At 38.3% G+C, this 130,438-nt stretch overlaps 3 protein-coding genes across 7 annotated transcripts; 1 reads left to right on the forward strand and 2 right to left on the reverse strand.

Moving 5' to 3' along the window:
• Window positions 1-58,874: 58,874 nt before the first annotated feature.
• Window positions 58,875-74,349, reverse strand: brd1b (bromodomain containing 1b). 5 transcript variants are annotated; one of them, XM_077210943.1, is made up of 14 exons: window positions 73,987-74,344; window positions 72,384-72,504; window positions 70,045-71,409; window positions 69,176-69,332; window positions 68,959-69,090; window positions 68,678-68,806; window positions 67,896-68,208; window positions 67,528-67,788; window positions 65,854-66,330; window positions 65,644-65,773; window positions 64,865-64,995; window positions 63,025-63,134; window positions 62,520-62,674; window positions 58,875-60,300 (listed from the first exon to the last, which is right to left on the reverse strand). In XM_077210943.1, the coding sequence occupies exons 3-14, from the start codon at window positions 71,388-71,390 to the stop codon at window positions 60,132-60,134; spliced, it is 3,510 nt and encodes a 1,169-aa protein (XP_077067058.1). In that variant the 5' UTR covers window positions 71,391-71,409; window positions 72,384-72,504; window positions 73,987-74,344; the 3' UTR covers window positions 58,875-60,131. The 5 variants fall into 5 exon arrangements, 4 of the variants coding, with proteins under 4 accessions (XP_077067058.1, XP_077067061.1, XP_077067057.1 ...); XR_013196656.1 differs by lacking the exon at window positions 72,384-72,504 and having other exon boundaries at window positions 62,520-62,781; window positions 62,890-63,134; XM_077210946.1 differs by lacking the exon at window positions 63,025-63,134 and having other exon boundaries at window positions 73,987-74,346.
• Window positions 74,350-79,085: 4,736 nt separating this feature from the next.
• On the reverse strand, window positions 79,086-82,985 carry pim3 (Pim-3 proto-oncogene, serine/threonine kinase). The gene is made up of 6 exons (XM_077210941.1): window positions 82,569-82,985; window positions 82,228-82,337; window positions 82,085-82,135; window positions 81,637-82,000; window positions 80,417-80,593; window positions 79,086-80,331 (listed from the first exon to the last, which is right to left on the reverse strand). The coding sequence occupies exons 1-6, from the start codon at window positions 82,654-82,656 to the stop codon at window positions 80,162-80,164; spliced, it is 960 nt and encodes a 319-aa protein (XP_077067056.1). The 5' UTR covers window positions 82,657-82,985; the 3' UTR covers window positions 79,086-80,161.
• A 16,493-nt stretch (window positions 82,986-99,478) lies between these two features.
• On the forward strand, window positions 99,479-102,214 carry kbtbd13b (kelch repeat and BTB domain containing 13b). Its single transcript, XM_077209913.1, has one exon. It carries the CDS (start codon window positions 99,612-99,614, stop codon window positions 100,965-100,967), a length of 1,356 nt encoding a protein of 451 aa, XP_077066028.1. The 5' UTR covers window positions 99,479-99,611; the 3' UTR covers window positions 100,968-102,214.
• Window positions 102,215-130,438: the final 28,224 nt, after the last annotated feature.

Here is a 130,438-nt window from a genome sequence, read left to right on the forward strand (position 1 = left end):
GTCGCTTTGCTGTTAAAGCGCTATATAAATGCAGTCCATAAATAATAAGAAATGTTTCTTGCTAAGAATATCAGAATGATTTCAGAAGGATCATGTGACACTGGAGTATTTATACTGAAGACTACAGTTTTTACTGTATTTCTGATCAAATAAATGAAGCCTTGTAGAGCCTTCTTTTTAAAAACATTTAAAAAATCTTACCAACCCCAAACTTAAATATGCACATTTTTAATCCTATTAATACAATTTCAATTCTAATGTTTGTGCAGGGTTGCATATGGATACATGCCATTCTTGTAGGAGATGTGACAACATTGTGGAATATTCACAAGCTTTTTTCAAAACTGACTTCAGAAAGAAGAAGAAAAGAGAAATATGTGAAAGGCTTGTGGGTTTATTTTTGCTGACCAAAGCAGGACTTTGACTTTTACAAATGCTGTTTCATGGCAGTCTCTCCGCTTCATGCCAGCTTAATATTAACACCCTCAGGGCTGGCCAAACAGCAATTATTGAGCTTGTGTTACCGTGTGTATGCATATGTGCATGTGTGTGTGCGAGTGTACCCAAAAAGGACACACTCTCTGAGGACAACCCACTGTTGAGAGAAGCATAATACAGCATAGCTACATCACCGACAAAAGCTGTAATCCACTGTCATACAGAGAGGAGCACCGAGTCCATAGTCCCTTTGATTGGACAAGCAAGCCCAATTCAAAGAATAGGAAATGAGAATGAGAGGCTTTGCTGCTTTACTGAAGATGACCCTAGTGCATCCAAGAAAAGAAATGCTAAGGAAAAATTCTATTTTGGCATACAATGAGCAAGGCTGGGGGGAAATTATCACCATATTATCCATTTGCACACAAAAGGTGGCTACTCTAGACGCAAAGAGAAATATGATGCCTTAGAAACTCTGGGATCGTAAAGGGTTTTGTATCTAAAGGACTTAAAATCTAAAATTCGAAGGCAGAGCGTATGTGTCACGTACTGCTCTGAGACACAAAGGTTGAGGATCCAAATCTAGTATTTATTTGAAAGGGTAATCCAAAGACGTATTACAAATAACAGGCAATAGGTCATAAACACAAAGTAAGCAGTCCAAACAAACAAACAAACAAAAAAAAAGGCAGGGGACACAAGCAAAAAGGGGAATCCAAGAACACGGGAAGAACAGACAGAATGCTCGGAATTGCAGTAGAGACACTAAACAAGGTAATGACATACAAGTGTATGTTATCATGGCTAATTAGTCTGGGCAACGGATTATGGGAAATGTAGTCTGTGGATGTGTGGTGATTGTCCGGGTTGGAGTGCCCTCTGATGGTTATCCCGGGCACTCTCACTGGTGATCGTTACAGTATGAAACACGTAAAAGAATATTATGAGTTCACAGAAAATGTCAGACATATTGTTAAAGTCTTGTGGCTTTACAAATGAAACAATGAGTAAATTAGCGTTTACGATTGGGCCCCATTCACTTTCATTGTCAGTGCCTTACTGTAACCTATATTTTTGCTTGTTTTTTTTTAAAGAAAAAAAGTGTGAACATTTGTGCTAAACAACATTATGCCATGTGTTGTCAATTGAGTTTAATTAATTCCATTTAACTGGAATACTGCTTTAACAGACAGCTGAAGTAAACGGTTTATAAAGCTTGAGCTATAAACCACTTCACAAACATCTACATATTATTCACTAGCTTTTATTTATTTTTTCTTCCAGAACTTTTAGGCAAAAATGTTGTGCTATTGATCATTCTGTAGCAGACGTATCCAAATGGAGAGAGAGATATATTTGCCACTTCTTTGTAAACTGCTGGCTTACACACCGAGGTTGTTCAGGTCAGCTATTTTGGCTTTCTGCAAATGTATAAATTATTAGGTTGCAGGAGGTGCATTTATTATATGTGTTTTGTTGCCTGGAGGCTAATAGCTGCTTTTCAGGTGTAGTAGGGCACTGATGAATGCTAGCTAATCGCTAATGTTGGCTGAGGGTTTAGACACCATTTATCACGTCTTTAAAGGATCTGCACGTGGGAATATTAACAGCCGCATTACAGCCGCCGTGACTTAAGTCTCTAAAAAAGTCTTTAAGTGCATTAAAGCAGTGCTTTAGTTTGACATTAGATAATGAAATGAGAGAGAGTCCAATTAGTTCTAACCGCTTAAGAGAGTTTGAATGTAATCCAATGCCAAAATGCCAGACTTTTAATGCTCCAATGCACACTAATGCACTCTCTTATGGTCAAATTTACCCACCAAGAAAGGTTGGAGAAGGTGTCATTTTACCTCTCTGGATTGGCTGACGGTTTAAATGAAAGAGAATTTTGTAGATAAATCAAATCACAGTAGCACTTTAGAGCACAGCGTTTAGTGGTTTGAAGGGGCAAAGTGATTGTCAAAATCAAAGTATTTAATTCAAGTCGGTATACACAGTAAATTAGACCCAAGGGCATCATGAACCATTTTTTTCTGGCTCACTTAGTGCCCCAGACCAGTGCTTCTCAACCTCCCTGAAATAGAACATTTTCCAGAATTTTTATTGTAATTATGACTGCTTAGAAGTAATCTTAAAGAAATCTTGATTTTATCTTTTTTTTAGTATTTTAGATTACAATTTTATTGTTTTAATATATTCATATTAATTTATTAATTTAAATATACTTTTATATATATATATATATATATATATATATAATATGACTTTAAATAAATAGTGATACCATTTTAAATATAACACTGTCTACAATATTACAGTATTAAAATAATAATTGTATTATTATTTTTTACATTATATATATATATATATATATATATATATATTTATATATGTGTGTGTAAAAAATAATAATAATACAAATATTTTATATATATATATATATATATATATATGTGTGTGTGTGTGTATATATATACACACACACACTTCTGTTCAAAAGTTTGCGGTTAGCAAGATTTCTTTTTAATGTTTTTGAAAGAAGTTTCTTATGCTCACTAAGGCTGCATTTATTTAATGATCAATAATACAGTAAAAAAAACAGTAAAAAAACAGTAATATTGTGAAATATTATTTCAATTTAAACTGTTTTCCATTTGAGTACATTTTAAAATGTAATTTATTCCTGTGATGTGATTTAAGCATAATTACTCCAGTATTCAATGTCACATGATCCTTCAGAAATCATTGTAATATTAGTATCAATGTTGATTTTTTTTTTTTTGTGGAAACAAGATTATATGTTGAAAAAAACCCGCATTTATTTGAAATAGAATCTTATACATGTCTTTACTATCCATACTTTGATAAACCCCAAACTTATGAATAATGTAAAAAAAAACATTTAAAGCCCAAACAACAAATAAATAAATAAAACGCAGGAGGCAGCCTTTGTTTGAATAAGCAGGACGCTTCTGATTAGACCTATGATGAAGTCTGACCCACAAGCCTTTTTAATGTCATGCTACTATCTCTCCTCTCGGAGGGGTTTCTGGCCCCCAGCCCCTTTCAGAGCTGAAATCAGCACTCCGCCACACACGGGGCACTGACCCACCAGCCGGGATTTTAAACGAATCGGAGGATTGGACATAGGAGCAGCACCTGCCCAGATGGCAGGGAGCATAGGTCCAGAGCAGAGATACAGCATGAGCTCACCTGTGAGTGTGGCCTGGATGGACGCCACAGACAGACTCCTGGGACAAAAGGGAGGAAGGGAATGCTGAGATCCAGTCTGTTGGCCGTGACTTCCATACCTCGAGAGTTCATGCCTGTTGGGAAAGGGTTACGGATGACATTTGACTCACGCTCCTTTGGATAATTCAAGGCTAGTCCGCTACAATGCACATTTGAAAAATTCTTTCAGTTATCCCCTATGAATGTAGTCAATTTATAACTGAAATGTAATTGCTGAGCATATTAAAGGAATTATGTTGATTACCGCAAAATTAATTACCGCGTAACCCTCCATTTATTAAAAAAAGGACAAATCTGGGTTACATTGAGGGATTTACAATAGAAGTCAATGGAATGAATCTGTAAACATTAAAATGATGTAAAAATGATGTTAAAAGGGATAGTTCACCCAAAAATATAAATTCTGTCATAATTTACTCACCCCCAAGTTGTTTCAAATCTGTATGAGTTTCTTTATTCTGTTGAAGACACATTGTGATCCGTTGCATCTAAAGTTTTAAAGTAAGATTTGTGTGACAAAAAACTAACCTTTTCTGTGTAAAGTTATATCAAATAATGATATATTTCCATGCCATGACAACATAACACATTGAACCCTAAAACCACTGTAAAAAAAGAATAAAAGATTTAAAAAGCTTTACAGCTCAAAGCATACATAAATTTTAACATAAGAATTCATGTAAGTGCTTTAATAAAATTTTAAGCTTCACCTTTTTTTATTATAGAATACAAGGGATGGGTAGTAACTATTTTTGTGAAAATGAACTTGAACTGAACTCCGAATATCATCTCAAGCTTCCAACAGAAATGAAGGAAATATTTATACCTGATCACACTAAAATTCCTTTTATAAGTGTGAACTTAATGTAGGTTACATTAGACATGTTAAATATTATATTTGACTTGGATAAAACCAGTCAATTTAGATGCTACCAGATTTTTTATAAAATATAAAAACTGCAATTCATTTTTAATAATAACTTGCTTCTTTCAGAAAAGATGCAAACCTTACCCTGAAATACGAATTATAAAATGCAAATGTGTCCCGCAAGGCTCTAAATATGGATGCCTCTGCAAGAGACTCGGGCTCTTTAAAAGACCCCTCACAGCAGCGACCGTTCTCTCTCTGTCCTTCACATCTCACTGGTCAGTGCCCAGTAATCAACACACATTACCCACACAGAGCCCAAGCTTAATTACCAATCGCACATAGACCCATAAACACTCTAGCTCTTCCATATTTCGCCTGCCACTTACCTTTCTCCCCATTATTTAAATTCAAGATTATGAATGACTGACACACGAGTATGTAAATGTGTTTTGTTTCTGAGATTATGTGCAGTGGTTGATATGCTGATGAGGAACGGTAACTGCCTCTTGAGAGTGAGTGACATTCCCCTGCACAGTGTGAGACGATCTCCTGGATTCTTCTCATCAGGCATCCTGCGGAGAATACTTTACTTCTTAACAACTAAAGGAAAATTGTTTGCGGCATTCGCCGACAGTAGAGGTTTGACTTTGCCGTAGCGTGTCTGATTGTGCCAGACTTTGGAAGTCTTGCCTAATATACAAGATACTCTTTAAGTAAGTTCACCTTAAACAAATTACAATTCTGTCATCATTTAATCACTCTCGGGCTTATCGGGTTGTTCTAAACCTATATGAAGATCTAATAAAATAAAATAATAATAAAATAAAAAAATAAACAACAATAATTATCATAATTACAGTAAATATTAAAGTTTGCAAGATTATGGTTTATCATCATCGTCATTATTGTGAATATTAGCAATTTTTTGGCTACGGTTAATTATTATTAATACTATTATTAATAACAATAACAATTGTTTTATTATTATTTTTATATTAACTATAGTATTATAGCAAATTTTAAAGTTAGCATTTTTATGTTTACAGTTCATTTTTATTACATATTAAAGTTAACCAGTTTTATGGTAACAGATAATTATTATTATCAACAACAGCAACTATTGTTATTTACTATATTATTATGGCAAATATTAAAGTTAGCATGTTTTATGGTAACAGCTCATTTTTATTATTAAAATTAAAGTTAGCAAGTTTTATGGTTACAGTTCATTATTATTATTTTTATTACTATTATAGTAAATATTAATATTACAATTTATAATAATACCACCACCGATAATAATAATAATAATAATAATAAAGTTAGACAGGTTTATGCTTTAAACAAGATTTTCCATTGGGAAAATTCAAGATATATTCTAAAGAAAGCTATAAATAATAATTTGCTTCGGACTTTAATGCTGTTTTATTGAAAAACGAGATTTATTAATGAAAAAGACTTTTACAGTGTTAAGTAAAACAGAAAAAGTGAATTTTCATAGTATTCTGGGTGTTCTAGTCCATATAATGAAAGTTAATGGAGACTGGGGCAAGATCAAATTCGTTATATGAAAATAAGTGGTCATTAATAGGAAGAAAGAACTACGGATTTGGAACAACAGGGGTAAGAGATTTTTCATTGTTGGGTGCACTATCCCTTTAAGATATTATTTAAACACACATTTTTTTGGGAACATTTAGAAGAAGACATTATGTAAACCACCAAATGTGCCCAATTTCATTTGCACATCCATCCATCCATGAAAGCATTCCTCCATGTCACATATATATCCATCAAACCATCCGTTCATTCATAGAATTTCCCCCCTAAACAGCACATTTGATATGTGAAGAAAAGTAATCACAGCAGGGGCAGTGAAGCCAGAAATGAGGTGAGAGGAAACAGGAAGTGACACGGGCCCTGTGGAGCCCCACCTAAGCAGGAAGTGATATTGAGTAAGAGCAGATGGATCTGACATGACTACAGCTTGTAGTTGGAGGAGCCATCTGTTCTGGTGACTGTTTATAGCTGTGAACTAAGACTGTGAAGAAATAACCAACAGGCACAGAAGAAGGAGAGAAAACACTGTTGCAGGAGGAGTTTTCAATAATGGCCCTGGGAGATATCCAAATAACAAATGCAAGATGTTCATGTCGGTTCCTGCAGGCTTGTGTATTTGCTGTTGGTGTTTATTAATGAAGAACCCAGGAGTGAAATTACCATATAGACCAATTAAAGATTCTCATTTTATATCCCAGGGAAGGTTTCACACTCAGGTCGAGTTTTATCATATTTAAAGGTGCGAACATTCATGTCTTCTGGACACTGTATGACTTGAGGAATACAGAATGAGTTATTTATATCAGAATGTCCAAGCTGCTCTTTTCCACATAATGAAAGTGAATGGTAAAAATGATTACAAGTAAGATTCTCAGATAATATTGACTTAAATTATGTTTATCGTACAAAGAAAGGCTTCAGAAGACTTTCAATCATCCACAAGTCATATTGTTGTAGTACTCGAGACTTTTGAAGGTCTGGTCTCAGTCTGGACCGCATTTGTCTTGTCTAGGTCCCAGACTGAGGACTCTGGATTTTATTTCAAGATCAATCAAGACCACAAATGTGCCTCGTCTGATTTATTTAATTAATGTGATTGTATGTAAAACTTCTTGCTTAAAATGCAATAAATAACTTATTTCTAATTTGATTTCTGTTGTGCTGGTTCAGAATTGTGTCAAAAATTTCCCCAAAATGGAAAGAAAAGAAAAAAAAGCCACAAATATTCAAGACATTTTCAGACAGTAAAAGATAATCTTTCAGATGAATTTGAGGGGTGCTGGTTTGGTCTGTCTTGTCTTGGTTTTAACACACTCTGGTCTTGGTTTAGTTGATCTTGACTACAACACTAGTCATTTGGACCACAATTATAATACTTTTATTTGGCTTTTGTCACTTTGGAGCTGGTTAGAGCCAGTCACCATCCACTTTCAGTTAGAAAAAGTATCACTGTTTCCACAAAAATATGAAGCAGCGCATCTGTTTTCAACATTGATAGTTAGAAGAAATATTTATTGAGCAGCAAATCAGTATATTAGAATGATTTCTGAAAGATCATGTCACATCACATTAAAAAATGACATCTTAAAATGTATCAAAATATAAATTTTTTTTAAATTGCAATAATTTTCCACAACATCACTGTTTTCACTGTATTTTTGATCAAATAAATACAGCCTTGGTGAGCACAAGATAAAAAATCAAATCTTACCGACCACAAACTTGAAAAGCAATAGTGTAGACTTTTTTCTTCTTTACACTCATATTTCTAATTGACACTACAAAAAAGTCAGTCCCTATCCACTTTCATTATATGGAAGACAGCAGCTTGGACATTCTGCTGAACATATCCTTTTCTGTTCCACTGTAGAAACAATGTGCAATGACATGAGCATGAGTAAATCATTCAAAAAAATCATTTTGGGGGGCTAACTACCCCTTTATGTTTTAGTAAACAGCATCTTTTGGCTTGGGGAAGCCACTGTCTCACTCATTTGTACGGATCTCAGTCTCTCAAATGTAATAGAGCTCAGCAACGTCTGGTAATGAAAGCACATGTGCCTTTGACTGTCCACCAGCATCCCGAGACATTTGCACAGAGAAAAGAAAGAGAGCGAGAGTGAAAGCGGTGCAGTTCGCTTCTAATTCCCTCAACTGCGTGCCTCCACATTAGTCATTCTTGTCTTGGCGCCTCAATTAGTGGCATGTATGTTAGATGTTTTCTCACTTTCAGCCCTCTGCCTATGCTTAATTGCCCACCTAGGTCACTGTTCAGAAATTAGTTATCGCTCGGCTACGGTGTCAGGCCGGGGTGTGAATGGCTTCTGAGACTTAATGAAAGGTAATGATAAGATAAATGATCTCCTAAATATTCATCTGGGTCTTGTACTGATGTGTGGGATGTGTTAAAGGGAAGAACCTGCAAAGCTGCTCCATTCATTTACCAAAACTGCTAACTAGCACTCGGTAGTATGCATAAAAAAGCAGCATTAACATTCTGCTAAACGCTCACCATTCAAAAATGCATTACAAATGCAATATTTAATGCCTTGAATAGACCTCTTCAATGGTGTTATCAAAGGTGATTTTTTTCTTCAAAATGTTGTAAATTTAAAAGTAATGAGTTACTTTACTAGTTACTTGAAAAAGTATTCTGATTATAAAACTGATTTAATAGGGAAAATGCTATTATTTTTTACTTGGTTTCACCACATGACATTATACAAAAGTTTAATTAAAAAAGTTTTTTTTTTCCAGAAACCAATATGAATACAAAGACATTTCTTACAGCCTGACACTTGTTTTTAATTAGATTTCAAAAAGATATTTCTTCTTCTTAATGGCAGACACTCCTTTGTCATTGACTCTTCTAGAGTAGAACGAAAGTCATTGGGCTGAATAAATGATGAAAGAATTTTTATTTTTAGTTGAATTATTCCTTTAAAATGAGCACCAATGAATGCATTTCATTAGCAAATTCGCATATGCACGAGTCCCAGTGGCCTGGTGTACAGAGGAGAAGAGGTTGTTATAGGACAGATAGTACCAATCCCTTGTGTTTTGTGCTGACTAGAGAACTCAGATAAAACGTCCCACTACTGCAGAAGAAAGTGGAAGGGAAAGTAGAGCACTGTAAACACACTTCCAAGCCATCACACTAATCACCTATGCAACACTTTTATTTAGTCAATTACTATTGTGTCACAATGCCAGTCTTGAATAATGAATAAATTAAATATGTATAAGATGTATAGTGTATAATTAAATGCAGGAACGCATGACTCATTGCACCTATTTATAGCCGTTATACCTCATGTCTGATGTACAATACCTCAAAAACTCCACTTTTTGGATTAATTTTTGATTGATTGCGGTGCTTTTACAATAATTGTATTGCATCGGAAGTATTAACTCAATGCAAATAAGCAACGAATTTACATTAAGATCACAGTGCGCGTCTCATTTAAGTATGCCAGGGACATTCATGAGGATCAAGCCAGCTCACATCTCTATAGAGTTATTTTCAGTGAAGACACCTTCCACAAAACAAAGAAATGCACAATATACCGGTGGCTAATATTATTCAATGATCATTTAAAAATAAAAATAAAGAATATGCAGTGTACTTGGCACGTCAGCACACACGACGGCTGCAACTACAGTGTGGTCTCCCTAGTGGACCAGCGCGACAACCGTCTGGATTGAGCCAAGTAGGGAACATCTCTAGGGTCTTCAAGTGGGCACCTTCCATCCTCAGTGTTTCGTCGACTAGCCCATATGATTTAACATATGATTTAAAGGTGCATTGTGTAATATTTCTGAGGATCTATTGACAGACATGCGATATAAGATCCTTAACTATGTTTTCAGTGGTGTATAAAGACCTTGCATAATGAACCGTTATGTTTTTATTAGCTTAGAATGAGATATTTATATCTCCATGACCGCGGGCACCCCCTTCTATGGAGGTCGACATATTGTGTTGTCATGTTTCTACCGTAGCCCTAAACGAAACAAACGCGTTTCGTTACTATGTTGCTCTTCGTGCAAGGAAGCAAGCTTAGTTCAGCGAATAAAACACCGACACAATGATGAACAATAATATTCGCAATAACATATAGTAAGTAAACATAATTTCTTAATTTATCCTTTTAAGAAACCTCATTGCTGAACTGGCTAATCTCTGCTGTCTCAGACGATTACATCTTTTCCTGTCGGCCACCATAACTTTTGTTGATTGCAATTTGTACCTCACCACTAGATGCCGCTAAAAATCACACACTGCACCTTTAAGTAACGATAGACAAAAAGCAAAAAGCAACCTCTGTAAACTGTGAAACCCTGTGAACTTATGTGCTGTTGGTCACATGTCCAATGGACATCTTTGCCTGTTGTGCTGCATCTCATGCCAAGAACACTGTATTTAAGATACAGGATCAAATTAATAGTTAAACTTTTTTTAAAAAGCATTCTGTACCATTTTGTGCAGTTTTTGAATGCATTTTGTTGTGTGTGAATCCTGTTTCCTGGATAAAGTCAGAATAGCAAGTTTATAACACAGAATTTAAACTTTATTTCTCATATTTTTCAGGGAACATCTCCCAATTCAGACTTTTTTCTCAGAATACCGTGGAGCCGTTATACCGTAAAAATTATTTTCATGATTTATCACAACATTTTTTTTTTGTCAAATCAATCCTGTGGTTCAGATAACATAATATTTTGAGTTTCTGTCAATTAAACCAATCTCCTTCAGTCTATTAACTCTATTTTTTTATTTCAATGAACTCGGAATTGCAATAAATAAAATTAGATAAAAAGTCACAATTATTAAATTCATTATTGTGATCATATTTCATACATTTTAGATGTGTCGAAGCAAGTTTTTTAGTAATTAATTTGTTAATTTAGCTCCTCCTATTTCAAAAGGGTTATCAAACTGTTGTTTATCAGATTTAAAACCCAGAATTTCAAAACTGCTGTATCCCTAAAGTATTACTCAGCCTCAAGCTCTAGACTAAATAAATCTTTGCAGCCCTGGAACAAAAACTGCTTCTTATTATAGGCAAATTTTGTTATTCTTTTGACTCAAATATTCTTCTCAAATATGTCTACTTGCTGACCCGGCAGAGCCTGCTGTCTGCCGCCTTTTAAAATCTCTCCTTTTCCAGGCATTTACGACCATTAGTAAAAAGCGTATATGCGAGTGAGTCTGAACTCCAGCTGGGAACGATGCGGATAGCATGTCTCCAGGCCAATTTATGGAGCAATTAGTCTCACAGAGCCAACGGGGTCAAAATCTTTGTAGCACCATGGTCTAGAATAAAATAAAGACTGTGGACAACGCGGTAATGTAACCGCGAAGATGGGAAGAGGCACTGCTTTTTTCCTGTCTAGAGGTGGTACAACAGCAAAAAAGGACAAAATGAGGAGATATCTGCTGTCAGCATGTGGAAAAGTCTCGGGACTGCAGGAGTCTGGACCTCTACAGACTAAAGTCAACAAACCATTAAAGCATATAACCCAGCTCAGCTGTATCGACTGGCACGTTGCTCTTATTGGCACTTTCTGGTCTGGTTTCATCTTGGGATGGGAGATAAGACGATAATGATAATTAGCGCGATATAATTTCTTGATAAAACTATTACAAGCAATCGATAAATGTTCGAAACCATGCTTAAGCGCCAAAAGCGGAACGAAACAGCGCTACTCATTTGAACCGCTCCACATATAGCCTACCATTTATCTGTTTGGCCAAAACAGATAAATGGACAAAACATGTAATATAATCAATATTGCGGCCTGCACTGCAAACTGTGCTGAAGATACGTGTCATCAAAGTCAGGGAACACATTCATTTTTCTATTAAGATATTTATTTTTTTACAGCAAAATAACTGGAAAAGTGTAAATAATTCAAAAATGAGAAGTGTTTGTTATGTTCTGACAATAAAGAGTTTAAAACCACAATTAATTATCTGGTTACTACAGGACTATGCTAAATAATATAATAATAATTATAATTATATGTTTAAACAAAGTGTACTAAATATACGTGTATCTATATGTAGTTCTATACATATCTCTCTATATATATATATTTCCTTGAAGGTGACTGATAGAAAGTGTCGACGCACACATGCAAACGAATCCACACCACCCTTCAGTTAATTAACATCCATGACACAGTACATAATTCCTTTCATCCCTGTTTTGATCCAGAACGGAATAACATTACTTAATGCTGATACCACCTGAGGAACACTCTGCAAAAAAAAAAAAAATCTGTTTTAAATTAGCATACTAATTGAAACAGACCATAATAATGAAGCGGCATAAACACAGAGAGATACGCACACGCATGATTAGGAGGGCTTCTGGTAATTAATAAAAAAGGAAAATAGCTGAACATTTCAAACAAGTCCTGGGTGTGTTGCCTAACCTTTGACCTCTGTACTGTGGGGACGGATGACTTGAGACATCTGTGCTGTGTATCACCTTAATTAACTAAATGTGTTGGCTTAATCAATGCGTCCAGACAATAGAGTTAAAGCCCACTGAAGTATGCTTATCGAGTCTGCAGAAGGACTTTAACAGGTCAGAAAGGCTTAACCGTGAAGTCTGTAGGCAAATCATCCAAACATTACTGAATGCATTCAAATGTTAAGTGGAGAGGCCCTTGATGCGAACACGATATTAAAATGTATTGTCTTAATATTTGTAAAAATGAACTAGTATAATGGGTTCATTGTGCACAAGTTAACATGAAACTGCATTCGCAACTCATTTCACTTCCATAATGTTACATATTGCAAAATAGAAAAATGCAAAGAGGGGGAAAAAAAGGCAGAGCAGGATTTGATTTTATCAGTTTAGTATTAGTATTGTACATATAGTATTGTATTGTTCATAGTAACGTATTTATTTTTGTAAAAGCTATTAAATACTATTTTGATTTCATGCTGACTTTAAATAAGAAATTACAATCTGCAGTTTGCAGCTTTGTGTCCCAGATTGTTGTCAAATCAAAACTAAATGAAAATATAATTTTGCTTCATTTTGTTAAGTGAAATATAAATAAAATACAAATTAGGGAACTGTTTCTTTTGATGGTCCACTTATTCTGTTGACTATAAGTAAAGTTGAACCTACATGTTAACTGTAACAAACTGCTCCGAAACACGAAGGTTGAGAATCCAAATGCAGTTTTTAATGGGAAAATCCAAGATTATAAACCGTATAACAGGCAGTGGTCAAAAGCCCAGGGTAATCAATCCAAACAATGACAACCAAATCCAGAGGGTGACACAGGAACGGGAAAACCAGGACACAGGCAGATAACAAAAAAACAGGAACATGGAAAACAGTGGAAACGCTCAGAAATGCAGTGTTACACATACAATCACAGGGAATTAATGTGAAAACCAGGCTATTATAGGATGAGTTAAACAAGGTAATGAGACACAGGTGGATGCAATCAGGGATGATGAGTCCAGGCAAATAGTTATGGGAAATGTAGTTTCATTAGGGAATGATCATGGTGGAATGGAGTGCCCTCTGGTGGTAATGATGTGCACCCCCACTGGTAATCATGACATATACTCAACTAATACTCTAATGAGTGTAAGTTATAGTAGACTGTCTGCTTAATAACTGTATCTCAATACTAATATTACTTGATCCTAGGGTTGCGTTCAACACTATAGATAAAAAATTACTCTTAGATCTACTACAAAATTACACTGGTATTCAGGGACAGGCAGTTTAGATCGAACCTATCAGATCGTTACCATTTTGTCTATTTAAACAGGGGGAAATCTAAGTTAACGTCAGTAAATTATGAAGTGCCGCAAGTATCCGTGTTAGGCCCTCTGTTATTTTCAATGTATATGTAGCCACTTGGTAATATTATAAGAAAACATGGAATTAGTTTCCATTGTTATGCCGATGATATCTCCAAATTATCCAAGTTCACAGAATGTGTTAAAGATATAAAATATTGGATGACTTGTAATTTTCTTCTATTAAATTCGGACAAGACTGAAGTATTACTTATTGGACCAAAAACGTGTACACAAAATCTCTTAGAAACCAATTTGCAGAGGGATATACTGCTACTTCATCCTCTACAGTTAAAGACCTGTGAGTTATATTAAACAGGAACTTGTCTTTTGAAAATCGTATTTCAAATGTTAAAAAAACATCCTTCTTCCACCTTAGAAACATTTCTAAGCTCCGGAACATGCTATCTGTTTCTGATGCAGAAAAGTTAGTTCATGCATTCATGAGCTCTAGACTAGATTACTGTAACGGATTACTAGTTGTCCTGCATCCTCAATAAACAAGCTACAATTAGTCCAAAATGCAACTGCTAGTCTTACTAGATCAAGAAAATATAATCATTTAACACCAATTTTATCATCTCTACACTGGTTACCTATTAACATGGGCGGCGCTAGGGAGGGGCTAGCAGGTGCTTCAGCACCCCCAAGAAAAACCAAAGCACCCCGATAGCACCCCCAAACATAATGTCTGGAATCAATTATATTCAGGCTGTATTCTATGGAAGGCGCATGGTGAAGAAAAAAGAAAACTTATCTTGTTATTTCGAGATATCATATTAAGTCGTTATTTCAATATAATATCTCCTTATTTCGACATAATAACAGGGGTTTTCCTGCATTGAATTTTTTTGGCGGTTGCCAAAGCAAATTTTAGTCCCGCAAAGCCTTTTTTGATCGGTGAGTGATGTAGAATAGAATGACTGCTGCTCTTGACAGGGCGCAAACGAGCAGAGAGAGAGAGAGAGAGAGAGAGAGAGAGAGAGAGAGAGAGAACGCACCGGCCGCGCGCGAGCACTCTCAAGTCTTCAAACAACACGAGCGATGTGTTGCTCTCTCTCCCTCGCGCATTAATCAAAATCAATTGACACGATAGTAAAAGGTCGGAAGACCGCAGTTTCACGAGGAGCATATGGAGATTTTTTCTCATGAATTACCGCGGTGTGTGAATGCTAAAAAAACACGTTGCCCTATCTTCTCTAAAAAGCGTTCCGCCCATTCAGCTGACATAAACCACATTTCATTAAACGAAAAAACCTATCCAGTCCAGTGATTAAATATGTTCTGTATTGACGCAAATCGTGTGCGATGTCCTAAACTGCCGAGATAATCACACAAGCGTGCCGTAGGCTGGACGTCCACTCTGACACGTCCGATACGCAAACGACTCATTTTAACCATTCACCTTAATGAATAGTTAAAACAACTGACCTGTCCAACACTGAACTCACCAGACCTCTGAATCGGTGTATAAAAAATCGGTACCTTAATTAGATTAGTTAACATTTACTATTAATAAACGGCACTTCTACAGCATTATTAAGTTAATTTCAATATTTAGAGAGTCTGTAGGCCCACTATATGTGCCATTAAATAAGCGCATTTAGTTTCATTTTTGTTAAAATATTATAATGTTTTTTTTTTTACATCTATGCTGATTATGGAAATTGAACAGCATGAGTAAGACTCGCAATATATCGGAAGATATGATGGGTCAGACATGATTTTGACCACTAAATTAAGTTTTGTTTTGTAGAAAGCCTTTCTTTAAAGTGAATTTCGTTTTATATATACTGTATCTTAATTTTAATAAATTTTTCATCAACCAATTGCCTGGATATAATAAATAAGAAGCAAATATAGCAGACAATATGATCATGATATGGAGGCGCCGGTGCGATTGCATTGCACGTGAACTGGAGATATATTAGTGCTGTGCGTTAAACGCGTTATTAACGGCGTTAACGCAAACACATTTTAACGGCGTCAATTTTTTTATCGCGAGATTAACGCTCTTTTTGGCCTAGCAAACAACACCACACCGGATAGCAAGACGGAAACAAAACAACAGGCACGCCGCACGTACTTGTTTGGGCTTGCGCGCCGGCCAAAGAGTAGTAGGCTAACGGTACGTTTTGAGTGGATGGCGCGAGCGCGAGACGCCGATCTAGAGACGTGCACTCTCAACGCAATAGAGAGCGGCGCGGGACTAGATTTGATGGCCGAGTGCGAGGGCGGGCTCGAGCGGTAATGCACTCACTCTGTGTGCGGATACGGGAGAATAAAACGATTCGCGGGACTCCCGCAAACTAGAAATATCTATGAATAAAACATAAAAACTAATACATTTTTATTCATATGTTGCAGAAAAGCAACAAGAACAACTAAAACAAAATAGAAACGATTTACAGGCCAGAGTTTCTTTTTATAACATGTTTGCAGCGTTGAGGGATGTAGCCAATCACAGACATATGAAGAAGCATCAGAAGCATTTAAAATAGACTCCCCTCACCGCTCAAAACAGACTTTTTGTTCAGTGCTGAATTCTGTAAGCTGGCAAATCCTCAAATTATAACAAACAAAGTGTATATATTATGAAAGATGCATTGTGCAGTCAGCTTCACTGATAATAACAGATGTGTGAGATTGCGATGAACTGATGTCAGCTTTTTAGGAATTATTAAGGGAGCACACTTTGCGCGCATTGAGTCATGCCAAACCATGCACTCAGTAGCCTGCTTGCTTTTATGTTATAACAGTGGTTTGTGTGTTAATGCTTTAATAACAAATAATTTATCAGGAGCATTTATGCTGATGTGTATGGTGGCGACACGTAGGCGAAAGTATTTGGAGGTAGCCTACAAAAAAAAGAGTGTATTCGAAATATGTTGTGTATAACAAAAATGTTGCGGGCGGGAGAAAGTAACATAGAAAATAGTTGAGAACGTCAGTTATAACGACCCACGTATGAAAAAAATTGACGGGTTTAAATCGGGCTTGGGCTCATAATTACAGTTTATGTGTCGGGCCGGGCTCGGACACAATGCGCACGGGCTCGGGTCGGGCTTGATTTTTTTGGGCCCGATCTAAGCTCTACAATGGATGACTTCAGACAGAAGCACATGGATACCACAGCTAAGAACAAACTTAATGCTGATCCACTTTTCCATGTTGATAAGAGCATTAAAATTAGAAAAATTAATGAGACAAATAGAAATCAAGGGACATTTAGAATAGATAAAAATGTGCGATTAATCGCGAGTTAACTATGGCATTAATGCGATTAATCGCGATTAAATATTTTAATCGTTTGACAGCACTAATATATATATATATATATATATATATATATATATATACATATATATATATATATATATATATATATATATACATATATAATTTGCGCAGCTCCCCCTGTCAATGATCTAGCAACCCCCTCAGCACCTGCCTTAAAAATTATCTGGCGCTGCCCCTGCCTATTAAGTTCAATATCAATCCTAAAGTATTGCTACTGAACCTATAAGGCCCTTAACGGTTTAGCTCCTTTGTATTTAACTGATCTTCTATCGCCTCACAATCCATCAGGCTCTTTAAGGTAACAAATCTCTGGGCTTTTGGTAGTACCCAGGATATCTAAGTCCACTAAAGGAGGGATAGCGTTTTCGCATTTGGCTCCTAAACTCTAAAAGAGCCTTCCTGATAATGTTCGGGGCTCAGACTCACTCTCCCAGTTTAAATCTATGTAGATTAAAGACGCATCTCTTTAGCCAAGCATTAACATAATGCATCTCATAACCTTGTACTCCAGTTATATCAGATCAACTGCACAGGATTATTGCCCATCCTGAGGCAACTAGAGAGTATGTCAGCTCCAGTTTGGATCCAGCCTCTTATGTAGAGTTGAGATGCCCTGACACCGGTGAATAGAGGACTCCAACTCCTGCAAGTACTTCAGTTGAAGCAAACTCTGAATCAACATGCACCAATGCTAAATTTTCTTTACAACCTAATAATTTGTTAACAACATGTATTCATTATTTCAATGAGCTCATCGTTTTCTGCCTTTAATACATTGTTAGCTAACTGCGTGGTTTGTATATGTAAATTTCTGAAATACATAACACAGTCACCTCTGATAGCAGATCACTCAAAATTGTAATGTAGACATGCATTTTCTGTAAAGCTGCTTTAAAACGATATGTATTGTGAAAAGCGCTATACACGGTTTCACGTGTTTTGTATATTCCGTGTTCCAGGACTTTTATTTTGATGTGCATTTACTGTTTCCATTGTTCTCTGTGTTCACTTCCAGTGTTTAGTTCCCGTTTTACTTTTTCCCTATAGTTTCCCTTGTTTGTTAGTGTAATGAGTTTGTTTTTAATTAGGGAAGGAGGAGGCTGGAACCGGCGAATGTTAAACATAACTTTAATTTTAAAAAAAGTGTACAAAGAACAAAAGAAAAGTAAAGTGTCGGCAACTAACGGACGACTGCCGCATAAACTAAAATAAAGCACCAACATGAATCCAGGCCTGGATCTTTCACTGTCATCACTCCTTCTTTATCCTTCTGGAGCTCCTCCGTGGGACTCGAGACCGGCGTGGCGTGCAGGTGATGCTCATTAACACTCACTGGCCCCGCCCTGCTTCCCACAGTTACCATGGTTACTGATTATCTTCACATGTGCCTTGTCAAGCCTATCCTTATTCTGTGTATATACCATGTGTTTCAGTTGTCTTGTTCGTTGTCTTTTCATGTATTTTTGTAAAGCTGTTTTGTTTCACATTTGGTTCATTGTCTTCTCCTGTTTGGATGTATGTTTCTATGGTTTGGATTATTGGCATCTTTTCCCCTGTTTGGATTATCTTTGTTTGTGATTTTTGAATAAAACTCGCTAATGTTGTTTGGCAGCCCTGAAACAAATAACTTGGGCTGTGTTCACACTGTGATCAGATGAGAGTTGTGACCATGGCGAGAAAAAACACATATGCTTGAGCGTTATGCCCATTTTAAGGTCACATCTTGTTGCATCATGTCCCGTTTTTTAGTTCGTTTACATGTCATTGGTCTGTGTTACGTTCATATTTCATTCGATCCGCACCAGAGTTCAGTTGGAAGTGTAGTTCACTTGTTTGGTGCGCACCACGGTTTAGATGGCAGCATTCACTCTTATTCAAATGAAAAACACTAACAGAGCGATCGCACCAGAGTTCGTTTTAATTGAATCAAACATGCCAAGTGTGAACACACCCTTCAATGCTGAAAGAACTAAACCAATGACTGAGGGAGAACCAACAAAGACTAGCCATACTAAACTGAAAAAACAAATAGATAGTAGAAAGTAAAGTCAAATTCAAAAGTATAATAACACTGATGTCCACGTAACACTGACATCTACTAAATCTCTAGGACCAGTAAAACCCATTTAAATTTATGTTACCTGTTTTTGACATCTGTGATCTGTTGATTAGTTAAAATTTTCTAGAGCCTTAGAGAAAGTGAGAGCAGATGAAATGTCAAAAGATCATCTTGATTTGTTTGCCTCACACCCCTTTCCCTTTTTCACTATGCTTTTGTTCTACATAGTAGGAGAGCGTTTCGCTGGCACAACCTTTAGGGAAATTAATTCATTTACTAAGTGTCTTAATAATTACACTGACATCGGGGTTAATTGCCTAATCCGTATTGCCATAGACGCGTCCTGTTGAAATCCCCACACAATCTGTTCCAGAAACGGGGGCCAGAGGATACCCGCAACAGTGGGACACTTTGACCTAAATAAAAAGTTCTCTTTGAATACGGATGCTCCTTTAGACAAAACCCTAATCTGCCAATGTTGTTTCCTCATCCATTTTGAACAAATGTGTGCAGCATGTAAATATTTCATCGATGGATGGAGGTGTGTGCCAAAAGACGTGTTTTGCAACGACTCGTACTTTTTCACGTAAAAATGGCAGAATAAATGAGGCACTAAATTAAAAATAAAGGTTGCTGCAAATAAGTGCAACTAATGAGGCATCGCTATAGAAGTGTCACGCATGTTCATAATATCTTAAAAGACTTGCAGACCTTAGAAACTCCAATTCTGCGTGTTTTGCTTTGGAGGGCTCTCCTTAGCGTAAGATAATGAACAGATTATTGCAGAGCAGGACATGAGGATGATGGATGTCTCTGTCAACACAGGGCTAAGAAGTGGGGAAAGAGTCCATCTAGTGAATCTGAAGTGTTAAAGTAAGTATCATTAGCAAAAGACTAAAAGAGGCTTGTTATGTGTCTGACATTTTCCTTTATTCCCATGTTCTATTCACAAAGAATGAAGTGAGCATTGTTCTGTATTGAGTCCTGTACAAACAGTCTTCTTTCTGAAGCTTTATTTGCATTTAAAAACTTTTAGTTACTTTAGCTTTGGATCATTCAGATATAACCCTCTAATTTTTTTTGTTTCTTTCTTTTTCATTATTTTTTGGATCACTGAGGTCTCCTATCTATGTTGATATCTCATTAATCAAACTCTGCCACATAAAAAAAAGGCTGCCAACCCCATCAGCGCTCTAATAAGATCTGCTGAAGTTAATCACTGCCTCAAAAGTGGAAAATTGATCAGCGCGTAGACCGACGTCTCCAAACAATGACATCCATTCAAATTCAGCCGTCTGCCATATTGCCACAAACAGTTTCACTGCGTGACTGAACAACCTTCATCTTACTTTACTCTGACACTTGTATTTGTCCTTCAGTGCACTGTTGCACAGTAACGGTATGTGTTTGGCACATACCATTTTGTTTAAATTAATAACAATTTACTAAAAACAAAAATCAATAATTTTATATGCTACAACAGAATTTAGGCATTTCAACATTAAAATGTGCAGTATGAAAAATTGTGAGTTTTCGGGAAACTTTTAAACCAAGCAGCTCTTTGTTTGTCAAAGTGGCAAAACCGTTGCGAAATCTAAGTTGCGAAATCTGTGGCAAGAAATTCTGTGGCACAGAAATGAAAGTAATTAAATGTAAAATAATACTGGATAGTTTTCATTTTAAAATGAAGATTGATACTTACAATTAAAGTTACAAAAATGATTCAGTCAAGAGCAGAGTGATTTTCTCTGCCTTCTTAACTTTGATTAACCTGACAGACAGTAGCATCTTTATTAGGCTGATGTCACTTTAATAGCTTATGCACTGATCCAATATACTGTTACACAACATGCATTTTCTCTCAACTATTTACTTCCAAAACTTACTATTTACCTGAATACTCAGCAATATGGGCATTTGACATAATTTTCAAATATGTATTTGACTGTTTAAGCGCAATAGGCCACGAAAAAGGTTCTTGTGAGCACTTATATAGATCAGTGGTGTGCGAGCTTTTGGTGTGAGCGCGAAACCTGCGGGAATTAGTAAAATTATGCATAATACAAGTACTATTCCATAGAAGTGAATGAAACAAGTGATTGAAAGGAGGTGGGAGTGTGTCAATTTACCATCAGAGAAAAGAGAGAGTGAGAACGCGAAGCTGGTATCGGTGTATCAATACTGCAGAAAAGGAGTATTGGAACCGTTCCAGATATTTCAGCGTCGATGCATATCGAAATATTGATATTTTTGACAACACTAATCTGTAGGAGTTTCCCATTCAGAAGCAACATTTATGGGACCACAGTGTTTACATAAATCACGCAATTTACTAAGGTTTGCGGGAGTCAATTTACTGGTATTTGCACCATTATTTAACGCTGGACAAAAGCATGTCTTAAACCATTTCGCGCTTGACATGGCTGTCTGTGTTATGGTGGTAACGGCCCTGACTTTGAACCGTCTTTGGATTGAAAATATCCCAGAATGTCTCGCTGTGAAAGTTTCTCAGTACCTTGTACTTATCCTGTCTTTATACATGCATATTAATACCATTATTCATCACTGTGACTCATCGTCACATCATCATCAGAAACTAAATTGTCCTGCTACCCCATACAGCACCAGTGGCCACCAAAACCTGGTATTTAGTTTTCTCTTGACATGCTTGTCACACTCTATGGACCAATCAGAGGTGACCTTTCGGGGTGACAAACAGAGCCAGCTGTGAGAAATTGCACACGCATTCACTTACATAACCAAATCATGTTCTCTCAAGATGAATTGCCCTGCAAAATGAACAAGACAAGCCTTTTGGACATTAATCTAAAGCTTAATTCTTAATATTTCATAAAGCGAGGAGGCTGGGTCACGACTGTATCTGAACACATTTACTGTAACTACGTATCGCACCGCAGGAATGCCATGTGGTTAATTTATGAGAGATGCACGGGAAGATTAGCATAATTGATTTTGTTTGCAATAAAATGACGGAGAAATAGGAACGACCGAGTATCCCAACAGGTGGAGATTATTCATTTTTTCATAAACACCGTTTTTTTAAAGTGCATTCGGCAAACCAAATCTCATTCCTGCTCAATTACATCAGTATGACGCTTATTATTAAAACATCAAGCTAAAAATACTTGCCGTGGTAATTCAGCTCTGGTCGGGGATGAGAAATTGGTCTGCCACATCAAATCTCTTATCATTGCTTTTCCATTTTCTCCCATCCACTCGTCATTTTTCCCATGTTCTAATTGAGGCTTACAGGCCCGACACCTTCACAGTTTGAGTCATGGATGGAAATTTCAGTGGGTATTGGATTGCAATTCTTGTGTTTATATCGTCCTTTCCAAGAACAGATCGATTGCTGGCAAGTGTACAGATGTCTTTTCTCAGCTATTGGTATCCCACAAGCCCTGCCCCGTCTTATAAGAGTGGAATTGATTATTGTTGCTCATTTTGGGTGTCTTTCTTTTAAAGTTGGACTGAAATGTACTCTAAGCTGCACTTTTCTTTGGCACCGTCAATGTTTTGCATCAAGCTGTGAAAGCAGGTTCAAAAAATACAAAGCACTCCCCCGTCGCGCTGCAAATATAAATATCCCGTCATCCCTTTGGCACAAACGGCAGAAACAAACTCTGATCTGCACTTTCCATTGCTTCATACATAAAAATCCACAGCTACCATCTTTCTCCATCTGTCTCGCTTTCAGTTGTTACACACTCGAAATATTTTCTCAGCGGGCTGACAAATCTAAAGAGGTCCCACTACAACCTGTTTCGGCGACTTTGACTGACAGCATGTCAGTTAGGACTGACAGATGGATGCTGAATTGCTGTCTCTCAGTGAGTCTCATGAATCTTTTACTTGCACAAAAACTAAGGGCGGGAAATGCAGTGCACCTTACAATATAGTCCGTTAAAAGCCCCCGTTTTAAATATTCAAATATAATAACGTTCATTTTGAAAAGTGCTATTTTTCAGATGGTGCTACTCTGTGTTGTGGTGCCTCATTAGGAGACTATGCAAATGAGGGATGTTATATCAGGATAATGAGATGCGGAATACATGAATATGCATTTTTTTTAATCAAAAATTGTAATTCCTTTGAAATGCACAAGTCGAGAAAAGTATGTCATGCAACTTGTGACTCAGGTCATTGATCTTAATAATGCTATAAAACCGACTTTAAAGGTTTAATGTAGCTCTCAACATGACTATGGACCCATTATCCATTTGAAGAGCATCAATAGATTTAGTTATATACAGACACATACATACATGATGAACGACAAAACTCCTAATGGTTCCCAGAAGGGGATACATTTAATAAATATCAGAGAAAAAATGTTCCTGGTCTTTGAAGCTGTCATAGCACAAGACAGTGCTGCGTCTACATTCTGGCTAACCGAACAGCTAAACTATTGAGCTCGCACAATAATTACAACCTACAACACGGGACTCAATTTTAGAACAACAGCTGACCTTTAAACACACTGGAAACTGTTGGGATTTTCAATCACCAATTAGTCAAGTCTATTCCTGAGAAAGCTAAAGACTCCACGGGGACTGTGCATTGATTGGCCTCTCAGCTGCCAACAAGCCCTCAGATCAAGCGTCGGTCCAAAGTTTCAAAACTGTGTGTCAGCCGCTATTTGCTGCACCTTCTTTTCAGCACTTTTGTAAATGCCTATGAATAAAGCAAAAGCGTCTGATAAAAGGAAAGGCTGATTTATATGGGGAATCTATCATCTTACACTGTGATTCTGCTCTGTTTAGTGGAATTAGAGCAGTAGCTCTTATTTACCTATTTGCATGTAATGTCTATAGTGTAATTTTAGGTCCCTAGACCAAGATTACAGAAAATTCAAGAACTTCAGCCATGTTTTATATAATATAATATAATATAATATAATATAATATAATATAATATAATATAATATAATATAATATAATATAATATAATATAATATATCACTGGATATCACGAGTAGCCTATGCATTAAATTGGCTAAAAGTGGCATTTATAATCTTCAAAAAGATTCAATTTCAAATAAATGCTGGGTTTTTTTTTTTTTACTTTGTTCATCACAGAATCCTGGAAAAAAAACATGCATCACAGTTTCCACAAAAAAAAAAAAAAATTAAGCAGCAAAACATTAATAATGAGAAATGTTTCTTGAACAGCAAGCATATTAGAATTATTTCTGAAGGATATGTTCAGTTCTGTGACACTGAAGACTGGAGTAATGATGCAGCTTTGCCGTCACAGGAATAAATTACATAAAATAAAATAAAAATATATATAAATAATATAATATAATATAATATAATATAATATAATATAATATAATATAATATAATATAATATAATATAATATAATATAATATAATATAATATAATATAATATAATATTTTAGCCACCTAACATAAAAAATGTTTTATGCAAATGCTTTTACCCAAAAGACAGATCAAAAGATTTATATTATATTATATTACATTAATTACATCATATTATATTTTATTATTATTATTACACCACGATAAAAAATGATGCAAACTTAAATCTGTAATTAAACAGCAAGTTTTTTTAATGAAAACAAGGAAATATTATGATGTGAAATAAATAAAAATATATATTCAAATTCAAATTTATTTATAAAGCACTGAATAAAACAACACAGTTGACCATAGTGCTGTACAAGCAGTAAAACAGTGAGCAGAGAAAAGACAAATAAAAGATATATATATATCCATATATCTAAATAGGTAGTATAAACTTAATAAAAACATTCAACAACATATATTTATAAAAAAATGACACTAGCACCCTTCACACTTATCTTAATCGAACGCTATCATAAAAAAATATGTTTTCTATTAATATTCTATTAATATATTAATAAAAAAAAAATTCTAAGTCAAAAATCAAATAAGCAACATTTTTTTGCAAATTTGAAAAAGTTCAGATGTTCTTGCTTCCATTGAAGCACAAGACACTCTTTACATCATCTCAAATCAGGCTGGAGAATTATCAGGTTTTATACAAAATTGTGGAGTTCATGCACCTCTAGCTGCTGTCATTAAGCTAAAGTGGGACATAAATACTAAATGCAAAGAAACTCCATGTCAATTTTAAATAAAATTTTCTCAAATTGTTATGCTGTAACAAACTGTATTAAATCAAAGCATTTTCACTGATGGCCTCAGACTTTTGGACCCCTCTATAAGTATCCCAAAGATTCAGACAATGGAGTCTGCCATACATTTCATTACTGTATGAAAACAATCAAAATAATTAGGATTAATAGAGAAGCTATCGACAATAAATCCTCTTGGAAGAGCTGACTACACTCTCTCTCTCTGTGTGTGTGAGTGTGTGTGTGTCAGTGGCGATTTTTTAAGACTGCAAGGGAAGCTCGGCTTCCCCTATAATGTCAAAAAATTAATGGTCAAATGTGTATACTATTGTGTTAACATTTTATTGACTAAAAATGCGTTCATCTCGAAGTCGAGTTGGTTCAAAATCAGCTACATATGATATAGCAGGTCGGCTGAGTCGATTTCCTTCTCATTCATTTCCCGGAGCGTCACAGTGCATTTCCCTGTTGACGCCGAGCGTCCACTGACTTCAATGAGGCTGCTTTGAACAGTTTTTTTTTCAGTGCTTCGAAACTTGACGGTCATTGGACAAATGCTGCGATTTTGTACAATAAAAAGTCGCTGAGGCGGAAGCTAGGCTATTCGAGCTTAGTCCCATTGCGGATTTTGCAAGTGTACTTGAAAGATAAACTGCTGTAACCTATTTCTTGGTATTTGCTTGGTGAAATTGCTAGCCAATTTTCATCATACATTTCACAGTTTAACCTAATTCCCACATTTCCTCTGTCGATGTCAGGTGCCTTTGTTACATCTGTTACATCATTGGTGTTTGGATCACGGCACATCTGTCTAGTTTGGTGTCGGGATTCGGACATTCATGCTCCGCGTGTTTGTTTTCTGTTGATGAGCTTATGCTCGTTCTCGTGCATAACGTTCTGTCTTGTCATGTGAACGTGCGGTTTCGTGTTCGCTCTGTTCACGTGTGTAGCATGCGGTTCGTGTTTACATCTGCCGTGTGCTTTTATGTCATGTTCTGTGTGAACACGTGGCTTATGAGTGTTCTCACTGTTCTTCATGTCTCATTTTGTCTGAGCACTTTGCTTGTGATTTGCAATACCGGCCATTTGCTTGTGTTTTTTGTCATGTTTGGTGTGATCACATGGCTTGTCATGTGTTTCTTTGTGCCATGTGCTCTCCTGTCGATTGTGTGACTCCCATCTTGTTGCCTGATTATTGGTTCATTTGCCCCACCTGTCCTCCCTCATTACCGGCCTTGTTTGCTCCCTATTTATTCTCCTTGTGTTTGCAGTCTTGTGCTGGTGGCGGTAATGCACATTAAAAAGTTGTTTGCCAACCACAATAAAAAAATCCAAAAAAATCTGGAGATGAATTTTGTAGAATGTTTGTGTTTTATTTTATTATTAAAATAAAGCCCATCAACCTAAGTCCTCGCTCCTTTCTCCATCCCCACACCTGACAGTCGAGTTTAAAAAGACTTGATAAGATGTGGTATTCATCCCGAGTTTGATTGTTGGCAAGATATGAGGGGGGAAATGCTTCCACTCAGACGCAGCCACATAAACAATCTCCACTTTGTGAATCTCTGAGATCGGTGACGCCGCGGATAGTGGCAGCTCAGCCTTCAGACTGCCTCATGAAATCCACACTGTAGCATCTCACTTGAGCTCTAGTAAGACCAGTATCTGTTCTCAACGAAGCGAGTGACAACAGATGCAACAGATGCGAGTACTGTGCATAGTCTCTATGAGGTTTTCACACAACAGACTAAGCGTACTAACCTTGTATTCATCAAATCCATACCACAGATGTTTACTGGATTGACATGGGATACATTCCTTCCCAAGACCCTAGAAAGCATAAAAGATTCAGAGCATTGACAATGGGATTGACAAGTAACTTTACGAGGAGGCTTCATCTTATAGCCTTTGCTGATGGAATTACTGTGTGTGTGTGTGTGTGTGTGAGTGAGAGAGAAAGAAAGAGAGAGAATGTGTGTAAAAAATGAAGAAAGCAAGACAGAAAGATTAAGTGAAGCTGATCCTGCTTGATGCATCAGGGCAATTCAATATTCAAATCATGCTTGATGATTGAAATAATGTGAATGATTAATGCACACAATGAAGAGATGTGAGACTTTGAGCATCAGCACAATGTCGACTGCATCAAATCAGCAAGGATGAATACGTTTGGCAAGATTGCAATTGTTGTTACAAAAGTAAGATTGTTAAGATTGGACTTTTATGCATATATTTGAATGTGTTGAATGAAATATTCATATAAGGAACAAAGTTTGTTCTCGCTTGTTTCTAGAGGTACTAATTTGGTTCCTCACGTGTGTCTTGTTTAGTTTATTGTCACCCTGTGTATGTTAATGCAAAGCTGTTTAGTTTGCACTTGTGTTTTCCCTATCATATTTTCTTTATTACAAACTGCTGCAAAGATCCGTTTCTAATCTGCCTTCATCTTGCCTGAACTGCACCATTACATTAACATTGTTTTAATATATAATAAGAAAAGTAGTCCATTGCAATTTAGAAAACAATCATAGCAATAAGACAAACACAGCAACAATTTTACATATTTATTTTAACTTTAATTATTATTTTAACTTATTTATTTTGAATTGTTTTTTTTTAACTATTATTGATCTGAAATCCAAAACAAGACACTTGTTTTTATCTATTTTAAGTTAAGTTTTATTAGTTATTTTTTAAACTTGTTTTCCAGTTAAAAAACATCTTAAAATCCACAAAACAAGCTAAGTTTCCTTGAGAAGCAACACTGTATAAGACATAAAGACTATTTTATTCAGTGTTGCTTCTCAAGTAAACTTAGCCTGTTTTAAGGATTTTTTTTGTTGTTGATATTTTGACAGTGTTGTTCACGGTCTTCTTTTCATTGTCTTTCTTTAAGTAGGGGCTCCCCTAGCAATAAAAGCTTTATGATCCCCATAAAATTTATACGGAAGTCTTTAAAGGCCATTTTACCACAGAGGACATTTTGAGTACCAAGACGGCATCAATTAACTTGCATTGGTATAAAAATAATGAAAATGAGCAGCGGTGAAATATACAGTTTAGTGTTCATTAAACACAGATACACAAAATTCCTGTGACTGACCAATCAGTATAAATGATTACAGAGACTATAACTGGAACCACTGGATGTAAGCTTCAAAAACTCCTTTAATTCAATACAATTGATTGAAATTGTATGTTTTATGACGATCTATAAAAGCCAAATTTAGTTTAGAACCAATTACGAACATTGATGGTCGATCTTCAATCTCGCAACAGCTGAACACTTCCTAGTATCTTTGATCTGAATGAATCCTTTGAATCGGCCCAGTCGAGTTGGGTAATTTCAGGACCCTGGAGAGCATCCAAACTCCCCGCAATAGTGCAAGTGCAATAAACCCATTAGAAGCAGCAAGAACAAATCAAAGCATCTGTCTTCTATTGGTCCTCGGCAGACATTGTTGCAGATTTCCACAAGATTGTGATCAGACTGACTGATCAAAGGTGACAACATCGACAATGATACTTGCATCAAAGGCTGAGACAAATGCTAAGGAGATAAAGTAAGAATTTAAAAATAAATCTTTTTGATTTTTATGTTGGGTACAAAAGTCTGTGTAAGAAAGATGGGCTCAGAGAAAATTCAAGATAATTAGACATCAAGACTCAGTAATTAGCAGAACTGCCTGACAGTGATACTTTCAAGCTGCTGACGAAGACATTAAAAAGTCATTCAATCCAGAAATGGTGTAAAAAAAGTGAACAAGAGGAGTGGGTGTTGACCGTTTGAAAAATATAACCTTTACAATGACATGACAATCTTATCCCCAACTACTCGACACTCGACTTGACATTCAAAGGAACTGATATTTGTTGATTATATTTGATCATTCGGTGGTGTTCTATAATTATATTTTAAAACGTTGTTCATTCTTTCAGCATTTATTTAGTTTTGCTCCGTTAATTACATTCTGACTGAGGATGAAAATGAATAGGTATGTGATTTTAAATAGCTTTTCTGAAAGGGTGACTAAGCCTGCTGAGTTCCAAATGAGGAGAGCAACAGGAAACACCTAAATGAAATGAAGATAAAACAATGGAAGTTCTTTGAAGCTATAATCATATACTGTAGTACAGCGTGAGATGAATATAATATAATATAATATAATATAATATAATATAATATAATATAATATAATATAATATAATATAATATAATATAATATAATATAATATAATATAATATAATATAATATATTAATCTGTCTGTTGGGTACAAACATGAAAAAAAATATATAAATATAATTTATTGTTACAAATGTCTTCCTAAAACCATGGGTTCAGAGAAAATGCAAAATCTAATCAAATAATAAATAAAATATTCGTAATATAAAAAAATCCTTTTGATCTGTCTGTTGGGTGTGCCTAAAAGCATTGTCTCAGAAGAAATGCAAAAAATATAATACTAGAAATAAGCATACGAATATTAATTAATACCATTAAAATGAAATAAATAAACGCTACTGCAACACCTGTTTATATATTCTGCTGTGGTCCCAAAATATATGGGAAAAACTAAGTATATACACATTTTGAATAAAAATCCTGTAAAAGGCAGCTACAGAAGCTTTTGATGTGGCACTATTTCTCACCATATGCAAACACTTCAATGCATGAAAGTATTTTGAGCAAGGTTTAAAGTATATACTTCAAAATTCAAAATAACCACTTTAGTTAATGGTGCGCCAATTTCCTGTTTATTAAATCCCTTTTGGCATTTCATAACCTCTTAACTAAGTATTTTATAAGAACTCCTGTATTACTCTGCTTTTAGCGCCTGAATGCTGCACATTTTGGACTGGAGCTTCAACATTAGTATAGAGATATTTCCTGAATGAATCCCATCATGATTGGAGCACTCAAAGTGGGCCCACTTTCCAAATGCTTGACAACAAATCCATTTCTCCCCACTTACGGAAAACAATTGCAGGCATTCTGCATTTTCTTCCTCTGCCTCCCTAAGAGTGTTTTTAGTTGCCTCTTTGAACACACTGTTTATATATAGATCTGAAAAACTATTTTTAATCACCTTTTAACAAAAGTTATTAGAACATTTTATCAATCAAATTACCTCAACATCACAATGCATAGCAACAAACAGGTGTTTCGGTAACATTTTGGGAAAAAATAAAAGGATTTTACTTATGCTCTCTTGTATCCTTCCATTTGCAATAATATAGAGATGGAAAATATTTTACACTCTGTTGGGCAAAATTGATCTCATCTTGGTTTCAATCCACATACAAGTCTTTGACAAAAGTTGCATCTCTTGTTGTCAGAAAATCATGCATATAACTAGAGAGTATGCACAAATATATTCAAACATCAAAGCTGGTTTCTCTTCAAAATTATTGTTTTTTTCTTAGGTTTTTGGGTGAATTTATGTAAAGCAGTTGCTGATTTCGAAATTAATTCAGTTAGCAGAGGGAACCAAAAAAACATCTCCTGTTTTAAAACTTTTCCAATTAATTCATCAACATAGGTCAAGACATTTGTTTTTTCGTTCTAGTCAAATTGATGTTAAACATTGCTCAATAAAACAGGTTTAAACCAAAGTTCATTGTATGCTGAACAAAGACGCTATCAAATATCTTTTATTCAAAGGTATTGATTGGCCTTCATTAATCCATAGCCAGGTAAACGCAAACCCATCATTCATTAATATGACGAAATGAATATTGAGTAACTGTCGACGGTTTGAGGCTGAAATTAGCATACATGACATACTTGATTAGGCACAACGAGATTGGTTACTTAGTTGGCAAAAAAAAAAAAATTATTCTGAACAAGGATGTAATATGGATATGCATATCGAAAGTGTGGAGAAGAAGTGAGCTAGGCAGACAGCATGCAAAACACAGCCGGGCATTCTCGATAAGATGCACGTTCTCAACGCCTGCATAATTGATAATGACAGTAATGAAGCCCTGCCACACTGATGTAAGTTTTCAAATTTTAATGAAGCAAAGTTGCACATTCTTTTGAAGGCTCTGTAGCTTTTTATATCATCTTAATAAGTGGTGCTGCACATTATGGTAGTAATTAAGTCAGAACATGAAAATAAATAAATAAATGATTAACAATATTTAAAAAAAAAACATGTAGTAAACAAAACTTGAAAAAAGAAGAATGTAAAAATACATCACATCTTCGCATTTGAAGCCAACTTCATAGTGCAAATCAGACGTGAGAACGCAAACGTTTGGTTATGTGCTTTGTAATCACACAAGTGGAAGGTTACAGAGAAGCCATTTAGAGCTTCACATGGAGCAGAGAAAAGAATTTAGTATCCGACAGTTTTGGCATCTGGTGACCCCTCTGATACAAACCATGTGACTCCACTGGAGAGAGATCAAAGTTCCCTTATGAATAAACAAGCAGAGCCCATCTGTGTGTGTGTGTGTGTGTGTGTGTGTGTGTGTGTGTGTGTGTGTGTGTGTGTGTGTGTGTGTGTGTGTGTGTGTGTGTGTGTGTGTGTGTGTGTGTGTGTGTGTGTGTGTGTGAGAGATGATACCAGGAGTTTACTGTGACCAATAAAGTGTCAGACTCAAACCCGCAGTTGCTCGACGAGCTGCATCAGAGATTGCAGAGTTGGCTGTCGAGCGCTAGATGCTTCAGAACAGAAGCTAATATCTCAACAAATTCTGTACCAATCAAGAGTTAACAGTATCTACAAAAAAAGTCTCTTATATATTGTGTTTGTTAGTGTGGAAAAAACATGTTCTAAAAACCATAAAAGGGGTCGAGGACCAGAGTAAAACATACCTGTGAATATGTATTGCTGCAGGTTCGTTTTGAATCGGACATCACCAAAAGTCAGGTACTTAGTAGCACGGCTGTCCCAAGCACACACCTGTGGGACCGCCCTAAGAACAGCCCTGCTCTGTAGATCAACCGATATAAATGCCAAGGAGGATATTGCACTGTAAAAAATCATATGATCAATCAGTTGCTTAACTCATCAAAATAGTTTTTTTAATAGGTTTTTTTTATACGTTTTTTATAAGTTCTACAAGATTCAAATTATTTTTAAGCCAGTTTAATATAATTTCAGTTGAAATGACTTAACCATCCAAGTTGATTGTGCTTAACAGTGTTTAACAGTGTGTGAAATGTTTAATTATCGGCATTGAATAAGTTATCTGTTTGTGTCAGAGAGGCAGGAATTTTATTTTGACATTGCTGAGAACACCAGAGTCTACATTAATTTACTGTTACAGAACTGTTAAACAGGTTACAAACTTTATAACTCAGTAAAGTCTCTGAACGATTTTCGGACTGATTCAAATGCCAAACCTGAGTGAGTTTGAGACTGAATTATTAATCTTCTTGCCTGATTGGAAAGAGCTGGTTCATAAGAGTAATTTGTTCACAAATCAGACATTGCACTGTGTTCGTTTTTGAAATGTAGAATGCACTGTTGTGCATACAATTATAATATACTGTTAAGCCATTATGGTCACATTTAGAGAATCATCGTGTGGTCTTAATATAAAATATGTCATAATAATAATATATTCCATTTACCGTTAATGGATGTCTTTCTCTATAAGCTATAGCTCTCAGAGACCACTAGTCACAGCTTTATGATGTTGAACCGTTCCAAACACTTAAGTGCTTGCTTCAGTGTAATATATATTAAGTATGCAGCTAATTGTAAATAGGGCTTTGCTAGCTACTGCACGTACACTGTTAATAATCAATATGAATCTCAAAAGCGATCCATTTCCACAACAACCCTGGATAAGGATGAAATCATCAGGTTATGTGAGAGATTTATAAAGCCAGAGCTGTTCAGTGTTTTAGGTCAAGGCCTCGTTGAACACAAGCAGTTCTTCATAGAGAAAAGAGAAAACAGGCTTTATGAGCAAACTATTAATATAGACTTTAATTTATAAATCTACTGATAAACCATTTCAAAGGTTTTGTATGAAGGACTATTTGTGCACCTTCAATTAGGCTACTATTAATTCCAAACATAAATAAATAATTAAATAACATTTAAAACTGACAAATAAACAGACATGTGGTTAAAAAGGTTACACAATAAATTAATATATCACTTAATTTATTCAAAAGGCATGGCATTTTTGGCAAATTGATAAACAAAATAATTTAAAGGGTAAATGCAATTTAAATTTCATTTTTGATTAAATTTGATTCATCAATTTGTTATTTATTGCTACATTTAACTACATTTTTAAGCATGAATTAAATGCATTTTTTATGATATTTGTTGCAATATTACTTTATAAATCCACTGACAATTCATGACAGTCTTTCAATAATTTATCTGTTTGATCTGAGAATAATGTCTTTCTTTAGTTTCCATATCTAGAACAAGTGAAACAAGTGTCATCAGATTCAAATGTCTGTGCCAATCTGCTGAGCAACACTTCTAAATCGCCTGAGAACATCAAGATCTTGAGCAACTCTTATTCGAAAACAGAGAAGAAGCAAATAAAGGCTGAGCAGCATTGAAATACGACTGGTACAAGGGCTCTTGGTGATTTCCATTAAGATAGACTCTCAGGTCTTGTCTTATTATAAAGTCATTAGTCTCTCAATCAGTGGCAGATTGGCTGTAATGTAGAGAAGTGAGACAGACAGTGTTACTGACCACGCAGCTGTCCAAACCACTTCATTTATGATTGACTAACTATCTCATTATATATCTGCTGGAAATTGTGTTTTAATTAGGCAAATTTTCACTATAAAACAGATGGAATGGAAGACTTTCACATGTTTGCTTTCGTAAACTCTTTGTACACCGTAAAAAAAAGTTGATGCCTTAAAATTTTAAGTACAACCAACTTGTATGTGTGGCGAAGGACGGCCGAGGGACGTGGGAGAACAGCGCGAGGCCGGTGGTGCGATTGTAATGAGCAACACCTGTGTAGCACACCGGTCTCGCATCTCTCACGGAGGAGCGGAAGCATAAAGGAGGAGCGACGACGTTGATGATCGAGAGAGGAACAGGCCTGGTTTTACGTTGTGTTTGGTTTTTTGTATTTGTATTTTACTTTTGCCAGCAGTCGTCCACGAGGGGCTGCTGGCAGTTATATTTATTTTCGGTAGCCAGCAGTCGTCCGTGAGGGGCTGCTGGCGGTATTTTGGTTTGTTTGTTTTATTTTAAATAAAGTAGTTTTAATTGTTCGCTGGTTCCCGCCTCCTTCTTCCCTGAACATTGCTACACTGGTGCCGAAACCCGGGAAGAGGGAGGAACGCGCTGTCAGAGAGTCCCCGCCGCTGTGGGGAATCCCCGGTGCCATCGAGCATGGTGCGCGAGTCGCCGCCGCTCGCCGTGGGCCGGAGCCTGCTGCCATCCGCCGAACGAGGGGAGGAGCAGGGAGCGGGGGACTCGCGGCCATGGACGATCGAGGCGGTGCGCTGGAGTGAGTTGCCGGTGGGACGGTCGAGCTCGCTGCCGGCTGCCTGGGTATTGGAGGGGCGGCTGCCATCCGGGAGGGAGAGGAGGAGTCGCCGCCGCTCGCCGTGGGCTGGAGCCTGCTGCCGTCCACCAGTGAAGGGGAGGAGCAGGCATCGGGGGACTCCTGCTGTCTGCCCAAGGCACCCGAGGAGCCGTCGCCGTCCACTGGGTGGCGGCGGAGCGTTGTGCCGTCCACCGAGGGCCATCCAGCGTCACCGGCAGGCACCGTGGAGGAGATCGCCCAGCTGGTGGGGGACCAGATGTCAGCGCGTTGTGGGAACCGGACCAATTTTTTTTTCTCTCTCCCCTCTCTCAATCTGTCGCTCCTCATGCTTCCGTCTCCGTTTCCCTCGGCTTGTCGGGTCCATACCCCCTAGGGATCGCCGCCGCCGGGGGGGGGGCTCCTCTACAAACTGCTCCTCTACAAACTGCTCCTCTCACGGAGGAGCAGAAGCATAAAGGAGGAGCGACGACGTTGATGATCGAGAGAGGAACAGGCCTGGTTTTACGTTGTGTTTGGTTTTTGGTATTTGTATTTTACTTTTGCCAGCAGTCGTCCGCGAGGGGCTGGTGGCGGTATTTTGGTTTGTTTGTTTTATTTTAAATAAAGTATGTTTAATTGTTCGCCGGTTCCCGCCTCCTTCTTCCCTGAACATTGCTACAGTATGTTTAAGTCATTTAAACTTAAATTACATTAAACTGACTTGAATCTTCTATAACAAAGTTGAAAATTGCTTAACTTATTTTGACGTTAAAGCAATGTAAAAACATATGTTGTCATAAATTTTTGTTCATATGATTTTTTTCAGCGAAGAAACTTGTTTCAAAAACCATTAAAAAATCCAAACTTTTTGAACAGTAGTGTGTTGTGTATATTATATTACACTCCTTCCTCAAGATATTTAGGACAAAAATCTGAGACAAATACTAAAATTAAGCTATATTTTTTTGCCTGAGCAGTGAGTTTGGATATTAGTTTGAATTCAACTATTCTTAGCCTGAACCCCTGCATATATTGACCATCAAGCACTCTGTTGACCTGGCTCAGCCTCGGTTCAGTTGCTATGAGACGAAGCAGCGAGAGCTTAAACAGTTTATACTCCCCGCACCCAATGTTCTCTGGTGGACAAGTAAAAGATGCGATATTTGTGTGCTGTCATGATGGTAATATCCGATAAGAAGCTGTTTCCCTTAAAACGTAATGTTTTCAGCCAATCTCCTCTTTGAGATACAAAGATAAGTCTTGTAACCGGACGCTACAGTTTTATGCTGCAGAAATAAATGGATTCTGAACCTGGGCCGCCATAAGCCCTTAAAGTCAGGCTTTATGCTGTGTGACTAAATCTTCCTAACACAGTGCAACTTTAAAGCTCATCATCAGTGAGGAAAGGAGGGTGATTAAGGAGAGGGCAGTCGCTACAAGATGCCCTCTCTTATCTCCACGCAGCGAAGTTTCCATTGATCCGCCCCGCCACGGTGTGTGTGCCGATCCGCAGGCTAGCCAACATTACGATTCAGCTCCACCCATCTAAAGTCCATTGATCCAGTTGTGCATCTGGGAGAGAGCCACAGGAGGCCTTTGAGAGGGCTAATGAGTCGAATAAACAGGACGGAAAGACAAGAAGGAAGCGCACACGAGGTGAGAGGCCTCCCGGGTCAAACTCCTGATGTGGACAGATGTTCTCCGGTATGTGTTCACATGGAACAAAATGGGGGGGGGGTTGTTCTTGGTCACGCAAGATGTCTTCTGACAAACAAATAGGTGTTTAAATGAGCAGATACGGTCTGTTTTGCAAAATCCATGAAAGTTGAGCACGACAAGAAACATAACTGAATAAACTGAAGAAATATTACACTGCTGAAACCGAGTAGCATGACTGATGGTAATAAGGTGGGTGTGTTTTGTGATAAAATCTAGCAGAACCGCAACGGGACTGCTGTAAAACTGCTTGGGATTCAAAGCACGTGGCTCTCAGGTTCACACAGTATCCCAGCCAGACTCCTTGGAAGTGATGTTACCGAACTCGGATGGCTAGCTCAGCTGTTTATTTGCACTGGGATCATTCCGCTTTGTCTTTGCAATCGTAAATTATTGTCAAGATAAAAAGTGCACAAAAAAAAGAAAGAGATAGAGAGAGAGAGAGATAATCTCTTGCATTCCATTACCATTAATCAGTTTGTTGACAGTTTTGTCCTTTCGTGTTGTTCAAGTTCAAACAATAACTCCGCTAATCCAAACATCCATGAACCGTCAGACAGAAAGATGATGCAAAGCGCTGATTTGAGATCAGGTTTTTCCATGCTTCACCTGATCTGAAGCAATATTAGCTGGGATTTGATTTTAAATGCAAATCAGGTATGCCTTTCTGAATTCACAGCCATCAAATGTTTGGGTGTTTATGGGTGTATGAAGAGCAGAGGAGAAATATATTCCAGTCACAATCCCCCTCACATCTGTCCCAAATGCCTGACAGCTTCAAAGCAGGTTGCGACCACAATTCCAGGCCTCAAACCACCAAACATTGTGTATTTTCAGCACACAGCCTTTAGCAGAGAGCAATCAAGTGGCAAAACGTGTTTTAAGTTTATTTGAAGTCAATCACGCGATTTTCAAAAGAGAACGTGAGTAGCATTTGTCCATTCAAAACTCGCTGTCACGATGATTCTAGGCATTGCTATGCAGTGGCTGTTGTGTTCTTCAAATGTTCTTGCTATGCATGTTGCAGTATGGTTGCAAGGATGTTTTTAATCGCCCTTTTTGCCCAATTTATCATGTGAAAATTATCAGTCCGATCACTCAGAAAAGAACTATCTTGGTCACAGTGTTATTCATTTCTGTTGCACAAATGGTGTGGGGCAAGATATGTGCCAAAGTTTAACCCTAGAATGGGGTTAAAACTGTGATTTAAAAAAAAAATCCAACAAAATCTTGTTATTTCTTTGATACTCCATGTATAGTATATATACATATATATATATATATATTAGTGGTGGGCCGTTATCGGCGTTAACGTGCTGCGTTAACGTGAGACTCTTATCGGGCGATAAAAAAAATATCGCAGTTAATCTATTCTCAAAGTTGGGTTGGGATCATAAAATGAATTTTTCGAATATCGTTATATTTTCGCGCAATTCCATGTGTATAGCCTATATTTGACATAATTGACGCCGCGCCTACTGTCACAGATCGCGCAGCAGGGTATTTTCCTGTCAGGGAAACAAGGTGTATACTTTTACTACATGTTACGTTGGGCGACGTTCCTCTCGTTACTTTATTTTAATGCAATACGTTGTTAAATGAGTTTATTCCAAGCGCGCTGTGTCCTTTGTATGGGCAGAGCGATGCTCATTTACAAATGAATCACTCTTTTGAGTCGATTCTGTTCAAAGACTTCATCAAATAAGTTGTCAGATGATCTGTCTAAATCGGTTCGCGAATCAGTTGATCTGTTCAGTTCCTCGCGCACTGAATCGTCTGAAGCGCTTTCAATCACACTCGGAGTCGAAACAGGAAGATTTAAGAGCATCAAGAGCGTTGGATGAAGTGGCCGATCTACAGTCTAGTCTAGTGTAAGCAAATCTGCAAATGCATCATATTTTTGCCAGCGATCAAGATCTTTATTAGTTGAATGTCTTCGTATGCTGTCGGTGAATGAATGATTCCACAGGACGATACATTCGATTTCATTTCATTCAGGTAATACATTTTACAACCAAACAGATTTTTACGCCACGATAGCACTAATAAAAAGTAAGACATTATCCGGTTTTTGGACATACATTAATTTATAGGCTACAAAAAAAAAAACGCTTCAGAGCGTCGGCGCACTGGTTAACAGGTTAAATAAGCTACCATTGTCCACAGTTTATGAAATGAACACCCGCCATCCCGCGGTAATGTGTGTGTATTGCGCGTGTATTGCGCAGTGGCATAATCACACGAATAGTTTGCATTGATTGAAACTAATTTGTTTAAAAATGAGGATATTGCAGTAACAAGGCAGGTTCACATAAAATCATTATGACATATGATGACATTATTTTTTGATCTAACGAGCATTGGCGATGCAAAAACGGACTGTCGTGCGTATTGTTTTTTTTCTTCTTCCAAGCCTACTATGTTAAAAAAGGACGAAAACATGTTACTTGTTCAATTAATAAACAGTTTGTTTGATGACAAATCGCTAAAGATGAAATTGGCCTCCCTTTCTGTCATTGCGTTTTTTTTTGGTTTTTTTTTTACGATATTCGACTTTTGCTCCTCGATTGTCGAATGGCATTTTTGGCAGAAATGCACAGCCCTACGCGAGGCGAACTATTCACAAAGACTTACTTTTAGTCATTATTTGGGTAGCACACATATTCTGAATGCCTTCGGGAGAATTCAAATGAGCCATTTTAATCTAGATTAAAAAAATTAATCTATGCCCACCTCTAATATATATATATATATATATATATATATATATATATATATATATATATATATATACATAAATCTTGTTTGTGAGCCTCAGCAAATTTCATTTCTCAAATAATAATAAAAAATGACTTAAAGTTTGGACACAACTGAATAAATGTTTCTAATACATATAATAAACAGAGTTTCATAATCAGAAGAGGACAGACAAGGTTTAGTGAATATAACAAGTTTATTTAGTTGTGCAGAGGGAAGAGCAAACAGGGAAAAGAATGCAGATGAAATGAATAACAATCATTGAACTGGTGAAGACTCAGGTGATAGTGATCGAGTGGGCGGAGTGCAGTGATCTGGTGCTGATGGCTGGATTGGTGGTTTCGTTGACTCTGTGACAGTACCCCCTCCTCCACAGGAGCCGGCCGGAAATTGCGACGACGGGTACGACCTCGACCTCTGTGGCAGGGCAGGCGGGATGATCCTGCTGAAACTGGGTTAAGAGAGAAGGATCAAGTATATCACCTCGAGCTACCCAGGAGCGTTCCTCTGGGTCGTACCCTTCCCAATCGATCAGGTACTCAAGTCGCTTGCCCCGTCGTCACGAGTTGATGGATGGGACCCGTTAGATAAGCTCCTCGTCAGTGACATCTGGAGTAGGAGGTATGTCATCATCACCAGTTCCTGTGTGGGGAGGGAAAAATGGTTCAGTGTACGGTTTAAGGAGGGAGACGTGAAAAGATGGTGATAGTCTGTACTGTGCAGGGAGGTTGAGATGGTAGGTGACGTTGTTGAGCTGCCTCTGTAACGGTGAAGGGACCTATATAGCGTGGACTCAGCTTGCGGCAGGGCAGGCAAGGACGGATGTCCCGGGTAGACAACCAAACATTTTGTCTGGGCTGATATAGAGGGGTCTCCGATCTCCAGACGTCGGCTTGGGTCTTGTGTCTCCGCACTGCCTGCTGGAGATGTACATGGGCTGAGTCCCACACCCCCTCACTCTGCTCGAACCAGTGATTTACAGCTGGAACCTCTGATGGTTCGCCGGACCAGGGAAAAAAGGGTGGTTGATATCCTAGTATACACTGGAACGGAGTAAGCCCAGTGGTGGACTAGCGAAGGGAGTTCTGAGCGTACTCCGCCTAGGGAAGGAACCGGCTCCAGCTGTTCTGGTTCTGGTGGCAGTATGACCTCAAGTACCTCCCGATCTCTTGGATCTTGCGCTCAGTCTGGCCGTTGGTCTGAGAGTGATAACCGGAGGATAAACTCATGGATATTCCTAGGAGCTTGAAGAAGGCTTGCCAGACACGGGAGATAAATTGGGGACCTCGGTCGGATACAATGTCTTCGGGGAGGCCAAAGTGACGGAAGACATGTTGGAATTGCACTTTGGCTGCTTTGAAGACAGTGGGTGGGCCTTTGAGAGGGATCAGTTTACAAGCTTTGGAAAAGCGGCAACGATTACGAAGATGTAGGTGTTGGAATCTGAAGGTGGGAGATCGGTCATGAAATCAATTCCCAGATGTGACCAGGGACGATGAGGAATGGGCAAAGGAACTAGTTTTCCTGCAGGTAGACGGCGGGAGTGTTGGCACAGACTGAGCACCCCTTAATGTATCGGGAGATATCTTGGGTCATAGAGGGCCACCAGTAGCATTGACTGATAAGCAAGAGGGTTCGCTGGATACCTGGGTGTCCAGAGCACGGAAAGGTATGAGCTGAGTCCAGAGGGGGTAGACGGCAAGATAATGGGACGTAGATACGCCCTTCTGGACCTCCCGGCGGTGCAGGTTCTGTCCGGGTAGCTTGGCGGTCATCGAGGGACCAGAGGATGGGACTGATGATCATAGCTGGAGGGAGGATAGGTTCTGGAGCAGTGGAGGGAGGATCGGGAAGGTGAAGACGAGATAGAGCGTCGGCCTTACACTTCTTGTGTCCGGGTCGGTAGGTGACAAGGAAGTTGAATCTTGTGCAGAAGAGGACCCATCTTACTTGACGAAGGTTGAGATGGCGGGCTTCTTGGAGATATTCAAGGTTTCTATGGTCAGTGATGACTTCGAATCTGTGGTTAGCTCTCTCCAGTTCCTATGTCTCCATTCCTCTAGCGCGAGCTTGATGTTGAGGAGTTCTCGGTTGCCGATGTCATAGTTCTGATCCGCCGGAGACAGCCTTCTTGGAGTAGAAGGCACATGGATGGAGTCATTGAGGATCACCCTGCCGCTGTGAGAGCACCGCTCCCACTCCTGTGGTGGAGGAGTCCACCTCGATGACGAGTGGCAACTCTGGATTGAAATGGAGCAGGATGGGAGGGTTGACGAAGGCTTCTTTGAGGGCCAAGAATGCATTGGTGGCTGTAGGGTTCCAGGACAGAGACTTGGGCCAGTTCTTGAGGAGTGAAGTGAGGGGAGAACTGAGAAGACTGAAGTTAAGGATGAATCGGCGGCAAGTTGGCAAATCCAAGGAATCTTTGGAGTTCTTTGACGGTGACAGGTTGGGGCCAGGTCCATTTGGTTTCCAACTTCCTCTGATCCATCTGGAGGCCTCATTGGTCTATGATGTATCCGAGGAACTGGACAGATCAAGTGTGAAACTCGCACTTCTCCAGCTTAAGGTAGAGATGATGTTCCCATTGTCGTTGGAGGACCTGCGTCACGTGTTGGCGGTGTTCCGCTAGATTACGGGAGTATATCAGGATGTCGTCAATATAGACTATGATGAATCTTTGAAGGAAATCCCGGAATACCTTGTTCATTTACCCCTGGAAGACGGATGGAGAATTGGACAGGCCGTATGGCGTGAACTGGTACTCATAACGCACAGAGGGGGTCACGAAGGCCGTCTTCCATTCGTTACAATTACGAATACGGATTAAATTGTAGGCGCTCCGCAGGTCCAGTTTGGAGAAGATACGAGCTCCACGCAGCTGTTCCAAGGCTGCTGGAACCAGAGGAAGAGGATATCTGTACTTGATACAGTAGTCAATACACGGTCGCAAGCCTCCGTCCTCCTTGCCCACAAAGAACAAGCTGGAAGCGGCAGGGATGTTGAAGGTCAAATGAATTCCAATTGGGAGTGCCTCTTGGATGTACTCCTCCATGGCCTTCTGCTCCGGGATGGACAAAGGATAGACTCAACCCTTGGGTAGAGTCGCCCCAGGTAGCAGGTTGATGGCACAGTCCCATGGCTAATGTGGTGGTAATTGATTGATTACCTTGAAGAAGTTGAAAGAGTTGATGATGTACAGAGAGGGCGGATGTGGTTTGGCCGAAGACTTCTTTGAAGTGAAGCAGGAAGGAAGACCTTGAATTCGTGACTGGAGCATTAGCTTGCCATAACGATTGAGCCCACTGAAGAGTGCGTCCGGGGAGAAGGGAGATCACAAAGGCGACGAGTGCTCGTTTAGTGGAAAAGAGATGGGGCTTCATCTCGAAATAGAGATTACACTGCAATATAAACCCACTGCAATCTTCCACCTCGCTGTTGTATATTGCTGGTCAGGCCATGGGACTGTCAGAGGCAGCAGGTGAAGAAATGGATGTTGACTGAGGAAGTGACTGTTGTACTGCGTGAACCAGATCAGCGAAGGAGTCTGCGGTGCGTTCCCCACTGGTGTCTGTGCTCGTGCTCTGCATGTTGATGGTCTGGTAATCAGAAGAGGACAGACAAGGTTTAGTGAATATAACAAGTTTATTTAGTTGTGCAGAGGGAAGAGCAATGCAGGGAAAGAATGCAGATGCAATGAATAACGATCGTTAAACTGGTGAAGACTTAGCTGACAGAGATAATTTATATCTTTGTAGGCAGAAGAAGACAGGAAGAACCAGGGTGATGAAGATCGGCGATGACGAAAAGAACAGGGCTTCAGGTAAGTAGATCAGAATGAGGGAATCTCAGGTGAGTAGTCTGTGGCATTAGTCATAGATGAGACCAGACATCGAGGAGGGATCGGAGGAAGATAAAGGGTGTGTGATGATGAGGTGATCAAAATTCAGGTGATAGTTATCGAGTGGGCGGAGTGCAGTGATCTGGTGCTGATGGCTGGATTGGTGGTTCCGTTGACTCAGTGACACAGAGATACCTGCCCACTGGAAGCCATTCAATTTCAGAACCTTTAAAACAAATCAAACCAGGTAAAAAAAACTAAAAAAAAAACTAATGTTATCAACTTGACGTTTTGATTTCCTGACTGTCTTTTTATTGTTTGTTTCAATGATAAAAGAAAAGAGATTTCAGCTACTGCTATTATAAATGTTCAAAACAAACGTGTGTTTTTTAAAGTAACAATGTGTTGTTTGGAGATATGCTAATGACGAAAGCTTTGACCAATCAAAGAGGAGGAAACTTCAGCGGGGAGCTGTTAAGCCTCCTGCTATTATGGATGTTTGGAAAAGACCTACTACAGCAAAATCTCTGAATCCCAAAGTTTGATTCTGCCATATTTCTTTTGGCAATGATCCTTTAACTGAACAAAAAAAAATCTCCAAAATTTGTGGTCTGATAAATTTCACAATCAAGAACTTGTCAAACCTGAACAATACAGAATGATGACATAATTTGTAATTGGTTGAAGGAGGTGTGATTTAGTAAAGTTGAAAGCAATGATAATGCAGGCAGAGTCAGTATAGGGAAAATGGTCTATTTAACGAAGAACCATGAAATGGTGTTTCACGGTTTTAAGCAGAAAAAAATAGATAGAGATATTAACGGTGAGTCATTTTCCAGCATTTTAAAATGGTTAAGTTTTTTTTCAAAGTGAAGCAAAAAATGAAGTTCACGTCAAAGATGAAGATAAATGAGATTTGCATGGATTATAATTAAAAACCAGTATATTTGGTGTTCCACAGATCAAGTAAGTGTTTATGGGCTGTATTTAATTTGAATAATGAATTCAAACCCATTCTTTAAGGTGTTTCAATAGCTGTCCTTTTTGAGGAAGCCCGTGAGGGTATAATTAATTTGTCTTTTCACTGCTGCATTTCCTCCGCATTCCACTTCTAACGACCTCATGTCATTTTTAAGCTTTTGTCTGTTTCATTCCAGGAATACGTCCAACTTTCTGAGCACGATGGGACCCCACTGCTCAGCCTCTATTAACAAATTTCCTTGATTCCTAATTCGAGCGGACAGAAACAGCCACTGTAATTATGTCAGAAATCTTTCCCATCTGACTAATTATATTTCTCATCATAGTCTGATGATGCTCATTATACTTCCTTTCCATGAAGCAGTGATAAATAAGAGGCCCAAGACAAGCCGTTGAAAACACTGGGTCGATCATAAAGCTCAGTATCAGATGCAACATTTAAATATACAAAGCAATACAAAGTACAAAGGAGTTTGCACTATAAATAATTAGCATGTAATATGTACTGTAAAATATCCTCACTGCTGACGTACGCAATTCCACACTAGAGTTAAGCCAATCGTATTCATAAACAGAAGAAAATATGGTAACACTTTAGTTTAGGGTCCAACTTTCAATATTAACTTGCTTATTAGCATACATATTACTGGGATATTGGCTGTTTATTACTACTTATAAAGCACATATTAATGCCTTATTAAACATGACCATATTGTTCATCCTTTAATCCAACCAAATACTCAAACTTAACAACTAACTTACTAACTATTAATAAGCAGTAATCAGGAGTTTATTGAGGCAAAAGTCATAGTTAATAGTTTGTTAGTGAGAATTAAACCCTAATCTAAAGTGCGACCGAAAATATTTGCCTCCATTCCAGTATGCAATGCTCACTTTACAATTCAATCAACAACCAATGAATAAAATCGAGTCCAGCCATACATTTTTTTCTTGTTCGATTTAACTTGGAAAAAGTAGTGGTAGTGAAGTTAGTTGCAACTTCCATCTCATGCTAAATTTAAGAATTAAAAAGTATGAAATACTTTATATTTAATTTTATTTAAATTACATTTTATAACTAGAAAGTAAAGTTTGTTAGGACAAAAATTTAATGTTGGCTTGACAGCCTTGTCTGAAAGTTTTATAAGCTTCCTAGCATATCATGCTGCTAGCAAGTTTTAACATGTTGTTAGCATGTCTTAGCATGGGTCTAGCATTGTTCTGCATTTTGCTAGCATGTTTGTAGCATGTTTAGTACATTGCTGGCATGGATTAGAATGTTGCAAGCATTTACCATGTTACTAGCATGAATTAGCATCTTTCTAACATGTCTTACCATATTGCTAGCACATTGCTGGCATGTTTTAACACTTTGCTAGCATATAGCACATAGCACATTGAACATAATATATTCCTTTTTTCATGTTTATTTTATTTAAATGTTATTTGATTTAGGTTTTTGATTTGATTTAAAATTTGTAAAATTTTATTAAGTAATATTTGTAATGTTTATTCTTTTATGACAATACAAGTAACTGGCCAGTTGTCAAGAAAAGGACATATTTGGCCTTTCATTGGGTTATTATTATCGGCAGTAGTATAAAGGTTCAAGTTGTTTGGTATATTAACATAAATCATTTACATCAGGGGTTCCTAACCCTTTTTTTTCTGAGACCCCCTTTTTCCCAAGAAAATATTTTAGGGCCCCCCTTCACATTTAATGATATAGCAGCAAGGATGACAAAATGTTTTGTTTTTAAACAAACAGTATGTTTACTATAATGTTTACGCACAAATAATAGCGTATAACATTGAAAATACTATAACAAAAACATCAGTAGGCCATTTGTAATTTAAAAACGTAAGCCTAGGAGTAGCCTATTAATTGGCCCCATTTGAAATGCAATAACCAAAATATCAGTATTCACACTGCTGTGTATGGAAAAAATAATTAATATAGGCTATTAGAAAATGACTGGTGTCTGGGACCTCGTTGAAAACCCATTTTTTGGTCAGCCAGGGGATTGTGAATAAAATTAGCTAATGTAATATGATCTTTTGGCGCTCTAGCGATTAATAAACATGAGTTTATTAACAGAATAATGCGTCTTGCGGAAGAATATTGTAGCCGGAGCTACTTCTCTCTGTTTATGTCTATGACGAATCACGCAGGCACTGGGCTACACCGCAGCGGTACGAAACGAACCAGTGTAAAATAGTACCAATATAAACACTTATTATAGGTTTACCATAGCGACTCAGGATAAGACAAAAACACGGTTTGGAAAATGGATTCATGATGTACTTGCTCATTATATAAATTTAGTAAATTTTATTTAAATTTTATTTTATTCTCACTGTTCAACACTTTTCAAAATATGACGCGACCCCCCCAAAGAGCTTGCTGAGGCCCCCTTGTGGGCCGCGACCCCCCTGTTGGGAACCGATGATTTACATCATTTTTTATCAATAATAAACAGAAAAAACAGTTGTATGACATAGAATCTAAGACCAAACAATTATACGAGACTCCAAAACAAACCCCATTGAAAATCGATCTGAACACACATTTAAAAATGTGGCGCGTCGAACAGACACTTTAATTTGATGATGGGTTTGTGAATGAGTGTATGGATCAGATAAATGCTGGATTGTGAATGTTCTCATTTTATTTGTCAAGGGATGAATGGTGTAAAGATAGGATACTGTACATTTGACTGAGTTGTAATCAATAATACTGTCAAACTTATCTTGTTCTTCTGTAAATCAAGCCTCTGAAATCAATACTAACCTTGGTGAATGTCATGGAAACAAACATCAATGCAAATCTGTTCAATGATAAACAACAGGCCTTGTTAATAGGACACTTCTGAACTCATGGATATTGATGGGATTTTGAAGTGTCTGGAGGTACAAGAATGTTTCGTGCCACTGTTTTTATATTATTCACTGATGGTGAAAAGTTTTACGCAAAGGCAGAACATTTTTCGGAATTAAATAAATGCTTGCAATAAAACCAAAGATCATCCATCATAAAACTTATATTTTTTTAATAACCTACTGCTTGTTACATCTGATGTCAGCATTACCTCACCTTAAGAAGTAAATATAAATCCATTAAAATATATTAACTTATATCCAGCCTGTCTAAAGCAGCTTTTGGGTTATTTTTTGTCACGGTTCATGAATTCGCTGTCTCTTTTCTCATCTTGTGTGTGTGTGTTTACGTGTGGGCGGTGTCACTGATCACTGCCGCTGATCCCCACCAGCCGCGTCTGATCAGCGCGCCAGCTGCAGCTGATCAACGATCACTATTTAGTCTCTCCGTTTTCACCCTGTCTTTGTCAGAGCGTTGTGGATGTTCCTGTGTGTTCCTGCCTGTCTCTCGCTGTGTTCCTGCCTGTCTTCAGTTCCTGTTTGTTGTCATCCAGCACTGCAGTCTACCATGCAATTCACTTCCTGATCTCAGGTTCCCGTTTCATCTCCGTCTTCCTGGATCATCTCATCACCACCGACCTTCAGTCTTCTCCTGAAGACTGGCTGTCCTCAGCGTCCCTGTGCTGCCAAGTGCTTCATCTCTCTGGACATTAATTCCATCATGCCCCCGGTCATTTACCTGCGCTCTTTCTCTCTCTCAATAAACCCTTTTACTTGCAATTGAACCATCGTGGTCCCAGCCAAAGGATGGATTCAGCAAGTACCTCGGATCTAACTGAGTTTCTTTCACGCAGCAGTTCAAGAATTGACCAACAGGAAGAGAATCTGGCCATCACGGGGCAAGCAGTACAAGCCTTGGTAGCACTGGTGTCCGAGCTGACCCAACAGATTCAACAACTCGCTTGTTCCACTGTGGCCAGACCACCACCGATTCCCCCCACTCCACCAGCACCCAGTCAGGAGCCCGAGCCGCGCCTGCCTACCCCTGAGTTATACTCTGGTGAGACTAATTATTGAAGAGCTTTTCTGACGAAATGTACCATGTTTTTGCCCTCCAACCACAGACTTTCAGTACGGAGGAGTCCAAGGTGGCCTTCGTCCTGACGCTTCTCTCTGGACGGGCAGCTCTATTGGGAACAGCGATGTGGGAAAACCAACATCCTTGCTGCTCCACGTTCCAGGCACTCTCGGAGGAGATGAGACTTGTGTTCGACCGAGCGGTTGCAGGAAGGGAGGCAGCTCGTCAACTTGCCGACCTCCGCCAAGGTAACCGCTCTGTCTCTGATTACTCTATTGACTTTTGAACCCTGGTCGCCGAGTGCCACTGGAACGAGGAGGCGCAGTGGGATATGTTCCTGCATGGGTTGGCTGACCGCATCCAAAATGAGATTTTTACCCTGGACCTGCCCGAAAAGCTCGATGGACTTGAACTGGCTTTGAGGGTGGACGCTCGGCTTAGCCGCCTGGAACAACGGTCCATGACGGTCCCTCGTCCCGTGAGCATAGAAAGCCCTCAGGCCAGCGGCGGTGATGGGGTCAGTCCCGTATTCCCATCACTCCACATAAGAACACCATTTCTGTCAGTGCACTCAACGGCCAAGAACTCCTCGCCATAACTCTTACCACTAATCCACTGACACTCATTACATCTGGCAATCACTCCGAACAAATATCATTTCCCCTCCTGGACTCACCCCTGGCTCCCATCGTCCTCGGTCACCCCTGGCTGATCCTGCATAGCCCGAGGATTGACTAGGGACACAATTCCATTTCTTCCTGGAGTACTCAATGTCATGAGTCTTGTCTTGTTCTGTTTTTCAGAAAGAGGCAATGAATTTATCTACGTGCCCTCAGATTACCTCGACCTGAAGGAGGTGTTCAGTAAGTCCCGCGCTGCTTCTCTCCCTTCACATCGTCCCTATGACTGTGCTAGAGATTTACTCCCAGGTAAATCTCCGCCTAAGGGCAAACTTTACTTACTTTCCGTCCCGGAAAGGGAGGCCATGGAGAAATATATTTCTGATTCTTTAGCCTCAGGATTCATCCGTCCTTCCTCTTCTCCTGCGGGGATGGGGTTCTTTTTTTGTGGGGAAGAAAGATGGTTCTCTGCGACCTTGTATTGATTACCGGGAGCTGAACAACATCACGATAAAGAATACTTACCCTTTGCCGTTAATGTCTTCAGCTTTCGAGAGGTTGCAGGGAGAATCCATCTTCACAAAATTGGATTTACGTAACACCTATCATTTGGTCGCATCAGGAAGGGGGATGAATGGAACCCCCAGGGGCCATTTACGTCGTCTCTGCTAAGGGAGTGCGTAAGGTTAAGGCTGTGGCAGAGTGGCCAAGCCCAGATTCCCGTAAGGTCCTACAGAGGTTTCTGGGGTTCGCCAACTTCTATCAGCATTTCATTCGCAACTACAGCCAACTAGCTGCACCTCTGACTGCCTTGACCTCTCCCAGAACGACGTTCAGGTGGTCCGATACAGCCGAGGCTGTATTCTCCAACCTCAAAAGTCGCTTAGTTTCTGTTCCAATCTTAGTCGTACTGGATTCCTCACGTCAGTTCTTGGTAGAGGTCGACGCGTCAGAGGTGGGGGTAGGTGCAGTTCTATCCCAACGTTCTTCCTCAGACGACAAGATGCACCATTGGGCGTTTTTGTCCCACCGTTTGTCACCTGCCGAACGTAATTGTGACATTGGTAACAGGGAGTTGTTGGCTGTCAAGCTAGCGTTGGAGGAGTGGCGTCATTGGTTAGAAGGGTCGGGGGTACCCTTTATTGTTTGTACCGATCATAAGAACCTTGAATATATTAGATCTGCTAAAAGACTCAACTCCAGGCAAGCTCGATGGGCACTTTTTTCCGGACATTTTGACTTTTCTCTTGTACCACCCCGGGTCCAAAAACATCAAAGCCGATTCTTTATCTCGTATTTTTGATCCATACGAACGCCCGGTTACTCCCGAGTGTATTTTACCCGAGAAAGTAGTTATCGCCACCAGGGCCGGCCCGAGGCATAAGCGAACTAAGCGGCTGGTTGGGGCCCCTTGGCCACCAGGGGGCCCCCCAATCGAGTCGAAAAATCGGAATTTTTTTTTGATGACTTAAACAAGTGACATAAATGAATGAATTAATATGAATGAATGAATTAATGAATGAATAATTAAAGACAAGTAAATTCTGATTTCATGATCAATATACCTGCCTACAACGGCTGCTGGGTTTGCCAGCGTTTAAGTCTTACATAATCTAGACACCTCGCGAGTGCATAGACAATTCGTGCGCAACTGTGCATAGTCACGATAATGTTAAGCCATGTCACAAAAAGGGGGGAGGAGGGGACAAAAAGAGCAAGATAAAAGTATGTTTGCATGATTATTTACGGTGTGTTTTGTGCAGCAATTGACCCATTCCTATCTACGGCAAGCCCCGAGGGGAAAAATACATTGCATACACACATATACAACGAGCGCCAGTACATCATTACCGGTATTATAGTAACAGGCTTTGTTTGATTCTGTCATGTACAATCCAACAAAGTCTGTTACAATAATAATAAATAAATAAAAAGATTTTGAGGACAGTTGAGACAGTTTAGAAATAATAATATTTTTACAGTTTTCAATAATAATTGTCATTGTTGAACCCTTGCTCTTATTATGTTTCTGATTTCTCAGTTTTGTCATTATTTTAGCAAATAATTTATATGATATGTTTTGAGACAGTTTGTTTTAAGAAGTTTCAGAGAGTTAGTAAAAGAGTAAAGTAAAAGTTAAAACTTTTTTATTTAAGTAGGCTATCTATTTTTTTATTAAGTATTTATTTTGTATTAATAAGACATAAACTCACTGTATTAATTTATAATGTATCATTATTGCGTGGTATTTGTGTCAATAATCGTCAAGCACAGGTGACTCCGCGTAGTGGGAGGGGGCCCCAAAATCAAATTCTGCTTAGGGCCCTCAAAAGGCTCAGGCCGGCTCTGATCGCCACACTCATCCAGGAGTTAACCGGACTAGCTGTTTAATAAAGCAACGATTCTGGTGGCCATTAATGGCTCGCGACATTCACAGTTTTGTTTTGGCTTGCTCAGTCTGCGCCATTGGTAAGACGTCTAACCGTCCTCCTGATGGGTTACTCCAGCTTCTGTCTGTTCCTTCGAGACCCTGGTCCCACATAGCGCTAGATTTTGTCACCGCCCTCCCACCCTCCCGCCCTCTAATGGCAAGACGGTTGTTTTAACCGTAGTGGACTGGTTCTCGAAGGCGGCACATTTCATCCCCTTGCCCAAATTACCCTGAGCCAAGGAGACAGCGGTGACTGTTGTTGACCACGTCTTTTGTTTACATGGCCTCCCGATGGACGTGGTCTCCGACAGAGGGTCTCAATTTGTGTCCAAATTCTGGCAAGAGTTCTGTAAATTACTTGGAGCCACAGTCAGTCAATCTTCGGGTTACCATCCCCAGAGCAATGGTCAGACTGAGTGACCCAACCAAGATTTGGAGAGTGTTGTGATGTTTGGTGTCCAAGAATCCTTCATCCTGGAGCCAACAACTTTCTATGGTTGAGTACGCGCATAACTCATTACTAGGGGTGTCACGATTCTCCAAATCCTCGATTCGATTACATTTTCGATTCTAAGGTCACGGTTCGATTCGATTCTCGATTTTTACTTTTTTTTTTATTTAAGCACAGGTTGCTGTTGCTCCTAAAAAGCTGACATCAGTTCATCGCAATATCACAAATCTCTGTTATTATCAATGAAGCTGACTGCACAATGAATCTTTCATAATATATAGCCTACACTTTGTTATAATTAGAGGATTTGCCAGCTTACAGAATTCAGCACTGAACAAAAAGTCGGTTTTGAGGGGTGAGGAGAATCCCTATCTTAAATGCTTCTGATTGGCCATTGCGTTCAAGATATCAACACATATGTCTGTGATTGGCTAAATCGCTCAACGCTGCAAATATGTAATGAATAGAAACTCTGGCCTGTAAATCGTTTCTATTTTGTTTTAGTTGTTCATGTTGCTTTTCTGTAACAGATAAATAAAAATGTATTAGTTTTTATATGTTTTATTCATAGATATTTCTAGTTTTCGGGAGTCCCGCGAATCGTTTTATTCTCCCGCACACACAGAGTGAGTGCATTACCGCCCGCGCTCGCACTCGGCCATCAAATCTAGTCCCGCACCGCACTCTATTGCGTTGAGAGTGGACGTCTATAGATCAAGAGCCCGGCCCGAGGATAGTGACGGGAAATATCGGCCCGGGTCGGGACCAAGTTCGGGCTCGGACATAGAATATAAGTTAGAGGACTCACAGCCATTCAACACGTGTGTTTTTTTTCCGCGCCGTGATGAGTCGTTCATGAACGATCCGTTCATTGCCTCTGTCATGCCACAAATGAACAAAAGACTCGGAAGGTCAATTAATTATTAATGTTCCCTGTAAATTATTTTTGACTGCATAATGATTTCTTAATTCAGAATATGATCAAGATTGTGTAGGTGGATGTGTTCGGGGAATTTGCTGTTAAAAGTATAACATTTAAAGCTGAAATGACTAGAAAAAAGATTAGTTAATTTTGATGAACGAGATTGAACAATAGAGTCAGTAAAACGATCCGAACTTTCCATCACGGGCGCGACATCGGGGCGTGGCAGCATCAACGATTCCATTTTTTATTTCAATTTTTGAGATTGTGAATTAATTTCGATCGATTTCAATTTAAAATCGAGATCGTGACACCCTTACTCATTACCAGTGTCATCCACGAGCCTCTCTCCGTTTGAGTGTAGTCTAGGGTACCAGCCACCAATTTTTCCGAGTCTGGAATCCGAAGTCGCGGTCCCTTCTGCTCACGCCTTCGTCCAGAGGTGCCACCGCACATGGAACAGAGCCCGTGAGACTCTGCTCCAGGTGGGGGCGCGCACTAAGGCTAAGGCCGATCGCCACCGGTCAAGGCCTCCCGTATACGTTGTGGGTCAAAAAGTGTGGCTTTCTACCAAGAACATTCTGCTCCGTTCCGTGTCTAATAAGCTAGCTCCTAAATTTATTGGCCCGTTCACTGTCACCAAGATCATTAGTCCGGTGACAGTCCGCCTCAAACTTCCTCCAGCGTACAGGAGAATTCACCCCGCCTTTCATGTCTCCAAATTGAAACCTGTCTTTCGTTCTAACCTTAATCCGCCGGCCCAGGTTCCCCCACTGCCGCGACTCGTAAATGGGGAGCCTACGTATTCGGTTAATCATATTCTGGACTCGAGACGGAGGGGACGTGGATTCCACTATTTGGTGGACTGGGAAGGTTACGGACCGGAGGAGAGAAGTTGGGTTCCGGCTAGGGACATATTGGATCACTCCCTTATTGATGATAACAATCAACAGGTAAGTTCTTCTGGGAGCACCAGGAGGCGCTCCTAGGGGGAGGGGTACTGTCACGGTTCATGAATTTGCTGTCTCTTTTCTCGTCTTGTGTGTGTGTGTTTACGTGTGGAGGGTGTCGCTGATCACTGCTGCTGATCCCCACCAGCCGCGTCTGATCAGCGAGCCAGCTGCAGCTGATCAGCGATCACTATTTAATCTCTCTGTTTTCACCCTGTCTTTGTCAGAGCGTTGTGGATGTTCCTGTGTGTTCCTGCCTGTCTCTCGCTGTGTTCCCGCCTGTCTTCAATTCCTGTTTGTTCGTTGTTGTCCAGCACTGCAGTCTACCACGCAATTCACTTCCTGATCTCCGTTTCCCGTTTCATCTCCGTCTTTCTTGGATCATCTCATCACCACCGACCTTCAGTCTTCTCCTGACGACTGGCTGTCCTCAGCGTCCCTGTGCAGCCAAGTGCTTCATCTCTCTGGACATTAATTACATCACACTCCCGGTCATTTACCTGCTCTCTCTCTTTCTCAATAAACCCTTTTACTTGCAATTGAACCATCGTCGTCAAATCATTACAATTTTACTCAGATACATTTTAGGATAGATATTAATGAACCTTAGGAAAATCCCTGAACTCATATACTATTCATTTTTATCCATTGTGTTTATGCTTTTACATGCTTTAGGAGGTCTCCAAATTAGTTACAGATACCAAGTTTAGTGCTACTAAATAAATGATTGATTACTCTTTAGTGCAGTGGGGAGTTTGTTTCTTTGTACTTTCATTTACTTATATTTAATGATTAATTTTGATTGAATTATTCAGAACAGATCAACGCTAATCATGCATGCTCTAAACTACAGCAAGGATGGAATCAAGATTGGCTTGATTTTTTACTTTAGAGACCCTTAATACACTAAGGGATAGGCATGTGTCCAGTTGTAAAAACCCTAAAAAAAGCTTAATAGTTAAAGTAAAGGTACCACAGCTAAAGGTTTTCTTAGGGAGTTTGTTACAACTAGCTGCTGCTGTTTGCATCTGGTTTTCCCATGGTAGGGATGCTGGGACAGTTTGATTGATGACAGATTTGTCATTATTTTTCTTGCTGGCACATCTCTAAAAGCAATCAGGATATTGGTTATATGTATAAACAGTCTTCATAAATTGTTTTGTACTACTTTAAACCGATGATGTTTAGCAATAAAGATTAGATGTTCATTGATCTCCACATATATCCCACCTCTAGAGTCAGCAGAGAAGCTAGCTTCTTTTCTCCGGATCCTATTGTGTTCGAACTGCCTTTTAATTGTCTACACAAACTGAGCAGAATCTTGATGTTTGGCTTGCTTCCACTTAAAGTCACCATGAAAGCAAAATGTTTTATTTTTGTATTTTTTTGTGTGTGTGTGGAATATTGCAATAGTTATCATAAATTATTTATCAGTGCACATTTTTTTAAAAATTCATGTGCCCTCATAATCTTCATAATCAAAATACCCTCCCCTCCCTCTTGCAGCATCATCTCTTCTCTTCTCTGATGATGTGTTTTCTTGGCTCGAGGGCGGGATCAATCTGTCACTCACATGAGATCCACCAATAGCAAACCACAACCATCCAAATATCCAATCAATTCACAGTGGACAAAATCAAGTCCCATCTTACATTTTTCCTTGTTCAAGAAGCCGTTTCACTTGGATATACGTCACAATAGGGAAGAAAAGACTTCAGTTTCATGCTGACCATCTCAGACAAGCCAGTATCATCAACATAAGTGATGTGAAATCCATTATGTGAAAAGATCAAAAAATTTGAAATCTGAAAATTTGACTTATATTTTAGACTTATATTCTCTACTTTCACTCCGCCAACGAAAACAGTTTTAAACAAAGCCACAGCAAAATTAACCATTTCCAAGCGTTGTCCTCAAATGATAAGAGTGCACATAGGCTATCTTATGGGGAGTATTTTAACTTACGTGTTGCAAGACAAAGTCGTTTTCTCTTGTCAGTCTTTGGCATAAAATGCAGTTATTCTTTTTAGATTTGAAAAGTTGAAAACACATAGCCTATTTTCCAAGAATTTCTTCAGTATATTGCTGTTGTTCTGACAGCCAACAACAGCACAGCTTAACCCTGCACTCATTTTTATTTTTAGTAATGTTCAAAAAGTTAATTAAGTTAATTCAGTTGCTCTTTATACCCCATTTTAACAATGTAGTCCTATGGAGACCAGAACAGGGCATCATACAAATGCAACTTAGAACCCAAAAAGGTGGATGAACAGAGCAATAGCCTGTTGTCCATTGGTGTTGACATAATATAGGCTAGTTATTGTCTTTGATGTGAACGGCCTTAAAGGTGATGATACACGTGGCAATTTTTTGGGCAATGTTGCCATCAACGGGCCAGGTGAGACACAGGGCCCACGACCGATCTAAATTCAACAATGCAACATTGCTCAAAAAGTTGCCCCGTGTATCATCACCATTGCAGGATCTGATTGGGTGTCAATATTCAACAATGGGAAAAAATTGTTGTGGAACTTGATTCCAAATATATCGTTCCTCTGTGTCCTTGTTGTTATAGTTGTAGTGTGGACTGTGCTGTTGTTTTACAAAGATTGATTTTTTAAAACGATATCTTTATCGTTTTTGTTATAAAACGAATAACTGACAATGGCATTCACAAAACAAAGTAATTCAAACAAACGTAGGCTAATAAAGCAGGGGGTTAAACACACTAAATCGTTGTTGTTTTTTTACTCCATGTTCTAAACCGAATTATATGGAATAAATATAAATCACCAATGTCACCTGGCTGTTTTGAAGAAACATCGGCGTCTGTTTTCAAGCACGGTGAAGCCCTACACCGATGAAAGTTTTTCTCCCTCTCTCTTTAATTGATCTTCCTGTTTGGTTGGTTGGTTGAGTAAACTATTGTTGACAGATGAGAAATTGTACACATCTCGTACACTCCAAAGGCATGAAAACAGCTTGATGTTCAGTAACACGCTTTCAACTTCCGCCTTTCCATGTGCCAAACAATCAGGGATGCGTTTTTTTTAAAGCAACTATGGAAGTTCAGTCGTTAGCAACAGAAAACGGTAACGACCATTGTCAAATATTAGAGGCGCCCCCCTCCCCCTAATAATATATATATATATATATATATATATATATATATATATATATATATATATATAAGTGTTGTGTTATAAGTGTTATAAGTGTATATAAGTATATAAGTGTTGTTATTCAGGTAAAATACTAAATAAACTATTGGAGCCTATTTAAAATGTTACTTTGACAATTTAGTTATAAATTGTAATAGGCCTAGTTAGGCCTAGTTAACCCAGACAAGGCAGAAATCCAGTAAAGAGATTCATCTGAAAGGTAAAATTATTCTATGACTTGTATGTAGGCAAATTAATATTTACATATTTAATTGTCCATATTTAATTGAAGATATGTCATTATAGCAACACTATGTATGAATGCAAATTGAATGATTTCAACAAGGTTTTATGAAAGCAAAGATGTCCGAAATGTACATCTAAGGAAATACTGAATAATAACACGATTAATTACAATAATTATTAAATTTAACTTAATAGGCTATAACTTTTACTCTAAAAAATAAATCTATATAAATCTAAAAACATGAATGTGTCCACAAATCCCTCATTAACAAATAGGCACAACTAAACCTTTAATATTTAACATAATACAATGTCATAGATCACTATTTTCCAGAGACACAAAATTAGATCAATTTATGGTCAGCAGAAGAAATTAAGGGGGAGGATCATGTTACCCCAACCTTATGTTTGTAGAATTTACCATTGTATAATATTATGTTGGACTCATTAAAACGGACTGTTTTATGATGGATCCAATCCAGGCTGTTTAAATGGAGTTTCCCTGATATAGAGGCACTTATTTTGCAAACAGGTATGTTTGCAGATGATATGCCGAAGCACACTAGTAGAAAACGCAAACAGGGATAAACAGAGGCACAGAACGTGTGGGACAAATGAAGAAGAGAAAGGGAAAGAGAGATTGCACAGCATGCTTGTTGGTTGACAAGCCAGACATCTCTGGAACAGGTAGTGCTGATCCGGAATAAAAGAGCTCTTTAATCTGCTTTACAACCGACAATGCTGACCTTGCAAGAAGATTATTAAAGTTTGGAAGAGATCTTTTACAATCACATTCTGTCAGAGCTTAACCGCTTTTGTTAGGTGGGGGTCTTGCTGGGCCATCCGGAGTACGACCATCATCAACGCTGTGTTCGGTTCAAGAGCTCCATCTAGTGATTTAGTGCTTAAATTGATGGCAAATTCAATGATGCATGAGAGACCCCAAGGCCATTTTAATAGCTTGAAAAATATACTTAACTTAAAAGTGTGCTTGACACTTCTTCTCACAAAATTGATACTTGATAACAGACTTCCATACGTGAAAAATAGGCCTATGTTACAGCTTATGTTTGGGGGCCTCAGATATACCAGATATAAAACCAGAATAAATGCAATGAATTTTTCCATTAAAATACTGATTAAGATTCACATTGTAGCAGCTCACTCCTGCCAAGTGCTTATTTTATTGTAATTTTTTCCTATATTTTACTTGTATCAAATTGGCCTGGAACATACTAAAATGGATACCAGAAACATTTCTGAAAATACATTTGACTTTGTTGGAGGTGAACTACAGCCATAAAAATAATTTCTTTAAATAAGTGTAATAAAATATATAAAAACAAATATTTCATATTTCAACATTTCTCATTTTCATTTAGCTTAACTTAATGTACTAAAATAACACACACATATGGACACTTTTGAATAGATTTAAAAAGTTGTCACAGATCTATTTTTTGCTTTGTTATTACGGTGTATGGAGTGTAGATGTGAAAAAAGTATTTAAGTAATTTAAAATAGTTAAACATAAGGCAGCATTATTTATATATATATATATATATATATATAGTGTTGGTGTGTTCAAAAGGCCAAAAAACAATGTACTAAAATTCTCTAATGAAACTGAACAATATAAAACACAAACTCAACATATTAATAACATTTTATACTAAAGTAATACCACTTAGTTAAAAAAATACAATAACATTTTTAAAGTTCTCAAATTATTAAAAGAATTGAAGAAAAATAATGGTTTCATTTCTAAATTTACTATTATTTACACATTTGGGCCCCAAACATAGTAGTCAATAAAGTAGATAATTTCAAGCAGAGCATTAGAGTTGATGTTACCTTCAGTAATGTTAAGAAATCAATCATAAAAAAAGACAAACGAAGCACAATTTTAAATTTTTTTGTGTTTATTTTCAGTGTACTTAAAAAATACTGGATCTCGCCAGCACTCACTATCATTGGCTATAATGTGATCCTCCCAGAGAAAAGAAACAAGAGTACCGGTCAATACAAGACATTCATTAAAAAAAAAAGTGTTTTTAACCCAGAATGCTACCCAGAATCCATACTGGAGAGAGAGACAGATAAACAGTCACAACAGATGGTTATGATTAAAACACCCACGCACAAAGCAAAAATAGGCAAACACAGCTTCCACCAAAATATGCCTACTCCAAATATAAAGTTTTGCATACTTTTCTTTGTCCTAATACAACACCTTTGTACAGGCACATCTTTATTCAGACCTACAATACAGTTCCCGAGAGCACAGTAAAATAAAAAGCAACAAATTGGGGGAATTATTTTTTCATACTACCTGCCTGAAACATTCACACAAACTAATATGAAAAAAGGGAATAATCATTCCAAAAAAACAAAAAAAACTAAAACTGGGCAGCAAAATTTTTGGTTTTGCATGAGTGATGCACTTCTGGCTTTCATCGCTACTGTTGTTTCCTCTTCTCCGAATTTTTTTTTAACCACTCTAAAGTATTACATGTATATAATTTCTTAGCTTTATATAAATATTTACAAACATCACTTAGTTGTGTCCCATAAGAATATTTTTATATAAAAAAGTAGATAACATGTTAATGCCAAGGAGGAGAAGCTTGCATTGACATTACAATAACTTAACCGTTAAAAAAAAAGAAACAACAACAAAAGTTTGATACAGTAAGTGCGTCAGCCCCTTCCAAAAGTCTCTAGTATGGAAAAATCAAGGCTTTGCACGTGATGTAGCACCAGATGGGTTCGCACCTCAGCGCGGTTGAGAAATTACCTTGGAGTAGAAATCTTCCAGGAGGTCATGTGCGGTACAAACAAAAACAAAAAAAACCAATAAATTAGTGTTGGATAATTTAGGATGACGTTATTTACAGCCAGAGTTAAACACGAGGTGTATCGTGGATGGTGATGGAAGTGTAAAGGAAAGTAGATGGCAGTGTGAGAGTTCACAGCAGTCTTGCAGCACATTACAGGAGAGTGAAGGCCCTCTCACATTCATAGGTTGAGAAACTCGCCGGCTCCTAACAGAATTGGGAGGGAGGGGCTCGGTAAACACGGCCAGTCGGATACGGGAGCGTAGCTTCGGGTAAACGTGGGGCTTGATGAGACCCTCCAGTATCCCCCCTCCTGAACGGGGATTAATCTCCAGCGCCTAAGTCCTGGACAAGGCTCAAATGGTTCATGGCACGGTTGAAGGCGCTTTGCACAGCTTTACGGATGCCTGACGTTCTGCCCTCCAACATTTTGCTTTTGTCTAAGGTCTCGTCGATTCCGAATGGTACCATCTTGGATTTAGGAAGCCATTGCCTGATGGAGATTAAAAGAGTACATAGTTATTTTAAAAAGACAGCAGAAGCAGAACTTTTAAACGTAACACTGTGTCCCAACCAGCCTATTCTCTGTCCACACTGAAACGGATACCCAACACAATACTACAGAAACAGACGGTTGGATAAGAAAGGCGTTTTAAAATATTTCAATGACGCATACTCCTAAATATGATAATACCTATCTCCTTGTTAGTACCCTTACTAACACAAAGGTAATTGTATATTTAAATGTATTAAGACCCTTTTAAAGGTACAATATGTAAGATTTTTGTAATAAAATATTCAAAAACCACTTACATAACATTATCCCAAAAGTTCCCAAGGATTTGTAAATCCAGAGAAATTCCAGTTTTAAATACTGTCTCGTCCCTCGTCATTGTCGCATATTAATGACGTAATATCCGCGCTGTCCTAGGTTTTTGTTTGTAGAGACCATAGACGCCGCTATAGGTAAGCCGTTCATGAGGAGTCTATGATACAATATCTCGCACACCGCTGTTGTGTCGTTCACTCATTATGGTTCACGATTATTGATCGGCGAGTAAAGAAGAAAAAAAAGATAAACTTAAACGTAGATCAACTGAGGCAAGCAGGCTTTGGGAAAAACAGAGAAATAAAACAATCAATCAATATCAATACCAGCGTGACGTTTTCGAGATGGATTCAAATTTGGGACTTGATCTGACGACAGAGACTCTGCTCTCGCATGCGTTTTAGTAGACAGGTAAGAAAATATGATTTATTGTACACACAGTTATATTGAACTTTGTTTGAACCTCAGTAATGCTTTTTAATCAAGTCTGGTGACCAAGTCTATGTCAGTGAAATTAAATACAGTAGGCTATGTGTTGCACAAAAATATTTAGCCATTACTTGCAAATACTGTGGGTTTGTTCAAATGTACTTTTAGTACGATTGTTTTATATGTGTAAAACTGTGCAGCATTAACCCACCAAATCATTTGACAAATAGTCACATATTAGTAACAGGCTAATATAGCATTACATTTCACGTTCCTTGCAATTCATTACGATGGCATAAAAATAGTACATCAAACGTACAGGTAATATAAAATCTAATTTATTAGCTGATATAATTCATATGATTTGTGAATTCCATACATCTCTTGATGGTGAAACAACATCTCCCATCGTTCCACTCTCCTTCAAAACGTCATCAAGCTTCGTCTTTGTTATTGTTTTGAAAATGCGACCTCTGGCGGCGAAATAATGACAGATTGTACCTTTAAAATGAAATAATTACTTTTTTATTTTTGTAAAATTGTAATTATTTAAAAATAGAATTATTAGACCCTTTCAAACAGTTTTTACTGGTAAATTACCAGTAACAGATCATGTGTGAACAGGACCTTTTTAAAATAAACCGGTAAAATTGGTTCCGGCAATTTACCAGTAAGGGTGGTTGTAACATTACCAGTAAATTACCGGTATATGCGCTGTATGAACACTGAATGAAGATTACCGGTACCAGTATTTTCCACGTACGAGGTCAGAACATGCTGACGTAAGAAGTGATTTGGCCAATCACAAGCCGTTGAAAGAGCAACGGCTCTGAGCTATTCATAAAATTATGACGCAGATGACGCGCTTACTCAACACTGTTTACAAATGTCTTCAAATTGGAGTGATAACGAAACTACAGAGCTTCTCTTCTTCTGGGCAAAAGAAGAGATTTGTCAACAACTTTAGAGGTCACTTCCGGTTAATGACAGAGTTTACTAGTATTTTGGAACTGATGTGTTAATGGTCTGTTACCGGTAAAAAGCTAGAATCCTGTTGCTTGTGTGAACAGCACATTTTTGAATTTACCGGTAAAGTCGTCTGGCAATTGTACGGTAATTTAGTGGGATTGCTATGTGAAAGAGGCTATTGTCACATAAAAAGCAAAATGTAATACATTTTAATTTTAATATTATCTAAGTACTAGACTAACATTAAATGGGGGGGGTTCATTAATTGAATGCCTGCTAATTGTGTCAATTGAACAAAATACTTTTAATCTTATTTAAATGAAACCTAAATTCAGTGTACGTGTTAAAAATTAATTTTGACTGCCCTAAAAGTACATTTAATAAAATCCCATCCTGCCAGGACAGCTTAAAAACATCTGGTGCTAGACACATTGTCAAGACATTTCACTGTATTTGAACGCTTATCTCAAAGAATGACTTCTCACCAGTTGCGTCTGCTGTCGAAGAAGCGGACGAGGAAGAGTTTCTCCTTGGACCTGTACTGCATCAGCTCTCCGACCCTGAGCACGTCCCGTGGAGGCGTGGGAATGTACTCGTCGTTGAGATGGCAACCCGCCCGAGGCATCTGAGGATCTATGATCTACAGGTGGGCAGAGAGGCCATCAAAAACAGCAATCTTTGAACGTGCATCTCGAAAGTCGTGGTAACCTGGTAACTGGAGTGTGCCTGTGACCGCTAATGTATAAACTGTTGGAAATGGAAATGGTTGCCACCAAACACAGGAACGCGCACACACACACATGTACACTCACATACACGAAAAAATAAAAATAAAAAAATAATAATAATACGCACATGCATATCCTGGTTGTACCACCTGGCAATAATGTTATGGTTGACTGTTGGCCACTGAGGAGGCAGATGCATGAAATAATGAAGAGGAAGAGAAGGAGAACCAGTCTCTGACGGCATGCACACATGCACACTCACCAAGGCAGGATAGGAAGGATATCCACTAAGTTTGGCCCAAACTAGTTTAAGGGGCTCCAGATTTAGTGGTGTAGTGTTAGCAGGCATCCAAATATTGCTGCTGTCAATCTCTATGAAAGTAGGAATAATGGAAAGTTATGAGGGGTTCACCGTAAAAAATGGCGCAGAACACCTCAAGAGCCACGGCAGTATTTAGCCAATCAGCAGCGGATCATTTCTTTAACGGAAGCATGCCGAGCCAATAACCAGACACCATTATGCTTCTAATGCCACTTAAAAAACAAATTGATTTGTATATTTTTAATTCAAATCGAATTTTAAAAAAATGTGCTGAAAATGGTTTTGGTGTGGTCTGGAAAAGCCAAACATGTCACGTGACTAATGAGCCCACTTAAGACTCTGACATGCTTGCGGGTCAGAATGCAGAAGTAAGCCTTCTATTTCTGAGAAAGCACGTGGTAGGCCAAAAGATTTCACTCAGCATATCGTTGGTAAGCAGTCAAGAAATACTGTTTGGGGGGAAATTATCTTTAAAGGGTTGGTTCATCAAAAAATACAAATTCCGTCATCCTTTACACACCCTAAGTAGTTCAAAAAGCCCCACCCTTCTTTCCTTTAACACAAAAATACATGTTTTTTTTCCGGCTTTTTTTCTATGCAAGAACTGGGAATTTCAAGCTACAAAAACGTGATAAAAGCAGTCCACATGACCTCTTAAGTCATAACAGATTTGCATAAAGAACATGCCGACTTTTAAGTCTCCATTTACTTAAAATCTTCCCCTATGCCATACCAGTCAAATCTCATTTGCTTTGTATACGTGTATATATATACAGTGTGTATATATATATATATATATATATATATATATAAAATTATGTGACACAAAACAAGGTAATTGGCCAAATCTGAATATGCAGAAATGCAAAAAGTGTTTCAGAGCTACTATTTTGAATAGCTACATGAATAAATTTCAGTGTTAAGGCTGGTTCACACCAAGTATAACTACTAGGTTTTAATAAACATTTTAATCAGGGATGTCAAAATATACCGGTATTTACATTAACTGTGATATATATATATATATTTTTTTTTTCATAATTCATAACAGCCCTAGTTCTAATTCTAGGAGAATAGTGAACTTCACACCACAGCTATAACGATAACGACAGAGGAACGATATCATTGGAATCACTTTCAGAACAATTTTGTCCAACTTATAAACAATAAAAACACTGACAGCCAATCAGAATTTCGAAACCACCTGACTATAAAGAGATTGAGCCTTTAAAGCGGCAAACGACAAAACTGCAGAGCACGCTTAAAATGAAAAAGTTATTGTGTGTTGGTGTGAATGCTAATATAATCATCATAACATCGTGAGCTTGTGCTCAATATACAGTTTCACTGTATGGAAAAGAAAGCAGCAAATAAATCAACATTTCACGTGTTTTACAGAGAAAAGAATGATTTGGAAAGACATGAGGGTGAGTAAATGATGACAGGATTTTCGTTTTCAGATGAGCCGTCCCATCAAGCGCCATGTTAAAGAGCAAACGTAATAAAGCAACTACCCAGAGGGACAGGATAAGCCATGATGATTATTAAAACATGAGGGTTTCAACATGCAGACACTACGGCAGTAGGCAGAGCTCTTTATTATGTTAGACAAAGCCATGAAGAGCAGGTCAGTGGCAAAAGCAAGCAAGAGGAAGAACAGTGAGCTTCCACAGAGCTGACGGGACACCAATGCAGCTGCCAGAACTGGGTCTGACCCATTTCTCAGAACGGTGTACAATCCCACATACCCGTTCACGCCTGCAAACAGCTGGATGCTTACCTGCTGCCAGCTTGTTGGCTTTGGAAATGTTCCCCGTTTCCACGCAATTGACCAGCTCTTTTTTATCATCCGTCGTATTTCGTCTCGTCATCGCCAGCTTCCCTTTCCCGCTCTTTGTGTGACTGACATCGCTAAAAGAGAAGGGAAAAAAAGCCTTTCAAAGAGGATCTATTATGCTTTTTACATTTTTAGCGTGTAATGTTGCTGTTCGAGCACAAAAAAGGTCTGCAAAGTTACAAATCACATAGTCACTCCCAAAGGGAGTTGTTCTCTATATCAGTGTGCACTGTTTCTGAAATTCCTGAAACCCCTTGATTGTAGTCTTGAGTTTTCTTCTGGGAATTAACGCGTCACAATTCTTATTTAAATAATTCCCACCCAAAGATTATGGAGAAAAAAAAAGGGCAGAGGCCTGGTTAAGTTGCATTAGTACTGCATAGAAACTCGTGGTTATGGTAAACGCTGTGACATTCCCAAACACGCTTAAAGAGGTTGACAAATCACAACACACTGCTCCTGCCGACCAATAAGAGCCCATTGCACTTTTCGAAAAAGGGGGGCTTCATAGAAACCAGAACGTTACTGAAAGACTGAGAAGAGAGGTGCTGCAGTAATGTAGAATGTGAAAAAGAATGTTTTGAAAACCATTGAAAACTGTTGGAAACCGAACCCAAAAACAAAATCAAGACTTTGTAAAAGGGCATAATATGGCCTTTTTTATTTATTACGACATTGTATAGTACGCATTTAGAAATTGTACTTTATGTACTCGTTCCCACCTTGTGTTTTCCTGTATGCTCCCGCTTCCGCTGGAAGAAATGCTGGACTCTGAAGCACAGCGGCGGCGGGGCTCTGGCGTTCGATTCACAGGAAGCCCCTTCTTTGGCTCCGAAAACCCATTAGACAAGCCTGCAGATACAAAACATTGTCTAAAATACACTAAGGCAACGGTACCATGTTTCTCGAGATTAAAAGTGTAAGCTGTTTACCAGTATCCAAGCGTTTGATCGGACACTCATCCTCGTTGTCATCCTGGCTGTCTCCACTCGCACTGCGCGTCCGCTTCCTGCGCTGGAGAAGGGTTTCGAGCCGAGGGATGACCACCGACAGGAACGTCTTAGTTCCCAGCTGAGGGCAGTCAATTGAGGATTCACTTGGGTTTGACGGCTTCTGTGGACTCTTTGACTTTCGGAACAGCACAGCCGTTCGCCGGTTGACCATATTCGCTTGTTCAGTTAGAGTGGAGGTAGCGACCATAACGTTATTTTCAGAGGGCAGAATGTCAGGGGAGAGACCGTTAAGAAGTGAGGTAGAGAACGTCTCCCTGTCAAATTTGACCTTTTTCGGGCACTTTTCAGGGCTGGGCTCCATGGGTTTCAGTGTCGGAGGTTCACAGGGACTGTCTGAGCTTTTCAGGAGTGGCACAGAGTCTGAAGGCTCAAGTTTGGGAGGTAATGACTTGTCACCTGTAATGATAGATCAAATATTTAGTACAAACCCATTTTGAATAGTAACACAGTTCTTAAAGGAGGCTAAAATGGCTTTTAACCAGCAATCAAGGAAGATAATTAAAATCAATAATTTAAACAGAGAAATTACCAAAACATGCTATTTAAAAAAAGTTCAAATTATTATGCTATTATTATATAACGTGTAAATTAAAAACATACAATTTTTCTTTCCTTTTTCAACGCCATGTCAGCTTCTACAACTATATTCAAGGCGAGAGCCAGGTTTAGTTATTCAAAAATAAAACTAAAGGTGTTTGTTTAAGATTAATGTTTTTCTAAAAAACCTGAAGACTAAACTTGGGTTTACTTGGTTAAAACCTTTTCAGAAGTATCATCAGAATAAACATTTCTCAAAGGGGTAGAAGTAGTATTACAGTCCAACAAAATATGTTTAATGGACAGTAGAATCTGACAAGATTACACTTTGGTGAATTATCTTCTAATAGTAACATTTTCTGCAAGTCTCAAGGGTCCTATCTGAAATCGTGTGTAAATGACTTGATCCCAGTGTTTATTAAAAGAGAATATATGTTTTTTCCTAAAAACAAGATTTATTTCATGTAACCTTAAGCACTGACATGATTTTGAATCAGTGATTATTTAAAAAAAATCCTGTTGTGAAGAAATCTCAATGAACTTAAATGCCACTAATAGAGCATTTGCTTCTGCAGTGAAAACTGAACTTTGGTCAGGGATGCGTATACCCTGACGCTGTTCATTAATTGCAAAAGCTGTTGCCACTTGATTTCCAGATCTAGATCCATCTGTGTATATTGGGGTATGTTGTGTGAACATTGCTCTTATGTCCAAAAATTGATGGTGATAATCAATCGGATGAGTTTTTGATTTCTGCAAAAATGTGTCTGTTCCAAAATATTTAAATCCACTTTCAGATTCTCCAGATGGATTTTAATGCGTAGACCAAATGGTGTAAGGATGTACCAAGGATGTAACTTGGTTTTCTTTCATATATTATTGAATGCTGACTGGGCTGGATTTTAAATGCATATATATATATATATATAGTGTTAAAAAAATTAACAATAATGTGTTGTAAAATAACATTTGGACCCCACAGTATATATAGGTCAAATTATGTGAAGTGGTTTTTCTACATTAAAAAAAAAATGACATGATTCAATAGGAGTGCACCTTCTTCCTCAGTAGCTTCTGGTACAAAAAGAGGTGCTTTTTCCTCTTTCTTGGGATTATTCTGCTCCAATGGAGGGGGCTCCTTTTTGTGACCCATTTCCATTCGCACATCACTGATGGTCTTTTTGAGCAACTTGAGCCGTTTGCTCCTGGAAGGACATGACTTCATGGCACTGGTTAAATCCAGCATTTCCAACAGCTTTTTCAACTGTTCCTCCTTAGACATGTGTGCGCGATTGCCTGGATTTAACAGTCGGTCAACTGGTACAAAAACAGAATAAAATCTATAAGAGTTCACCAATAAACCAAACTCTGTAACTTGCAATTTTAAGTAGTCTAATATAGAAATGTAACAGGTAGGGAATTACCATCATCCCAGGTAAATGATGGAGGTGTCTCTATCTTAGGAGGCTCAGCGAGGTGCATTCCACTGGCGAAGTCAAAACCTATCCGATCTGTGTCCCGCCGTGTCTTCCTGAGGATCGCTCCACCGTGATCTCGCAAACGCACAGCAGCGCGGTAGAAAAAGGTGTCCTTGGCGTTGTACTTCATGCAGTTGTTTATAATGAGGTTGAAGTCATCCTCAAACTCATCCAGGTTCTTATATCCATGGTCGTCAATGCGTTGTCTCATTGTAGAGAAGTCCATGGGGTGTTTGATGTGGTCTAGATAATCAGGAACCTGTACACAAGAAGGAAATCAAACATAGAACAAACCTACTAGCTTTATGTACACTCAAAGAATCTGGAGACACCAGCTCATTCAAAATTTTCCCAAATTTTAGAATGACAGTAAAACCATCAAAACAATAAAGAACAAATTAAGAAAAAATCCATCAAAACAATCATAAGGGTTTTTATACTTTGATGCAAAAGAGCCCAAAATATTATGACGACAAATATTTTAAAATACTGCTTCAAAGCCTGAAATATTGTTCTGTGTTTTTATGGTGCAAGGAAGAAAAGTCAAACGCTACATAACATTTTGTTTTTCATAAAACAATATGCACTATACATTTAATTTCTATAAAGCAAAATTAAACTTGTCTGTTTTATGCAATTTTCTCACACCAGGAATCTTCATATAAGAACAATTTAGAGTTTGATAAGGTCAACATGACTCATAGCCCACAGGAATGAGACAGCCTTACCTCTTTGACGTTGACAGGCTGGGCAAAGATTTTAGCCTGGTCCCTCTCCTGCAGCTGATCCAGCACTGCTCGCAGCAGGACAGGAAACGGAGTGAGTTGCATCTCCAAAACCGATTGCTGCAACTTCATCTGTAGAAAACAGACCAAAATATGGCGAAATTACATTAACTTTGTCAAGAACATCAGGAATCTCAAAGGTACCAGTACTTTGATATTATAAATAAATAAATATTTCTTTCTCTTCCACCTGGCATCCCAAGATCTGAGAATGATAATTGTACCTCCTCTCTCTTTAGCTTCTCTCTCTTGCGGATGAGCTCCAGCAGTAAGCGAGCGCGCTCCAGGTCATGCCGTAAACGGTGCCAGTCCTTTAACTGCTCCGTCAGAGCTTGACGGTCCTCGCCTTTTGGTGCCTGTCATTCAAAAACAAATCCTCTTTCATACTACACAATTCATATGACACGGGCTGTCAATCACTCCTGTCCAAGAGAGTCTCACCTGTTCTGTTTCTTTTTGCGGCTGTATGGCAGTCTGCAGGCGCCTTATTAGCGGGACGCCATTCCTCGACTGCCTCTTGAGCATCCAGTAACTGAGAACCCGTTCCACAAACACTTTCTTCTTCTGGACAGAAACTTGATTGAGGATTGTGTTGAAACTATAAGGAAGGAGAACCACAAGTCAAACGCAAGGGAATCACAGAGAATCAAAACTAGGGCTGCACGATATATTGACAAAGACAATTTCACAATATGGCTTAGTACAATTGAGAAATCATGCAGACTGCGATTAAATTAAATATATATACGCTACCGCTTCCAGAGTGGCACTGCTCATCCATGCACATGCAAAGTGCAGAGTTTCACTCTGATAGGGGCAGCGCATACATCCATTTAAAAGCTCAATTGTTTAGCATTTGAAAATGATGAAAATAAGATGTAAATATTAGTATCCTATTTTTGCAGTTTTACTTTAAAATGTAATTTTTTTTGTATGTTATGTTGTATATTTTTTATTTTTATGTTATATACTATGTATATAGCATGTCATTTTTACATATTATAACATATTTCTAATTTAAGATATTTAATCACAATAAAAATAACTCATTTTTATTTTATACCAAATTGTCTTCAGGGGTAAAAAAAAACTTTTTCCAGCTTTTTAAATTATTTTTATTTTTGCACTCCCTAACAAAACCTCCCCACTCATTCTAGAATCCATCTGGTGAATGTTACTGTATGTCTTCATAACGTAACATATTTTGCAGAAAAAGTCACATCACAATCACATCGTGCAGCCCTATAACCATTCAAAACAAAGATTCAGCGATTCTTTCCATAAAAACATTTTGTCAAATGCACACCTACCTTTTAGGCGTAATGCTAGGCCCAGAAACCGTCGGAACCACTGCAACTGCCTCAGATTCTGGCTTTTTGTTCTTCTTCTTCTGGCATCCTTTTGCTCTCTCCCTGTGAGCGGCCTTCTGACATAAACCATTCTTGGGTTTGGAGTCCTCGTATATAGTAAGAGGTCTCCTCACGCAACCGTTTGGGGTATGAGAGCAGCAGTACACCGTTTTCTTCACAGAGAACGCAGTGGCTCCTGATTCAGTGACCTCTTTGATGGGCTCCATCTTCATATAGAGACCGGCTTTCTGAGCGCAGCTCACATGGAAAGCCGTGTAACAGTTGGCTTTGCTGCACTGAATGCAGGCACCCACTCCTTTCTTCTTACACAGGTAACAGGTGAGTTTCCAGCGAGCTGGAGGAATGTTTGCCACGCCATCAATTGGTTCGATGAAAACAGTATTGGTGAAACCGACTTCTGGGACCCAGATGGCACAGACCACGTGCCCCCATCGATCGTCGTCTGTTCTCTTAAGCGCGCCACCTTTATTCGGACAGAATATGCACTCTGCGAGCTGGGAAGGAGAATTTAAGCAGTGGCGGCAAAGCCAGCGGCCCTCTGGGATATGGGGGACACCGTAACACTCCTGATGCACGGCGAGATTACACATGTCACAGAATAGAATTGCGTTACTGTTCTGGCACTCACCGTCCATGCAAATGCAGCAAACGGCGTCCTCGTCGATAAGTGGCTGCGGATCTCCTTGGCCCTGGCTCTCGAAGAAAGACTCCTTCTCGAAACGGTCCATGAGGAACTCAAAGAGGTTCTGAGAGACCTGGCTATAGCCGTCGCTCTTCCTCTTCTCATTGATCAGCTCAAGCCAGGCGTAGTCTTCCTCGTCCATGTCGTATTCCACCTCTTCGTCGAGCTCGTCTAGCGTCTTTTCCACGTAGGTGAAGTATGCAGACGGCCTTCGCGGCACCGCTGGGAGGTTGTACTCAACCGTTCGGATCTTTGGCTCTGGGAGCCTGCCCTGAGCTGGCAAACCCTGCACAGTCGTCAAAGCGACGCCCTTCTTCTGCTGGTTGTTTTTGAGCCGCACAGAGCGCACAAGAACCTGTTGTGGCTTCTCTGTGTTCTCCTTGTTGCTGGTGCATTCGCTGATCTCCTGAGCTAAAGGGTCATCGCTGTCGATGACATCCAGTTTGTCGTAAATGCTGAGCCGATGAACGCGGCCGTCGATCTCGAGCTCGACCATGCGCTGAGCCTCTGCGTATGTCAAGGTCTCGCGGTTGCGTGAAGGTTTGATGGGCGAGGAAGGCCTCTGCGGGGTGGCGACACGATTGTGTCGAACCTTCTTCCTCATTTTGAATGCCTCAGAGGAACTGAAGTACAAGAAAAGCACACATCAACTTTTAACTGTTTCAAGCCACAATTTGTATCCCCCACAGATTTCATTTCATTTTGAATAAAAAAAAAGTTGCCTATAAATCTCCAATTCTAGATTGAATTACAAACATGCATGCTATGAAACCAATCCAAAACTGCAACTACACAGTAAAGGCCTGTTCACACCAAGAACAATAACTACAAAGATAACAATAACTATTTTAGCATCCAGAAAAATTAACAATCAGCTGGAGAAATATTGTTCTGAAAGTAATTGCGACAATATCGCTCCTCTGAGTAGTTATTTTTGAGGCCTGTTCACACCAAGGGCACTCAATTAATTTTAAAGTCCACACTACAACTATAATGATAATAACAGAGGGATGGTATCATTGGCAACACTTTCAGAATATTTTTTTTCAGCTGACGATGAATAAGAACAGTATTTACAGCCAATCAGAATCCACCGACTTTAAGGAGCTTGAGGATTTTAAAGCAGCAAACTACGTATAATAAAACATTAAAATAAAACAAAAAAGAGTACATACTTTTAAGGCGTAGTATAAGTAGGCGAATTGAGACGCAGCACAAGTGTGCCACACAAGTCCTGAAAAGTGAAGCCAAAACATTTAAATCGCCCCCAGGTGATTAGAGAGAAACTAAATCAAATTACACTACAAATAATTTTTTTCCAAAGATGGTTTCTATCATTTTAGATGTTTTTTGTCCGGCTGATGCAAGTTCAAATGTTACTTTTTTTAAAAAATAAGTTTATTTTTAGTTATTTGATGCTATAAGAGTGTGACGTCATGATTGACAGCTTCTCTAAGCGAAGTAGTCACTGAGGAACCAACAGACTTTTTGGGGGATTTTAGGGAGGAGATTGGAGCTATAACTTTAATTTCTACATTTCCATAACTGTTTATTTCACAACGAAATTATGAATAGTTCTGCTGTAAACTGTACTAACCTATTCTGCGGGAGTGTAGGTGGGCCTTGACGGCTCCACTTTACGCTCACTACTGAGCAGACTCGGGTCACGAATCAGTACAAGATGTCAGCGCCATTGGGACATTGGTGGCTTCACTTTTCTACAACGGAAGAGAATAAAGGTGCGTTGTTCATCTTTTAGTACAGTCTATGTTATAGACGTGTTGTCAGTTTCTCTATTCTCATAATGAATATTAAAACTTTAAAGTTAGTCACATGCTTGGGGTTTTTAACAGGCCTTAATGCTGCCTTCACGTGCTATCGGTATTATCATAAATACGAGTTTTCTAGTGGGAAATTGGACATGAAAACCCTCTCAAGTAATATTTACTACTGGGAAACCGAGTTCCGAGTTGGGCAGCCATAAACTTTAAACATGGCAGAGGAGAAAATGATTAATGCAACAGCTACAAGTTGAAGTGGCCTAGTGGATATTTACATATACAAATTAGCATTTGAAGAATATTGTCTGTTTTATACACAAGAATCACAGAATCAGATAGTATACGGTAAGTACAGAATCGTCAGCAAGCTGACTAACGTTATCTAGATAGCGCAGCGAATGTTTACATTGCAGTCAACGAATGCGATGCTACATTTTATATATAATAAGCAACAGTAAACCTGGTGTCATGTCATGCATTATTTCCGACAACAAAACACTTGAGGTGCGCTCACACCATGTTGTAATGAGATTTCAACTTCCTCGTAACTACAGTTTGTAAGATAGGAATTTTCTGAGAGCGCCTAAATGTTACCTGTACCACGTGACTGATGTACATCCTGACAGTTGCAAATTATTTTTGTGTTGATAATGTTGCCGTAAAAATATTCCGAGGACGTGAACATTTCCGAATAGAACGTCACGTGTTGCCATCTCGAGACTTAACGTTATGACATGGTGAACGCAGCATTGAACGACGAGCCCAAAATCAGGACTTCAGAAGTGGGCAGTAGGAAATTTTCGATAGCAAGTGAAGGCAGCATTACTGTAAGTATATCCTATCAGGTATCCATGGCAACTTAAACCCAAGTTTGAAACCGTTGGCATAGAAACAGAAACCGCTTGCGTTTGTGTTGTCAATATGTGCATTTCGCCAGCTGACATTATAAAATAATACATGTAAAAACGATATTAATGATACAGCAGCATTTAACGTAACTGCCAAATTGAGACTTAATTTACTAACGTTATTTTATTCAAATCCATACCTGACTTTTAAGCACTGCAATCTGATACATTAACAGACCCGTTTAATTAAGGCATTGGCGTGTAACAACAGATAACAGCCTCGATTTGCATCCAGGCTTTTGTTAGTTTGAAGGGGGCAGGGCAGAACAAGGCCAAACACACTGGACTGGAAAGAAATCACTCAAACTGAGCAGCAAGGACACACACGGTATCCGGCGGCCTGCTGGTGGTTGTGCTAGTGAGCTAATGCTGTTTGGAGAGAACCACCGACATTACTGCAAACATGGCGTCAAACAAAACAAAACAGGCGTATGAAAATATAAATATATACACATATTTCAGGCTGTAAATATATAAATAAACCCAAAGGGGCCTTGCGGTTTGTTCTTACCTTCGTCGTCGAGGTTAAAGGAAGCTTTAAATGCAGTACGGCCGAGCTAAAAGCAGCAGCGGTGTGGCCTACTGAGCAGCAGCAGGTTTAATCCGTGCACGAGCCGTTCTACCGTCCACCAGCCTCTTCTCCGTTGTATTCCGATGATAATATAAGGTATCCGTAACGGTCTGCCGGATCCAAATATAAGCATTTAAAAGCCTGAGTTACATGCTTAGGATAACAGCAGCTCGACCATGCTAATGCGCCTGTTTTCGGTCGTTATTGGACTGGCCGTATGGACACTATGCTAGCAGGCTAGCTCGCCTCTCTTCCCCCCACAACAATGCGGCTGTAGCTCTCCATCGCCTTACGCACTGCGTCATCGCGCACGGCGCCGTTCGCGTAGCGTCATTACGTTCATTGTCAAAACAAGGAAGAGGACACTAGGCAGCGCCCTGCGGCTTGTCTTCTTTTAGATTACACGCACAATAAATAGTGTTCTTCTGTGTGATTCAAATGGTTCGTTTATTCATTTTAGATAACTTTAGACTGTACATTGCAAAATAAATACCAAAATGAAATACCCGTTTACAGAATATAGGATACTCGCCTACTATAGCTGCCTTGTATTTGTCTGTACCAAAATAGCGCAGCTCTTATTGTTGCTTGTGAATAAGTGTGTGTGTGTGTGTGTGTGTGTGTGTGTGTGTGTGTGTGTGTGTGTGTGTGTGTGTGTGTGTGTGTGTGTGTGTGTGTGTGTCTGTGTGTACTTTTTTTCTTGCGGTATGCTCAGCTCTAAAATGTAGGCTACTATAAGGCAAAAAGTATGTGGACATTTCTAGTCGAAATATTTACAATTAATTAATCGGTGATTGAATAATATCCGAATAAATTATTTATTAGGGGTTTTGTCTGAGTTCTAATGATTTATATGGGAAATAAAATGGACCTACGCTAATCACAAATCATGGGAAAGTCACTTTCCCACAAAAAGTGTTGGGAAATTCTGACCTGAAATTAGCTTCACTACTAGTGTAAATTGCTCGATTTATTGAAATAGACTTATCTATCAGCTGTCAACTTATTTGGTTTATTAACATGTTTATCATTATGATTATGGCCTTATATGTTAATGTAAATCCTAGGCTAAAGTTGATTAGTTATCTTAAGTAGGCTAAACTACTCCAGTCACAAATTAATACAGGCACCATAACGAAAGGCATATCTTATATCGTTCCAGTTTATATGACGATTAAAGGTTTATATGGCCTATATACTGTACTGGGCATTACGTGTCAAATTCATTTAGTAGTAGTAGCCCCAAATGGCACACTTCAAATGCACTTTCGGTCTTGTGGACTTACAATTGCTGACGCGTGGCCTAAATATAATACCTTAAAGTAGGTAGCTACAACTAAACTTGATTTCAGGTGATTCTACATCTGAATCATGCATTACATAATTAATCATTAAAATCTTATTCAGCTTTTGACGGTAATGTGTCCGTCAAAAACACCAATGTGTCACCATTGCATTTGCATACTCTGTTGACTAACGTGTGTAATATTAACTATTCATCAGGATTTCAGGACATTTCATGTAAGGGGTGAGTCATACACAATCTGTAGCTTCCTCTCTCAAGTGCGAAATATGGGAATGGACTGAACTGAATTACTCACTTGTAAAACTATTTGACTATATATTATTATTTTACTGTATGATGTTGTATGCTGTCAATTATTTTTGTATTAATTTCACTCCGAGATTAAATTTAACATCTTAAACCTATAGGCGGCAGAATTTTCACACACACATACATATATATACATATATATCAAGTAATTAGGGGTGTGAACCTACACTGGTCTCACAGTTCGGTTCGATTATGATTATCATGTCATCGATTCAGTTCAATTCGATATCGCGATGCATCGCGGTGCACTGCATCTGCAATTTAAATTTTTACTCCAAAAGTGATGTGTGCGTGCGCGCGCGCGTGTTCGCCTGTTCGGGAAGTCACACTGATGTGACAGAAACAGTGACATTTAGGGATGGGAATTGATAAGATTTTATCAATATCAATGCCACTAACGATTCTGCTTATCGATCCGATTCTTTAACGATTCTCTTATCGATTCCTGATAGCACTGTGTGGGAAAAAGTAGTCTTTTTCGGGGGGGAAAACAAGTCGTTTTAATGCTTACACTTGACTAAGCAAACTGTACTTTTTATGTAATTTCTGTAATAAATGGAACCTTATTGTAAAGTGTTACCGATTAGTTATACACCGATTAAACGTCCCGTGAGTTCAGTGTTGGAAAGATCAGTTGTTTTAACCATTCATTAAAACGAATCGGTTCAAATGAGTCATTAGTTCGCGAATTGGACGTGTCATTATCGGACGTGTGCGCGTTGTGTGATTATCCCGCCAGTTGGGACATCCCACAAGATGTGTGTCATCACAGAAAACATTTCATCAATGGATCGTTTTTTTTTCGTTTATTTGAAGTGTGATTATGTCAGCTGAATGTGCGGAAGACTTTTCAGAGAAGATAAGGCAACGTATTTTAGTACAATTCACACCCAGCGGCAATTCAGGAAAAACAAATCTCCGAATGCTCCACATAAAACTTTAGTCTCCCTACCTTACCATCGTGTCGTTTATTTTGATTAATATGTGCGAGGGAGAGAGGAAGACAGCGCTTAGTTTTGAGACGGTGAAGCCTACTTTCGCCTTGCTCCGAAGAGAGAGAGTGCGTGCGCGCGACCGGGGCTCTCTCTCTCTCTCTCTCTCTGCTCGATCAGTTTAACATGCGCCCTGTCACAAGCGCAGCGGTTCATCTACATTACCAGAGAGAGACAATTTTACTCACTGATCAAATAAGACTTTGCAGGACAAAGATTATCTTTGGACGCGGTGCTATGGTGCTTGATAAAGGACAAAAGGGACAGTTGTGAGTTCACGGTCTGTACATACTATGGCTGACTCAGAGCAGGAGCATCGATAAGAGGACTCGTTAACGTCGAGGGCATACAATATCGATGGATCGTAAAATTTAGAACCGGTTCTCGAGTGGAACCGGTTTTCGATTCCCATCCCTAGTGACATTCCAGTTTAAGTTTCAAGGGAGTAAAGCCTGTTTATGCCATTTAGTAAATTAAATTGTGTCAAATCAATTTTGTTGTAAAGAAATGTTCATTTAAAAGCAGCGCTCATTTATCAGTGTACAATGTTACCATAGAGATGCTCGCATCAACCGTCGCCGAGCCCGCTGTTGAAGGTAACGATCATCCATTTATAATCACGCGTAACAACACAGAATAATTGTAATTTGATACTTAAATCAGCTCTATGTGTGCGTAGGCAGGCATACACTGTGCGAATTTCGTCCGATTTTGAGCCGAATTCTGACGTGCGACTCTTTTTCGGGTCGGGCCGATTTTCAGCTTTGTCGTGCGTCGTTTGTCGTGCAGTGTTCGTGCAGTACACAGGAAACGAGAGGCGATTAACCTCTCCCGATCGGCAATCGGATGGTCGGATGAATTTCTGGCATGTCAGAAATTTTGGTCGCTCCTCGTGACTATATCGCACAGTTGAAGCAGAACTACGAACCGATTGCCCTAAACTCAGTGTTTTATCCCTCACTGCGCCTGCGCGAAAACAGATTTTAACCATTTCAATCTGCAGAAATAAAAACGAAAAGAGGGAACTCTTTCTGTAGTTCAAACTAGCTACAAATTACTGTTGCTTACCTTCAGTTTGTCCAGTTATTACCCACGTCTTCCAAGCTGCGATGTAGCACCGTGCCTCTTTTATTAATTTGTTAAACAATGTTTTTGAAATAAACCTGTTTTTAATTTTCTTTGATGACTAATTATTGCGGTGTTCGGACATATTATAGACTGTTAATATAATTATATGCCTATAATTCATTGTAGCCTAATCGATCTAAATGTTTTAGACAATTTTCTTGAAATCGATTAGGCTACAATGAATTATAGCTGGGTTGGTAGACGATATCATGTAGCCAGAGATATTGTCAAAACAAGCATCAGTTATCAATAATTTCATAGCGCATTGCGGCGATGTGCTGTGAAATTATTGCGTGGCAAATTAATTATAATAGCAGATCAATTTAATAATAAAATTAGCCTTCCCTAATTCAACAATACTAATAATAATTTAATACATAAATTGGAAGTGCTAAATCATCTTGATATTGATAACTGATGCTTGTTTTGACTGGATACATGATATCGTCTACCAACCCAGCACGGGGGTTTATCGCACATATTTCACACGTATAGTGTGAGCAGTCAAGTCGCAGCTCGACGTTCGGACCGTATAGTGTGAGCACATAAATCCTGAGCTTTGGCTTTATATCGCATGCGATCTACTCGTTCAGTGTGAGTAGATACCTTGCTGAAATCGCACAGACATCGCACAGTGTATGCCCGCCTTTACATGAGCGCACACAGCGCTTGTCTTCTCCAGGTCGTGCTTACCAGGTTGTCCATTAGAGCCGAAATGTGCCCAGAATAGATGTAGGCTTTTAAAGTATTCGGAGCATTTTTAATTAGTCGCACTCGCGTCATGTCTCCTCTGCCATTGTATGCTACCGCGACAAAGCACACACGCGACAAATGACGTCAGAAAAGCATCAGTATAACCGGTTATGGTCTATTACTGAACCGATACCGAATCATCCTCGTCTGCATCGCGATGCATCGTAGACACGATTAATTTCGACACCCCTACAAGTAATAAGTAACTAAATACTAAATTTACAACAAAATATCATAGTTACTTTTCAAAATAAGTTACACAAGTTACTTTGTTTTTCCATTTATTGACTGAGTAAGTGCAGATGCATATACTGTATAGCGTATATATATATATATAACTTTCCCCAACATTGCTATATATATAGCAAAGTAACTTAAGTTATGTAATCGGGTTACTTTTTTCGAGTAACAGGTAACTCAATACTTATCAATTTACAACAAAATATCTGTAATGCAAGTTACTTTGTTTTTCCATTTATTGACTGACTGAGAAATCTTGAGTAAGTGCAGAGGCGTTATTATCTATTTTAAAAGTAGACACACCAAACATGTTACATATGAAAGGAATTTATTGTGTCCAATATAAAAAATAAATGTTTCACCAGTTCAAAAAAAAAAAAAAAAAAAAAATCCACACTGTCACAGTGGATGGACAAACACATTTTTACTTCCACTTAACATGGAGAAAAAAACTGATTCTAAATTTTACACTACATCAGAAAATGGCATCACTAAACATCTCAATCTTATATTTGTATCAGTATTAGATAGCTTTAGCGTGTCTATGATCCTTTAGGTTAAACTAAAGATAAGCCCAGGAAACCCTTACATTTTTAATTTACTTTTTGCAGATGGTATAAAATGAATAAATAAATAAATAGCCACTGAATGTGGAATGTTTGTATTGCATGAATAAATAAGATACATGGAAGTTAATGTACATAAATACAATACAAATTCTTGTATTTAAAAATAAAAAAAAGTTCAAGAAATTGAAATAAGGAAAAGATAAGTGAGTCCATGAATATTGCATTGATTGTGCACATCACTCAAGTCTCTGCCAAGCAAAGTCTAAAAAGTGACACCAACAGAGATGTAGTGGAAGACATTCAGAAAACAACAACAGAAGGAAAACCATCTAAATAGTGTATATGAATGGCAGAGCAGCAGAGAGATAGTGTTAAGAGAGTAGTAAGTGTGTACTTCAAGTATTCGACCACTAGGGGGCAAGGGAGACCCACCACATAACTAGATACAGTCTTTGAAGGTTCCCATGAATCCAGGGGAGTTCCCCTAAAATCCATGATAATCCACCTGGCGTCTGTCGTGACTTGAATCCCATAAAAGCAGCTTTCCAAAAAAGGCACCGAAAACTAAAAAGATAGTCTAAAAGGAAAATAATGTCCAAGCTCTATAAGAGCAACCAGTAAGATCACAGGATCACAAGCATCACTGCTCACGCAATCCCTACGGGTAACAACTCACCCTTAGCAACAAAAAAAAAGAAAAAGAAAAAAAAAAAAAAGACAGACATTTATGTAACATAAATCGAAGTCCTGATAACAAACAGACTGGGAACAAGGACAAAAAGGTCTCAGAGTCCGTTCACCCGGTGTCCCCGCATCCGTCAAAGGCTTTCTTTGCCCGATTCTGTGCTGATAGAGTGAAGTGTGATGTCGACGCTTTCTGCTTTCGGGCTTTCCTCCGTCCGCATCCACTGATGCTCAAAGATCTGCTCCAAAGTGGGCCTATCAGAAGGTCTCAAGCAGAGGCACCATTTGATGAGCTGCTGGCACACTGATGGACAGAAAAAAGCAGCAAGGTTAATCTTCTCATCTACAAAAGGGTTTAAAACTGAAAGATCAGACTGTTTAGAACGTACCCGGAGAGATTCTTCTCCTGAAAAAGAGCCGTCCTCTAAGGATCTCCTCGTCGTGCTCAAACGGGATGTCGCCGCACACCATGTCGTACAGTAGTACGCCAAGGGACCACACGGTTGCCGAGCGTCCGTGGTACCTGTGGTAACGAATCCACTCGGGGGGGCTGTACACTCGCGTGCCTACAAGAACAAAACATTTGGTTTTCAATCCTGTGTGGATGGAGATTTCTGGCTCATTTCATAATCACCTTTTTGGCTTAAAAAGCACCGATTTTGATTACACTGCAGCACTATACAATGAGCTGCTCTAGTCAGCTGACTCTAGCAAAGGGGGCGCCAGCGGTCTGGCGTTTGCACAAACGCTCCTCCCTCCTCCAGTCTCGCTGTGAGCTCGGAGAACAGCTCGTTCCAAAAATACAAGCAAGCTGAAACAGGAGGGGGATCTTAAAAGGACGCTTTCAGGTACAAACAATCACAAGCTATGGCAACTCCCCGTGCTTTCAGCGTGAGTCACTTCCCCCAACAAAAGCACCTTCACTAGGGGTTGGTGTGACAGGCCCCCAAAGACCAGGAGTCGCCTGGATACCAAACAAAAACAGGGATCTGTGAAGGGATCACGTGGTCCCGCAACTCAGGTTTCACAACAAACTGATGCTACGCAGTAACAGCTGATCCCACTAACTTATCTCAGATTCATAATTTTAACCTATATTAAATTACTTTAAAGTACAAACAAAATAGTTTAAATAAATTATTCCTTCAAGCAACATTAAAACAAATGTACGGATATTAAGGTCATAAATCAACAAAATATGTTCTCTACACAAACATACACATATCTATCTATACCCTCTCTTGATACACAAACATCTATACATGTTATTTTTCTATATAAACGTTGTAAAAAGATTAAAAGTGGAAGGTCATCATTCTGTTTGAAGTCTTTCACTTTTCGATCAAATTTTTTGTGGAAAAAAAAATAGATAGTAGGTCTAAGATAATCTGAAAATGTTTAATATGTTCTTCCAGGTAGCAAAGACAATTTTAAGGTAAAAAATGTTTTTTTCCCCCAACAGGGGGCGAAACCCTCAAAATACTTATCTTTAAATCGAATGCTTTAAATCTAAGTGAAATCATCATCATTATTATTATACAGGATTTGACACTGCATTTTGTAAAGCGTGACAGGTGCAAAGGAGGATGGGTGAGAGTCAAGGACGCACCATCAAAGTCTGTGTAGACGGTGTCCTTGAGGATGGCCCCGGAGCCGAAGTCAATGAGCTTCAGATCTCCCGTGCGTAAATCCACCAGGAGGTTCTCGTCTTTGATATCGCGGTGAACCACCCCGCAGCTGTAGCAGTGCCGAACCGCCTCCAAAACCTGCCTGAAGAAGCCCCGGGCGGTGTCCTCATCCAGCGCGCCCTTCTCCGTGATGTAGTCGAATAAATCTTTCACCATCTCCGGCCTCTCCATTATAATCAACCAGCCGTCGGGTCTCTCATACCAATCTATGAGTTTAATGACCCCCTGAAACGTACTTCCCACTTTCTTCAACAAAACGATCTCGAGTGGAACCAGCGAACCATTCTGGAATACAAATACGCGTGTATTAGAAACAACCGGGTTAATAATATTAAAAAACAAAAATGAATCAAATGCTAGTTTACTTACAATCGTAGCCCATTCGGTCACTCTCTCCTTAGAAACGTGTTTTATCGCAACCTAGAGACAAAAAGAGAAAACGCACATATGAATGCGTGACTGTGGCGCCAAACGCGGCCATGTGCTGACACCAAAACAAAGCCAACGCGTACCGGCAATGAGTCTGAGATCCGAGTACCGGCGTACACCGTCCCAAATCCGCCGCTTCCCAGCACAGAACCCACCTGATACACCTTCTCAAACGGCTCTCTTTCGGTCTTGGCTGTAAATGAAAGTGAGAAAAAAGCGTTAATGTAATAATGTGATTTAAACCGCGTGTGTATAACGCACGGTTGGCAACAAAATGGCTCCATACTCGGGTCACGGACAGGCGCGTGCCGAATAAGCAGCTAGAAACGGCGCGCGTAGAAAAATAGGAGCAAATAACTGATTAAAGACCCTGAAAATGAAAAAAAAAAAATTGTTATGACATGAGACCGTCACCTAACGTTACCTGCTTGAAGTTGAATTTTCACCGGTAAGTGGTCGATGTTGTTTGTGTTGCAAATATGGGAAAAAGATCCAAACTTGGAAAGTAACATTTTTCGTTGTCTTCTTAAAACGATTCTTAGTCCTTAGGATGCGTAACCGTGCTTAGGACCGGGAAACACCGGCACTCCGTCCTTCACAGTAAAGACCGAATTCCCTACAAAAGATGTATTTAGTAGTGGGACTCCGCTTGAAAAATCCCACAAATGCGCACAAAACGATTCCGACTCCTCTTCTGCAAAGGTGTCAAACCCCGGTAATTATTCACAAATGTCCCCGCGCACCCATAGTGAGAGAGAACTGCACACGTTTGCGCTTTAGAGTCCGGTCGTCGCGCGCTCAGTTGATGTGTGTCTGTATGTGAGAGTGAGCGGGTATTAACTCTTAATTCTCGTGTTTGGGCGCTGAACGTGCTGCACAGATCCTTCCGCCACGGATAGACTCAATACGCTTAAATTAAAAACAAACACATTCATCACAATTATTTAGCGTTCCAAAAGGGAAAAAAATACTAAGTGACAAAATCGAGAAAGATAATATAAATGTATGACAATTCATCAGCAGTAAATTAATAGTGTGCCGGTAAATAGTGCGCAACGCGCATGGATACCTCGTGTAAGAGCTTTGCTTGGGCTATATAAAAAGACAAACCACGTTGCACAGTTTATATAATTGCACAGTGACTAATTGGAGTAATATTGCTGGGTTGTGCCTATTAAATAATAATAATAATAATAATAATTTTTAATAGTATGCTAATGATGTGGGTTAACAACAAATGACCTTTTATAAATAATAATTAGAACAATAATAAATATTAAAGCATGCACTATAAAAAACAATACGTTATGACATGTTTTTACATTGGTTTAACTCATCAAAATAAGTTATTCAAGTTTATCAAAATAAACAATTTTCAACTTTATCTATCTATCTATCTATCTATCTATCTATCTATCTATCTATCTATCTATCTATCTATCTATCTATCTATCTATCTATCTATCTATCTATCTATCTATCTATCTATCTATCTTTGTGAAGCCCTGAGTGTAAATAGTGATGATTGATGCAGTCATCTCAATGCCAAAAAGTGTCACAAACAACCTGAATTCACATATCCCTGTTAATTCTATTTGTATATAGCACACTTGTACATTTGTCTGTTTTATCTTTATTCCTTTTATTTTACTATATGTGTATTGTTGTCTTAATGCAATGCAAGGAGTCATATTCAGCTGTACATTATAGCTATAAGCATCTGGTGGGGTCATTGAAAGCCACAAACTTGTCATATTTATCATATTTTTAGTTCTATTATTCATAATAAGTGATCATGTAGGCTAACTGCATGGTGTAAGATCATAAAGTAGCATTCAATGGATATAGAGTGCAAGATTATATGAGGGTCTACATAAAAGAATTGGTTAGATCCTTATATCAAGCATATGACTGAAGCTTTTCAGATTTATTTTCTGGGATTATCTCTTTGTCCAGATCAATCCTCATCATCTCGCTCATTTTAGGAGGTCATTTAGAAAGAGGTTGATGGAACTACACAGACAGGATGTCTCAAAGACAGGGAGACAAGGTAAACAGTGATCCCCTGCTGTGATTGAGGATGAACGTTGTTATGAAAATTCATATAAGACATGCTCTGCAAACAGCTGTGCACCCCTAGACCATAGACTGCAGTTAAAAACCTACAGTCAAAACGATGCTTAGCCTTTACATAAACGTCTGATAAATAATAACTATATATCTCAGACCAAGATGAATAAAACGTGCAAATACACATAACTTCTGACTGCACTTTATATGTAAAGTCTACAAATGGTTTCTGAGAATATAACATAAAGAGCCATAATTGTACATCTTACATCTGACAGTGAATTTGCGACATTCATTCTCTTGTTAGATGTCATTCTTTTCCTATACCTTCCCAGAAAAAAAGAGCATATCTTCACTTTCATCTCATGCCAGATTCATTAGGTCATACCTCAGAAGGACATCAAGGCTTTGGGGAGCTTTTATGAGACACACTGGAGCAATCAGGAGGGAAATCCCTCAAGGTTTTCAACAGTTACCTTATGTAAGGCCAGAGCACATGTGTCCAAGTGAACAAAAAGCTTCTACAGACCCCTAATGTGTGATTTAGTTGGTGAGTATAAATTCACACTTGATTATTCCTATTATAGTACATTCTATTGTAGACATGGCAAATCTTCCAACCACACTGGACTATGTTAGCCGCTGTTCTGTCAAAATGACCTCTGACTGACGTATCCCCGAAGAAAATGTGATAACCTGTAGCAAAAGTGGCTTTATGCAGCTTTACACGTCTAATCGGACTGATCACAAAGACCCCCACTGTTTGCGCTGACAAGAGGGGCTTTAGTCCACAGTTCCGAATCCTCTCCAGAGGTGAACTGGAGGGCAGGGTTAGACAATCACTTACCTTTTCACTGGGCTGAAACATATGGTCCAATCCAAAAGTATATTCAAAGATAAAAAAAAATAAAATCACTTATTACATGTATTACTTAGATGAAATATGCTCGTTCCACAAACCACATGCTATCCTTGACTTGTTCAAAACCTGAAAATACACTATTTACATATTTTAAATTTGTATTGTATGACAATTTATTTATAGTCTCTTTATTATATTTTCAGGTACTTTTTTATTATAATTTATTATAGAATAGGCCTATATGTATTTTCAAACATTCAATTAAATGGTCAATTAATTGATTAAATTAATTATTGAAATTAAACAAAATTAATGACGTTTATGGAAGCTTGTTTCCACCACAAAATAAATAATAAATAAAATTATAAAAATAAGTAAGGTAGTTTCAATTTTTATCTTACAATTCTGACTTTTTTTCTTACAATTGCGAGTTTATATCACACAGTTCTGAGAGGAAAAAAGTCAGAATTGCGAGTTTATATTGTGAGTTATAAAGTCAAATTGTAATATAAACTCTCAATTATGGAAAAAAGTCAGTCTTTTTTCTCAATGGCGTGTTATAAACAGGGGTGCACAGAACTGGTTAGCGCTTTTGAGTACCAGCATTTTGGGTTTTTTTGGGGACAGGGACACGTTTACTTACTGGAGTAGGATTTTTCTCCATCTCTGGTAAGATAGCAATCATGATGATAAGTGTTTTTATTAATTATTAGGGACGCAATGGATCGCAGTTGATCTGTGATCCGTACGGGCCAGGCTCGCATGTGATTCGTGGATTAACTGCTCAGTTTAACCATCATAGAGTGAAAGTTTATCATTTTGTTTATCATTTTATCATTTTGACGTGTTTTGTCTTGCCAATTTACACATTCAAATGTTTTTAAACGCGGAAGAAGAGGCAAAATTCGGAACTCGCGCACTGTTATCTGTGTGCACAGCCAAAGCGCGAGAGAGGCGCGTTTCAGACAGCGCTCGAACACCGAATTGATTCCTCTTTCGCGTTTACTTGCACTTGAACGGACACATTAACACAAAACTACGTCAAAATACCCGTCTCGGCAAGTATTCTCTCGGTTATGTCAATTGTGAATAGTTGAGAAAGAAACTGGATGTGTGTCAGTATATTCGGTCCATGCATGTGGTCTTAAAGTGACAACAGTTGTAACATTCTAACACCACATCGTTTTACTTTCCTTTTCCCAGGGTTAAAAGTGGTGTTTAGAACGACAATAACCCGGGGTTAAACGCAGTGTGAAAAGCCCTTAGGGCTTTCAATCAATTAAAACAAGCAATTAATGTATGTATCAATTAACCTAATAATTGAAATTAAAATGAATGACATGTATCCTCTATAAAATGTTCAATTTAATTTGAAATATGTGTATTATATATAATAAATAGATAATTATTCTATAAATGTTATTTACAGAAACTAGAACATGTAGCATCTCAAAAATGTATTACTTTCCCAAATACTTTAGAATATATCATTTTAAAATGTCTATTGTGGGACAAAATTATGTCTATTAATTAAAAAGAGCAATTAAATTAAAGTGTGTCAGTGCATTAACATATGGCAATTATGAATCAAATTAATCAGATAATGGCATGTAACATTACTTTTTGTTAAATAAAGCCCCCTAATAGATGATTATTGATAATATATATAAGATTTTTTTTGTTGTTGTTGATCATTTGTAGATTTAGCTGGCATTGTGACCAGAACAACAACTCAAGGAACTGATTTGAATTATTTTTTTCAAAATTTGAAAAGGAGAAATCAGGCTCAGGTGAGCTGGCGGCATTAAATTAGGGCTTTTAATCTCCGTGGATTAGAGAGTTCTAGTAAAAACGATCTAATCAGATGACATATGGATGGGAAGCAAAGGATAACAAATAGACAATATGCTAGAGTGCAGCATTACGGCGTATTACACCTAAAGCATAAATGTAATTAAACCCTAGAGGGTCGGCCTATGCCTATACTTCCTTTTGGCACATCAGAGGTCAGCAGAAGTTCAGATAGCTTTCTGTGAATACATTCTGGTTTCTACCAAATTCGGGCATTGTGTTTTAAGTGAGAGTGCATCATCCATAAAAGATTACTGCCAGTTGGCAAACACAGGACAAACAAAATGCAAATGGTGTCACTTAGACCTTGAGACATTTTGAGCTGTGACTTTTCACTTCTAAATATCTGTTTTAGAAACGTTTGAGATGGCGAATTATCAAGACGTCAGCTTAGCTTGTATAAACCAATATTTGTTATGCCAGTAATTGTCAGGAAACCTCAGACTCAGAGATCGGTGTTAGTTTCCAATCACAGCAGTGTTTTTATTAACAGAGGTGCAGAAAAGACAAGCAGGTGAGGATGTCAATATTTGCAGGTTCTAGATGGTTGACAGTATTTTAACAGAGTCCTTGTTGTGCTACTTGAGTGAAGAGATCTTGAAGATGGATCTGAGGAAGAACGGAGCACACACCTCGTTGCTGGCAGAGCATGAGTATTCAGGTAGTGGATGACTGGCAAACTTACAGGAACACGTGGGGAGATCACAAGGAGTGTAGAGGATTCATAAGGAGAATCATAGGGTAAGTTGAGTGGGTAAGTAGTCCGTTGTCCATAGATGAGAACAGACAGTGACTGAGCATTCTTTTATGTGTGTGCTTTTATGCAGTGCTGATGGGGAACAGGTGCAGGTGATGATCAGTAGTCGGGGCGAGAGTGAGGCTGCATCTGAAATCGCATACTTCCCTACCATACACACAATATGACTGGTAAGTCAAAGTCCAAATCACAGTCTTTGCTGTCCCATTGATATAAGTAGTGTAGAACATTATATAGAAACTGTGTCTATTCCTCGTTTAGTGAGGCCAAAACAGAAAAATCTTATTGTAATTAAACCAGAAAATCTCAATATCAGTGAACAAAAACAATTTCTAAAGCTAGGTCTTCTAAACATTAGATCGCTCACACCTAAGGCGGTTATTGTAAATGAAATGGTCACAGATAATAGTTTCGATGTATTTTGCCTTACTGAAACCTGGCTTAAACCAAATGAGTATTTCGGTCTAAATGAGTCCACTCACCCAGGATACTGTTATAAGCATGAGCCCCGTCTGATCGGTCGTGGCGGCGGTGTTGCAACAATCTATAGAGATATTCTAAATGTTACTCAGAAAACAGGTCACAGGTTTAATTCGTTTGAAGTACTTGTCCTAAATGTTACGCTCTTAGATGTAAGAAAGAAATCCCTATTATCTCTAGCCTTGGCTACTGTATATAGACGTACAAGAGTTTGCAGACTTTCTCTCAGATCTATTGGTCAATGTCGATAAAGCAATAATCGTTGGAGATTTTAACATACACGTAGATAACACAAATGATGCGTTAGGGGCTGCGTTTACAGATTTATTAAACTCCTTTGGGGTCAAGCAAAACGTCAGTGGTCCCACTCATCGTCTAAATCATACACTAGATTTAATTATATCATATCGAACCAATCCAACCGATATAGATATTGTACCGCAAAGAGATGATGTCACTGATCATTACATGGTAACTTGCATAATACGTACTGCTGAAATTTGTCATGTTGCGCCACGTTATCGACCAGGCAGAACAATCCGTCCAACCACTATAGATAGATTCTCAAATAGCTTACCTGATCTATCTCAGCTGCTCAGTGAACCCAAACAAACAGATGAACTAGAGGAAATGACTAGCAGTTTGAGCACCATTTTCTCTAGTACACTAGATATTGTTGCACCAATTAGATTATAAAAGGTTAAAGAGAAAACTAAAGCATCATGGTAGAACAGTGCTACGCATGTTATAAAGAGAGAAACTCGTAACTTAGAGCGTAAATGGAAACAAACTAATTTAGAGGTCTTTAGAATCGCGTGGAAAGACAGTATGTCACGTTATAAAAAGGCTCTGAAAGCAGCCAGGGCTGAGCATCTCCGCAAACTAATAGAAAATAACCAAAATAATCCAAGGATTTTATTTAACACCGTGGCTAGACTAACAAATAAACAGACATCACCAGAGCAAAATATTCCGTTACAGTATAGTAGTAATGATTTTATGAATTTCTTCACTGAGAAAATAGAAAGCATCAGAAACACAATTGTAAATGTACAATCTTTTATGGTGTCTTATGATCCAGCCTCAATTATCGCCCCTCAAGAACAACTACACCGCTTTACAACTATAGGACAGGAAGAGCTAAATAAACTTATCATTGCATCTAAACCAACAACATGTTTATTAGATCCTATACCCACTAAACTACTGAAAGAAGTGTTACCTGTAGTGGAAGAGCCTCTTCCCAATATTATTAACTCGTCTTTATCTTTAGGTCATGTTCCAAGAATATTCAAATGGGCAGTAATAAAACCTCTCATTAAGAAATCACAATTAGATCCAAATAACCTAGCAAATTACAGACCCATTTCAAATCTTCCATTTATGTCTGAAATACTAGAAAATGTTGTGTCGGCTCAATTGTGCTCTTTCTTGCAAGAAAATGATATCTATGAAAAATTCCAGTCAGGATTCAGACCGCATCATAGCACAGAAACTGCGCTAGTTACAATTACAAATGATTTACTTTTAGCTTCTGACCAAGAATGTATCTCAATACTAGTTCTACTCGATCTTAAGCCTGCGTTCGACACTACAGGTCATAAAATACTCTTGGATCGACTACAAAACTATACACTGGTGTTCAGGGACAGGCATTAAGCTGGTTTAGATCGTACTTATCAGACCGTTATCATTTTGTCTGTTTAAATGGGGAAAAATCGAAGATAACGTCAGTAGACTATGGAGTGCCGCAAGGATCGGTGTTAGGCCCTCTGCTATTCTCAATAAATATGCTGCTACTTAGTAATATTATAAGAAAACATGGAATTAATTTCCACTGTTATGCTGATGACACTCAATTATATATTTCATCACGACCAGATGAAAACACTAACTCATCTAAATTGACAGAGTGTCTCAAAGATATAAAATGCTGGATGACGTGTAATTTCCTGAGGTATTACTTATTGGTCAAAAAAACTACCCACAAAACCTTGTACAATACAACTTTAATTTAGAAGGATGTCCTGTTACTTTATCCACTACAGTAAAAGACCTGGGTGTTATACTGGACAGCAACTTGTCTTTCGAAAATCATATTTCATGTTACAAGAACAGCCTTTTTCCACCTTAGAAACATTGCTAAGCTACGTAAATATCTGTTTCTGATGCAGAAAAGTTAGTTCATGCATTCATGACCTCAAGACTAGATTACTGTAATGCTTTATTAGCTGGTTGTCCTGCATCCTCAATAAACAAGCTACAGTTAGTGCAAAATGCAGCTGCTAGAGTTCTTACTAGGTCAAGAAAATATGATCATATAACACCAATTTTATCATCTCTACATTGGTTACCTATTAAGTTCCGTATCAATTACAAAGTACTACTACTGACCTATAAAGCCTCTCTTAATGGACCTTCTATCGCCCTACAATCCATCGCGTTCTTTAAGATCACTAAATTTGAGGCTTCTGGTAATTCCTAGGATATCTAAATCCACTAAAGGAGGGAGGGCGTTCTCACAGCTCCTAAACTCTGGAATAGCCCTCCTGATATTGTTCGAGGCTCAGACTCGCTGTCCCAGTTTAAAACTAGATTAAAGACGCATCTCTTTAGCCAAGCATTCACATAATGCTTACCTTTTATACCACTGTTGAATCAGATCGAATGCATTAATATTATGAACAGCAGCTATGCTAATTTTTTCCCCATTTGCCTTTCTGCTGTTATCTCGGGACGCTAGTCCCGAGGTAAATGGCCTTCGTCAGCTCCAGTTTGTATCCAGCCTCTCACGGAGACTTCAGATCCCCCAACACCTGCGATGAGATGACTAAACGCCTGTGAAGAGACGACTCGACGCCTGTGAAGAGACGACTCAACGCCGGCGATATGTTATGCTCTAAATTAATACATGATTAACTAACTGTATTTTTCTATGTACATTTCTGAAATGCACTTTCTGCAAAGCTGCTTTGAAACAATATGTATTGTGAAAAGCGCTATACAAATAAATTTGAATTGAATTGAATTGAATAGTAAGTGAAAAACAGTATGTGACAAAAGAAGTATGTCAAAATTCACAGTATTCATAGAAGAGTAGAATAAAGTACCCGGATGACCTACTTCCAGTGAGATTCTGAAGTGTGGATACGATGGACACTTCACTATACCATGAGGCCATGGGAGATGATTTGTGAATGACAGTGGATCGACGTAACTGACGCTGGTAGGTCACATGATAATGACAACATTGCGAATGTTGTTAGTCTAATTACATTCATCCTACACACATTCATAATATATAGAACATACGTTTTTAGTGGTTGTGAAGAAATAAGTAAGAGAGTATGTGATTTGAGACGCAGAGCGTTGGGTTTGTGTGACATTGGAGCATGGTGTCACCTAATTAAAAAGGGTAGTGATGATTCATATTCCTTTGTTGTATGGAAAAGAGCAACGTGAACATTGTTTAAAAAGTCTTCTTTTGTCTCCCACACAACATGGACATGAGGGTGAGAAATGATGAAAGCATTTTCATTTTTGGGTGAACAGTTCCTTTAAGATATTCTTTGTAAGGTCCCTGCTGTTTTAACAATGTCATGTAGGTTACATCAACCCACTGTAATGGTGAAATCTGTCGAGTCATAACACCGAAGACTGTTTCCTGTCCAATGCTTGCAGGTTTTTGCCCTGAAATAAGAAGCAGTTGTGTTTTTGTGGTTGCCATGTAAAGAGAGAGTTTATCACCCAGCCATCTTCTCTCAGCACCTGCAAAGAGTTAGGACATCAAAGCCTCCGCCTGCACGCAAGCATCCCGGAGCCCCGCCCCCAGCCTCAGCCGCTGCTCCTCATGTTATTGTTTTGACTGAGGGTGGTAGTCACATGACCCTGCAGTGTTATGACTGGGGGCTGTGGAATGTAGGTCACACCGAGCTCTCCCAAAAGAAAGCTCAGTCCGCTCTTATAACACTGTCCCACTTTAAGCCCACTTGCTTTCATCTCCTTCATCAGAAGGATGGATGTATCTGCTTGTACATCACATGGGATGAGCACAGAAAAGGGGGAAAATGCATTCCATTTCTGGGAGGGAATTTTTTTATGGAATATTGCAGTATTTATGATAAATTATCTATCCACGCACATTATTCATTTTAAACTCATGTCCTCGTAATCTTCTTGCAGCGTCATGTTTATTGGCGTAAGGGCGGGGCAACCTGTCAATCACATGAAATCGACCAATAGCAAACCACAACCACCCAATAAATTCCCAATGGACAAAATCAAGTCCTGTCCTACATTTTTTTCCCCGAGAAACAGTTTCACCCGGACATACGTAACAATAGAGAAGACTATCACAACTTCAATTTCATGCCGACTTTAATTATTCTTAATTAAAGAGAGAAAAAGCTAAAGTGTTTACTAAGTTTAATGTTCTTAATGACAAGTTAGCTTCGTTAGCTTTCGACGCGTTAGCCATAGGCCTATTTTTTCCTCAGTTTTAAACTTTACGTTTTACACAAGTAAATTACTCCTAAAACCATGAATATGTTACTTAAATCATGATCTTTTTGTTTAATATTTGTACATGTACATTGTACATTTTACATTTAATACATGCTGTGTGCATTAATGTGAGGAAATGGCTACGACAGTAAGCAGGATGCTTTTAATGTTTTTGATATGATTTGGCATGAGTGAAACAAAAAATGTGAATGCAAATTAATTAACTTTTAATTTAAAAGTATTTGCTGTTTACTGATTATTGTTTATTTTTTCTCTTTTCTTAATTTTAGGATATTTCTCAAATGCAGTGTCATTTGTGCCTTCGTTGCTGTAAACCGGTTGAGAGGGACAAAGAGAGAGACCGAACACGCTGAATTGTGTGCCCAAAGTGATCTTAAGTGATCTTTTCTCTGTAGATGCTTATTTCTTAATAAATTACTCTTAACTGCACATTGTCACTGTATTATTTTGTCACATTATAAGAGTAATATTTAATTTAATTTAAAATAATTACCAGCACTGCATAAAACAAGTAAAATGCATTTAAAATAGCAAATGGTTTTACTTAATTATATTAATTACATCAGATTTGTAAGTAAAAAATTACTCAATATAATTTAACAGGCCAAGTTATATGTACTTTTTCACTTTGTTAATTTTACTTGGCTTAGTTAAGTAGATTTACTTAATTTCCATAAATGTGAAAGTTACTTGAAAAATATCAGTGCAAAAACTTGCCAAATAAAAAAGGAGTAAATTCTACTTATTGTTTTTCTCAACGTACTAAAAAGTAAGGGACCACCCTGCCTAAAATTGGCACTGTAACAAATTACAGAGATTTTTATTATGACATTGTGGATGCACAATATATCGGTACTATATCGGTTATCAGGCGATTTGTTTTTAGTTTATCGTTATCGGATGACATATTTAGATAACACTGTTAAATCTTATCTTATGAAAATCTCAAAATGCATATCCATTTTTCATGCTGTACATAATAATGTTGTGATGCTTAAATTTACTTGTAGCATACAATAATGATCAGCTTATTGGCATCGGTCAGAATTGTAATATCACTAATTATGTTTCTTCAGACTCCAGCATATTAGAATGATTTCTGAAGGATCATGTGACACTGAAGACTGGAGTAATGATGCTGGAAATGCATCACAGGAATAAATTACATTTTAAAGTATATCATAGTATTTCGATTTATTTTAAATTGTAATAATAGTTCACAATATTGCTGTTTTTACTGTATTTTGATCAAATAAATGCAGCCTTGGTGAGCATAAGAGAAAACATTTTAAAAGTCTTACCGACCCCTTACCAAACTTTTGGGTATATGTCTTATTTTCAGTGTGTTTTTCTCTTAATCCCTTAATAAAATAACTTGTTCTACTCTGAAATTGCTTTTCTTTTTGCCTGACATGATCATACAGAAGCTTTTTATATAATTTAATCAAGTAAAAGAAAAAGAAAATTGAACCCCTCCTCAATTGACTTGACTTTACACCAGCCAATGAAAATGCTTGTTCGCACACTGATGCGCAATGGTCTGAAACATCTGACATCTCAAATGATATGCTCCGAGAGTCACAGATTCTTTTGTTTTAGCCCTTAATTTAACTGTCAATCAATTTGACAGTCACATAGTGTTTCTACACCCCACCCTCAGCCCACCCCTCAAACATAAAGCCAGGGAGACAGCTCCATATTTATAATGCACATACCATATGGCCACAGAGAGTAAACAAAAGAGGTAGTAAACAATATATGAGAATGTGTTTTGGGATGCATTGTTGTTGTTTTTAATGCATGCCATCGGGATGAATCTCTTTAAAGATGCATGGATTGTGTGTTTGCATCCCCCAGAGTGCATGGTACAATTAACAGTAGTTGTCAGCCTGACTTGTAGGAAATCAATTCTATCGACACTAATAGTGTGAATGTGTAAACAAAGAGGCGTTTTATTACTTTCCCAAGATATTTACACTACCAGTCAGGCTTCAACAAACCTCCACATTAATTATTACTCTTTTACACATTGTTGAATAATAGTAGTCAATAAATTAAGTCTAAATATAGATGGAAATAGGAATTATAAGCATCCAGGTGCATCTTGGGATGCCTTTAAAAAATTTATGAAAGAGGTTTCATATGCTGGACACTTATTGCTCTGGCAATATAATTGAAATCATGCATTTATTAATGAATGAAAATTAATTGATTTATTTGTTGGTTTGTTTTAAATATACAATTTCTCATTTTTACCCACCAAATAGTTACTATTTGTTCTGGCAATATTATTGGAAATTTATTAGCAAAATATATTTTTTCTTTTTTACATTTGAAAAGAAAACTAATTTTATATTTTAAGCATGTAAGTTCTGTCGATCTAATTAAAATTGTATTTATTTAACATTTAATTATTAATTTACAAAATTAATTTTATAATTTTAGCATGTGGCAATATACTTGAAATTTTATATCTTTATGTATTCAAATTAAGAAAAAATATATAATTTAAGCATGTAAGTTCTGTCAATTTAATGGGAATTTAAAGATGATTTAAATGGGGGTCTTTTTTAAATAATTTTCCTCATTTTGTTTATGTGAAGTATTTATAGAAACTGTTCTTTAGTGGTGGGAGGGAGGTGGGCTTGGATTTTTGGCCACTGTTGTGAAGACCCCGATGGCGTCTCCCACTGTCATCTGCTTGTCACCCCAGAACGCTAAGCAGATGGCAATTAAAAAGCGACCCCACTGTTTAGTTCCTCAGCTAATCAATGGACAAATTAGCACAGTCATCAAGGATCCATGATTGTGGCTTTGTTCATTAATTAACAGGGTACAGTTATTCATTCTTGAGCAAATAAGAGGTGTAATTTCACAAATGAGCAAAATTAGAACATGGAACAGATAGTCAACCCTCTGAAGAACCTTGCTAAACAATATTTATCCATAGAAACCTTATGTAAAGAGGGTGACAAATGCTGTATTGACTAGAAGCTCAGAAACACTAGATCTGAGTATTTGGGCCGCTTAAAATTCATTCAGAGGTCACCTGCTGAACTCAGAGAGAGGCAGGTGGCAAAGTTACTCATACGGAATGCCAGAAACCCATGCCGTCATGTGTCGGTTGCCCTGCCAAGTGTGCTTTGTAGGTCTTGCTGAATGTAAACATCTCCTTTACCGTTGGCAGAGCATTCATTCTACCCTCTTTGTAGTGGGCCGTGGAAGTCACGAACTCCTTTATGCAGCTGGGAAGCAAAGGGCTTGATGTGGTTTGGTCTTGCAGAGGTCCCAGCATGTGTTTTGGTAGGGAACAACAACACACGATCTCTCCTATTGATAGACGGTTTCACCTTCTATCTTTATATCCTCCCACACACTTCCTTTAAAGTGCTCTAAGCTTGTTCTTTCTTTGGATGTGTATGCTTCTTTCTTTTACGCCGTAGTAGATGTGGTTTCTAATTGTGATCGATTTGTTTTTGATTGAGGGGAGTTTTTGGTCACTTTTTGATCTTATTTTTTTTTTGTAGTTCAGTCAATGTGCTTTGATAATAGGCTTGTTCGACTTGAACTGGCGCTGCACAGACCGATCGGTTGATGACATCAAAGTACCGCGAGAGCGATTCAAAAGCATAAGGAGCCGTCTGCTCTCTAATCGCTCTCGCGGTACTTTGATGTCATCAACCGATCGGTCTGTGCAACGCTGGTTCAAGTCGAACAAGCCTCTTATCAAGCCGGTTGCACAACATACTCGATTGGACCTTTTCACCCTTTCTCTTTCTATGAAGATGTCAGACGCACTTCTCTCAATTCACTCCTACTCTTCCATTCACTTCCTCCGCTCTCAGATAAAATTATAGGATTTGATGAGATGCCTGACTCAGCCATTGTAACCCACACAAAAAAGATATTTCAAGCTCTCTTTCTTTGTTGCCTTCCTCGCTTTCTTATTTATTAGATAAAAGACAGTGTGAGTGAGAGATTTCATAGTAACACTACTCTAAATATAGTTCCCTGCAGCACACTTAAAGAGACTATATTATGTCCTTTTACAAAGTCTTGATTTTATTTTTGTGTTCAGTTTCCATGCTTGAATGTTGAAAAAACACAGTTCCGGTCTCTATGAAGCTCTTCCTTCTGAAAAGTGCAAGAATATGTTATATGGCTTCCAAAAACTTTAATGAAGCTTTTGTGTTCTTTTTAAAGATTGAAAGTTCCTTGTGCTTTGTAAATGCATGGATAAGTGCAGCCAGCACATTCTTCAAAATATCTTAAAGGGATAGTTCATCCAAAAATAAAAATGTTGTTCCAAACCCTTATGAGTTTCTTTCTTCTGTTGAACACAAAAGAAGATATTTTGAAGAATGTTGGTAACCAGACAGTTGATGGACCCAATTGACTTCCATAGTTGGAAAAAAATACAATGAAACTCAATGGCTATCAATTGTCTGGTTACCAGCATTCAACAGAAGAAAGAAACTCATACAGGTTTTGATTGAACAACAAAATTGTCATTTTGGGGTAAAATATCCCTTTAAGTGTTCAATTTAACTTCCACTGAGAGAAAAGAGGAATAAACAACACAATTGGAATTTTGTGGATCTGTCCAGTAAATTCACTGCCAGCTTTTATAACAGCCAACTTACACAATGAGTTACACCACTGAACAATCCTGCCTGAAACCTGTTACCTAGCCCCGCTCCCGCAGGATTTGCCATCACATGATCAAAACAAAGAGATCACATGGTTCAGCACATGGCTCACCATGACTCAGCATAACACATAAACACATGCTGACCTTTTCACTTGTTATGGTTCGAAATCAAGCTGTTCCCTTTGTTTACAAATTTGGTATCATGCTTTAAGCTCACAGAGGCACGTTAGTTCATGCATCTGTGGTTAATTTTAGACTCTGATACTAATCGTGTCTTCTTTCAGCCAAGCTGTTCCATTATATAAATCACTTCTATCACCAATAGTTGAATCAGTAACCAAGGTCACGTAGGTCAAGAGTGTGCACTGTCCTCATCACGTGTGGCCATTTAAAGCACAAATTAACATTATAAGCAGCTGTGAAGGGCTAAGACATGTGATGCTGTTATACTCTGTGTCACGTGTGTGTGTCAATGTTCAACAGTCATGCTGACTCTATTAGTGCTATAAGCGTTTAGGCAGACTGGGGTTGGATTCTTGACACTCAAGACAGACAATGCGGTCTCCACCGATACGGTTTCCATAGTAACGCCGTGAGGGCACCCGCTGTGTCTAGGTGTGTGAAGATAATGAATCTGAGCACTCTGGGTGACCCAGGTTGATCTCTTACAGAGATATGAAAGCCCTCAGCATGTCCACTGACCTGCAATTACCTCATAACTTGCACTGCAGGAGGGTTAATTACCTTTTATTAGAGCAGAGAGTGGACCCATGTTGGGATGTATTCTGCTGTGTCTGATCTACTCTAATAGAGAGGTAAACCTCCACAAAGAATTAATGTTGAACTGTTCCGATCAAGATGGAGTCACTAGCAAAGTAAACTAAACTTGAATTTTTAAAAAGTTGTTGCTAGGGTGCTCTGTGTGGTTGCTAGGGGATTGGTAGGTGATGCCAAGGTGTTTTGGATGGTTATTAGATGGTCACTAGGGTGTACGGGGTGGTTGCTATGTACAGAGGTTGCTATGTAGTTTCTAGGGTGTTCTGGTTCTTGCCGTTGTGGTTTATTGGTAGGTTCTTGCCAATGTGTTCTGGATGGTAGTTACTAGGGTGTTCGAGGTAGCTGCTATGAGATTGCTAGGGTGTTTCTATGTGGTTGTTTGGGTGTTGTAGGTAGTTACCAAGGCATTGTTATGCCTGAGGTTCTGTTTAGTTGCTAGGGTGTTATATATATATATATATATATATATATATATATATATATATATATATATATATATATACAAACATACATACTTGTTAGATGTAATTAATCCCAATTAGTCAATTTGACAGCACTAGTTTAAACATGTTTAGTAGGCTACACATCTTTTTACTAAATAAAATCTTTTATTTTTATGTTTCTCTTTTTTTATGAAAAAACAAGTTGTTTTGTGCATGCATTTTGGAGTTTTATGTGCATCTTGAATTTGTATGCACTATCCCAAAAACTGGATTAAAATGGATGGACATATGGGTTATGCTATTTCCTTGATACGGCACAGGTACCTTCTTCAACGTAAATCGATGGGATTTACATTGGGATTTACTTCCGTTTTATCATCTGTCTGAATTACTTTCAACTTTTATGAAAACTTTTACTTTTAACTAAATTTTTAAGTCAGTTTAATATAATTTAAGTTGAGGTGACTTGTTCAGCTACCTAATTCAAGGTAGTAACTGAATTAAAGTTGAAATATATCTTTTTTTTTTACAGTGTAGAAATCCATTTGCAAGCCACACAATTTGAGATGTCTCTAGCACTAACAGTGCCTTAGCAAACATTAAATATCTCTTAATATAAAAGTCTAGCAAGTCTATTAATTGAATTGTTGGATACCATGACACTTACAAACAGCATGAACAAACAACCAATCATCACAATAAATCACAGATGCGGTGTAATTCATTTCATTGACCTTAAAAAGTGTTATGAGTATGTTGTTCCTCTCTCAAGTCATTGCCCTTTTCTGTTTAATGTCATGTCATGAGGCACTGCTGCTATCTATAGGAAGTTCTATCTTAGTAACAAAACTAAATCCCAACACACCATGTGCCAGCTGTAGGGGGGAGGGGGCAGTTTTGTTAACTGACACGCGAGGCTAAGGTAGAGTTTTGAAAGATACAATTGCTCAAAGTGCAAGCAAAGGCTAAATGTCTTACAATTGGGTTTAAACAACAGTGAGTATTTGTAACCTAATAGCACAAGACCAATTTAATCAAGTAGGCTGCTAGACATGGATATTGTCAAGGTAAGAGTTGGGGATTGTGTCTTTGAAACAAACAAGTCTCTACTGTTAAGAGAATGCGAATACTTCAGGGCACTTTACAGATCGGGGATGGTAGAGTGCCATCAAGAAGAGATTCACGTGAGGAATCTCAAAGCTCAAGGGTTTGTAATCATGTTGGCCGTGGCCAGTGGTGAGAGACCCATTCTAAATGGTGACGAGATTTTGGAAGCCATTGAATGTGCTGCTTTCTTTCAAGCTGAACCTCTTTCCAGGCATCTTCAAGATCTGCTCAACTCCGACAACTGCCTACTCATGTATCAAGCTTCGGCCACCTATGGCTTATGGGGACTCCATGAGATGTCGGCACAGTTCATCCGCAATATGTACCATGACCTGCAAGAGAATTTGAAGAACCTTCCTCAAGAGCTGACTGAATATGTAGAGTCTCTCGTTCCTAGTGTGTTCGTGGCTGTAGGTTCACATTCAACTTGCACTGCGGATGAGCTTCCTCTGGCTGCCACAAGGACAGTATGTTACCTCAATGAGGATGACGAGGACTGGAAGGTCCTCACTGCCTTGCCCATGGAGGCCAGCACCTCTCTGGCTGGTTTGACTGTTTTGGACAACCGACTCTACATTGTTGGAGGTGTGCATGGTGTTGACAAGAGGGCCGTTGATGCTAGCTTTTGCTATGATGTTGTCACTAATACCTGGAGTTGGCTGCCAGGTCCCAGACAGCCACGGTACAACTTCACCCTAATTGGGATAGAAGGCTATCTCTATGCCATCGGAGGAGAGTCTCGGAGAACCATCATGTCCTCCGTTGAGATATATAACATCACCACAAAGGATTGGACATTCGCAGCAGCTTTACCTCGACCGGTAGCAGGTGTCGCATGCACCAAAGCCATGAGCCGAATTTTTGTATGTCTATGGAAGCCAATGGAGACTAATGAAATCTTTGAATACATCCCAAACCAGGATGAGTGGGTTCTGGTGAGTACACTTCTGAAGCACCAGAGCTATGGACACTGCATGGTGGCCCACAGGGACAACCTCTACGTCATACGCAACGGCCCCCAAGACGACTTCCTGCGCTGTTTGATAGACTGCTACAACATCACCACAGGCCAGTGGACATCGATGCCTGGGCACTATGGCAACAGCAAAGGGTCCCTGTTTACAGCTGTAGTGAGAGGAGACTCTGTGTTCACCTTGAACCGCACCATGACTCTGGAGTACACTGTTGCAGGGAACATGTGGAAACCTTGTAAAGAGATGAAGGGTTTTCCTAGGAATGGATCTGTGTGGACTTTTCTACTCAGGATTCCAAAGGAGAGGAAAAAATTGACAGTGTCTTAAATGGACTGAACCTTAGAAATTGGTGGCTAATAAAAAAAAATATATAGTTTTGAGCCTTTTCACACCGAACATGAATTTTCAAATTCATAATAGAATTTCAAGATATAGATACAAGATTTTTGAAAACAAAACAATTTATCTCTATGTCCTTCACAATGAGTGCAAAAAGTCACATTGCTTTGAAACTAAAAAATGTTTTCAATGTTCACACAATGAAAAATGTGACAAGGGTTAGGTTTTTAGCTATAAAGTTTTGGGGGTTTTTTATCCAGAAAAGTCAACCGTAAATAGATTTAAATTTCAATATACTTTCCATGTTCCATTCCAGGAAAGTGTCAACTTGCCCATTACATTTAGCTGTTTTTTATGCATTGAGTAAGGTAAATTTGTACTTTCATTGAAGCAAATTAAAGTGATAGTTCGCACAACAATTCTGTCATTTACTTACCTTCATTTCAACTTGTTTTGAGTTTTCTTCTTCGGCAGAACACAACATAACGTAACTGAATAAATATCTGGTTAAAATAATTTAATACAATCGCTTATGGTAAGGCTCTCTTGGAAAATAGTGACTCATGGTAAATTACTCTTGAAAATGAAGCTGCTATCCGTGTGGAAACTTCTGCTGACACTCTTGGCAGCATTGTAAAGTGTTAAAATGAGTCACAATGTACTTCCATTCTATTGAATTCACCCAATCTGATATTCAGTAAATTATTTCATGTCATTTTTTGTGTAACAGTGTATTGGACGCGTGCATTCAGTCTTAAAGTGACAGCAGCCTAATAAACCTACTGCAGTCTGTGTAATTAACGTTAATCAAACCACAAAAGACAGAGAAAATTCACTACTGATCTTGACTGTATAACGTTTGTAACTATATTTGTAATCTATATTTTATTTATAAAGTTCAGGGATACTTTTCATTTGATTACAGTTTCTTTAGCTGAATACTAGACCTACTTGAAAATCTTGAAACACTGTTTATTTAATTTGTATCTTTGTTCAGTTGTGTGCAATTGCTAATGGATTTTTTTGTTCTTATTTAATTAGTGTGTGTTTACTTGTCTTTAATAGTGCTTGATATGTATATTAGTTAGGCTCGTTTTTGCTGTGTTTTTGTTAAAACAATAGGCAAAAGTTCCTCATGTAAGTCTTCTTTAGCCTGTTGATTTTTGTTCAAGGTATTCAGCTGCAACAAAAATGTTTTGCAAAAAAAAATGGAATAAATGTGAATGATATCGATATGTATTTTTTTTACCTTATTGGAATCAAAACTAGGAATCGGTAAAATTCAAAGGATACCCAACCCTAGTCATAAGGGTTTGAGACAACATGAGGGTAAAGAAATAAGAAAATATATATTTTTGGTGAACTATCCCTCAAAATATTTACTGTCATATGACTTGTATTTAGTATTTATCATGTGAATGCATTTCACTTTCATTTAGAAATACAAAATTTTCCGAAACAACATTCGGTCTTAAAGTGACAGCAGCCTCATAAACTTGCTATCGTCTTTGTTATTAACGTTAATTAAACAACAAAAGAAAGGGTAGAATTAATTTGCGTGTCAGATTTATGCAACATTTTGCTTGTATCATGGTCTCTAAACTACTCAAGGTTTAAATCAATAGCCATGTGAAACTTTGAACTCTTTAAGAGCGATGTTCTTTACTAAAGACATATTAAAGTATACAACATTGTTTGAAATGATTGACCACCTCATAGACACAAATCTCATTATCTGCTTTTAGAGACCATTTCCTAATGTAATGTGGTGTTCTAATGAAAAAGATTACTTTTGTTTATTTCTAAAGAGGGATTTACTGTGGATATATTCAAGACTCCTCAAGGATTCGATTGCATTGCATCACAAGCATTAGCTTAGTTTGCAAAAGTATTTTCCTATGATTGGCTAGTGCAATAATTTGTACTAATTTGATGGTAACCATCAACTATGGGCATAACAATTTGGGCCAACTTGGCAGTCTTTTTATCTACTGCAGTGACACAGATGTACACAAGGTCCTCAGTTATTGGGACAGATAGCAGATGCTGCCAATGAGCAAGAAATTTGACTGCCAAGTAGAATGAGCTTGTGGTGGCAATTTTAATGATATTCATTGATCTTTAGTAAAATATAGATGATTCAAATAATGTCACATGTGTGTCTCTCACTTGTAGTGAGAGAAGATTCTGTTTATGTACCTGGGGAGGCAGAAGGGGGAGACACTCCAGAGAACAGACGAACAAGGACCTCTGACCTAGATGTCAGAAGGCCATTTGGTGCAGGGGAGCTTAGTGGGCCAACTAGTGATGTCTATGGAAAACTACTGGGAGGAAGGCTCTGGGGGGAAGAAGGCCTTGAAACTAAGATAAAAGCTAGTTCAGTCTGTCTGGGGGTGTGTCACTCTTCTGCACAGGGTAACAACTGTGTATTAGACTGCTCCTATTCTTGCAAGAATAAATACTTCTATTTTATATAATTTGACTCTGAGTGTCTCTTACGCAGTGATGTTTGTTTAAGATGAATTTTTGCCACAACAATTTTGGTGTCAGAGTGGGATTCCTTGGAAGTGCCTTCTGGACCTGAGAGCGGACGGTGTTTGGCCACCTGGACTGAGCAGTTCCAGCTCTACCTCGTAAGCTTGAGAGAGAGGGGCCGACCGCTGTCGGGTCCGGGAGGGGCTCCACTGGAATCAAAAGAAAGCGAACCCGTGGCAACCAACATATCTCTGGTAAGAGACGTCTAAAATATTTTCTTTTGGGGAAAAGTATTTTGTTTCGGGTATGAAATGTGAGTGAACCATATTGGCTGAAGGCTGTTTCTGTGGTACGTAATCTGAGATTAATTGAGATCTATATAGATCAAGAAATTTCAAACAGATACGAGGGAAAATGATCTGAGATTAATTGAGGTCTGTAACAGAACAAGAAATTTCAAGCAGATAAATAATCTGGGATTAAGTGAGAACTGTAACAGATCAAGAGATTTCAAACAGATAGGTACCCTGAAAATTAGTTGTTCCACGACGGAGCAAATTATTTTTAGGTACTGAGGCTAATTAGGGGGAACCAGAACAGTTTTTGGTAAACCTTAATTAGGAGGGCACTAATAGTGCAACCCGACCGATTTGGGTTAAAAGAAAAAATCGGGTCTGTTGGGGACGCCTAACAGATCAGGAAAACGCGCGTTGAAGAGAAATCCACAGAGAACAGAGAAGCAGCCAATATGGGGAAGTCTCAAGGTAAGCATGCAAAATTTGATACACCGGTTTTTCTATCAAATGAGAAAATTATGGGGGAAAATTTATGTTTTAGATATTGAAAAAACTGAGAAAATACCATTATTTCCCAAGGGAGGGAACACTGAGCACAACTAGACTGAAAGTAGTGCGAGAATCAGTTGAACAGGGCAGTGAGAAACAAAAAGGTTGTTATGGCTGCATTCAACATGTGTGATTAGGCAGATAAAAAAGTCGAACTGCCAGGAGAAATAAAGTTTTTACTTCTTCATCCAGTAAATGGATGCATGACATTAGATGTCTGAGAACTTAAATTTACATGATAAGGATTGAAGTAGCAAGCAGCAATAAGGCTGTCTGTGTGAAATAGAGGGAACTGTAAGTGAGAGACTTGATGGAAGAGGGAAGTGAAAAACAAAAAGGTTGGTGTGTGAGATATGTGTGTGGGGATTGTTAGCAAACAATCATGTACTGGTTAGATAATGAAGGAACTGGCATGTAGAGAAAAGAAAGAATTAGCATGTAGAACAGAGGATGCAGAAGGAACTGACATGTAGGGAAAGATTGAGAAGGAATATAGTAGAAAACTATATGTGATGAAAATAGACATGGTCTGACAGAATTTATGGAAGTCAAATTAACTGTTTAAATGATATGAAAAGTTTTAGAATAAAATAAGGCATTGTATGATTGACAGGGATTAACATGATATGAAGAATGTTTTAAGCAGAATGGGGAACAATTCTAGATTTTGATAAAATAATGATTGAAATGATGATATATCTGCTTTATTTTATTAATGTTAAGAAAATAAGGGTATTGAAGCAAGTAGCAAAATAATGGTTGTCTGTGTAATTTACGGACTGAGTAATATAATCTGTTTTGGAGAAACAGTAGAGATAAGACTGAGACAATAATGATAATATTAAGTTGAATCTGCAGACTAACCATGTGATGGAAGGGAAAAGGCTTCAAACCAGTTGTAATGAAAATAATGATGTACAAATTGTTACACTTTATGAAGAGTAACTGAACAGTCCGGGAAAATAAATAAATAAATAAATAGTGAGACAGAAGAGAGCAAATGCTGTAAACAGCTCTGCTCTGAAGATCTCATTTTGAAGAGATTTGCAGATGATGTTTTGTAAAAGATAAGCTGGGATAACAGCAACAGTACTTGTAATTAGTGTTGTTGATGATAATACCAAATTAGTAAGGTAAAGACAGAAAACAAATTCGAATATTTTGAGCATTCTCTGTGCTGCTCATGAAATTATGTTCTGCCAATAATAATGATGAAGAGTATGAGTTGGCTATTGTGATTGAATCCGCCATTGGTGGATGGTCAAAGGAATACAGAGAACTACTTATCAGTGGGTCTGTTTACATTCCTGAATGGGACACACACTGCTTCAAGGGTGTGCAGTTAAGTTGAAGCCCTTTGGAAGCTCACAGTGATCAAACTGCAAGGTGTCTGATGCTGTAGTTGAGGCTGACACACGAACCAACCAGATGACAGAGAGTGTCTTGATTGTGGTCAGCAGGACCATTTAACACGTGACACATTTCTGATAATAATGTGGGGTTGAAAATAGATCAGTGTTTATATAACGATATTAAAGTTTTCGTCTGAGAAAGAGTAAGAGATAAAAACAAGGTCAAAAGATTGAAGTCTTAAAGTGAATCCTTTTGAAGAAAAGATCTATAATAGTAATTTTTATAAGTGAACTGATGAATACAGGGTGAGGTAAAATTACAGATAATGACTCCAACAAATGTGATACAATATATAAAAGTAACTAAAAGGATGATTGTGTGTTAACTAAACATTTTAAAAAAGAGTTTAGGTTATATAGAGAGACTAATCTCATGGAAAATGATAACTGCAAAAGATGTATGTGTATCAAAATGTATCATAAGCAGAGTGTGATAGCCTCGTAAAGGTTAGTGTGAATCCTGATTGGAGATTGATAAACTCCTAGGAAAATTTAAGTCAAATATTAAACTATGGTAATTGAGATTGAGAAATGTGAAACGTTATTGAGAACTAGAATAATTATTTTTATGTAAGAACAAATAAGCAGAAGTAGTAGGCTACTGAATTAACAGTTGCTAAATGTAAAATGTGTTGAAAGGCATCTGATTAAACAAACAGCTTGAAAAGTTGACCATGAAAGAACTAGAAGCTGATGTTTTGCTTCCAAAAGATAAGTCTGCTATTGGCTGTAATGAAACAGTTCGCTTATCTAAATCTGATGTGTGCTGTGGCTGAAACAGCCAGTGCGACAGAGACTCAATCTGAGTGGAAATTTGTAATGTCTAAATTCCCTGAGGTGGGCAAAAGACAAATATAAATAATATGTTTATTTGAAACACATGTAATTTCTGGCAAAGATGCCTTAAGCTGGGCTAGAGTTAAAATATGGTAGATAAAGTCTGATGTTAAAAGTTTTATGAAAATGCAGTGTACCAGTCCTGAATGCCTCAGAGTCTCTCTCTGATTCAATGTCAGCTAAAAGCTGTTATCTGAGCCTGTGTCATAAGTAAAGCACAGTGTTTAAGTTGAAAATCATAGACATGGAGAGGTTAAAAGAAATCATTGCCGTTCAGAGGGCAATTTGTATTTGTAAATGGATTTAAGTAAAACTGAATGACTTTAAAGAAGTCTTTAAAATAATAATACAGACCTTAAACGATAGAGGTGACATTTTGATTAGCGTATTTTAGGACCAGTAACAACTTTGTCTCATTTAGTCTCCACCATTCAGGACCGATGGCTCCGGCTACAGATGAAGTACACTGAATGTACGGTTGTGATCTAAATTCACTGAGTATAATCTAAGCAGCTAGGTTTCTGCTTTTAAGATAGTTAATGGATTTAAGTGATTAAATACTGTTGTTATTGACCTGTCTCCCTGTGTGAACACTATTAGGCAATCCGAATGGCCCTGGTGACTCTTGAACGTGCCTTTCCTAAGCTCCAGAAAACAGCTGAGTTCTGTTGAAGAAAACTGATTGTATTGGGAAAGAGCGGTCACCAGTGTGTACGTGTGTATGAGTGGCTACTCAATGACGGGATGATCTTCCTGGCCAGGGGACAGCCCAACGCAGGGGGTCACGAACACTGGGCACCTCCGGATGCAGGTGTTATTTGTGAGAAAGGTATGAGAGTTGAGCGCTGATTACTGGAGGCCACCGGGGTCAGCAGAGCATTGAGAGGTGAGATGGGCTGTGAGAAGTTACGGCAGTCTGACCCAGAAATGTGAGTTCCTCTATACCACTCACCAGAAACCGCATTGATTGTATGGCTTGTTTTTCATTGTGACAAGTGTCTGCAACTATGCCAGGGGACGACACCCTGAAGAGAAGAAAATTAGAGATAAAGAGATAACGGGAGAGGGCTTTCAGGAGCCAGCTGATTCCATGAGGTGATTGCCATTATTTGCTGCGGAGACAGTAACAAAACTTAATTATATGAGGGACATGATGTTGGTTGCCATATGGGCAAGTAAAATGTATAGAAGAGTTGATTTTGAACTAATATGTCTATAACATAGTTTTAACTCTTGAAGGTCGTTAGACATGGTGGTGGCTAAAGATGAAGACAGCTTTTGATTTAAGAAAAGTCTGGATAACAAAGGTGAATGGTCAAAGATTATTGTAACGAATTTAATATTACATTTTATATAAGTTACAGTCTTAGAAATTTATTTATAGTGAGAGAGACTGCTTGAGCGGAGGAAGGGATGGTAACTGTGTCTGTCTTTCTGTCATCGGCCTGCTAGAGCAAGCTGAAGCAAAATAATGATAATGAAACAAAACAACCCAGCTGACTTGTCTAAAAATCAAATGAATAATGAACAGACGTGCTTTGAAAGTGGTTAAGATACCATGTAAAATTAGGTAGAAGCTACAGTAAAATGTGAAGTTTAAAATCTTATTTAAAATTTAAATCTTTTAGCAATAATATAAAGAAAAGTGAACATTGAGAATGAGCAGTTAACATATGTGTGTCTAGTATGAGTGTGTGTGTGTGATGGTGACAGCACTTTATGTCTTGTATGTATTAGTTTGGGGCACTAATATTCCGCCTGAATGGTGTGTATATTGCGTCATTAACCTCTGGAATGAGTTTATCATTACAGATGGGTTAAGGCAAATGACAAATTTTAAAGAAGCTGATAATTCTGATGAAGAGACAATACAGAACATGGGACAAGCTTTAAGTTGATTGGCCATCAAGCTCTGTCTGGTAGTAATACTTTTGTCATACATAATGTAGATTTGAAGATCAGTAAATTGGAATTGTGTAGTTGTAGACCACCATCTGGCATGGGCTGAGATAAATGAAAATGTTGTAGATTTGAGGGAAACAACAAAGTGACATATTGGCTAAGTCAACATGAAATTATCAAGAGAGCCCCTCACATTTATGATTATTGTGAACAAAGGGGGAGAAATGATTGACTGACACTGACCAAGTCTGCACAGCACGACCGAACCTGATAGGGAAAATTGATGACTTTGGAAATGTTTGTAGATGACTGACTTGAGAGACCAAACAACAGGCCTGAAAAGCAGAATACGCTGTGAGACTGAGGGCCGTTGCCTTTCAAATACTTCGATAAGAAGATGAGATTGTCGCTTTAAGTTAAGAATGTAATATTTTTGTTTCAGAGGCAGAGAAAGATGTCTGGAGGAAATTTGTCTGAAGGACAACGTTTGGGTTAGTGTTGATGGCAAACTTTATAAAAAACACTATGTTAAATGTTATGTTAAATTGATGCTCGAGTTGTGTCGTGCATCAAGAGGGAGATGGTATAACAATTGCCAAATATGGTTTATTAAGGGGTTCACATTTGCTGAATAAATGTTGGGAGAACACTAGGGGTAATTTGATAAAAGCCCTGAAAGAAGCCATTTTTTCTGCCTAACAAAATGGATGTCTGTGAGTGTGCCGCACACACCAATAACAAAGATTGTTTCAACAGGAAACGCCAGGGCATCGAAGGCCACGGGAGAACAGTAGACAAAAGAAACTACGTACTTTACTATCTGACAATAACCTCGAAATCTGTTTCTCTTTACAGAGAGCATGCAGGATTGGGAGACAGGGCAAAATGTGCCCACTAAAATAATGGTTATGGATGAATTTGGCTAACTGTCCTGGCCTGGGTTATTAGAGTGGCAGAAAGGTGCTACACCTGCGCAGCGCATAACTTAAAATTTTCCTTTTACAGAATGTCAGGAAGGATTGGATCAAACAGAACTAATTCTGTTCCAAATGTATAAATATTGTGTGGACATGAGGACAGGGGTTGAGTGTTTTTCAGGGTAAAAGGACCCCGAGTGCTATTAAGTGAGCAAGAAATTATCCGGAGATAATGTTTCAGGTTGTTGATTCCACAGGTCACACCAAAGGGGAGCGGTTAAGCGGTCACTAACAAAATACTTAAGGTCTCCATTCACAGGTGACAGTTCACTCCAGTGGGGGTGCGGTCGTGATTTAAGGGAAAACCTTATAAGGATCAGAAAATGGTTGGAGAGTGTGACACCTGGGTCCAAGCCTCTCACCTACACCAACAGGCCACAACCATCCCATAGTCCATGGGGCGAACGAGATGATCAACACGCCTGGAGGAGGATGTGAACCAACTAATGGTTTAAGAATGTGGTTTTGTGATTATTTTGAGGATTTGATTCGATTAAATCAAAATAGGGCTTAGTATTGATATACACTAGATCAAAAGATTTGATTGGTTACTTATTCATTAGGAAATATTTAAGGAAAATGTTTTTGGGAAGAGAAGATCTATTAATTAATGTAAATTATAGGGATAATTGTTGAAGCTTATTAAGTAGAACCACAGCATGTTTGAATTAAAAGTTAAAGGTAAAAGAACACGTAACGTCCGTGGGGCGAACGAGATGATCAACACAACTGATGGTTGAAGTTTAACAGAAGAATCTGTTTTTGTGATGATTTTGTTTGATTGAATCAAACTAGGTATTGATTTGATTGTAAATGTAGAAAATATATTGATTGTGTCCGTAATGGAAATATTAGAGTTAATTTTGAACAACTACATTGGTTAAAAGAATGGATAAAAAAAATATAAAACCTTTTCTGGATAGATTTTATTAAATATGGTGTTAAATAGAGCTTACTAAGTAAAACCATTGGCTGAATCGAGTTAAAAGTTAAGAAAATATGGTTAGGAAAATGGAGGCGATGTATGGAAATGGGCGTGGACTGATGGTAAATGGATAAGATTGGTTAATCTTTGGGGGGTTGGGGGTACTGTACTACCAATTTCAGCGATAGGATTATCAATATTGTTATGTTTACCATGCATTATAGTGTGTTTCCAGCTCAGTACAGAGACTGGTTAAAGCTGGGAGTCTGTTCAATTGGATGAACAAAATATGATGATACAAGTAGTGGGAGCTACTGTGACATGTGTTAAATTGATGTGTTTCCTACTTAAACTATACACTATTTCTTGTTTATACTGAGGTGACTGAGGGTCCGACCTAGGTCGGGAGTGCAATAACAGTGCTTATTCATTCAGCCCGGCCGCAGATAAAGTCTTTACTTGCTTGCTAATACTTAAGGGACTATCCCCACAAAAACAGCCTAAGCTTTTTACTTTTCCAAATGTTATTTCACAAATGTTTAAGAGAGTGGTCAGTGAAAACCAGAGATGAAGAGTATAAGTGTGATGATATGACTTAAAATTTGTCTTATTGTTTATTATTGTGATTATGGGTAATCATAATGATAAAAAGTGAGGAGTTGTGGTGGCAATTTTAATGATATTCATTGATCTTTAGTAAAATATAGATGATTCAAATAATGTCACATGTGTGTCTCTCACTTGTAGTGAGAGAAGATTCTGTTTATGTACCTGGGGAGGCAGAAGGGGGAGACACTCCAGAGAACAGACGAACAAGGACCTCTGACCTAGATGTCAGAAGGCCATTTGGTGCAGGGGAGCTTAGTGGGCCAACTAGTGATGTCTATGGAAAACTACTGGGAGGAAGGCTCTGGGGGGAAGAAGGCCTTGAAACTAAGATAAAAGCTAGTTCAGTCTGTCTGGGGGTGTGTCACTCTTCTGCACAGGGTAACAACTGTGTATTAGACTGCTCCTATTCTTGCAAGAATAAATACTTCTATTTTATATAATTTGACTCTGAGTGTCTCTTACGCAGTGATGTTTGTTTAAGATGAATTTTTGCCACAACAAGCTCCATGGGTAAGTGCTAAATACGTTTAGACTGAAAATAACATCATGTGGGTCACCTCAGGACAGAAACGTTTTCGCTAGCCTATGAAGTGCTTCTTCCAAACCATGCTCGGAACTCCATGAAATGTAATCCGTTGAAATGCAATGTATCTGTACATCTGGTGTAATGCCACACAAGCAACTGGCACAATATTGTTATTAGGTTTGGTGATTTATACCATACTGACATCTTACTATTACTGTATGTACAATATAAGTGTCTTGATGGCTGGAACTAAAATAAGCATTCAAAAACTTCCAAAAGTAAAAACTTGCACTGATAAATAATATGTCAGTGATTTGATGTTCAGCAACTTTTACTACAGTAAAAATAGTACTTAAAAGGAGCCTTTTGTTTCTTTTCTTTTTGCATATTGAGAATGTGGAGGAAAAACAGAAAACTTGTTTGAAGGGATAGTTCACCCAAAAAATTTAAATTCTGTCATTTACTCACCCTTACTTTTGTTTCAAAGATGATTTTTTTCTTCTTCTGATAAACACAAAAGAAGATGTTTTGAAGAAGGTTGGCAACCAGACAGTTGACGGTAGCCATTGACGACCATAATATTTTCTTTTCCATACTATGGATGTCAATGGGGCCCAGCAACTGTTTGGTTACCCATATTCTTCAAAATATCTAATTTTGTGTTTCAGCAGAAGAAAGAAATTCATACAGGTTTGGAACAACTTGAGGGTGAGTAAATTATGACAATTTTCCTTTTTGGGTGAACTATCCATTTACCATATATGTTCGCTGATCAATGTTTATGTGTGATAAAAATAAAATCAAGAACATGCATTTGGAAATTTCATTTCATGCTGACTCTAACACCTAAAACATTCCCTTGAAGCCTATGCCTTGTTCAGAAAATGATACCATTGGTTTAACGGCTCTCAATTCTGAGGACCTTGGCTAATATAAACTATATGTCTCTTTGCCCTGGGTGATTCAGAACTTGCATATTGTTCCTTGTTGATTCAAAGCAGACTTACAAATGAGACTTATTTACTGTGTGTTCATCCTTTTGTTTTAGAGAACCAACAGACCACAATGGCTCTCTGAACAATGCATGGAGTCATTCCAATGGTCCATGGAGTTTAACTCAGAAAGCAGTCATCTGAGGTCAGGCTTTTCTCAAGGGTATGCTATGCGTCAATCTCTGCATCTGTCCACTGTGTGCCAAAGGTGGCAGCTTTATATCTCTGCCTCATAGGGCACATGAGGTCTCTCAATATAGCACCATTTGTGCCAGGCCAGAAGAGCCCCGGGGTGAGACAGCATGTCATTTCAGAATGACATGTCAGGACGATAATGATAGTTCAGATTTTTATAGAAATATTTCTGCTTTCACCCTGATAACATTTGGGGATGAGCAAATAAAGAGCATACCACAACAGCTTAATTGGTCGTTTAATGAGAGGCATGTGCCAAGCATGTGTTTTGGCCTGACCGTTCACTTCAATGAGCACCCACATGTAGGAGCTTACAATCAGTGTTGTATATTCAATAGTAATACATAATAGGTATGTGTGGTGTTTTTGTAAGGGTTATTACACGCTAAGAAAAGTCGGTAAATGTATGTGTTAATATAAGGGAACTTTGTGTTTTGACTTTTCATTTTGATTTACGCACATTTTTTAATTATATTTTATTGTGGTTTAGGGGTGAAGAAAATGTCCGTAACCTTACCGGAAAAAGTACAGGTAATTTTCTTCCAGGACATTATCCGTTTTTCTACAGATTTTTTTCTTAAAGTGTATTTGTGTTTAGTAAATTGTTAAAGTCGGCATGAAATGGAAGTTGCGATAATATATCTGAGCGAAACAGCTTCTCGAACAAGAAAAAATGTAGGACGGGACTTGATTTTGTCGTTTGGGAATTGATTGGATGTTTGTGGTTTGCTATTGGTCGATCTCATGTGAGTGACAGGTTGTACGCCCTCACGCCAGTAAACAAGTCAACAGAGAAGAGAAGTTCTCAAAGTTCTCCACACTTCCACAGGCCGTAGAAAATTTAAAAAGAGGATCCAGTCTCGAACTAACTTCAGATACAGAAACACTTATACTTGTAGTCAAATGGATAATTGACTTCAGGAAGTCACTGGAACAGAACATGAAAGCTACATCCACACAGAACACAGAGCACGGATGCAAACTTCTACACGTGATTTACTGTCATAGTTTAACATATAGTGACCAAAGGTGCTATAAATCCTAAAAAGATTTAGGTATGCGTTAGTGTACAGCTAATGCGTTATTGACCTTCATGACCTTAGACACAGTTGTCTTTACATCTCATACAGCTATCATGAGAAGAGCAGAAAAAAATGAATAAGAATAAAGTTATCTTTCTACAAAAAAATCAACTCTTGATTAATTTAATTGCATGAGCAATTAATTAATTACAAAACAAGTACTTATTCATTCTCTGGAAGCCAGGCGAAACGAGTAAAGACTGTTACTGCATTGCTGTCAGACCCGCAGTCACCTCTCAGATACCAAATACAGACATTGCCTGTAATAGAAATACCAGAATAGATACACTGGTTTTAAGAAAACTATTTCCAATTCACTATCTCATACAATTCAGAGTTCATTTAAATTATGTTTTGTAGACATTTAAAAGTGCTAATGGTCATTTAATGATTCATGACATTTTGGTTAAATGTAAATGGTAACTCTTTTTTATAAATTGACTTATGAATGCACTATTTGCGAGCAGTTCTGGGAAAGTCGGGAGAATTCTGTAACAAGCAGCATTTCATTACAATTCATAGTTCTTCAGCCAAAAACACTTCAAATGAATGTATATCCGTAAACACATAAAACATATTTCTCATTTCCAGTGTAGATCCATTGCGCATTGTCATAGATTCAGAATCGTGAATCATTCAGACGCCTTTGCTGACCAGTTTGACAGATTCAAAAGAACAAAAGTTCATTGATGATTTGTTAACGAATCAGATGTCGCCATCAAGTTTCCTGACGGGTTTTCTTTTCTTTTTTTTGAGATTTACATTCGCAGTTGTGATGAAAGGGTCACTGTGATGCTAATATGTTCATTAATGATGAATAATATAAATTCATTAAATTAATAAGGGCCAATTTTTTTTTAAAATATATATTTATTACAACTTCTCTATAATACCCTATTTGTCCTATAAGCATCATAATTTGTTATATTCAGATGTCCACAAACATAATTTCTGCGTTTGTTTTTCTAACAGCAAAGTGAATGGATTATAATGGCAGATTAATATGTCTTTGCATCTCTTTTGCTTCTTATGATTGTCACATTTCAATATAAGCCCCTCCAGCAATTCAGTAGGCCTACTACTGTACTTGATTTCCTTTATTGTTTGCATCAGTGAGCATTGCTGCCTGTAGAAAACAAGAATATAGGGATTAGGCCTGTTAAGGGTCAGAAAAATTGGCCTTGCATGAACCAATTGAGTAAACAAAGTCATTTTAATGCTCTTGTTTGATTGCTAAACTTATCATAAATAGCTTTTTGTTTTGTTTTTCTGCTCAAGTCCCACTTAAGATTTAATGAAATGGCCAGACTTTCTTGCTATTCTTCAAAACACATAGTTTGAACATACAGGAGAGCTTACCAGTTTTGTTTTGGAGAAATGATATCCAGGCTTTTACATTAACAATGGTAGAATTAGTGCTGAATGACTACCACTTCATTGGGTGATGTGGGCACAGGATGTGTACATTGACAGATCTGAGCGGACACACATGCCTGAGGCTTGCAGGAAATGCTGGCTATTCGTCAGGTTCAAATGTCACTGACATCATCGCATACGAGCGACGTGTCAAAACAAGTGGGCTGCGTTCTCATTGACCTCCTTCCTTTGGTTCGAAAACCAGATGCGACTATTTCAAATATTTATTTGAAGATCTGTCAGGCTCGCCACTTAATGGGGAAGGAAGCATTTAGAAATATCACCATTGTATTTCTGTCTTTTCCCGGATATGAACATCTGGCATTAAGAGAGATGAATGAAGTGTATAGCACTTTTTTAAAGGCACAAATCCCATATCCTACAACGAAAGTGATACAGTAATGTAATTTATGTTGACAAAATCTGTTAAATTTATTTAGATTCAATTCATTGTAGTAACTATTTTTAATGAACTAATTTTCTTTTATATATTTTAGACCTTAGGAATACAAGAAAATAATATTGTTTTATAATTTTTTTATTTAATAAAAATTGTAATTAGGACTGAAATTTGTCTACAGCTAGATTTTGGGCTTAATTTGCAACACTTGCAACCCTGTTACCAAATTATAAACGTTATATGCTTAATTTTGACTTTTGTTTATTTTTGGTTTCATTATTACATTTTTTTTTTTTTACAGTTTTAAGTGAGTATTTTATGTTCATCACCAGAAAATTACAAAATAGCCCATTTTAGGACATTCGGACTCTATTTTGCCAGAGAAGTGTCATGTGTTTAGATCTGTTTGCTCAGGGAACATGTCCAACCAGAGCCCAGCTGTGGTAGATGACAATAACAAACTCTCAGCAGGCATGTGGAAAACAGGAAGAGGTGCTGGACAGCAAACAGGGGATTTAGGGTCCATGCCTCACAACAGGAAGTTCAGAGGGAAGCGGACAGTTTTGTCAGACTCCCTGTTTTGATGAGGTCACTTGGTTCAGGCTAGCTTGTATTTGTCAGGACAATGCCCATTTTAGCTGCTGAATATGTAGATTTGTAAGGCAAACAATGAATCTGATTCCACAATTGTTAATGCTATTGTTGACTTAGCCGACCCAAATAGGCCGTTTGTTTAAGTTATAGAAATTAAAACAAATTGTTTTGTCTGGTTGTACAGTCCAGATTGAATGCAATGTGTTTTCTCAGTGCTTATACACATCAGAACTAGCGACCATTGCTAAGTATTTAAATGATGTTAGATTGCATGTAGTAAGGCTACTGCCGCAGAGGGGATCAAAGTAGGGAATTGGGTCAAACTAAATAAAGCCGTTGCTACTGACATGGACAGAACAGGTTACGCAGTAGCACGGTCATTACGGCTTCTGTTACACTTACTGCAAAATTCACCCAAGGTTGACCCTATTCTGACTCCTCGGATTCGGTTACATGGTAACTGACCAAAGGTCAAAAGCAATCTGATTGTATTTGAACCAGCAGCGTCAATTGCCCACTCTTCTTAAATGTGCTAATTCATATTGGATTTTCATATTTTGAAAAGGTCTGGCTCTGGAAGGTACGCAAGATGCCTGATGACTCAATTTTCAACATCATGTGTCAAATGCTTTCCTTCTCTCTACCTTTGCCAGAAAGTTTGCTCGTTCAGCTGTCATGGGACACATGGCTGGGGGTGGGGGCTCCATTTGTAATGAATGACTCTAAACGCAACCGAACGTGGTGCATACGGAAAAAGGAGGGGGAGGGTCAAAAAGCGGCTTCATTCAAGTGCGTCTTTTGACATACATAAGTTGTTCATTACCAACACTGCGGTTTGGATCTTATCCAGAAAAGAGGCTCTTTATTCACCTACTTCTCACATACAAACGACTCAGTCATCAAGTTAGAGCTATGAATCTACAGGCAACTCCAGTTATGTTGTATTAGTTATCTTACTTATTTTCGGAAAGATTTTCCTCACTTTATCCAAACAAATAACGAGTAGTTAGTCATTTAAGTGATGCATTTATCCAAAGTGGGTGAGTTGGATGGTGGATGGTTGGTTGATTGATTGATTGATTAGAGATAGATAGATAGATAGATAGATAGATAGATAGATAGATAGATAGATAGATAGATAGATAGATAGATAGATAGATAGATAGATAGATAGATAGATAGATAGATAGATAGATAGATAGATAGATAGATAGATAGATAGATAGATAGATTGGTGAGTTAAAAAGTTATTGAAATGTATCCTTGCTGAACTGGCATGATCGGAAATAGCTACAGGGGTGTTTTTCAAGATGGTCGCTGTGCTGAGAGGACTGACTTGCTTTTAGAAGGACTTTGATTTATTGCAGGGTCAATCCGCTTGGAGCACCCTGGGGTTAAGAGTCTTGCTCAGGACACAATGGTGATGGTTCATGGAGCACCCCTTACTGGGTGAACCAGCTGAACTTGGTCATAAGCCTGGATGTTTCACCACAAGACTAGACCACATCCAAACTCAGCCTTGCCAGTTTGGTTTATTAGGCTAATATGACTTTAACTCACTTGTCCCTTTGTTTACCATCCCTTGACATAGTAAAGAGACAGTGAAGAAGCACTGGTCTGTGTGGCAGCCTTTCACAGCTGGCTTGAGGGTGCAGAGAAAGAGAAAAGGCCTTTCTGACTCAGCCTGGCACCGCCGGGCTGTGAGCGACACTGACAGAGTGCACTGAACTCACTCACCCATCTATAGCGAAGCACAATGATCTGTTTCCCTTAGACAAGACCATCAATTCGCTGATACCAGACCGTATGAGGATTTGTGCTTTGCCGCCTGGTCCACATATGCTATGGCGATAGATCAAGACAGGAGGATTACGGTTAAATAACCTGTCATATCAAACGTGACATACAATCTGTTGACAATCCTCTTGAGTCACAGTCCGATTTTATAGGTACATATCAACCTACTACAGTCACAGTGATGATGTTGAGTCGGATGGGAAGCTTTTGTGAGAAAAGTCTCACGAGTTTTATTTTTGTGCTGACAACTGATATGTAGTTTGCCAGGAGGTCTTCAGAAGCTCTCTGAGGAAGTATTATCCTGTCTGTGTTTCAAAACGTACCATATTGCTCCTTTTTTTGTTCAGGTGAAACTGTGGCTAACTAAAGGTAGCAAAGTTGCTAACTTATCTATTTTTCAATTGCATGACAGTACCTCATCTATTTCAAAAGTAAAGTTTTTTCAATAACAAGCTATTTTTTCCAAACATGTTTTGTCATGATACACCACATTTTTTATGTCACATTGTATTGTGCATGCAGCCTCAAAGGGATAGTTCACCCAAAATTGAAAACTGTACTTTAATCACTCTCATGGCTTTCCAGACCTGATGTATCTGCGGAACACAAAAGAAAGACACATTCTCTTTGGAGAATGTTGGTAAACCAAACGGCTTTGGCGACCATTGACTTCTATTTTGTATGGACAAAAAAAAGAGGACTTTTGACATTTCTCAAAATATCTTCCCTGTGATTTATCGCCTTTATTTTATTATTATAATTTTTTTAATTTTATGGAAACAAAACAACTGTACTGAGACCCAGCTGAAGAGGTGGTCTCGGTCCGGTCCCAAACGAACTCTGGTACGGTTAGAAGTTCTGTCCAATTAATGGATGACCTTAGCACACGTGTGGTTTTGTTTACGAATTTAGGTTCACTTGCAAAAAGGGCAGTGTGAAAGCGAACTACACCAAAAAAATTAAAAATAAATCAACATTGTATTTGGTCCGGACCAAAGCAAGTGAACTAGCGGACTTTCCTGGTGTGAATACACTCTAAGTTATTTCAGGAGGTATTATGTGTAGTGTAGTTAGTTGTATTTAGTGTAAATTTATGTTTTTGTAACTGTTTTTTAACTGACTTAAAGTTTAAGCTAAAGTACTATAATTACTAAAACTGAAATAAAAATACATTAAAGCTATAGAAATGTTAAAATATTACTATTGTAACGGTCTCAGTCTGTTTTGGTTTAGTTTTTATGCTTTTCCCTGTCCTGCTTTTCCTGAGTTCTGTTTCCTAGTTAGTTTTAATGGTTTGTAATTGGATTACATTCACCTGTTACCTTAGTTACCTTGCTTTCTCTGTGTATTTATACCATTAGTGTTAATTGTTCCGCGTCGTCTTAGTTTTATTTGGTGGTTTTTTATAGCTTTCCTATTTTCCCCTGCATTCCTTGAATATTGTGATTAAAAACATATAAATTATCCTGCGTCATGCGATTTGTGCAACCAAGTGTATTGTGTAATTATATTACTATAAAAAAATCTATAATATATACATATATATATATATATATATATATATAAAACTTCAACAAATATTTAAATGTAGTTCAAAATGTTACTATAATGGTATATAAATAATACTAAAATAACACTTCTGAATTTAAATACATCTTGCATAATTACATCAACAAAATGACATCATTGTAGTTAGCTACTCATTTTAAGTAGCTTGTAGTGTATCTAACTCGTCTGTAGCTAAACTTTAAATTGCGATAAGCTTGAAGCTTGGCAAGCTACAGTTCAAATTAGCTTCCCCAACACTGTGCTAACCAGGCCAAGCTGGGACTTGTGTACACACACAAACTCCCTCCAACCATCCCAAGCAACCAGCATAATCTCCGATTCAAGTCCTAAATGACATCTCTTCATCTCTCTCTCTCTCTCTCCTCCAACAGAATGACCTCATGCCGGAAACCATGCACTCTGCCACCCTGAGAGAGTGAGGGGGCCTTTTGTTCATGAACACAGCGGGCCCCTCAACAATCACCCAGGAATTTTTCTCACCCAGACAGGCAACAGATGAAAGGGCGGGAGGGGAAGCTGGAGAGATGGTGAAGAGTTATTGTACCAATAAGCAACCTCGCACATCACCAGCAATCATTTACCGTTGGCATTCGCTCACAGACATTCTGCTAATTGACAATCTGACACATTGATTCCCAAGTAAACAACTTTAATCATATTGGCAACCATTATAAATTATGATAAGTCAGCAAAAATCAAATCCGAACTGCTGCAGAACAATAAACAATTGACATCGGAGTGTGTTTTAATGAGGTTTGTTTCCCATAAGACGAGTGGGACCAGAGCTCAGGCAGAGCTCCAGAAATTCTCCTCACCATCCAGCCGCTAACAAAGGTTTCTCTGAGGTAACTACGATGACCTCACTCACTTACATGGTGGGTGTCGGGGTCCATTTTAAAATGGCCTTTTCACATGATGTGTTTTCTTAAATCTTTGGGCTCTCCAAGGGAGCCAGGCGCAAAGCCACCTCCCTGGAGCCAAAATGTCTGGCGAGCCTTGCAGAGGAACAAGCAGCAGTTTTACACTGACAGGTCCTGTCGAGTTTAGAAATAAAACCCTCATCCATCAAGTTCTCCACGGTCTTGAGTATCGTCAGACAAGACCGGTGTTGTTCGCAATCACCCTTCACAACAATGTGCGGAGTGTTCAGTTCTGTTTGCCTTTCCCTCATAGAAAGGCTTTATTTATAGGCTCTATCTGAGGTAACTGAAAATGTGTATGCTCAAACAAATGTTGCATTAAGATACTGCGGTTGGCGTGTTTGATGTGCTACAAAGTTGGCAATGAAGAAGAGAAGACTGTCAGAATGTTCAAAGGGAGACGTCTCACTGATGGCTTTTGAAAGTCGATCTTTATGTCTTCAAGCGAGGCTCTATTGAATTACTCCATATGTGCTTAAAGTCAAGCTCTATCAGCTGCTAGCTAATTACTTTTGACTTATTAAAGATAATGTCACTTATAATTCACACTTTCGAGGGGAACATTTTGTTGCTCATTACTCAGAGCTCAGGAGACTTCATAGCTCTGTTAGTTTGACCTAATAGTTAGTTAGACGTTAATATTTCATTTAAGTATCATCTCTGCCTCACTTATGCTTTTTTTGTGACATCTGTTGACATAGTAAGCATATAGTTCATGTTCTAGTTAATATCCATAGCTCAGATAATTTGGTGTTGGAACATTTGATGAGCATTTGAGTTTATATTAAAAAGACTTTTGATGACTTACTTTCGTATCTCTTCAAATCTGAGCGCAGAGTCTCTTCTAAAACTCTAGAGAGAAATTTAAGATTACTGGGATCGTTTGATCAGAAGAAAAGCATAGGAAGTAGGAGACATGAGCAATGTTTCAATTTGCTCTACACTTTATCTCATTACTGTCTACAAGAACAGGCTGATCTCATATTTAATCGTATGCCTAATGTTTATTCATATCTACATTTTAAAAAAAATTAAAAAAATCAGCAAACATTTTTGGATATATCCTAAAAGGTACAATGTGCGCATTGACAGAATCTAAAATGTAAAAGTATTTACATAAGCATAAGTTTTTCATTCCTGCCGTTCAAAAGTTTAAGGTCAGTAAGATTTCGTTTTCTGAAGATATTCAGCAAGGATGCATTAAATTGATCAAAAGTTACAGTAAAGAAATGTATAATTTTACGAAAGATTTCTATTTCAAATAAATCCATGTTCTTTTCTTTGATCTACTCATCAAAGAATCCTGAAAAATAAATGTATCACAATTTCCACAAAAATATCATGCAGCACAACTGTTTTCAACATTGATAATAAGAAGAAATGTTTCTTGAGCAGCAAATCAGCATATTAAAATTATTTATGTAGGATCATGTGACACTGAACACTGGATATGCTGAAAATTCTGTTTTGTATCAAAGGAATAAATTACATTTTAAAATATATTCAAATAGAAACGTTTAATTTGTAATTATATTTCACAATAGTACTATTTTTACTGTATTTTTTCTTAAATAAATTCAGCCATAAAATACACCTTCAAATATATTAATATAGAAAACAGTTATTTTAACTTTTTATCAAATAAATGCAGCTTTACATTAACAATTTTTTTTTAATCTTACCAAACCCAAACTTTTTAAGTGCATGCATCTGTGGTAGCATCATGTGTAAATACTTATGATTCCTAATGGGATCACATGGACAAGCTACAATTGAGATATTAAAGATATCCCATTTGTGACTTTTCTTTTTGGGCTGTACCTGTTGAATCCCCTTGAACTGTAAATAGACTATAGAGTGTTCACATTTGTATTTTTGCCTTTTCATTTAGAGGTCAGAGAGAACAGTGAATAACAAAGAGAGAGAGGAGTTGCCCATTTACTGTAATTGTGACACATCTGTAATGGAAGCAAACCAATGATTAAAAAATCGCCAGTCTTTATGCAGTTTTTCTTTTTGACAGATTTTCTCTCATCTGGACTAGCATGAGTTCAGTATTCAGGTGGAAAACATTCAGTCATAGAAATGAAGCCAATCCCTGGCCTTAATGTAACTCCATGACACAATGCCAGTGGAATTTCACAACATAAAACACAATGGATTTACAGGGCGCATGCGGAGCGCTGAATCCAAAACATTCCACCCCCCTTTGCACTGTAGAGTTAGAGCACTTCTGCTAGAACTACAACTACTAAACCCAAACCCTCAAATCTATTCAAATGTAGAGCAATAAATGTTACTGCCCTAAAGTATCAGGTTTTTATCAAGTTCTGAATTATCACAAAGCTGGTCTGAATACTCAATTTATATAGGTTAAAGATAAGTTCAGAGACACTAAACAAAAGTTTGATGTCAGTATAAGATTTTTTTTTAAAGAAATTAATTTATTCAGAAAGGATGCATTCAAAAGTTACAGTAAAGACGGTTATAATGTAAGACTTTGAGTTCACAATAAGAGCATTTATTTACAATTTAAGGCAGCAGACCAAGTTTGTTTTAATGCTTTTAAGAGCCCTCAAAAAATATTGGTCACTGGTGAAACACCTACTATAATGAAATATTTCCAATTAATGCATAGCATAACAAAGACTGGATCGATAGAGAAAGAGGCCCAGATTGCAATTACACCTTCTACAACTATGGGCTAATGGGCCATGCTAAGCTAAACCAACTAAAACCTGTCCCCTTTCTATAAATACTTCTATTAAGAATATACTGTTCAAAATTCTTCCCAAAAGTTTACCATTACCCATAAATGCTGTTTCTTTTTGAGACTTTCAAAGTGATAGCCTGTTTGCTAACCAAATGATAAAGCTTTTGTTTGTGTACTTAAGCGCTGAAACAATGTGTGAAAGCTGACAACAGTGTCTAAATCATCTGGATTCCTGGCATTATAGTAATGTGTTCAGTTTGTTTTGTAAACCAAATAAGGATTCAATCTAGAACTCCCTTATGTTAACCGGCATATATGCTAACTAACATTTCAAATGATAAATCAACAGTTTATTTGACAACTACTGTGTCGTTGCAAAGCAATTGACAACATTGTTGGTCATTGTTTATGTAAATGATGTCCATTTTCATGTGTGAATGTCCAATCGTCCTACTTAACAATTGGAAGTTGTTTAGAGCTGTTAAATTGCATGTTTTACTGCTCATAAGTTGTTAGCATGAGTCGGGTTCCACCTATTTACATTTCTATACTGAAAATAATTATGTTCTGAATTACTTTGCTGAATTGGAAAAAGTCCAGTGCTCATTGGACATTACTGAACGCCATTTTAAAGCTTAACGGTTATTTATAAAGTGTAATGGTTACTATGTTAGCAACCATTTAAGGGGCAGTCAGTCAGGCTAGACTTTATTTCTATGGTTGGAGCGGATACCCCTGCCTTTGCATAGGCTTGAATCTACATTGAAATCATCAATAAAGCTGAGGTTATTTAGGGCTTTTGTAAATTACAAGTAGAGCATAATTATAGTGGGTCCCTCCTGAAAGTGTGGAGAGCCTGAATATAATGAGGAATTACGGTCCACTGTCCCCTTTTTCCTTTTTTTCTCTCTGTGCAGTAGTGTGGTTTCAGTCTCATGTCTGAAAATGATGGGGTGTAACATCTCGTTCTCTCTCTCGCTCTCTCTCGTTCTCCCTGGAACATCTAGTGCCAGCGTGTCCTCGATTCACCTGTCTGCCGTACTGCAGCACTCTTAAAGGAACACCGCCCCTCTGTCTCTGGCTTTTTCAAAATGTAGTCACGCTCTCTTACTACAGTCAGACAGTCACGCTTTGCTTCCTGCTGCCTTCTACTGCAATTCTGGCAACAGCATGGGTTCAAGTGATGCTACTTCTGTCATACGCATTTGCCCAGTAGTTGTACTCATAGTATTATTATTATTTTATTTTTTTGAAAACAATGAATTTAGGTGAGTAATACAAAGGAGATTTTTTAGTAAATTATAAAAGATTAAAAAGTAAGTGCATATGCAGGAATTAATATGTATTTATATACACGATCGATTTGAGACCACATTGAAAATATAAGATTCAAAACAATAAAAATTATGGAAATGTTAAAATGAAGGGTTTAGGATTTTGAAAATTGCAATAAATTAAAAATGGCCCATTACATACACATATATGTATGTCATGGGTTGTGTGAGAAAGACTCAACTCACAAATAACATGAAGATGATGAAGATAGACAGGCTTTAATTCCAACAAGGTACATACACAAACTGAACTTAAAAAGGTGAGATAATGACACACACACACCTGAAAGTGATGATGAAATCAAATGAATAACAATGACATCTTACAAGGATTGGCAAAACACAAACAAAGTCCATACAGTGTGACAGAACACCCCCTCCCAGAAGGCGCTTCTTCGCACCGTAACAAGAGTCAGGAGGGATGGAGGTGGCTTTGGAGGTGGTCAAGGCGATGCCACAGGCAAGGAGCCAGGAGATGGCGAAGGGATGGCACAGGGTAGGCACGCCGGCAGATGAAACTGGAGGAGGATCAGGCGGAGGACGGCTGACCGGGAGACAGAACTGAAGGGTACAGGGCAGTGCAGAAGGTGGTGAGAGCTGGGGAGGAGCCTTGAGCAGGGGCATGATGACAGGTGCCCAGGCTACAGCCAGAACAGTGCTCCATGGTGGAGTCGACGGAGGTGGGAGCTAAGGTGGTAACAGTCCTGACGCCACCAGGGCGACGGCCGGAGGCGATGACGCTGAATTGAGAGCCCACTGTGTAGACGAAGGTCCGAGTCGAGGGAGTGGCGACGAGGGCCCTGGCAACTGCACCACAGCGATGACCTCACGCGATGTCAGAGTGGGTCTAGAGGGCAGAGGGCGAGCTGTGGCGACCCAGGGCGGTGGCGGAGCCTGAGGGATGGCTGAGCTGGCCGTAGACGAAGGAGTGGAGGGCCAAAGCATATGTGTGGCAAGGTCTGACCCAGGCGAGGCCGAATGGCCGATAGTCTACGCTGGAATCGAGGGTGGAAGGAGCGTAGGCGAGGGAGTCTGGGAGACGGGTTGAGGAGGAGCGACGTCAGCCGAGGTTGTAGGAGAAGTTGTGGACTCAACTTGCCCAGGCGAAGATGGCTTCCAGCTAGCCCGAGGTGGATCCAGAGGGACTGGTGGGAGATGGTGACAAGTGAGATAGAGAAACAGTCCAATGATGAGGACTAAGTCCTCTAAGATGATTTGATGGGTGGAGGGAGAGGGAGGCAGGGTGGGACTGACGGGACCGAAGAAGAATCGTCTGATTGAATAGCTGAAAGTGGTGCTGCAAGTGGTACGCTCTCAGTGGCAGGAGGTTGGGCGGGGCTCTCCTCGTTGCCCTCCGATTCCATGACAGCTCCCTCGGTAGTGGATGGAGCAGCCGGCACACGCACCTGGTCAGACTGGTGCATCTCAAACTCCACATCGACGTTGGGCACACATGCCCCCGATGGCGTGGGCTTGCGGAGGAGAAAGGCTTGACGTCTGCAGTGGGCTCAAACTGCATTATCCCGACTGATGGGTTCTGGCTGGGCACTGGGTTTGGAGTGAGGCTGGTGACGACATCAATGGTGAAGGATGATCCACAGGATACCAGCACCCACTTCACAAAGTTGAAGTTTGTCGAAGCTCCTTCGAGGAGGTTCCCTGGACAACTGCGCTAGAGTGGCTGTGTTTAGGCCAATGTGAAGAAAAGTGCAGAGGCAGTCGTCCAGGAAGGTGGTCTGAGGAGCCAGATCAAAAAATTCCTCCAGATTTTGCTCCAGGAAGCGTTCTCCCTATTCAAGGCATAGTAGCTCGACGGCAGGGAAGTCCATGATGAAAATAAAATCCGAAACAAAAACACATACTGAGACAAACACCAACGATTCACCATTTAACTTTTGCTTTTGGGTAGGGTCTTCTGTCACAGGTTGTGTGGGTGAAAATCAGCACACGAAGATGATGAAGAATGTAGACAGGCTTTAATTCCAACAAGGTAAATCCAACAAGGTACATCCACAACACAGAGATGAGATGAGACAAACACTCACAAACCAAACTGAACTTAAATAGGAGAGATAACAGACATACACACCTGAACATAATGATGAAATCAAATGAATAATATACACACACAAATTGGTTAGTGGCACAATTTTTTTTTAAATAATATGGACATTTCATATTCATGTTTTTTTATAACAGTATTTTATTTTAGATTTTTTTATTTTTAGTAGTAAATTTTTCGCAATTTTCAAAACAAATTTTATATTTCCATAATTTGTATTATTTTGAATCCCATATTTTCAATGTGGTCTCAGATCTATTGTGTATATATATATATACACATTTTAATTCCTGTATTTGAACTTCCTTTTTAATCTTTTATAATTTCTTAAAAATTCCCTATATATATATATATATATATATATATATATATATAGGGAATTTTCAAGAAATTATAAAAGATTAAAAGGGAAGTTCAAATATATATATATATATATATATATATATATATATATATATATATATATACACACACACACACACACATACAGACAGAGTTTTTATTTGGTTTAATAATTAAAATGTCATGTTTTTTTTCCATCTGACATGTATAACCTAATATGAGGGTCTCTGTCTGAGATAATTTATTCCTAGTTAAACATTATGAGATTATGTTGAGTAAGATGTTAAATATACATGACTGAAATCAATATGTGTCTTGCTCTGTGTCTCGGTCTTTAAATATCATTCTAATTTAAATGGGCGTAGTGGAGATACATGACCTCTGATCTCCGTCTCTCTTTGTCTTTCTTGTCCCCTGTCCTTCAGGGCTCAATGGGATGTCTGCAGATTTGTAACTGGCGGAGGAAGAGTGCAGCCCTCAGTTTTGTGTATGTGTGTGCGCGTGTGTGAGAGAGAGAAAGAAAGAGATGGGGCCGTAGAGTGAGTTAACAGAGCGTCTGTGTGGCGCTGCCGGAGCTGCATTCCCCGTCACCACAACGAACCCACTGACCTGCACACGCTGCCACGCCTTTCTCTCAAACTACACGTTCACACAGACACGCAGACAACAGAGACTAGAGCACCCTGCTGGACACACATGGAAGTTTCAGTTTGTTCGATTTTTTAGTTTATCCATTTATTTAATTATCTCAAAATGTATAATTTTTAGTAATTATTATTTCACAAAAACAGCAGTTTGCTTATAGCAAGCATGCCTAAAGTCACCATGAAATCAAAACTGACCATTCTTATATTTTTATGGATTAATGCTGTATTTATTATAAATGATTTATCCATGCACATCATTATTTAAAAAGTCATGTGCCCTTGTAATCTTTAATCAAAATAACTTCCCCTCCCTCTTGTAGCGTCATCTCTTCTCTTCTCTGATGATGTGTTTACTGGCATGAGGGCGGGACAACCTGTCAATCACATGAGATCGATCAATTCCCCATAAAGAAAATAAAGTCCCGCCCTACATTTTTCCTGGTTTAAAAAGCTGTTTCACTCAGATATATGACACTATAAGGAAGAAAAGACCATTGCAACTTTAATTTCATGTCGAATTTAAAATCTTGGTTACTTTAATATTCTGATATATATCTGTCAGAATATTGTCCAGTTCTGCTCATATTTTATATGCACCTTGCAGAATGAGCTAAATCTGTATGTTCATTTTTTTTATACGAGGATCATAAAAATGTCATTGTGTTTTATTTATTAGTGATGATGATGACGCTTAAATGCAAAAAAAAGGTGATTAACTACCATTATTGTAAAATACAGTTGGCTTATGTTTTCCACATCGGTGCTCCCCTTCGTTGTGCATCTCCTTTTAATATTATCCAAGTGTGGTTTGTACTTGCATCACCTTCTTATTTACTCTCCCTCTCTCTCCCTTCTTTCATAAACCACAGTTGCAGTGGAAAAGCGCAGAAACACAGAGACTCTGTACATGAACAGGGCTTCTTTTCTTCAAGAAACACAAACTGTTTTCTTAGCCTCAAAGGTCCAGAACAATTTGGGTCCTAGTGGACAACAAAATCTCTATTACGACCCCATTTCCCCCATCCGTCCAGCTCTGACTCACCCACATGCATTCACACTTGCATTGAGTAATTCAGGCTTGTCTATCCATCTCAAGGAAAACTTTAGCGTTTTCCAGTCAGCGGACAAAAGCCTCAGTGTGCACGCTCATACAATGAATGTTGACTCTCACAAACGCCTTAGTTTTTGCCTTGGAAAATTCATGCTCGTCTATGTGCGCGGCTAAAAGTGAAAGATAAGTTCCACTGCAAACCACACGGCCATGGAAAATAAATAGTCGCACAGGCTAGCTCATACATAAAGCCAGACTGTAGCTTTGGCATGGGCCTAGTGCTAACATAGCTAATGAATCTAACCATGCTGGGCACCCGCTTGGTTAATGTAATTACTTTGCAGAGTTCATCGAATTAGAATCAAATTTCCCTCAGAAGCAGGATGGCCTGTCTATCAGTCTAGATGACCATTAAGAGAGTGAGTCGAGCTGTCTGACATTGTATCAAGAGGTGGTGCAATTAGCAGGATTAGAGCAAATGTGCTTGACAGACTTTCATGAGTTGAACTGAAAGGTCGGGTTCAATAAAGCTAAAATGGGACATGGGGAGATGGCTGACAAGATTTGATGTGTCATGTTGTTGTCGGTGACATTATGTTGTTGTCGTAGCGCATCATTAAAACCCATCAGAACCCAATAGAATGAGCGTGCACCTGTATACGCGGTCTTCATTCTGTCACGTACAGGCTGCATATGCAAAAATGTCCTGATGTGGTTGTGCACCCACTTCTTGCTAATGATGTTTGTACACATTAAATTTAATCTCTTTGTGACTTTTCAAGGCTAAAGCAAATCCAAAATATACAACTTTGTAACTCATCATCGAAGTATTTGTCTAATCATGCAGTTTATTAAAGGGTTGGTTCACCAAAAAAATGAAAATTCTGTCATTAATTACTCACCCTCATGTCGTTCCAAACCCATAAGACCTTCTTCGGAACACAAATGAAGATATTTTTGATGAAATCAGAGAGCTTTCTGACCTCTCCATAGACTGAAACGTTATAACCACTTTCAAGGCCCATAAAGGTAGTAAAGAATTCATCAAAATAGTCCATGTGACTACAGTGGTTCAACCTTAATGTTATGAAGCGAAGAGAATATTTTTGTGTGCAATTTCATCTCCTCCGTGTCAGTCTCTGACACTGTTCATGTGAGCACCACGACGCATGCGTGTGGTGCTGACGCAGGAGTAGGCTAATAGGCCTCGTTTACACTGCAGGTCTTGATGCCCAATTCTGATTTGATGCCTAAATCCGATTTTTTTGACCATCTGTTTACACGTTCTTTCAATCGTGACCCATACCCGACTCATGTGTTTACACTTGACTTACTATCTGAAACGTCACGCATGCTTAAAGGGTTTTTTTTGCACAGATGGACGAACGCAAAATATGCTTGATGCTAGTTTTGCGATATATATATATATATATATATGCGAAGTTCGCCAAACATCACTATGATTTTGAAGTGGTGGAGCAGGACGAAAAGGGTCATCATTGCAATTGCGCATGTGCTTCAGTTATTGTGTGCGAGAGAGATCTCAGGACTGGTGGGAACATACAACACGATCTCATGAAAGTGCGTATCTATACCATTTTATTTCTCGTGCCAAAATACGCCAAGAATAGTTTTTGCGTGCATGATACGCACTGTAAACCTCTTGGTTAGGATTAGGGGTGTGTGGAGTGCGTGCGACGTGCGTATTACATGCCATAAACTGCGTATCATATGCACGCAAAAACTATTTTTGGCGTAAATGGCACGAGAAATAAAATTTGTGCTATAGATACGCACTTTCATGAGATAGTGGCGGGCTTTAACGAGGAGCAGTGGG

This window comes from Siphateles boraxobius, unplaced genomic scaffold (assembly GCF_051911475.1).
Source record: "Siphateles boraxobius isolate OS27281-9 unplaced genomic scaffold, OSU_SipBor_1 65, whole genome shotgun sequence".
In the NCBI taxonomy this organism is placed as follows: Eukaryota; Metazoa; Chordata; class Actinopteri; order Cypriniformes; family Leuciscidae; genus Siphateles; species Siphateles boraxobius.

Coding starts and splice junctions, on each gene's coding strand:
- kbtbd13b (XM_077209913.1), top strand. CDS start 99,612: ATGGATATTGTCAAGGTAAGAGTTGGGGATTGTGTCTTTGAAACAAAC.
- pim3 (XM_077210941.1), bottom strand. CDS start 82,656: ATGTTACTTTCCAAGTTTGGATCTTTTTCCCATATTTGCAACACAAAC. Junction 82,136..82,227: donor GGATCTCAGACTCATTGCCG/GTACGCGTTGGC, acceptor TTTTGTCTCTAG/GTTGCGATAAAACACGTTTC. Junction 80,332..80,416: donor CAGGAGAAGAATCTCTCCGG/GTACGTTCTAAA, acceptor TCTGTCCATCAG/TGTGCCAGCAGCTCATCAAA.
- brd1b (XM_077210942.1), bottom strand. CDS start 71,390: ATGAGGAAGAAGGTTCGACACAATCGTGTCGCCACCCCGCAGAGGCCT. Junction 62,675..63,024: donor ATCCTTCCTATCCTGCCTTG/GTGAGTGTGCAT, acceptor GCCCACCTGTAG/ATCATAGATCCTCAGATGCC. Junction 60,301..62,519: donor TTCGACAGCAGACGCAACTG/GTGAGAAGTCAT, acceptor AATCTCCATCAG/GCAATGGCTTCCTAAATCCA.